The sequence below is a fragment of the Siniperca chuatsi genome, linkage group LG2, assembly GCF_020085105.1.
Source record: "Siniperca chuatsi isolate FFG_IHB_CAS linkage group LG2, ASM2008510v1, whole genome shotgun sequence".
Lineage (NCBI taxonomy): Eukaryota > Metazoa > Chordata > Actinopteri > Centrarchiformes > Sinipercidae > Siniperca > Siniperca chuatsi.
In genome coordinates this window covers 13,714,520-13,858,698 of record NC_058043.1, presented here as the reverse complement: position 1 = coordinate 13,858,698, position 144,179 = coordinate 13,714,520, and the positions used below count along the sequence as shown (strand labels likewise).

The 144,179-nt window shown below is 38.5% G+C and overlaps 3 protein-coding genes across 5 annotated transcripts in view; all 3 read right to left on the bottom strand.

Moving 5' to 3' along the window:
* Positions 1-2,677, bottom strand: part of hrh1 (histamine receptor H1) — a 5,973-nt gene extending 3,296 nt beyond the window's left edge. The window contains exon 1 of the mRNA XM_044175393.1: positions 2,521-2,677. The gene's annotated coding sequence lies outside the window, so the exon portion shown is untranslated. The remainder of the gene's footprint in view (positions 1-2,520) is intronic.
* A 47,024-nt stretch (positions 2,678-49,701) lies between these two features.
* On the bottom strand, positions 49,702-65,533 carry slc6a1b (solute carrier family 6 member 1b). 2 transcript variants are annotated; one of them, XM_044175369.1, is made up of 15 exons: positions 65,181-65,533; positions 63,436-63,871; positions 63,012-63,143; positions 62,655-62,755; positions 62,010-62,119; positions 61,261-61,393; positions 60,301-60,435; positions 59,268-59,371; positions 58,638-58,762; positions 58,071-58,183; positions 57,580-57,711; positions 55,213-55,315; positions 54,895-54,995; positions 54,185-54,352; positions 49,702-52,359 (listed from the first exon to the last, which is right to left on the bottom strand). In XM_044175369.1, the coding sequence occupies exons 2-15, from the start codon at positions 63,680-63,682 to the stop codon at positions 52,246-52,248; spliced, it is 1,818 nt and encodes a 605-aa protein (XP_044031304.1). In that variant the 5' UTR covers positions 63,683-63,871; positions 65,181-65,533; the 3' UTR covers positions 49,702-52,245. The 2 variants fall into 2 exon arrangements, with proteins under 2 accessions (XP_044031304.1, XP_044031312.1); XM_044175377.1 differs by having other exon boundaries at positions 63,632-63,871.
* A 36,738-nt stretch (positions 65,534-102,271) lies between these two features.
* Positions 102,272-131,080, bottom strand: slc6a11b (solute carrier family 6 member 11b). Of its 2 annotated transcripts, none has more exons than XM_044175347.1 (15): positions 130,775-131,080; positions 129,818-130,045; positions 129,039-129,173; positions 128,555-128,695; positions 128,282-128,363; positions 124,382-124,514; positions 120,774-120,908; positions 112,607-112,710; positions 112,200-112,324; positions 111,021-111,133; positions 110,275-110,412; positions 107,831-107,933; positions 107,134-107,234; positions 106,498-106,668; positions 102,272-104,742 (listed from the first exon to the last, which is right to left on the bottom strand). In XM_044175347.1, exons 2-15 carry the CDS (start codon positions 130,026-130,028, stop codon positions 104,599-104,601), a joined length of 1,836 nt encoding a protein of 611 aa, XP_044031282.1. In that variant the 5' UTR covers positions 130,029-130,045; positions 130,775-131,080; the 3' UTR covers positions 102,272-104,598. The 2 variants fall into 2 exon arrangements, with proteins under 2 accessions (XP_044031282.1, XP_044031291.1); XM_044175356.1 differs by lacking the exon at positions 130,775-131,080 and adding an exon at positions 130,610-130,734.
* Between the last annotated feature and the right edge of the window lie 13,099 nt (positions 131,081-144,179).

Sequence of the window (144,179 nt, the reverse complement as noted above, 5' to 3'; positions counted from 1 at the left end):
GTCTCTTTGGTGGAACTGCTGACAAGTCATAGACATCTGAAATGTGATAAGAGACCACAACTAGACACTGCACTTTTTGGAAGGGGCCACAAGCCAGAAAGGTTGGGAACAACTGGTTCAACAATATACTATATTTTATAAACTCATCATATGTTTGTATGTCAAATCTTAATCTGAGAAGAAGTTAATATAGCTGTCAGATAAATGTAGTGGACTAGAAATTATAATATTTCCTTTTGAAATGTAGTGGTGTAGAAGTATAAAGTAACTCAAATATAGTACAAAATTGTTCAGTACTTAAGTAAATGTAGGCTACTTAGTTTCCATCACTGTGTAATTGTAAGAATTCTTTACCACATTTTTAGTAGAAGAGCCATATTAAACACAAGCTTTTATTCAAAGAGTATTTTAGTAAGTCTTAAAACATATCTGGAGGGGATCCTGAAGAAAGCAAATTGAAGAGAGATAAGCTACAAAACAGCAGATTCAGTGCCCATATGAAGAAACTTAAACACACCTCAACACTTCCTGTAATCTTTTTACTTTTTTGGTTTGGATATACAGTATTAATAGGCTAAAGTCTCTCTTGTTCATTCTTTTTCACTGTCCAGCTGGCTTTCTTTAACACTCACACGACACAGCAGTAGACAAACTGTGTGATTGGAGGGAAGGAGGCACTGATATGCTGCCGGTGCTGTATGATGGAATCTATGTCTTAGGATTTATAAAAATCCTATACTACCACCATGTTTGATCAAATGTTTGAGCCTGCAAAGCACAGCAAAACGTCTCATATTGAAACATGTCAATAGGGTGCTGGAAAAGCCCTTATCTTGACTCTTTTAGGGTATTGATTTTTTAGACAGTAGACTGAAATAAACCTGTTGCCATGGAGGCAGGTGGGCATTTCTGTACATAACTTGTGCAGACTTGTCTTTCTGTGATTAATCTGTGAATTGAAATATGTCATTTGGCCTTTTAGGATCCTCAGACTCCAACAAAAGCGCCAATGAGACCATCACGTCCCACTCATATTGAGTAATTACTTAAAACTAGGAGATGCTGGAATTGAAAGTGATAAAATCAATGATGTCAATGTACACGTAAACCTAAATCCTGTTGTCTGGGTATACAGCAAAAGCCAGCCTGCTAAATGACTACATAAATTAATAAAACGCTATAAACTATAAGAATATGGATATGTCATCAAGAAGAAAACAAATATCCATACTTGTATGTAAACATATAAATCTTATTTAATCCAGACAGAGAGATGAAGGAAGGAAATTTAGCAGAATTCTTGTAGAAACATCCATTTTCATTCCTATTAATCAATTTTCTTCTCTTTTTGTCCAACGGATATGACTATATCTTTTTCGTCTGTATATCTGTGTCTGCTTACTCACTCATGACACACACTCAGGAGGAGGAAGAAAAAAACACCAAGTTCACAAGTGTTTAGTGCTTAGTGGAAAAAAAAACACTCACAACAGTAGTGGGGGCTGAAAGGATTTTAGGAGAGCATCCTCATAAAATGACTCATTCTAACTGTCATCACAGATATTAAAAAGGTGCAATGTTGGAAAAATACAGATTTCTTTGCTCTCATCAGCTCCCGTGTTTACATCTCCTTGCCTCCACCAATTCAATAGATAAATGAATGAGTAAGCCAGAGAGACTCAGAGTATTGGAAGCAGTTCATAAACTAAGCCACTATCCTGTGTAAGCTGTGTGATGGATGTTAAGTCTCCATAGACTTTCAGCTTCATCATTTAAATAAGTGGAGACACTGACAGGAGCATAGTCCAACATATATATATATATATATATATATATATATATATATATATATATGCTGTCCTTCATATTTTGAGCCTCACAATGAAACTTTTATTGAAGCCACTCAATTAACAGACACGTTTGTCAACAGCTTCTTCCAAATCTCTTTGGCCTTGAATCATCGCTTTGAATGTTGAGCTGAAATGTGTGATTGTAAACATGTTCTCGCTCTGTTTATAGCCTCAGTGTTTATATGATACCTGCCTCCGCAACACAAATATTTAGGATCCTTTTTACTCGCAAAGAATAACAAGATTAAGACCTAGAAGTACTGCGTGTTTATGTGAGCAGCACACTTTTTATCGCACCAGAAAAGGACAGGATATTTACCAACACTAATTGTTCAATATGATTATCTGCAATGACCAGTGCCTCTCTGATTTCATTACAAAAGAGCGAGAACACAGATTAAGCGAGCTTTCTTTTGTCCTGTTGAGACCTGATGGAGCATTTCTATCAAAATGAATAATGGCTCTCATGCTTAATACTACAAGTCGGTGCGCAGAGAACCACCTGTTGAGCCGCTGCAGGATCTCGCATGAAAACTTTAGGCTTGCATATGCATAAATTGTAACAATAGTCGGACAATAAAATGGCTTTGTCAGTTGCCATAAAAAAGTGTATAAGTTCGGAAATGTAAGTTATTGTAGACTATATGCGTCTGTCCAATGAGAGACTTACCAAGGATGTACATGAATTTCCAGGAAAATCCATTTGGCTCCAGCCTGTGTTCCGGGTGAAAATCAGAAAACGAGTGAAGAACAGAGGTTGGAATTGCAAAGAAAAAGAGAGTCAGTCTCTCTCTCTCTCTCTCTCTCTCTCTCTCTCTCTCTGCAGCTCACGCTCCCCCCCGGACTGAACACAGACTTTGAAGTTCACATGATATTATGATGAACAACTGCAGCCATAAACATGACCTTATTACTGGGTTTTCATCTGTAGGAGTGGCGCATTATGATTCGCAGTGAAATCATTCAGTGTATGATTCACTGTCCAGCACTGAGCAGGGGGATGTAACTTCCTCCATATTATGAACCCAGTGAAATCTGGACATTACTGTAATGAAAACAGCTATTAGAGATCAGTAAATACTAAGGTTTGAATTCTGTAGTATTGTAAAACATTTGTATTAACTATTTAAATCTTTTATTTACAGCTGAACCATTCTATGGAAATCCTGTATCTGACAGAGGTGAGGGGTGGGAGCTGTGTGGATTATTAGTAGGGGAGACCAGGGACAGCAGCAACAAGGGACCATGGTAACATCATGAGTTCCTCCAATCACAGCACACAAGCTAGAGTGGTGAAACTCAGCATGTAGTATGCCAAGCAGTGGCAGTTGTCTTCAGAAGTAGAGTCCAAAAACACACCGCTGTTATGGACTCCAGCAGTGTGGACTGGGTGTCAGCAGGTTCACTCAGCAAGCCTAATATTAAAGCATAAAGAGAATTTGGGTTGCTGACCGGGTTCCAGGAGTCTTTTGCATGTTATTTCACTTGACTCCTCACTTGAAAAGCCAACCTCTCCAGTTATATGGCTCACCAGCTGTCGTAGGGCAGCATGTCTACCCACGCCAACGTGTGTCTCACCGCCGCCAGTGTTTTGGTTTACGTTGAGCTAAAGGATGACTGGTTTCACTTGGGTGTACGCCCCCAGTCTGTTTTGAACATAACTCAGCTTTAAAAAATTGTGTATTTTGTGAGGTGTGAATTAGATGTATTTTCTTTGGGAAGAATCCAAGGAAGTTAAAAAAATATATCAGTTCTGAAAGATAAAAATGCACATTTAATGTGTCAAAACAGCACTGTTAAAAGAGTTCTGAGAAAGTGAAGGTTTGGATAGAGGAAGGGTTGTAAATAGCCTTGCTACAACGTCTTTATTGCCGCTTGTTTTACAGTTTTATTACAACTGTCCCAGAAACTCTGTCATATTTATTTATAGCCTACGTTTTTCTTTATAGCCTAACTAAAAGAAGCTATTACATAATGTCTAATACAATTATAGCCTACTTTAACCTACAAGAAATGTAAAGTCTCAGGTTGAAATACAAACACACTCATCTGGGGAAATTCTGATGTGTGTGACCTAATGACCAACATGGTGACTGTAGGAGAAAGTTCACAAGGTCATAACACTCAAATAGTTTCTTTTTGTTGCAAGTATTAATCAGAGTAGGGTCATTATTAGAATAAGATAAGATAAAGATAAGCCTTTATTGATGCCCAGAAGGGAAATTTGGTTTAAGTATAAGTATAACATTACACTCATAGATGTCTTCATAATCTTTCAACTTTAGGAAAATTTTGATGCCTTAAAATGTCAGGTTTTTGAAACATGTGCAAAAAAATTAAGGAGTATTTGCAAAGCAAATGATACAGAACAGTAAGGAAACTGAGAGCAGCTGTGGTTTGTCATAATTCTGTCTTAGCCTATTAGTTTGAGAGCAGACTTAATTTTTCCATTATCTTGAGATAACAAATGACTGGTTTTGCTGAGCCTAGACTGATAATGACATAATAGTTTTAAACAATGACAATGTTAGAAACCGCGTCCACACTCAATATTTTAAACATCATATAAAGGGAAAATACTTGAGCACACCGAGCATCATGTGTTCTGAAGATAACTGAATTAGAAATACAGTATACATATGGCAGAAAGGTTCACATGAGCTGACTGGTCCAGGTAATTTGTGGCAGAAACTTTATGTTCCAGTGACAACAAAAATTTGCTCTGATGATATTAATATGTTGTCATGTATCTGTAAATACAGCGAAAATGCGCACTTACTAATTTAAAGAGTACCTTAATCATTAAAGTTGTTTTATATTATTTTGTTTTATTTTGTCTGATTAAAAGACAGCTTTAATCAAATTGTGCAAACTGTTATTTGTTATGTAAGCCTAACATGCAACAGGTAGTCATTTGTTTCAAATGAACAATTACTACAACTTGTGATATTTTTTGTTTTACCACTTGTTATCAAGGGGCCGAAGTTTCACACTTCACACGAGATCCAGTTCCATTGGCTGAAGAAGACTGTGAGATGAGGGTGAAAGAACCAAAATGCTAGTAACTGAACATTTGAGCCTCGATTAGTTTGTTATGCATAATATTCCCAAAGTTCAAGAATGAATTTCCATGTTCAGTTTATTAGTTTTACCTACATATGCATTCTGTAATGTAATGTCATTATATTATGTCGTGTTTTAAGTGCTGTTGTTGTTTTAATAGCTAATTTAAGATCTGGCCATGGGACAACAGTTGAAAATTGGCTCATTTACAGTGATGCTGATCAATGCGCATTGTCTCTGGAAAAAAAAAAAATGAAATTATTTCAACAGTGTAATCATTTTTAGACATAACACCCATTTCACACCCACACAGGTGTTTTTCAGTTATTTTGGGCAGAGCAGACCTCTCCTCAGGGACTGTGTGGGCATGTACAGACAGCGCTTACTTGACATCTCCATCCTCACTCCCCTGTTTGTTCTGTTGCACCTGTAAGGGTGAGACAAATGACCTCTTCTGGAGTCTGGAATTTGGTGACCATAGCAAACCTCAAGCATCACTCTGCCCAACTTTAGCCGGAGAAGAGGTCAAAATCATTCATAATAACACCTTTTGTACACACGGGCTGTGCTGCGATGGGAACATGTCACCAGCACAACAGTGGTAGCTGTTGGTCTGCCGTCAGACAGCCGCAGATTTGAACCGTTAAAAGAGGCTCTGGATCACTGTTATGTGCATAAACCGTGTGTGAGGTGTGAACAATCACACAGCCGGTGTAGACAGCTGCAGATTACGTAAAATGGATAAAATGTATCTGATGTATGACTGAAAATCAGAGTTGAAAGATGTCTGGTGAAGACTGGATGCAACTGAAAACACCTTAATTCAACACTTATATTTTGTGTTACAACTGCTCCTGTTCAAGCAGGAGAGTTGTAACAATGAATTATTGATGTTTATATCAGTATCGCTATGCAAAACACTGAATGCACTAACAAAATAATTTTTTGATTACTGAGAAAAATGGATAAAGTGTTACCACCATCCCTGCTCTCCCCTACAGGAAAAGCTGTGGGTGAAGAGGTGATGAAAAGAAAGGACGGAAGGAAGAGAGGGAGGGTGAGAGGGAGAGGGAGAAAAGAAGGATGAGATGAAAAGGGGAAGGAAGGTTTGAAGAAAGGGACCAGGAGCTTGTGTGTGTGGATTGAGGGGAGGATAAGACGAGGAGGAAATGGTAACCTAAACTGAAAAATATGTCAAGAAAGGAACAGTAGGTGGTGACAGAAGTGTCCTCGTGACCCCAAGATTTCCAAATATTTAACTCCTGGACCCCTTGAAGAAAATCCCCTCTTTCAACAAATACTATCCAAGTAGTCGAGTGGAGTTGCTCTGTAGCCAAAAGCTGGACGGCTTGAATGTATTCATGAAAGCAGGAAGCCAGCCATTGTTTACAAACAGCCTGAATGCTTGGTTAGCCTCCTCTGGATAAAGATAAAAATTGGTTAGTTCCTACAAGGACAAGAACAACAGCAGGGTCACTGTGAGATAAATGAGCCCCTGGGGATTTAATATGGGTTGATCAATATTTATATTCTATAATTCATACAAAATATGTTTTAAAATGTCATCACCATGATCCAAACTGTACATAAATGAAGATTTAAGCTGACAGACTGTGATATGAATGTGCAGTAGTGACAAGGTTTTCTATTTCTGCTCCACAGCTGTGTGTAAGTAACCTGATTTGTGTGTGTGCGTGTGTGCACCAGTTTGTTGTGTTTGTGCATGCAAAGTGGATGTGAGAATGTGTGTATTCTAATTTGTGTGTGTGAATGAGTGCGTCAGAGGTCTTCTTAATTTCATTAAGGTCAGTCTGTACTATGGGAGCCCATAATAGCCCATAATTACCAGGCCAGTTACAGTGCAGTGTTGTGTGAATATAAACATGCTTTAAGTAAGTCCTTGCCATAGCAACACTTGAATAGTCATGCAAATGACTGTGTTTTGTAGGCGAACAGTGACATCTGCTGGTCAGGTCTGTACCTGCTGAAACATTCCAAAAAAGAGCCCTGGTAATGTAGCAGTCATCTTTTATGTGGCAATATGTGGGTCATTTACGAGCTCACAAAATAAATCAAAGCTCTCTTTAGTACTTGGAATCTGCCACCATAAAGAAACCCATCAAATGTCAACTCTTTACAGTGAACGGAAAGGTGAACCTTAAAAATAGTAGTGAAATAGACTCTAGGCTGCCAATCATTATATTACAACAGTGGGATGTCCTCTAAATTTTACAATATGCAGGAAGTGGAGTTGATCTTCATTTCTTCCATCCTGCTATCACTGCTCGTTCCCCCTGTTCCCATCCTTTCCCCATCCTTTACTCCTCCTCACATGTTCTTCCCTCCAGCCCTCTCTCCTCTCCCTTCTCTTGCCAATTTAGAAACCTCCATACCTCTTTCACTGCAGCTGCTCCTACCTGTCCAATTACCTGCACATTATTTCCGAGACTCTTTAATTTCATTAAAAGTACAGATTGGGTCACACATGTCAGGCTGTTTCAGCCAGTGTGTCACCAAACCTAATAATATTGACACGTGTCAATATGATGGAGGAAGTATTCAGATCCTGAATACCACACTGTGAAAAATACTCCATTACAAGTCTTGCATTGAAAATGTATCAATGTGTGCAAAAGTATCTAAGTATTATTGAGAAAAAGTACTCAATGCAGAAAAATGGCTGTGACTGTCAAACTATTATATATTATATCATTAGATTATTATTACTCATGCAATTATGTGTAAGCAGCATTTCTGAGATGGAGCTAATTTTCTAAATATTTAATAGGTCTGCAATTATATTCATTATGGATTAAACTGCTGATTATTTTCTCAATTAATTGATCAGTTGTTTGATTTGTAAAACGAAAATAGTGAGAAATGCCCATTCCAATTACCCAGAGCCCAAAGTGACATCTGCAAAATGCTTGTCTTGTCCAACCAATAGCCCTCTAATTTTATACACTTTTGGGTAGTTTAATCTATTATAAAACAAGGTACAAGGTAATTTATTTATCATTATACAACACAAGGTTGCACAACGAAATTAAGTTAGTAGCCCATAATGCTACATACATACAATACATATACATTGTATATCCTACAGTTATTTACATATATACATACACATATACACCCAGGACATAATTCAGTACATTTTTTTAAATTTGTGTCTCCACTTCCCCCACCTCCTCTTGCAATACGAGACAGCTTAATGCATCATATTTTTATTATCTCTTCACATGTTTTGTATGTGAAATTGTAATTAGTAAAGTAACTAGTAACTATGGCCAACAAACAATTATAGTGGAGCAAAAAGTACAATATTTCCCTCTGAACTGTACTGTTTGAGTATAAAGTGGCATGAAATGGAAATGCTCAAGTAAAGTACAAGCACATCAAATTTGTATTTAAGTACAGTACTTGAGTAAATGTACTTAGTTACAATCTGCCACTGGAGTGGATTAGTCACTAGGGAGCTTGCCTTTGAACCAGAAGAATTGAAAAAAGCCTCATGTCCTTCTGAAGTGTCCTTGAGCAAGACACTTATCAGCTTCTTACCAGCTCCAGTTATTTGGATTTGTAACAGTGGCTGTGTCGCAAAACAGGCTGCAACGCAATTCTTGGGGTCAAAAGTATGTCCACTAAAAGTGCTTGTTTTTGCCACTTACAGGCTCAGATTGTTATTGTAAGTGTCAGACAACATTATGGAAAGGATCCCTACAGAGATAGACCTTTTTGTGAAAGATTAAGATCTAGAAACAGAAGTCTCGCTCAAGGAGAAGTCTCACTCTGAAATCTTGTGAGGGAGTTTAACAAAAAGGTCTGTCTCTGTAGTGATCCTTTCCATAATGTGGCAAAAACAAGCACTTTTAGTGGACAATTGCCCCCAAGGATTACACAGCCATTGTAGCCATCGCAGGCCGTTTTGCAGCTGCCAGCTGATGTGATCTACTAGACCAATTCCAAAACTTTTTGTACCTATTAGTCATTTAGACCTCAAAATATGTAAAAATAGGGCCAAGGTTTAAAATTACCAAGATTACCCTTTAACCAACTCTCTTTAAAAAGAGAATGGTTAAGATGTTATTTCAGCACTTAGTCATGTTATTTTGATGACACATTTATCTTCATCATAAAACCACTTCAGAACATAAAAGGAATATGAGTTTTTTTTTAAAGCAGAAACTATATTTCGTCACATCATTTAAATTGGGGTTTTTTAATTAAAATGTGCACGATGGATTCAGTAATTTCCAAAATGAGTAAAAAATTATTACAAAACATATTCTCTGACACATTGCGTCAGCCAGACAATTTGAATAAGGTCATCAATCTGCCTTCCAGTTGACTTGATTTCAACATTTTGACGGCATGTCAGCATTTTTCAAGCCGTGCTGCATCTGATAAGTGCTTTTGTCAGGCTGCATATTAGAGTCCTCTTCAGCGGCAGTCTTTTTGCTGTTGTTGAGGCGAGGCGACTGGCATTAACTAGAATGACAGAGGCCCACTTCATACGCCCTCTACATCATCTTCACTTTCCTTTTTATAAACCTCTCATCACCCTCTCTCTCTCTCTCTCTCTCTCTCTCTCTCTCTCTCTCTCTGTTGTTCATTCTCCCTCTCGCTCACCCAGTCTCTCTCTCAAATCACTCTTCTCTCCCCTCTTCCACTTAATTTTCTCCAATTTACTCCGCTTCCCCCACCTCCTCTCTTCGCTGCCTTCCTCCATCCCTCAGTCTCTTGGGCATTTTGTAGTCACATAGTCAGGCATGTGAGGTGAAGTACTTATGTAATCTTCTCTCTTTATACAGTTTCTCATCTCTCTGTCTGTCTCTCTGTCAGTCTTTCTCTCTATGGTGCTGCTAATTTGCATGTGCAGACTACACCCACAGCTGGATGTACTGATAACTGGTTGTGTTGTTTTCTTGTCTGTCAAAGTAATCAGGTACATATTAACTTTCACAGTTTTTTCTTAATATATGATGTAGGAATGTGATTTTTTTAAAATGACTTAAATGATTTAAAATAAAATTATAGATATGTGCAGTCTCATTTCCTCTTATCCTGGTGGAAGATATTATGCTGAACACTGAATTAATTTTTACAGTTGAAAAAATTTTTCAATGTTGTAAAAAAAAAAAAAAACTAAACAAACCAAAAGTTGTATCCTTCCTGAGTAAGCAGAAATAGTGAGGTGTTATCATAATGGATAATTCCATCCCAGCAAATAGCCAGCAGTGTAGAGGCAGACAATAGTCAGTCACATCCGTGTGAAAGATAGCAGAGAGGCTCATCATGCAAGTATATCCATCCAGAAATTCAATTTATATTCCTCCAGTTATACCTCAGAAAAACTTGGTCTGAATGAGAACTGGCTGACTGGGGACTTAAGGTAATTCAGCACACGAGCCCCCAAATAAGGAATTATTTTTTAGTTTGGATAGTGTGAATGTGATATGAATTTGCAAAAGGGTACAGATTTCATTTAGACCTACCTTTCTTTTTTTTGTTGCCAGAAGCACATTTTATTTGTCATTAAGACTAATTAAACGACAAAATGTGATGAGGATGTTAAAGTTACACCTTAAATATGATCAAAAACCAAAATAATGTTCAAACATCATTTACCTATAGGACTTTTTCATTCAAATCACATTATATTAGGAAACACAACTTATGAGTCAGATGTTTCCATTTTGACAAAGTTGAACATTTAATTTAGTCTGTTATTTATTAAAGTCCTTACTGCGTTCTGTCTGTATTCATATACAGAGATGAATCTGCTATGTTGGCTGAGATACAACTCCTAAATGCAAATCTCTACTGGGCATTGGACTCAGTTCTCATTGTTTAAGACAGACACTGTGCATAATGTGAATGTGTGTATGATTCTGTGTGTGTGCAGTCGTTGTATGTGAGTCTGTGTGTGGGTGCCTCGGTGGTGGATTGACTTGAACCCAGGGGCAGTCCTGGAATAGACAGACCCACTCATCTGTTTCTAATGAAGAATAATGCACTGCACTCGACACAGACAAAAGCCTTGCCCTCTCACACACACACACACGCACGCACGCACACACACACACACACACACACACACACACACACACACACACACACGTTGTCAAACATGCATACATATTGCTACACACTCATGCATTGTACACAGACACACATGCACCTACAACACATGGCCATGTCCATGTAGTATAGGAATGTGCACAGACACATCTACACAGAGCATCATTTCATGTTTCATGTTTTGAAATCCTCTCCACATTTGTAAAAAGATTAAACTTAGTGGTGGGCCCATATTAGCTGGCCCCATAAAAATAAAAATGAAATAATTAGTTAAATAATTCCTTAAATATATGAGTCAAAATTGTACTTTTTATATTGGCTGAATTCTACCTATATTGTTAGGTATATATATATATATATATATACATATATATGGGGAATTATAAAAATATTTTCAATGTCCTCCAGAGACTTTGTATCTTCACTTTGGTGTTCTATTGGACAGGACAGCTGTAAGTGGCCCCAGGACTGTTTGTGACTGTATTCCACAGGTTAAACAAAACAAAACAATTAACATTAACTTTATTCATATTAAATCTTGGCAGTTTACTTTTACTATAACTGAGGGGTGGTTTCTTTTAATCATGGGACAATTTGAGATGGAAACTGACAATCTATACAAGCGTCTTTGTTTGTAAAATTTAGGCAAGTATTTCTCTATATATTCCAGCATGCCCTCACATTAAATCTGAACAAACTGTCATTAAGCTGCATGGTTACACTGCAGAATTATTACAGCGTGCGTCACTGCCGATTTCATTTAGTGATGAAGGTAATGAGGAGGGTCAGGCATGGCAGGACTTGCAGCAGAGGGCTTTTAATCAAACATTAAAAACTCTGACCGGTGTAACAAGCTTATGTCATTCCAGGTAAAGCACAGAAGAAAACTCTTAAAGCAGGTTGTACAGTAATGTCTAATGCAGTTGTGCTAAGAGAACAAGAAGAGAACAAAGGAGGAGGAGCTTTATTTGGGCTTGTTTTACTTTTAGACTTCTAAAGCATCAACATTTCAGCTTTTGTTTTGGTCTGTTTCTCTTTCAGGGGTCATTTCATTCCACCTCAAACTGTCTTTCTTCTCTCTCCTTTTTTCCCCAATTGTTCCTTTCAATCTTTTCTCTCTGTCGTCTTCTGTTTCTTGTCTTTCTTTTCTTCTTTCATTGTTTTTACTCCACATACAGTTTACATAAAAGAGTACTTCACAGATTTAGCATTGCACTTGTTGGACTCACAGTGGACAGGATCACAACTGATGCAGCAGAACCAGAAATATTGTCATTTTTATCAAAACCTGGCACGTACATTACCCACAAATTGACTGCCGACAATCGGCTCATGTAGCCACAAACCGCTAGCCTCAAGCAGAGATGTGGAGGGGGCTATAGAAGTCTAGTAAGGTCACTTCTTTCTAACTCCACACCCCCAGATTTTTTTAAATTTTCAAACCTGTAGACTTCAGACACAGCCGACACTGACTCAAGTGACATCACTCGAGGCAATTTATCAGAGTGATGCCACAAAAGGCTTTATACAACTTTTTTCACATATGCTTTAGTACTCTTCAACACCTGTAAACATACTTTGATGTGTACAATTGTTGTAGTTCCCCTTTAAGTGTACAGCATCTTTGCAAAAACACACATAGCAATACTACATAACAATTTCTCTTATGACATGCATGCTGTCTCTCTTACACAGTTTCTTTCTCAAGCACTATACACAAATAGAGAATAAACTGAATATAACTGCACAGTTTCAAGAACCAATGACCTTCAGTGTCTATACTGCAGGTTTTTCCAGTCACACAAATTTGTAAAGCTTGAACAAGAGAGTCAGATGTTATCTGTGCAATTCCAACCACTGTCCATCATGTGGCAGTGTGCAGCTTCTTAGGAGCTTCTGTCACAATGGAGCAGAGACAGTCAAAGTCAGCCTAATCCCTCTCACACACACACACACACACACACACACACACACACACACACACACACACGCAGATATGTCTGGTCTTTATCTCTGTGTGCAGCTTGAAGCTTGCAGTCAGCCTTCCCCCCTGCGTTCTCCTGCTCTTCTCTCTTTGATGCCTCTCTGGAAACACAGGACCTGCTAATGGAGACAAGGACAAGGCTTCTCACTACACTGCCTTCTTGTCATTCATGACAATTCATTACAGTAATGTTTAGAAAGAAGGGAGGAAAGGAAGGAAAAAACAAAAACAGATTTGCTGTAGCTGTTTTTTGTGGGGGGGTTTGCAATTGCAAAAAATACTGTCTTGGCAGAGCACTGTCCCAAATATTTTAAAATGACAGATGATCGTAACAAATTTTATCGATGTTTGAAGACTTGCTGGGGGACTGAGGAATGCTGCATTTTCTTTGTCTTTGTATATGTGAAGAGGAAGTGATTATTGTTGGTGCCTTTATTGAGGAAGATAGACCCTTTCTTCTTTCTCTTCCTCTCTCTTTCTCTGTTCTATTTTGCCTTTATTTCCTTATGAGACAGTGAGCTATAATGAACGTATAATGTGAATTTACTTGGCAAGTGCATCTGAGTTGTTAACTAAAAATTAAAAGACAAATAGTTTTATGTGTACAGATGAGGTGACATGAGACTTCCATAGTCCAAACAGAATAACGGAAATTAAATAGTAAGTGCTATTTTCCTCTGCCGAACAAACAGCTCTCCTTTTTCATATAAAGTGACACTTGCTCTTTTTATTGTTTCGAGCAGCTTTGCAACTATCCGTATCACAAAAAAACACTATTTTGTTTGTAAATATGTCAGTAGCAGCGTAGGATTGTTGTTGCATTTGCAGATTTTATTATAGATAATTCTTGACCTTTGAAACAGCAGTTGAGTAAACAGTCTCACCACAAGGTCCATTTAGTAGCTGTTGTGGAGCTTTCAATTCAAGGACAACTGGGCAAACTCCATCTGCTGATGAAGGTTTTGTGATATGATCGAAAGTTCCTGAATGGTCCTCTTGGCGAGATTGTATTCTGAAGGTTTCATTATGGTTGTCTATAGTCCAGTTCATATGAGAACTAAAAAAATGTATACATACAAATATTAAGTACATACACAATACAGATTGTTTTTTATTGGTTTGGACTATAAGGCTCTTTATTCAAAATAAGGGAAATCTTAACCCTACATCATACAATAATATTTTGTATATATTAAGTTTGCCTTCAACTTTGTGCCAATAGTTTGGGGAAGGCGCTTTGCTGTTTAAAAAATGACAGCGACCCCATGCACGAAGCGTGAAAGCAAATCCCTGCAGCCAGGTTCCCAAAAGAGTGGAGGCTGCCACAGCAGCGTATTAATGCCCATTGTTTTGGAATCAGATGTTCAACAATAACATATGGGTGTCCACATATATTCACCCATATAGTGTACCTACCAAATACAAATCTGGAGATGCATATGAATCACTATATCAAACACAAACACATAAAGAAACAGCCACACACACATACATTTACAGACCAAAACATATTATGGAAGCGTATACTGGACTATATTCAAATGATAATGTAAACTTGAAAATGAAAATGTAATTTTCCACATATGTGTGTGTTATTTGAGTAAAATTTTAAATTAAAATGCAATAATCCAATTTTCATTTTCATTTTCACGTACTTGTATGGGCATTCTATGACTATGAAAATGAAAATGGAAAAGCTGTTTGACATTTAAGTTGTAACCCACTGTACAGTGGACAATTGTTAATTTGTGATTCAAATGTTAATTCAAATTTGAAAATAAAATATAAACAACATAACCCGAATTTCCATTTATGCAAGCAATATTTAAGTAAAAATGAAAATGAAATTTTCTAACAGTTTGAAAATGAAAATGAAAACTGCATTTGACATTTAATTTTCAAAGACTTAACCTGCTGTACAGCAGACAATATTCAAATGCAATAAGCAAAACAGCGCCCCCAGTCTTTGCATTTAATTTACATGTCCCCATGCCCTTTTGGGGTCAACATGAAGTCAATGAGATCATTCTTTATAGAGAAAATATTTTGTGTCCTCTGGGCTGCTCTGCCACAACTCTCGGTGATTTACAGAGTTTCCTGATGGACAGATAGCTTTACTTGTTGCTAATTAACCGCTAACTGCTTAACTAGTTAGTCCTGTTAGCTGACTCTGCCCGGACTGGGAGCGCAGAGCACTGGTTGAGTGATGTTGTTTCCACCGTTAGCAGCATAGGAGATTTGGACTGCCGAGAGGAGGTTATCAGGGCCGACATGGAACACAGTACCGAGATGACTTACAGCGGCTGCGATCAGGTCCTGGTTCTGACGAATCAGAGTCACACGACCCCCACCCATTCTCACACAAATATACACATATCTATCTTTCCCTCACTAACCCACACAAACACTCATGTGCTCTTCCTGTCACACACTCAGAGTCAGTGATCCTTACTGTGCAATCAAATTCATCTTTGTTCTACAGACTGACAGTTTGATTTATAGTGTTTTGTTGTGCAGCAGTTTGAGCTCAGATCTTGGCTGCGAGAAAAGAAGGAAACACTCAATTATTACTTTTCATGGGTTTATTCCACCTCAAAATGGCACTGTCATCCTGACATGGCACCCCGTGTTATTCAGTACAGTGCTCAGCATATTTTATATTCACTGTCTATCTGCTGCATAATGAGTGTGTTTACTTTAAATACTCTATACACTTACATACTTTACATTTTTAATGAGTACATGTCTTGACTTTTTACTTAAGTAAAATGTAGAGAAATGCTTCATCCACCATTTATATTGCAATCCAAAATTCCTATGAAATCCCTTGGGTACAGTCAGTGTCCAATTGAAAACCTGTATAACAGCTAAAGATTGACACCTATATGAAGTTGAAGTTGCTTCAGGGTGGATTTCCCCCTTAATGTCCAGGTGATGAGCCATTGCCTGGCATGCTTAACTCCCCCTAATGATGGATGAGTGGACAATGCGATATGCTTTCTGCATGCAGACTTAATTAACAAGACCAGAAGTGACAGCTGTCCTACAAGTCAGGGAGCAGAGGGGTAAAATTATGTCCTGACACAATTTATTGGTCAGTGTGGCCTGATGTCAGTGACCATATGAGCACCCACTGCAGGAGGGCAGGGGAGGTGATAATGTCAAAATGGAGAATAAAGGAATACAAATACAGTGAAAATTATATTTCTAATCTTGAATTGATCCTAACAGCTTTTACAACATCATGGACAACCTTGACCCTTTGTATTTTGTGAGACATATATTTAGAAATGCACATACTGAAAGCCCTCAAGCTCTGTGACTCAGTTTGAAACTGTAATCAGTGAAATCAGCTGCTATAGTGTTGGTTGTAACGGAAACCAGCAGACTCTTGAGCCTCAATGGCACATGATTGAAAACCATTGTGTTCAATACTGTATGCCTGCTTTTTTTTAACTTTAATGGCCAGGCTGATGTTTCTGGAAACTATTGCATACATTGGTTAGCTAACCCAATATACGACATAAGACTTGGCACCAAAATCATCATTGTAAGTCTGGTGAGCATCTTAGGCCTCTAAATCTGCAAACCTTAGCATGCAGTATTTTTCTTATTAATTCCACATTGCTCTATCTCCTATATGTGTAAGTGCCTGAAGTTTGCTTTTTTGTTGTTTGAAGATTTCACCCATTTTTCTTCAGGTGCACCAGCATTTGTTTATTGAGTGCATCTTGCACTAAATAAGAAAACCAAAATTTCATCAGGGACCAATAACCAAACGTGAAAAACAGTCTCAAAGGTGGCTGTCCACCTAAAAATGTTGATATTTAAGGTACTATTTTACATTAAAAAGGGGGACAGTGAAGGGTGAGACCCAAGCACTGACTGTCGTGATCCACACATTAACCAGAGGCAACTGCTCTTTAAAAGATATAGTAGTGTTTATTTAACCTTAGCACTGATTTAACCTTAGCCAAAATGGCGGGCATACCCGCAAATCTCAAACCAAGGGACAGAGCCAAAAAGGGAGGACAGGTACTATTTGTCCTCAAGATAACGTGCAGCTTAGCTTGCTAAGCTACCACATTATCTGGGCCGTTTGAGATGTGTGTAAGCATGTTAATGTACGTGCAAAGGTGTGTGGGTTGGTGGAGACAGGGGAAAGCACAAAGAGTAAGACACAAGGAATCTCAAATGCTGTGGCAAAGCATAATAGCTGTCCCTTTATCACACAGCAATCCGGCAGCAGACTTATGTCCAACAGCCATGCGGCGGAATTTCACGCGCCGTGTTGTGCGTACCGTTCAAGTGGAATCCAGTGTTTGCATTCAACTGAGATCTTGTGTTGGCTTCAAGCGAGATTTCGTCTCAATATTACATCTAGGTGTGAATTATTGGCTGTGTCGGCTTGGCGCCTTTCTACTGTCTGTTTCTCAGTCAAGTCAAGGCTTTGGCCTTTCCAGGTAGGCCTGTCTTTTGTCCCTCACACGTGGTGAGGCTAGGCGAGGCCCAACTGAGCTGTCAGAAAATACTGTGAAAAAAAAAATCACTGTAATAGTTGTTGCTTTAAACACTATATAGTTTTTGTGCCATAGTTTTTACAGCAACATTCTGTTATTTTAACTCTGATGTTCACACATGTTCAAAAATACAACCCACAATGTAACATGACCGTTGCTATTGCTGTAGAATGACATTAAAAACAGGCTAAACAACTGAATAATATTTTTGTTTACATCTTAAAATATTCACTAGAAGAAAGACAACTTGTTTTCTAAACATTTGAACAATTTCAGGTCAAATATCACTGTTGATACAAACAAATTTTAAATTATGAATGGATGTACAATCAGTTATGTTATTCCTGATAAGAAAGACCTACCTACCTTAACTAACAACTTAAGTCCATGCCCTCAAATCACATACTCATAAATAACTTTCACTGTGGAGCTTGAATGAGAGGGAATGACAAAAATTTAAATTCCATTTCTGTGATGATTAATATGTTTTTAATACCATGTTAATTTCCAAGCTCAGTATGTCAACATTGAACTGGGAATACTGAAGGTTTAACTAAATGTGATACACCAGAAGAAGTGTGAAATGAATGGCCTACAGGCAAATAGGCTAGCCCCTTTTGTTTTTTTACCTTATTGTAAAATATGGCATCATTTAGCATTACTTATAGAGCCATTGTGAAAACCTGACAATTCCATGATTAGTCTGCTACCCACATGCTCAATATTCCCAGACAGACAACTAATTTTCCTTAAGTCAATAATGGCCGTCTATTCACATAAGATAATAATAACACTGTCATTGGTGACCTACATTCATGGTGGTAAACCATTAATCATACAGCCTGAGAGGAGAGCAGCAACCTGTTATAAACCAAAGGAGGCCATTCAGCCTGGGTACCAGGGGAGCCCCTGTCTCTCTCTGGAACAAAAACACACATTACTAAATGCTGGGCTTGTAGAAGGTAACCACACAGAAGTGCACAGGGATTTGTGTGTGTGGATTGTGGGTGTGTTGTGGTAGCCCGCTGGCCCCTTTGATACACAGAGGACTTGTTTTGAAAGTGACAGATTAAGTGCTGGTTTCTGCTTAACGCTGAATAAACTAGAGTATCTGTACCCATGGTTGGTGGAAGTCAAAGTCAAATTAATCAAACATGAGCTGTGAAAGGAAATGCAGGAAAATAAACATAGACTGTAAGATCTAAATTCAATTAAGACATGTCTGTAATTTATAGGGACAAATGTGCGCTCAGGAGCTGTGTGAACTAATGAAAGAGTAGAGTATGTTGAATAAAATGTCCACTGGACCTGAGATACTTCATAAAAATACTGTAATGTTTCATTTATTTTGCAATGCTAGCAGCATAGCCCATGGGGCCCATGTCACACCTGCCTTCCGTTCAACCAAACTGCAGTGCATGCAGTCCTGAAAAAGGACGTGATGTCGAAATTCTGACGCGAGTGATGGAGGCTTTTATAGGTAATGAATTGTTGACTGTTTTTTTTTTTTGACTGACTTTTCCTCTAGTGCCACCATGAGTGTTAAATTTGTGATTTTGAGTGAGATGTCTCAACAACTATTGGATGGACTGTCATGAAATTTGGCACACACGTTCATGTTACCCTCAGGATGAATTGTAATCACTTTGGTGATGTTTTGACTTTTTCATCGAACCTGGACCCTCTTATCGTATTGACACGCAGAGTTTCAGGCAAAGAATTTGTGATTAGTTGTCGCAGTATTATGTGTCATGTTCTATAGTGTACAGTACAAGTTTCTCTGTGTATTCAGCAGAGTAGATGGTAGTGTATTCGTTGCAGCAGAGCGGTGTCTCTGTATTTGCACAGTTTCCGACAAAGTTAAAATGTTTCCTGTATTGGCCGGGAATCAAACCCAGGCCTCCCACATGGCAGGCAAGAATTCTACCACTGAACAACCAATGCTTTAAAAGAGTGAGAAATATGGGCCCACACACCCACATTTCTTGCTGAATTCTTACCTGTCTTCTGTACAGGCAAGAATTCTGCCTCAATAAATCTTGATTGGATTGTCAGGAAATTTTGTACAGATATTCATGGTCCCCAGATGATCAATCCTACTGGGATAAACCTTAAAGCAGTGGTGTAGTGGTGCTTATTCACAGGTATGCTGCACATACCCACCTCTGTGTAGTGGTGCTTACTCGCAGGGATGCTGCTTATACCCACTCTGAGCAGGGGCATTTACCATATACCCACCTAAAAACTCCCAGAGATACGTAACAGTATACATCTTGCAGAGCAAGTTACACTGTTACAATCTTTGACATAATCAGTGGTGTTTACTATGCAATGGAACCAACGCTGCCCCTTGCATTGTTTTAATACATGCCTGTTTTCAGTCTGAACGCCTGCTAAAGGTAATGTTACACCAGCCTTCTGCTCAACCAAATTGCAGTGCATGCAGTCCTGAAAAAGGACATGATGTTGAAATTCTGATGCGAATAATGGAAGATTTTATAGGCGATGCATTGTTGACTGTTTTTTTTTTTTTGACTGAATTTTCCTCTAGTGCCATCATGAGTGTTACATTTGTAATTTTGACTGAGATGTCACAACATCTATTGGATGGATTGTCATGAAATTTGGCACACACATCCAGTTTCCCCTCAGGATGAACTGTAAACAGTGCTCAGTGCTTCAAGGACTCAACCATAATCCCTGTCCCAAAATCAATCAAGATCTCCTGCCTCAACGACTTCAGACCAATTACCCTAACTTCTGCAGTCATGAAGTCGTTTGATCGCATCATCTTCTCCTATTTGAAATCCATCACCACCCCACTGTTAGATACTTACCAGTTTGCTTACCAAGCCAACAGGTCTGTTGAGGATGCTTTTAACTGCACCACACACTACAGTCACCCAAGACCTACGACTGCATCCTATTCACTGACTTCAGCTCGGCCTTCAATACAATAAACCAGGTCAATCTCGGTCAATCAACACATCAGCAACACACATTAACAAAAAATCCCAGCAAATGTTTTTCCCAAAACAGCTAAAAAATTAAAAGTAAAACCAAAAACTGCAGCGCGTAGTCAGAAAATAACCCAAGATTATTGGCACCCCTCTCCCATCAGTTGAATCACTATATCACAAAGGCTCAATCACAAGATCACCCACCAAATCATCTCGTTTTAAAAACAGTTTTTTCCGCACTGCAATAAGGACTCTGACCACTGCTCACTAACCCAGACAGATGTACCTGCACTTAAAACTGAAAAAAACTGAATGTTGCCTGTTGGGTAGTCATTATGTCTAAAATTGATGTTGATATTTGTTTGATATTTGTTTGTTACTGACACTGCTTAATTGAGCTTACCTACCATGCTGTACTGAAAGCAAATTCCACCGACCTTGGTCGTGTGGTCATCAATAAATGATTGATTGACATGAATGGGAAATCACATAAAAAGACACAGTGGTTCAAAATGAGCCAGAACAAACTCATTCACATGAGAAAATATTACATTTCTTGGTATTAACCACTATACTACTATGTATTGTATCTAATTAAGACAAACTGTGCTTAGGGTAACAAACAGTAAAAGGAATGATCCCATATTGTTATTATAGCTATGGTTAATAATGTTAACAAGAAGCTATCAGTAGTGGTGGAAAAAGTAGTTATTTGTAATTTTGCATGCAAGCATAGTTGATCTGTATCCAAGAAGACCTTCAGACCAATGCCCAAAATGTAACTACAAAACAAAATCACAAAAAAAAAGAAAAAGAATCAACGAGCACACTGTCAACATCAAGAATTAGTTTCATCACAATCTTCCCTAATGGAAGCTTATTTTGAAGTGCCTCTGGAGAGAATATTATCAAGTTAATGTAAAACTAACATCATTACGCCTGTCAACCAGAACAGCTTAACAGCAGGGAGTCGTATTCTCAATAACCAGTCTCTCACTGTTTCTCGTTACAGATTAATGGACTCAGTGTCAAGCAGCACTTCATTTAATTTTGCCCGCAGTAAATGTATATTCATCATTAACAGAAAAACAAACATGGGAACTTGTCTTGCCTCATTGCTTGCACAAGGCGTAGTGTTGCATATGAGAATGTTAATTGGTCTCTTTACTGTAATGCTAACATGACATTTATTTTATCACAGAAATTAAACTTAGCATTAATGTGTTTTGTGAAAGACATATTGGTAAAGTAATATGCGTACAAGAAGATGTAGGCTGGCCAATGTAACTGTAAAGAGATGTACAACCATTTGCATTTCACCTCATACACTTTTCATACTGTGTCCTAAATTCTCAGCTTTCCACTTTTCCTTTGTCCACTATGCACTTGAATATAAATGTGCAACCCAGTCTGGGCTACACAGTTTGTTTGTGTAAACCTTTTGTATGATTTGAAAAAAATGCTCAACTGCTTATTTTGTGGATGTTAGACAAGGCAAGTTTATTTGTATAGCACATTTCATACACAAAGACTATTTAAAGTACTTTTCATACTAATACACTAATTAAACACAAGAAAAAAGAGGAATAGATAAAGATGGGTAAAAATGTACTGTAAGTGCAAAGTAGATAATGATGAATGCCTAAGGTCCAGTCAAAGGCAGAGGAGAACATATGCCGATTTAAAGGTAGTCAAAGAAAAGGGGCAAGTGTTTTATCTTCTGGAAGGGTTTTCTAGTAACTAAATGCAGGTTCTCTGTGTTTAGTCTGGACCCCAACCAGATGATCTGAAAGGCTGGTAGGGTTCATGTGGTAAAAGACAGTCAGAGGTGTATTTTGGTCCTTAACCATTAAGAGATTTATAGACAAGCAGCAGTAATTTAAACTCTATTCTATGACACACTGGAAGCTAATGCAGAGAATGACGTGAGAATTGTAAATTGACTTGACTTGGTGTGATGTGTTCACCGTTCTTTATCTTTGTTAGGACTTTAGCAGCAGCGTTTTGAAAGAGCTGAAGTTACCTGAAGATTTTTGAGTGGAAACCTGAAAAAACCATTACAATCGTCTAACCTTCTGAAAATAAAACTGTGGACATCAATCCTCTGAATAAGCCGTCTTTATGAAAGCCCTGCTGTCAAGCTGTTACCACAATCCTTTAAAGTAGCTGTAATTAAACAGCTTCTTAAAAAGCCCACGCTTGATCCTGGGGTTTTGGCCAACTATAGACCTATATCTAACCTTACCTTTCTTTCTAAGATCCTTGAGAAAGCAGTCACCAATCAGTTTTGTGACTTTCTAAATAACAATAGTTTATTTGAGGATTTTCAGTCAGGGTTTAGAGTGCATCATAGCACAGAGGCAGCACTGGTGAAAATTACAAATGACCTTTTAATTGCATCAGACAATGGACTTGTCTCTGTACTTGTCTTGTTAGATCTTAGTGCTGCGTTCGACACCAATGACCATCATATCCTATTACAGAGACTGGAACATGTAATTGGCATTAAAGGAACCACACTAAGCTGGTTTAAATCCTTTCTATCAGATCGATCTCACTTTGTACATGTTAACGGTGAGTCCTCCGTGCATGCCAAAGTAAGTCACGGAGTTCCACAAGTTTCTGTGCTTGGACTGATTCTATTCACCTTATACATGCTTCCTCTAGGCAGTATTATTAGGAAGCACTCCATAAACTTTCATTGCTATGCAGATAATAACCAATTATATCTATCATTCAAACCAGATGAAACTAACCAGTTAACTAAACTTCAGGCATGCCTTAAGGACAGAAAGACCTGGATGACCTGCAACTTTCTGATGTTAAACTCTGACAAAACTGAAGTTATTGTACTATTGTACACCTCAGAGACAAATTATCTAAAGATATAGTTACTGTAGATGGCATTGCCCTGGCCTCCAGCAGCACCGTAAGGAACCTCGGAGTTATCTTTGATCAGGATTTATCCTTTAACTCCCACATGAAACAAACTTCAAGGACTGCCTTTTTTCACCTATGTAATATTGCAAAAATCAGGCACATCCTGTCTCAAAATGATTAGTGCATGCATTTGTTACTTCTAGGCTGGACTATTGCAATTCCTTATTATCCGGCTGCCCGAATAAGTCCCTTAAGACTCTCCAGTTGATCCAGAATGCTGCAGCACGTGTACTGACAAAAACTAGGAAAAGAGATCATATTTATCCAATATTAGCTTCTCTGCACTGGCTCCCTGTAAAATTTAGAATAGAATTTAAAATCCTTCTCCTCACCTACAAAGCTCTTAATGGTCTGGCACCATCGTATCTTAAAGATTTCATAAGACCATATTAACACCACTAGAACACTGCGCTCCCAGGTTCCAGGGTTACTTGTGGTTCCTAGAGTCTCCAAAAGTAGAATGGGAGCCAGAGCCTTCAGATATCAAGCTCCTCTCCTGTGGAATCAGATCCCAGTTTGGGTTTGGGAGGCAGACACCATCTCCACATTTAAGAGTAGGCTAAAGACTTTACTCTTTGATAAAGCTTATAGTTAGGGCTGGCTTGGGTGAGTCCTGAACCATCGCTTAGTTATGCTGCTATAGGCCTAGACTGCCGGGAGACTTCACATGATGCGCCTCTTTCCTCTCTCCTTCTCTCCCTCTCCATCTGTATGCATTTTTATCCCATTACTGCATGTTACTAACTCAATATCTCTCTCGGGAGGGTGAGATGAGTGGTATTCACTACCATTGCCGTCAATGCAGTCAGCTTCTCCCGGTTAGGATTCCTTCAGTGTTCATCGTTCAGGAGGTTTTTACCAGGAGCCAAATTATCTGCAGAGGTAATAAAAATAAAGAAAATGAATAAAGCAGTTACATTAACAATCAATGTTTCTCCATCGCTGTTTGGTGGACAAAGGACTTTCCAGAGGGGCTGCGAGCCGAGCCACTAACGTTTTCTCAGCTCGTTTCTCTGATAACTTATGATCCAGCTGTCCGATGACTAAAATCCTTTTTCCTGTCAAAATATATAGTTAAAAACGATCAAGATCTAAAAAGTGTATTGTAAAAATGTGGCTTAAAATTGGATTAAAAGCATCTGGCAGACAGCCACAACGCTGACGCATGCGCAAAGGGGATATGATGCCATTTACCTGTGACCAAATAAAATGCACCGTTACCTTGTTTAAAATTATGGATTTCTCTAGGTTTGAAAATTGTTGGAAACATTTGGGATAATGTAAGTACACAACTCAACAAAATATATAACACAGGTCTAGTCGTTTTTAGACATTTTAATATGGAAAAGTTATATATTATACCTTTAATTTTATTCTATTTCAAGTATTTTACTTGCTGAATTTCAAGTCGCAATTGCTACAGAGTAAAAAAAAGTCACATGAAAAACTGTGTGTGAATGGAACAAATTTTACAAGCTAAATCAGCAGCTGCAGCAGAGAAGAAGCTGCCCAGGAAGGCAGAGCTCCATGTCCAGAGAGACGAGGTAACACTTTACAGTAAGGTACACAAGATTTAGAGTAGTTACTAGAGAAAGAATGAGGAACAAATGGGGAACTTACTATTAGTTAATGGTCAGTTCTTGAGTAACTCCTACTCAAATGTCATAAAGTAGCTAATCAGTAGTTAGTGATAAATAAAAAAGTATAAATAAATTAAAAAAATGACTGAATTTATATCACACACCGTTCCAGACATATATGATAATAGCCTGCAAACAAGCCATTATAGCCAAAAGCGTCCAAAGCCAGACTTCCAGCTGAGGGGAGCTCTGATGTTAATGTGTGTTAAACATCCAGGTTAGAGTATCCCATTAAGAATGGATGGATGAATGGTGAGGGATGGATGGAGGGGAGACTCGAGGTCATATTATCCATTCTCTCTCTCTTTCTCTCTGTGAGTCAGAGGCAGTCAGGCTAGTCTGGATCCTCTGGTCCACTGGAGACTGAATCAGTTCCAGCAGACTCCATGTAGAAGTACAGGTCACAGACAGACACATAGTAGATTCACAAATATCTGACTGCATTGTTTGAGGACCCAGTTTAATGAGAACTTTGGAATGACATTCAAGCAAAACCTACCTGAGTACATGCATAAGACTCATTTGTAACTTAAATATATGTACATCTCTTTAATTTACTATATAAATGTTAATTAGACAGTTTTATGTATTTACTGTAGAACTAGTTAGTTCTCCTAATTTTAATTCTATGGCACTTATTTTGAATTAGCCCCATCTTATTACTGCTGGCTTTGCACTTACCAATGCTGGTCTTTCTGCTAGCTCATGAAATTGGAAGCCAACATGTCTTGGTAAGGTGCTAAGGGCCTAAGGGTCTAAGGTGCTGGGGGCCACCAAAAGCCACCAGAAAAGCTTCGTTTCGTCCAAATCAGGTTGGGTCAAAATCTGGTGACTGTGAAGGCCATAGAAAAGGTTTCACATCATTTTCAAATTAATCAAACCATTCCATGACCCACTGGTTGTGAAAGCATCTGTTTCTCCACTCATTTATTTAAATTTTTCCTTTAATTTGCCACCCATCAGTATATGTTCTGTAGTAGCTCTACTATAATATAATCTGATGTTTTTACATGTCTTACATGACTTACTACTCAGGGTTAAGGGGACATCTTGGCATATTGTGTGTGACTTACATTAGGAACGTGTATGACAGGCACAGTGCTAATGAAGTGGACTAAAAATAGACTTCTGAAGATGAACTGGCTAAGACATGATTTCTATTTTAAATGTCATTGCAAAGTCTGTCAGACATGGCTTATATTTTGGTGCCTCACCAACACCTCTCCTCCAATAATTACTAGTGAAAAGAGCATGGTCTGCTGTTGAGTCAGAACTGATTTGCTACATGTTGCCTGACTACACATCAGACCCGTAAGTCACTTTTGATTTATTTTAGATTCAGGCCGAACTGATTTAAAGGTATGCGATTCTGGAGAAATCCAATACCATGACAAATACCATCATATAGAGAGAACAATGACACAGCAAGTTATGTAACTATCCTTAGCTAGGTTGTGGGTTAGCAAACTGTCGCTACAGTTGCTTCTATGAAGCTTACAGCCAGAGAGGACGAGACGTTTCCCAGAGCAGCAAACCAGCTCCAGCCAGCAATACTCACAACTCTCCTGCTACTATAGCAAACATCACAACAACAGCATATCTTGGCAAACTAGAAAGTAAACTGAATGTCCGTGGGCAAGTCATTTAACGTTACCTGTCACACATTGATTAGAATCGCATACCACCACCTTTAAGGAGATGATCTGCTCAGAGACCAATGAGACTCTTTGGTGACTCACAGCATTTCATCATACAGTCTGGGATAACATCTGCCCAGACCAGCAAAGGTCAGGTTTCCAACTGGAAATATGTACTTTACATTATGTGACAAATACACTACATCTCATACTGTATATTAGCTCCCAACTACTGTAGTTCCTGCACAGTGGTCTAAAGCAAAGGTTCCTGTGAGCCTGGAAGATACAGCAGCCTGCAAACAATAATAAGAGTAATGAGTCAACTGCAGCATGAGATCACTGAAATGAACAGTGCTGCTATCTCACTTGTTGTGCCTCAGGCATTGGGAGGTCATATTTTATGATTTCATGTTTATGTCTATACATTGTATATTAGAAAAATGTAATTGTCAATTTTGATATTACTTTGTGATCATGGAAAAATGTAACAATTATCTAGTGCTTTTCACCCCATGGGGCCAAAACTATTGAGTAAAACAGAATGGGGTTTACTGATGTGTGTTGTTTGAACATAACAGGTTTTTAATTGATTTGTCCTCCAGCTAGATCAAATTATTTTTGAAGATAACTATCTTTGCTCCAGCACATTTTGTTATAAAGCAAGTTTTGTATTTAATATATCAAATTATCAACCTTGGTGTCAGCATCAACATCCAAAATATATTTTATCCATATTATGTAAGGTTGTCTACATGATGTCAAAACATTTCCATCCGAGTCATGAACATTATTTGAACAACTGCTATGGCATTTCTCCTCATTCCCACATGTAGGTCATTTGAGGATCTGGGGGCTTTGCTGCCTTTAGAAACCCTTTGAAATGAAGGAAATGGCTTATGTCAGCTAACAATTCCACCAAACTCAAATCATGTTCTGTGGATTAGAAAATAAGTGTATCCTTCTTGGGTGAAGCACTGTTGACTGGTATAGACTTGAGTTACACAGAGCCTAACACACCACAAAGAACTCTTCAATCAAACATCACCTTAATTCTGCACGTGGGCAGTGAAGTATTTTGTATTTGTGTATTTTGTGATGGAGGCTATAACTGCAAGTGTACTGTTTTGTAGGATATTTTGTCTTCCTGCAACTGTAAGCCTTTCAGCTTGGAAAAGGTTGCTGGCCTTGGTGTATTTTCTGAATTCAGCAACAATGGGTAAAAAAAAATAGTGAAATTTAAAAGTGTCTGTTTAGGGCACCACACTGAGCTACCAAATGTACATTCGCAATAAAGTCATAGCGATCCTCTCAGCTGTGTTTTTAATGTAAAAATAGGTTGCAGTAGGGTTCACTGGTGGTCAAGAGCATGAGAGAGAGAGAAAAAAGAGAGAAAGAGTGTGAAATAGAAATAAATAGAAAGAGATGGCTTAAGCAACTAGACATGGCAATCAGAAATACTTTATTGATCCCTGAGGGGAAACTCTTTAAGTCTAAAGGAAATACAGAGAATGCTGCTCAGCATTCACTCTGTATCTGCTAAACCACGCCTGCTTCTGAGCAATCGATAAAGCGATAAAGATGCTAACTGCTGTTTCACAGACTTTAAATGTGTTAGCCTCCATTATATCCACTTATGCTGTGCAGGGTTGTGGGGGGCTGGAGCCTATCCCAGCTCTCACAGTGGAAGAGGCAGGGTACACTCTGGACAGGTGGCCAGTCTATCACAAGGAAGACGCACAGTATACATAGAAAGACAACCATTCACACCTACATGCAATTTTAACCTGCATGTCTTTGGACTGTGGGAGGAAACCTGAGCACTGAGAGGAACCCCACACAGGGAGTACATGCACACTACACAAGGACACTATACTACACCCAGCCAGTCCGGCAGATTTGAACCCATGAGGCAACAGTACAGAGTGCCACCTTGTTAACATAATATTAAAGCGGCTATGATTCATATTTTTGTAATAACAATGTATCAAATGACATTGTGAAGACAATGTGACAAAATGAAAGGAGTCTCTCGTATATCTCCCGTATTTGCAGCTCTCCTCAGCTTTATGGATCTTTATAGTGAGTTTCAGCTCATTGTTTAGCTTGTTTTGGTTCACTCTCATCGCTCACATAGCGTTGTTTTTGGCTGAAGCAGGCAACTGTTTTCAGTGCTCTAAAAACCCACTGTACACTACCTGCTCAGCACCAAACAACAGACACAGTTAGCGACTAGCTGGTGAACATAGTGGAGCATTTAGTAGCTAAAGAGTGAGATATTTCCCTCAGGAGTTGGTAGAGACTAAAAAAGAGTTAAAAAAGAGTGAATATTGGACCTACATTTGCCAGGTGGTCCGAAATGAATGATAATGTTGCTCCGTAACTGCTGGATGTGTAAATAAGCAGCTGCTAACAAATTTAACTTAAAACCATCCAACTGTCTATGTAAATGTTGTGTTCACAACTTGTTTCCGATACCCAAAAAAATTTGCTACACAAAAAAATCTGTTATTTTGCAGGTTTAACTTCTCTCATGAAATATTGTATTGTTTGACAATAGGAAATATGGAACTGATATAGGTTTCCATTTCATTGTAGATGTGTTACATAGTGAGTAGGGGTAATTCTAATACAAGTTGTAAATATAATGTTATGTACTATTCTTCCACCAGCAGTTGGTTTTAGTTGAACATTCTGTTGCTAGTAGCAACCACCACAGTTTCATATCAAAGTGACGTTCGTACATCCACCATTTTGTCAGATCTGTGGCCATCTCATCTTTATCTACTCCCCAAATACCTTTGTTGGAGCATTATCAGTGGGTACTATTTTTGTTATAGGTGTTTTGTGATTGATGATTGGTGATTTGTTAATTTAGTTTTCTTGTGATCAGTTTACTGCTAACCAAGCTAGCCATTATATTAGCTTTCTTATGCTGATGTGTTGCTTATGCAACATTCTAAATAACTGTTAACTGGATTAACTTACGTATTTTACCGTATTTATTCTTTTACTCTTGTGGACTCTTGTCCGAAATCACTCCCTATTTACTATATAGTGCCCTCAAAATTTCCACAATGAAGCGAAAAAAGTAGTGTGCATGGCATGTACTCTACTTTCTGCTAACAATCCCACAAAGTACTGCTCTGCATTTTATAGATGCAAAAATTACCATACTCTACAGCTGTCAGTGATGATGCAAAATGATGATGATTAGTAAGTGTCCAAAATCTCAATTTACTGCTCACTATTGAGTAAACTATTTAGTGTCTAGTAGTGAATGAGTGAACAAGAGGGTGATTTCGGACACCGCCTCTTTATGCTCTGTATGTTTACTAGATGAATAACTGTGTTGTACTTCCTATGACGACTCTATACTTTTGTAAATCCAGTTGCTTTGTCAGCGTACTAATTCATTTTTGCAACACATTTGGTAACTATTGGTTATGGTATCTCATCTTTTTCTGATTTGTAATCACTATCATTGAATTAGTTTGATTGCAGTAAAAACCTCAAAGACAAACTCCTGTCTTCAAACTTTATTGGAAGTGTGTTTAGCTCGTTTATTCACCTACACACATTGTGAGGATAACAGATGATAATTTTTAAATTTTTGCTTAGTTATAGCATATCAAATATTGCTACTGCTCAAGTACTGTAACGTGTAGTAAACAGTTAACGCCACCATGCATTAGTGAGCTGTGAACACTAGACAGAAAGAAAGACAAAAAACTTGAGCTATGAGGGTCTTTGAGAAGTTGCTTTCTGGTAATAACTAAGACAGCTTCTCTGTATTTATGGAATGCAGCCAAGTTTTCTCCCTCAGCAGATACAGCTACAGCAGATGAAGAGGGAGAAGAAGAAGGCATAATGATGCAGACCAGCATAGCATAAAGGCATCATGGATCATCAGTTTCCAACACTGCTGGGCCTTGTGCTTTTCTCCTAGCACCACTCAGGGCATTCACTACCTTTCTGAAAGGGGCCATGGATTAACTCATCCAGCCCCCCAGTGCCCACTGCACTATGAAATGCACTAAATGCTCAAGACTGAATACTTTGAGAGCTTTCTTTTCAAATACCCATCGCCCTCAGCTACTTTTGCGATATGCTACAGCTCACAGAGAGCCCTGAGAGCCTTACAAACTGTGACACAGAGTTTATAAGAGAAGGGTTTCTGTACTGAAGATGATCGTTGTGTAAAAGACTTAACATTGTCCAAATGTCTGTATTTCTGGGAACGGCCACTGTAAGTTTGGTTTATACTGTAGCTGTAGGGTTTTTTATATAGTAGCATCCAAAGAACAGTTGAAATATAGCTGCATTTTCAAAAGTAAAAAAGAACATAGCAAAAAGAAAAAGGAAAAAAGAAGAAATGGCAACGACATAAAACTAATTTACCTCAGGTACAACTGCAGCAAGAGGGAGATACACACCTCGTCCATCAAGGACTCCACAATATCGTACTGCAGGAAAATCTAATTTGAATGAACTATATAGTTAATATTTAATAGCATCACAAGGAAACAGAGATGGAAATTAAACTTATTTGCCTGTGATTATTTATTTTCTTTGCACAGTGAAAATTGAGGCTAAAGGCTGAAGTCTGTATGATGATTGTATTGACAGCGGCTGCAGCCAAATGACAAAACAGAGTGAGAAACACTGATAAAACAGAGAAAAAGAGAAACAGGGCAAATACTGGGAATATTGGTAAGAAAGAAGCCAGGGGACAAAGACACACACAAACACAGTAGACCACCCACACATCACACATTGGCTGCTCCTGCAGAGGGGCTGGGTGAGGTGTTGATGGGGCTGAACCTCACACTCAAAGATCTGACTAACATTGAGCATGCAGTGACCCCCGGTAATTTACTGGGGCCAGACTTACACAATCACAGCTGGGCGTCAGAAATGAAAGGAAGACAAGAGAAAGCACCTCTGATTGCGTGAGAGCGACAAAACACACAAACAGAAGCCATGTCTGTGAAGAGTTTCTGTCTTATTTGGATAACCTTCACAAATGAAAAACCACAGAGACGGCAGTCCTGTCATGGCAACTCTGTGAAATTGGTTGCTCCAGAAAATCAAGTCATGCCTTACAGTGTAACATTTAATTTGATGTCACCAGTTTGGAGACAAAGCAAGATGCATTTTTCTTGGAATCAAATGTCATTATAAATATAATGTTGCACACTAGTGAGCTGTGGCACTATGTATGTATTTCAGGGTGGTGTTTTGGTTGTTCAAGTGTTTGAAGCACACTGATGTTCAATAACCAACCACCTTTTCAGTAATTCATGAGATCCTAGATATTTATTTTATAATTAACATCATTGCAGCTAGGCCATGTGCATCACCATTATACCTTTTTTTGACTGGAAGGGGCTCTGACACGACTTCCTCTGAATTTGTAAACATGCATGAGTGTGTCTATGTCTGCACATTTTTTTCATTTGTGCTTAATAATTTATGTAACACACTTGTTACTATAAATGACCTCAGAATATGGGCAGAGGTCCAAATTTGAGCAAAGAAAGCTATAATTCACCCAGACAGCAAGACAGGCTTCCCAATCCTAAGGAAGCTATTTGAGAAAAAAAATAACCCTGACCCCCAAAATGACCCCTTTTCAAACTAATGGTCACAGTCAACACAAACACCTTGATTCACGAGTCAGTAGGTAGTAAGGAGGCAGTAGCTCCACCCAACAGATCTAAAACATACAGCAACATATAAAAATTGCATTGAGGTAGCTTTTTCCTACAACTGCAGACTGGACCACACCAAACCCTTAAGTAAATGAGACAATCTGTGAATGCGCTGTGACAAAAAGGTGTTGTTCCAGGGCTTCAGTTACGTTATACTTTATTGGTCCCTGTAGGGAAATTAGTCCTCAGCATTTGACTCATTCTCACTATCTTGGAACAGTATAGGCAGCCACAGACCAGCGCCTAGGGTCCAACTCCTGTTCAAAAACCAGCACTTTGGTCAAGGGCAACTCCTGGTCCTCCGTTGGTGCACCAGGAAGAACGCAGGGAGAACACAACAACACAACATCAATTCTTATATGTTTGAATTTTGTATGTAAGAATAATGAAATAGTCAAAATCAGTGGACAGAAATTTCATACAGACAGTGTCAAACTTAAAAGAAATCTTATTTCCTTGGACCCAAGATTCTCCATGAAATGAATGGAAAAATGCCTTTTCATATTTTAATTTCATATTCATTGAGTAAAAATACTCCAGTCTTTTTCTTTTTTTTTTTTTTACATTGTACTGGTGTTAAGGTTAATATGAACTGCATGTTTCTTAGGACCTTGTGACACATGGTTATGCTTACTTCAGGCAACTGAAATATATTGCTTTCTATTGGAAGTAAAATGATGTCTCATTTATTTCTCACTGACTAAACAAACGCTGACACTGGATTTCTAAAAATGTACCGCATATAGAAACAATAGAAAAGAATTATGATGATGACTTTATCAGCATTTGGCAAATCATATAAAAATGCAAATGACAACTTTAACACCAACACTTTCCTTTATTCTGTCTTTTTTGTGCACGTAAGAAAGCTGTTAGTGTGTATCTGTGGCAGAGGGGCTGAGGGTTATAGATCACAAAACTGCCTTTGGGTTTGTTACTTCTATTTTTTTCATCATTTTGCTTGCAGAGCAGTACATGGGTACATACGAATGAAAATGTTTTTAAATGTTTCTGAATTAAGTCAGTTTCAATTGAGTTGAGCTGCACTAAATAGCCTATGCCTTTCATCTCTGCGTGAGAAATAAGCATAAGCTATAGGTCATTACGCAGCTGCACTTTCTCACTGTGCTATTCCCCAATTGGCATGTGATGTTCCTTATAGGAAAATAGGACGAAATGGTTCAGAATCCTCCAGCTTGGTTGTCATGGAACGTCTCGCAATGTCTCCACCACAGCCCACGGCTTACTCCCCCCCGTCTGTCTAGATCACTCTGACTTTGTCTCTCCCTGCCTTCTTTTTCCTTTTTGCTCTTTTCTCTTCCTTGCCTTGGCTGAAATAAATAGGAGGTATTTAACTGTGACGTGAGAACATAATGTCTCCTGCTCAGTAAATCTACATTTGTCAGTGCCACAGTGCTTTTTGCTCTGGGTAATTGTGCGCCATTGTCTTTGAAGGCTGCCTGGAGATATTAATGCTGCAGAAAAGGAAGCAAGGTCGTGGGAGATGGGAATTTCGTGACATGTGAAAATGAAAAGAATGTGTTGTTCTAGTATGTGACAAATGCAGTGGCCTGTATGATTAATTGTGCCATTACAGGAGCAACCAGTTCCATGCTATTTGGGTCCCGCTGGTCCTTAACGTTTTATTTTTGTTTTTGTCATTTGTGGTTTAAACATTCCTTAAAATGGCTTAAGCTTCGGAGAGGGATGATTAAATTTTATCTGTGGTTTATTTGATGTCTACTTTTTTGTTCAGTGTTATATTAAATAACCTCCTGTCTGATAAGTGGGTAGCAGTACTTGTGTTGCCATGATCTGTATTTGAGCTAAGAAACACAATCCCATTAACTGAAGCCATGCATCTCAAAACACTAAGACAACAGACTGTAAATCACTTGATGCTCAAATAAAATAATTTAAAATAAGTAGTATGCATTGAGTGGTACCGTATGTGGAGTCTTGGAAGCTACCACAGCTGTTTTGTTTGCCAATGTGCACAGAAGATTTCTGAATATCTAATATAATCTATATACTGTAGTCTTTTGCCACAGTAATAGTACTGCAATTTTCCTGTTAGAGGTGTAAAATATCTTGAAAGTAATTAGAATTTTTACTTTGTACAAAGCATGCATATACCATGGTAAGTATGGCCTTCATGGTTAATTTGGCGATGGGCCACAGTAACATACCAAACTGCCTTTTTGGATTCCCCCTATAAACTTTGAAAAGTTCCTCTGAAATATGACTTGAACATTTATATTCTATAAATAGCAGCCTCAGTGGGTTTCCTGTAAGTCTGCAGTAAAGTACTCTCTTTGTAATCAGGGCTCAGTTGATGGGCTCGCCTCACTGATGACGAGGCTTGAGAAAGCGCCTAGTGAGGAATGAAGTGCTCACCTGCTTTGAGTTATTCACTCTTCTATCACACAACCATCCTACTCCCTACAACCAACAACCAGGGTCACCTGGTTAAAAAAAGTCCCTAGAAATAAGAATAAGTGGTTACACATTATACCCCTTGTTCTATGAGCACAGACAGATTCTTTAATCTGTCACCAGTCACGACAGACCACTCAGTCCCACCTGGTTATCAGATATATAAATGGCCATCATACCTAAATCTGGTGTCCAGAAAGTCCATCACTTGAGGAGTGCCAGGGTAAAAAGGTCAGAGGCTTCTACCTGTGCACATAGAACTATAGTTCTAAGGTTACAAAGGATAACCTGTTGACCTGATAGTGTACAAAAAACAGACCGGTAACACTGACTGCCAGCTGTAGGCTGATCACTGGGGGACTTATCCTTGTGACATTATACGGCCAAGTCAAATGTGACCCACCACTCTTATGTGCAGGAGTAACGGTGGAAACACTGTGTAAGCAGCTAACAGCAGAGACATGATGGACAGCTGCACCTCCTGAACTAGGTGGACTCTCACCATGCAACCGGGCTCTGATAATTCATTTAATGCATTTATTATAACGTTAGTTAAAGGTTGTGGTTTTTCACCTGGGCCCATAACAGTGGTTACGAATTGGTTGATTGATTTGGCTTCTTAAGAAAAATATATTGCAAATTTGCATAAAATTGCCAAAATAAGTACACACTTAAAAAAGACTGTTTTAATTTGTTTTGTTAAAATTACAAAGAAGATTATTAAGCCACTTGTAAATCCAAATTAGACATGTAACAACAAATGGAAACATTTTTTCTTTTTCTTTTGTTGTACAGTATAATGTCTTAGCACTTATGCACAACATGCTGTGTCCCTGGAAGCAAATATTTAGACATGTAGATGTGAACCAAAGCGCATTCAGGCTGTGAAGCATCTCTTTGTGTCCAGAACTTGCAACCTTCCCAAGCCTCCCAGTTATTCAAATGGTAAACCAGCAGAACCGACTCTTAATTCATTGGGCAGCATTAACAGTCCAGTCCAGCTCTCGGCACTCCAGCCTGACTCACTGTTTCCCACTACTTTCTCCAAACAGAGAAAAGGAAAGCATTTACCATGAGAAAAGAGACAGAAAGGAGAGTTAGAGAGCTGGATGTGGCACGCTTAATCTGTAATCTGTCTCTGCCATTTTTCTTCGAAGCATGTCCTATTCATTTAGTTTTGGGTCAGTCTTGTGTTCTTCTCAGTTGTACTCCTACCATTAACCACAGTGCTCAGCTGAGGCTCGGCAAGCTTATTTTAAAGTAACACAAGTAATAAGGTAATAAAAAATATTTCAACCATTGTCATTGTTGGCCTGACATAAATGAGTGGTAAAGCTGTTGTGATCTGTTGTGTCTCAGGCATGACTTAAATCCAATTTTGCCCATGATCACAATATTTGGTACACTTTATCGTTGTCTTCAACCATGTCTGCAAAGGTAGTAATAACAAACAAACAAACAAAAATCACATCATTTAAAGATTACATTCAATCCTTATAGGAATATATACTTAAGGGCCAATTTGTTTTTGATTGCTGCATGTGGGCATGGTCTCCCCCCCCCAAAAAAATGGGTTTGGCATACCAAAATTACATTTACTGTATATACAACAAATTTTCAAAAACAAATACATTTCAAGAGAAACATAATGTCGCCCAAATTACTTTTTTATCAACATAATGAGGAAACGTTTAAAATGAGCATATCTGTCAAGTTGCAAAATGTTCAGTATGAACGTATCTGCAAAGCTTGTTTTCCCTACAATATCCACTTGTAGAATGTAAAGCATTACATTTTTTTACAGCAAGTCCTCCAAATTAAACAACAAAATATGTTGTTTGTGCCCTCTAGCGACATTTAAGGAAACACAACAATATTTCACAAAACAACATTTCACAACAAAACACGACATTTCACAAAACAAAATGACATTTCACAAAACAAAACAAATTTTTTTTGCATCAACAGTAACACACAACGCATGCTGCATCCAGTAAAAGAAGAGAACAAAGGCTTGGTACTATGAACTACTGTAAATGTAAATGGTACGATACAGTATTACAGTAGTACATTACACAGTACAGTTCTGTGAGTTCAGTAGCATAGTACAGAGGATAGGTGTACTTACCTATTCTTATTTCCCGAATGATGCTCTCTAGAGTGTAGTGTTTTGTGGCACAAAATAAAAAATAAAAAAATAAAATCAATTACAATTTACTATCACAGGTCCATAAATCAATATGTCTTATCTGTTGTATGTATCATATTCTTATCTTCAGTTGCTGCCACATGCATTTTTTCCCTTCAGGTTACAGCTACATAAATATATTTAAAAATCTAATCTAACATACACTAGGGTTACAGCACTTTATCATCCATTAATCAAATTCAAGTCTCATGAATGATGAATGAGTGACTGTGCTGAATAAAATGTAATAATGTTAACTTATTGACCCCTTTCTCCACTCCTGTTTTTTTAAGATAATGTCATGGTCAATGTGGACCATGCCATTTATCTTAATATTTAATTGCATTCAGTGTAGTTCAAACTGTCAAATTTTAGACATCACAGAGGTTCTTTGAAATAAATGATAACATCAGCATGCTGAAATGCTCACAATGGCAATGCTAACATGCTGATGTTCAGAAAGTATAAAGTCTACCATGTTCACCATCTTTCTTTAATGTGTTAGCATGCTTATTTTGCTTATTAGCAAACACTAAAGCACAGCTGAGGCTGAGGTTTGTAGGTGCGTGGTCATAAACCAATTGGAGAAATTTAAGTTTTGACCTGATGATGGCGCTAGATAAAAAGTTAAGTGATCACCAAAGGTATTACAATTCATCCCGAGGGGGACTTAAATGTCTGTACCACATTTTTGTTCGGTACAATGACTTAACTCTTCCTTGACTGGAAAAAACATTGCTAGTGAACATAATCGAGGCAGCAATTTTGTTTCCTTCAAAACATATTTGGAAAAATAAATTTGTAGTATATAAATGTAATTTCTAGGAGACAGGGTTGGACATGCAGCTAATAAACATGTAGTTCTCAGCCATCTTTTATTATCCCAAAGCAAGAAACAAAAGGACAAAAACTTAACACAAACTTATTTTCAAACCACATTATCTCCATCATACATGTATAAAAGAACTACAATTAGTGCTTACGTCCCACAATTTCATGATGGGACGGGGGGGGTGGCTTTAAAGAACATCTGTCTGCAAACATAAAGTGACTGCAGGAGATGTGAGCCTGGCATTCAACACCATGTCAAGTGATGAAACTCATGTTAATATCCAACTGCCTCTCAAACATCCGCCTAATTAAATCTGATTTCTCTCAGCACGCCCCTCGGCAACGTTAAAATTGAAGCATGAAGCAAAGACAAGTGCATGTTCTGCTCCGGTGGCTCAGGTTATGGGGAATGAGAGAGAGAGCAGCAGGATGGGAGAGTCTCAATCACTCAGTCATCCACACTGGATTTGCATAATAACTATAGCCTTTAGAAACCCATATAAATATCCCTGCCCACTATTTCTGAATCTGGCTGAATTTGAATGGTAATGGATATCATAAGGAAAAATGATCCGGTTTTGATGGGTTATTCTGGCTTCCAAGGGTTTGTTTGTGTTATTGAAAGTCTCTTCATGAGTTCAGAATTTTTGTGATCTCATAATAGGTAAATTTACAGATCCAGCCACCTAGAATTGCCAGCTGGGCCATGTCAGGGCCCAGGCAGATCTGTGGCTGGGGTCTCTGCTGGGTACCTGGCTGAAATTAAATCCCCCTCGATGATGTAGTGAATGCAGCGCCGCCTCATAAAGCCCTTAAACACCATGTGTGGAAACCTGTTGCAATGCTTTATCTATCCACCAGAAGGAGCAGTGATCACCAAAACTGAAAGAGGTCATTGCCATCCGACTGCTGTAACTTCATAAATTTGCCACCGGACATTTTCAATGACACAGTGCGCCTGAAATGAGCTGTTCTTATCATATTTAATGTGTATGAGGGAGCATACTTTTAATGAAGCACTTGTCATTATATCATAAGGTCATGAAAATATTATGCTGGGGTGATCAGATTGGATTGTTGTTTTTGTGCATTAATTAACAAAATATAGGTTATTGTTCAAATATATACCTTCTATTCTGTGCCCTGAAAGCTCAAAGAGATATGAGATATAAGAAAAAACCCCAGAAAACTTCAGTCAACATTTCTTTCAGAGATGACTGTGGAAAATAATTTCGAGAAAAAATCAGCTGGATTACAGTGGGTGTGTCGGTGGTCGTGTGTGGATCTGTAATAGAAGTCAGATTTTTTTCCTTCTGTATTATATATAGAGTGTTTCATGCCTCAATAGTTTGATAATACTGAGTGATGGGTTTGCATCTGAACTGTCATAGAAGTAATTGTACTGTAAATAACGTTTGTCTATGTATGTATGTGTGTTTGTGTGTGTCAGAAGGCTTGACAGCCGAGGGCAGGCAGGCATGACATCAGATTTCGTCCTCTCTGCATAAACAACATTAGAGAGAGAGAGAGAGAGAGAGAGAGACTGGGGTTGTTGACATATGATGCATCACTGGTTGGATGTTGTGCTGTTGAGCAATGAATCGCACCATAGAGGGTATTTATTCAAGGATAATTTTTTTTAGCATTTTTATCCTTAATATGGGTTTTGTATACAGGGATGTACAGACATTTAAAAGGTTGTAGGGGGACCATAAATTGAGGTGTCTCAGTTTCAGTGGTAAATATGAATTGGGGACTTGGCTCAAGTACTGTAGTCATGTTGCTTGCTGCCCACACACAGGGATCAACTGTATATGTAGTATATGTAGATTTTAGCTAGCATTGTGAATCCCCTATTAAAATACAATATATACTTTGGTGATCCCCTGACATTTCCGCTTGCACCAGGAGGTTAACATTTGTGGTATTGAGTGAAACTATTGGAAGGATTGCCATAACATTTAGTGCAGACATTAATTTCCCCATCAAAATGAATTCTAATAATTTTGGTGATCCCTTAACTTTTCATGTAGTGCCATCACCAGGTCAGAATTTTTATTTGTCCAATACTTTAGTTTACGACCAAATACCTGCAAAACTAATGACATTCCCATCAGCCTCAGACTTTGTGTTTAATGCTAATTAGCAAATATTAGCATGCTAACACACTAAACTAAAATGGTGAACATAACTGATACCTACTAAACATCAGCATGTTTGCATTGGTACCTTGAGCTTGTTAGCATGCTTATGTTAGCATTTAGCTCAAAGCACCACTGTGTCTATGAGTACAGCCTCAAAGAGGCGATAGCATGGCTGTAGCCTCTTAGGGTCAGGTTATGCTCGAAAAGAACTAGTTTGTAAGACGTGTTGTCCGATCACGTCAGAAATCAGAAGTGTTCATAGTTGTTCCAAACGGCCACACTGGACGTCGGAGTGAAAATCCGGCCTTCATACAGCCCAATATCTTTAAATATGGGGATTAAGGGGCATATTCTGAGAAGGTCTCCCCTGGTAAGCATTCATAGTGTTGCATTAGGTTGTACACACAAACAGTGCCACAAATAGTTGCGTAACAAATTAATGTCAGATTGCCAGTTTTGGATATTATGTTTTGAAGAAATTATATTTTGAAAATATTTCTTTTTAAGACTAATAGTTAATGATTATTCTAAAATACACTTAATGTAATTTTCCTAGATTTGTAAACTTGACATGAAACTTTTGTATCCCGAGTACACATTGCCCAAAAAGAATATAAAAAAACAAGAATTTTAAGTAGTTTTGTGGCCTTTACAGACAGACAAATTAATATAAGCTTAACTTTGCAACTAACTGCAACTTTTTAATATTGTTTTCTTTTATGATTACATTTTTTTTTATTTATATTGAATTTTCACAGTAGCCACCAGAATGCAGCAGCTCTGTGAAACTTCAAAAATACAGCCCTTTTCATCACATCACAGTTCTACACGTGTGTGTGTCACATAAAGTAAATAACCTAACCTTGTATCTTGCTGTGAGGTGGTGCTGTAACCTTTCATGAAAGCAAACACATGTGAATCACTTGTGATGGTAGATTTCACAGTGTTCCCATGGTGACAACTGTGACTGAATCTCAAACAAGCAGCTTTCACATTCATGCTATTGAACTGTTCATTTCTCTCTTTTTGGTTCTCCTTTCCACCATGAACAAACACACTTTTGATGCAATTTTAACCTTTTTGTCAGTTGTGTGGGTAGTACTCTTCAGAAAATGGTGTCAAGTACATGATGTTTCTTGAGAGACACACACCCATTAACAACCTGGCTGAGTTAGAGAGCACTGGGTTGATGAGGTGATGGTTCTTGACAGTAAAGGGAACACTAATTAAACCTTCAATGATAAGATAAGGTTTTCATACTCAGTGAAAGCCTTCTATTTCTGCCCATCATGAGATTTTAGCACAGTGTCCTACAGCATTGGCTCAAAAAAAATTTCAAGACAAGAGGAACACTGAGCACTGTCAAAGTGCAATAAAAAAAACTTATAGAATAAGCAAAATAAGAAGAAATAAACATAAACATTTATGAATTGCTTGTTCAACGTTTCATCTTTTCTCACTCTAAAGTATCTCCTTCACAGGTGGACTATGCGTTTCCTTGATATTATACTTAGTCTTGTACCATTTTTCTTTCTCCGCTTCAGTGTAGAAGAAGATGCCATAAGGCAAGGGGGCTGCCTGTGAGCTTTGATATGCACCGCACTGCCAGCACTCCTGGTACATTTTGTGATAAACGTGGTGTGGCAAAAGGAAGGGAGACTGGAAGGAATAGTATGGGTTCATTGGTTGAGGCTCTGGCATGGCAATCACTCACTCTACCTTAGAGAAGAGAAGAGAAAAATATGTGGGGAAGAGGCAGTTGAGATTAAGTTAAGGAGAGGAAGAGAGCAAAGAGAATGAGCTTTGAGCTCTGTTTGGGGCTCTTTACTCTTTTGTGCTGGGAGAAAGGAGTTGTTTTCCAGCTGGATGTCACGCTCCCTGTTTTGTTACACAGGCCTCCTCTGTTTCCATTCATCACTAAAACACAGAGAGGGTCTGAAGAACACCATTTGGTTCAAACCTCACACTCCTGCTTACCTGCACATGAAGCTGATGCAAAATTATTACTATATAAATGGCTGTTGCAGTTTGAACACCATAATACAACTATCATCCCGGTACTGCTTTTCTCATTCCCAATTTTTTACTTTATGTGGACATTCTTGACAACATTTTGACCACAGATGGTCTTCCTCTGTTTTTTGCTCCCTGTTTCTCCATAAGCTAAGGTCAGTCAGATCCCAGATTGTAAAAAGGCTGCCACAGGGCACTTTTTCCTCTCCTCTGACTATGCTAAAACATTATGTTGATTGAGCAGCGTGGGATACTTTTGGCCTTTTCCTGGGTCAGTGTGCGGCCTGTGCTGTTACAGAGACATGCTGTGTCTTCCTGTGCTGTGCAGACCAGCTGCATAGCTTGCCACCATGTGCTTAATTATTTGCATTATTGGTAGAGTGTGGTGTTCCACATCCTTGGACTGTGTCTCCTGAACAAGTCAAAATAGCTGCCATAAGAAAGGTATAGAACTGTAGGAAATAGCTAGGTTGGTCCTGTTTATCTACAGCACTTGCAAATTTCATCTCCATTTGGCATCATAGAACTCGGGTGGAACTGTATAACCTTTAATTAATCTTTTCACTGTGTGACAAGCATGTTAAACAAGACCTTTACACAATGGCAATTTTTAGTCATGCTTGTGGCATGGCTTTAGACATGGCAATGTTGGCCTTCGATCTGTCGGTCACCACTTTGGTCCAGACTGATACACTGTATCTCAACAACTGTTAGATGGATTGCCATTGAATAGTAATCTTTTTGGTGACCCCCTACAGGCAGCTGAAAGAAAATGGTGAAAAGCCAAGTGCTCTGAGGACCTCCTTGTATCAATCTCTTCTCTCCTCTTTCTCCACCTCCTTATCTGCAGCTCTTTCTTTCAATCCAAAATTCAATCTTCCTTATCCAACCTCATAAAACACTTTTCTATCTTCTCTACCCTCCTCGATCCCCCTACTCCCCCACCTCCCTTCTACTGAGCAACTTTGTTAACTACTTTGTAAAAAACATAGATGACATATGCTCCTCATTTCTCCACCCACCTGCTGATACCACCTGTCCTATATCCACCTTTTCATCTCCTATTCTAACTTCCTTTTTACATCTCTCCCACTGAGGTACCAACCCTGGTTACCTCCCACCACCCACTGCACAAACAACCTGCCCTCTTGACCCTATCCCCTCTCATCTTCTTCAGTCTATTGCTCCTGATGTCCTTCCTTTCCTCACCCACCTCATCAATACCTCTTTGACAACTGGTTGTTTTCCTAATACTCTAAAAGCAGCTAGAGTGAACCCTTTTTAAGGAAACCCACACTCAACCCTTCTGATGTAAAGAATTACAGACCTGTCCCTCTTCTTCCATTTCTTTCACACACTTGAGCGTGCTGTCTTCGCTCAACTTTCTGCATATCTCCACCAGAACAACCTTCTTGGCCCCCACAAGCCTGGTTTTAAGGCTGGTCACTCGACTGAGACTGCCCTCCTTGCCGTCACAGAGGAATGTCACACTACTAGAGCAGCTTCCCTCTCCTCTGTCATCATCCTGCTGGATCTTTCAGCAGCGTTTGACACAGTGAACCACCAGATCCTCCTCTCCACCCTCCTAGAACTAGGAGCCTCACGCTCCACACTCTCCCCATTCACATCCTACCTCAAGGACTGCACTTACAGGGTAACGTGGAGAGAATCTGTGTCTGAACCTTGTAGCCTCACTCCTGGGGTCCCTCAGGGTTCTGTTCTGGTTCCCCTCCTCTTTTCTCTTTACCCCAATCACTTGGCTCTGTTATTCACTCACATGGCTTTTCCTATCACAGCTATGCAGATGACACTTAACTAATTCTGTCTTTTCCCTGGTCTGAAACCTGGGTGGCAGCATGAATCTCTAAGTGTCTGGCTGACATCTCTCTCACCTGAAGCTCAACATCGACGAGACTGAGCTGCTCTTCCTTCCAGGGAAGGCATCTCCTGTCCATCACCTCTCCATTACCATTGAGAACTCTGTGATCTCCAATTCAAGACATTGATACTTGCCTACCATGTTTTGAATGGCTCAAGCCCATCCTACATCCAGGACGTGGTCAAACCACACACCCCAGTACGTCCACTACACTCTGCTACTGCCAATCAGCTTGCTACTCCTTCACTAACAAAATCATGACTGTTTGCTGTCCTTGAAGCAGTTCAGCATATTTGATGAAGGTGATGTACTTACTTTTGGGTTGTATCTACAAGACTGAATGCACTCATTGTCGCTTTGGATGAAAGCATCAGCTAGATAAATGTAATGCGTATTTTGTCTGTCATTGAGTTGACTGCATTGCATATAGCCATTGTAACATTGAGAGATGGCCATAAGTACAATGATAGGCAGACAGATCAAGTTGCCACCTGTGTCTATGAGATGTTTACTGACCCAGTGTTAGCAATAGGCCACCTCATCACAAACTGATAAAGATTCCAGTCACGCATCAGACATGACTGGTATTTATATAGAATTTTTGAACAGTATTTTTGTAGAATTGTAGTTAAATCCAATGGAAGAAATTGTCATCTGCAAAGCTGTAATCAGAAGGGTTTTAAGGTCACAGCAGTGCTGAAGTCCTGTGGCTACAGTGAGGCTGCGCTGTAATATGGCACCACAAGATAATCAAAAACATCTATTGATTTCAATTAAGTCTGTATTGTGTGAGGGAGTGAATGGAGGTTAAGGTTAAATGAACGTCTTCAAACCCATATTCTCTGTCACATTGTACACCAATGTATTGGAATGACATCAATAATGGTCTGTTTGTAGTGATGAATACAAATTCTGTATCACTTGGACGCCATTTCAGATGGGACAAATATGCGTCACAACCTCTGTGTATGTGTGTGTGTGTGTAGTTCAGGCCAGGCTTGGCAGGGTGTGCTTTGCAGGCAATTAAAACTGTTCATTAATGCTTTGTTAGACAACACTCATGCTAATCCCATCATATGGCAGGCAGTGATAAGGGCATTTTCTTCTCTCACTGTCTGTCTGTCTGTCAATCTGCTGGGAGCAGATATGCTATCAGTGGCCTGTTGTAAAGGGGAAAGAGGTAAAGTCATGAAGGCTCACTAATATTCTAATTCAGCTTTGGTCAGCTGGAGAAAAAGGGATCCTAGGTGAAGGAAAGGCTTGGCAGTGTACATTAGATTAAGCCTTGTAAAGTTTAGGTTCTGTGTATCAGCTGCAGACATCTGAAAAATTCCTCCAAATTAAATAACAAAAAATGTTGTTGTTTGTCCATGCCCTCTAGAACGACACATGGTTTTCTGATCTGACGCACTTGTCAGCAGGATGACATAATTTGTGCCTTCCAAAACCATTACAAATCACTGTTGAAAAAGAAATCATTTCATGACATGGTTATGGTTTGGTTAGGTTTAGGCATAAAACGACTTGATTAGGTTTAGGGAAACATTGTAATTTGGGTTACAGTAACTACTTTGTTAAGCTTAGGGGAGATTCCTTGTCATGGTTACAATAACAACCACTTGGTTATGGTTAGGGAATGATCGTGGTCATGCTTAAAAAAAAACACCAGCATTGACTGTCCTTGACCTTGATTTGAAAACAGGAAACAAACAGTGAAATCTTGAAATCAACTCTAACAACTGGTAAAAGACTGGCTGACTTTTTTCCCCCCAAAAGTCCCATTAATATACCCATCCAATTTTATATGCTGTCTCCTATTGCAAATTCAATTGCATAACGCCACTGCATCTTTTACATGAAACAACTGTGGAAAAATACAACCTTGCAGCTATAAGAAAAGTAAATAGAGTATTATTTTCTTTTTCTTTTTGGCCCCATCGTGTTTCGAATGTCAGTGCCCAATGATTATAATGCGACTGGAGAGTGTGCATGCTACTGGGAGCCTTAGCATGAAGGGAAAACAGATTACCATTTTCACAGTGTGTGTTGTTGAGGCCCTGGAGCTTCTTAGCTGCTACTACCTCTGCTAGACTGGAGCTGTCAGAGCTGCTCCGCTCATGTCTTTGTCATCACCACAACTAACACTTCTACTACTGCCACATGCTCAGATGAGCAGACACAGACTTATATATATATATATATATATATATATATATATATATATATATATATATATATATATATATATATATATATATTAACTCTCAAAACAAATGCTTACATAAAAACACCTGAGACACACTAAAGACATGTGGCACCAAACAGGCAGTAATTTCAAATTTACTACTTTTGGTATTTTTGATTTAAGGAGGACATCCGGAAACATGGTAAAAAAAAAAACTGTATTTTTTTAAAGTAGTAGGTAGTATTTCACACGATCAAAATCACCTATGAAAATTATTATATTTATTGTACTCCAACTAAACCTGATCCCTTGTACTTGTACTTTATAGCAAGGTTTAGAGTTTTACATCTCAGTTCACAAGATGTATCTTCCCCTCGTTTTCTGAGGTGCCCAGCAGGAGAACAGCCTTACGCTGGCTGGTGCCTGGCTTAGTTGTGTGCGTCAGCCAGGCACCAGCACCAGTGCTCACTAGATTTGTGGACTGAGGTGTTTTTCAGGGAAATGGCTGCAATGGCTGTGTCGCAAGCACACATATAGAAGATTCCACATATCTGGTGTTGGGCTCTGTGTCTAATGCGGTTTTTAGAGAGATGTTATTATCGTCACTCCCCAATCTCAGCTGTGCTGAGCTTGTATATGCTTGCAAGGAATGATGATGTTAAAGCCAAGACGGAAATTATAAACTCTACACATATTCTGCATTCACATAATAATATGTTTCAAGTGATTAGGCTGAATGAAATGGCGCAAAGCCTGTGAGCTAGTTCAGAAAGACAACTGGAGTCTGCTACTACTCTCACATGACACAGTACTTGCTTTATATATCCAACACACCCTGCATTAGAGTATATATTTAAGCTGTCAGTGTTCTGCTCAGTCTTTTGATTTGCCATGCCTGCTGCTGCACTGGTCACCTCAAAACTCAACGGCTAACTGTAGCAGTCACCTGATGATGATGCTACTTCAACTGCTACTTTAAACAGCATTTCATCAGCCCCACTTAACACCCAGCATCCGCCTGTGTGATTTGAGTATAAAGGCGTCAGTATGCTTCAAATGAAGTAGGTCATACAACATGTTTGGCCACATCTAAAGGCAAAAGTTTTTATACCTGTTCCAAATGGCCACATTCGAAGGTGGGGAAAAAAGCCTGCTGTCATAGAGAGGGGAAGGGGAACAGCAAGGACAGCTAGATGAACAGTTGGAACAGTCAACATATTTTCCCCTCCAGTTACTCCCTTGGTAACTCTTTACAATACAGTAAACAAAACTGTGAGTAGTTACTAAGGAACGAGTGAGGAATGAACTGATAATTAATGAATCGTTAATAAGTAGTTAGTGAATAACTCTGAATGGAGGACTATATAGTAAATAATGATGATTTACTAGAGAACTGACTGGGATATACTTTATTAATGAATCATGAGGTAATAATTACTTCACAAATATCTGTGAATCAATCATACTGACCACTTTTTTCATGAATCTTTCCTGATTAACTTTGAACCTGACGGTGAACAGCACAAAACTAGTAACGACTCATTCATAACTAATAGTAAGGACTCATTCATAACTAATTACTTCAACATTTATTACTGTTTTTGTGTCCTGTCAAGTAAAGTGATGCATCCCCTTCAGCATCCTCTTTTTAGCCTTGGAAAATCAATTGCAAAGCTTGTTCTATTTTTTTATCTCCTCCTGGCTTCTTCTCACTGCCTCCTTATGTGTCTTTTGCATGTCTTTGTAGTCTTACCATGAAAAAATTGTAAAAATGGGCATAACAGTGCAGACTTTTGCAGTGTTTTCCCAAAGGCATTCATGGTTTTACACTCAGCTGTACACACAAAAAGTGATGGAAGTGGTTGCATGAAGAATGAAAGAGCTTGACCGTGAAGGTCTTTCACACCTCCACACACCTGGCCAATCGCTGTGTAAAGTGGGCTTGATTGTCAGATTGACTGTTTCAAAACGTACAAAAATTGTCGGACACAGCCTGCCGCAATTCTGCGGTTGGAAAGGGGGTTTCAGATGCTGTTAGACTATCTGGCAAGCACTTAGTTTGAAGCATACTTAAGCCTTTAGTTTCCCTGTGGGAAATGTTATTATTATCACTCCCCAATCTCTGTTGTGTTGAGCTTGTTGTACCCCTTTGGGGAGTGACAAGTTTAGAGCCTAGGCATCAAATACCAACTCTGTTTATGTGAAGCATTCACATGAACAGCTCAATTAAAGTTGTCTGAAGTCATTTGTAGCTGGAAAAAGAGACAAAAGACTTACAAGATGTCCTACTAGATGTACAAGAGGACCAAGCCATACAAACAGTGAGACAAAGTAAGTCTGTGCAGAAATAAAAATGTTATACAGAACAATGTGTCCTAGTCTCCGGAGAGACTGGAGGAGATGTGACCTTGATGTGTGTGGGTAAAATAAAAAAAATGGAATTAATTTTTTTTCATTAGTGTTTCTTGTGTTTCAAGTATTATTGTAACACGCACTTCATTAGGTTAAAGCATACTGAGGCCTGGGGGGAATTTTTGTATTGTCACTCCCTAATCTCTGCTAAACTGAGTTTGGTGTATCCTTTTGGAGAGTGAATTTCAACTCTGTATACAATATATATTGCATTCACATCACATCATGTTCAAATCTTTTCCATGAGAGTTGTCTGACTGCAACTGTTGGCTAGAAAAAGAGGCAAAAGACTTACAAGACATACTAGACGTACAAAGACCATGCATGCAGTAAGACCTTGGTGTGTATGACTAAAACAAAAACAAGAATTAAAATGTTTCATTAGTGTTTCATGTGTTAACACATGTTAAGTAAAAGAGCCAAAAGAGATTTATGTTGAGAAAAAAAAGCACAGCATATTTTGAGATTATTGTGCTTCCCGCTGACAACTGCACAAGCATGTAATCCAGACATGTTATTTAAAGACATGTTATTTAATTCACACTTTTCCCTATCTTGTGTATCATGCCAGGATTATTCATTATTTATTTTATTGTTCCCTTTTCATGTATTTTTTTTAAATAAAGATTTCTACACATTCTGTACTTCTTTCTCACTGTGCATTTTGTGATGATTTGGTGGCTATTTGGATTATAAAAAATGTAGGCTCCTACTACTGCATAACAGCAGGGAGATGGATGGTGCATTGTGACTGGGAGGGATTGGCTGTCAGCCAGGACAGCTATAGTGTCTGTGCTGGCACAGCTCTCAGAACAGGTGTTAAAGGGGTATTGCTGTGGCAAGAATCGTTTTGTCAGAAACTATCAGCTAAGTTTACAGAGAGCATGTCTTGTGTAATGGAGCTGATTGCATTTTCATTTCCACTTATGTAATAAATAGAGCATTACCATAACACTGAGCAGGTCAGTGTCATGCTAAACCATCTCAGTCAACAATGCAGAAAGCATATTTGAAGAGCATTTCCATACCTTTTAAGTCAGCACTTCTATCTATTCAAATAGTCACATCCAGTTAACAAATAAAAATGGTATTTGTTCTTTCTACAATTAACCTATTATGTATTCTCGCCATTGGCTTGTAAAAAATCCTTTTTGTATGCATTAAAAACTGAATAGACACAAATATTGCCTACTCCCCCAATAGAAAGATTACATGACACAGTCATTATAATCTATAGGTCTTTATTTATTTTTGCAGATAACATATATTGCAATCATGCTTTTTCATATAACACCATCTAAAGACATTTATTATATTTTTTTTTACATAGAATATTTTACATTAGGCCCATGAAACAGCTAGAAATATACAAAACAATATTCTTTGACTAGACATTTCTATTACATCATCATTATTATTATTATTATCATCTTTATTATTATTCTATTCTGTTATTGTAGTTATAATCTTTACAGATGAGAGAGATATGTGCTTTAGTTTCTGAGATAATAATATTATTGCAGAAAACAGCAAATAATATCACATTTTTTGTTCAACATTTAGACAAAAGAAAAGAAAAACTCAGGTTGTACAGACATTCACAGATACATGTATTACACAGTCCAGTTTACAACATCATTCAAGAGAGAAAACTGCAGTATGGTAACTTTATACAAAATTCACAGAACCCTTTGTCATTGCACGTTTTAATTCACATATCTTTGAAAAAAAAACATAAATAAAAGAAAATAAACGGGACTGATTCAACCTGATTCCTGTCGCATGTAGCTGCCACAGAAGCACATTTTCTTGATCCTCCTTCATAGTAATACAGTGATATCAGTGGTCTGTCACAAAGTCAGCTTCTACATATATGTTTTTATATTGCCAAGCAAACTTGATATGTAATAATAGGTTTTTTTTACCCTATGAAAAGGAGTAGTTTTAGTGGTGTTGGCCTATATAGCATCTGGCTATGTCCTGTTGTGTTTACAGTGCTTTTGCCGGCTTTGTCCTCTGACTGAGCCAAAGTTTCTCTGTCCTAGTATTGGAAATCTGCGCTCGCCACAGGATAGAAACATACTATGGCTCCTACTAAAATGACTGAGTGAAGGCCATCACAAATCATTTACACTGAAAGAAATGATGCTAGCTGAATAGCACACAGAAAAGAGGCAACCATTTGGATTAGCTTTCGAGTGTGCCCAAGTACATATATGTATTAAGTCTTTATACTAATTTGTGTGTTCATGTTTTGTTGCTGCTTAAGGTAGCATAATGGATTAATTGGAGAAAATGGCAGAAATTTGATTATAGTTGCGTTTTTTTAAATACAGCATTAATTGTTTCAGTGTATAATGGTAGTATCTGAGAGAATTTGGTCACATCCACCTTTGTTCCTGAGAAGTGGGTTACTAAATAGATATACAAGTAAACGGTTCCAGTCAGAATAGTGGTAGCTATTATAAAAATCCATCACACAGTCTCCAATGCAGCAGCCACTGCAGCTTATTCATTCTCACGGTTTAAAATATAGATCAGAATTAGCATTGGCTTATTGCAACACAACTTTGTCTTTCCACTTAACTGGTTGTCAGGAGAATCTACATTTTCCAAATAATCTCAGGCAGAAATATTGTACGCACAGTGCAAATGTGGGATTTCTGTATTGGCTACACCTATGTTGTTAGAGGTGGTAGTTTACAGATACAAATTGTGCTCGTAGGCGGATGCTGTTTTCACTACTGTACCCAGTTGCTCTTTAGAGAGACAAAAAGGGATGCTTGAGTTAATCCATATATAGTCAGCGTCAAATGTCTGCACCAATCTTTCAAACTTGAGTATGATTTTGGTCCTTCTCACTCTCACATATAGAAAACGACCTAAAAAATGATTCTACAAAAAAGATTCAGACAACATACAAAGTTATTGTTCTTTAGAAAACAAAGAAACAATTATAACAGTCTCTTGCTATATATCCTATGTAAGTTATTTTTGCTGTTGTCTCAAGTTTCAATCGAGCCAAAAAGAAGTTGGACGCTTCAAAATTCCATACTGTGCTTGTGCTTTTCAAAGGTAGCCCCAGACATGGGTGGTAAACATTTCAGGCAAACTGCAGGATCCTGCAAGGGAGTGATAGTCTGTCTAAATTATATTTTTTAAATTATATTTACACTTACAAGCAGATTTGGCCTTACCTGTTGCACATTCCCATATTGTCTTTGCCTTAAATTGGTCAAAATTCAATTTTCACTTTACAAACTTTCAAATTGCATTTTTTTCACCTACTACACTGCATTCATTTTAATGTATTTATTTCATGTACAAGCAAAATGCATTTAACCAATAATTTTCTTTATACAGTAATTGTAGTTTAGTAGATTAATTAATATCTTCAAAGTAGCACAATACTATTGAATCAACGTGGGCCTCCAAATTTAAATTATATATTCAATATATAGTGATTTCCTAAGTCACATTTCATTTTCTAAAAAGACTCACTTTTTTTGCATAATGAAATTCATAATATCACAACAATTTTGCTGGGTAGTTTGTTTTTCCTCATAAGTTTTATAACTCTGTATTATACAAATAAACAAACAGAAAAAACCCTAAAAATAACTGTGTAATCAGGTTGGTCTCACGTGTCCCCAGGAGGTAGGTGAATAAAAGCAGACATGGAAGTCTGGTGGTCGTTCCCAACCTTGATTACGTTTCTTCTGTGAACATCGCCAGTCTCGCTGTCGAGACAGAGACAGGCAGAAGTTTCTAGATGTAGGCTTCCTCATTGGCAGGGTTCTGACTCTGGTTTTCTGTCTGCTGGTCCGGGCCATTTTCCTGAGCCTTCACCAATACCAATGGCTTGATCATCATCCGCAGACGCTGAAAGGGAGAAGCACAGAGAGGAGTAGTAACACCACTGATATCACACAGCTGAAAATTGATACACTATTATATACCATTAGTAGGGACCAAACAGCTGCAAAATTTGTGAGCAAACCCATAAACTGTAACAAAACACACCAGCTACACAGCTGTGAGAATGATGAATGCACAGCCTCAGGCTCTGAGAGTAAACATTCCACAAGATACTCTCAGATATGACATATATACATTTTCCCAGATGTGATATATTGTTATATTAATTAATACAGCCTAAGATATGGTTGAGGAAAGTAAAGGAAAATAAATGCCAATATTCATGGCACTAACAAATGTTTCATGAGCTGATCTTACTGAGCCCACAAAACTTAATCAAACCATCTCAAACTTGGTAAATCTTCCAAATGTGGGTAGTGTTGGACCCAGGCTCTGTGGCACAGTAGGCATTTATATGGAGTGTTGGTGAAACTAAGTGTCCGCCTGGGTGCAGAGCACTAATCAGCTGGCTGATTGCTACAATTAGACAATCAGCCATCATCTGGTACTGCAGGATCTGACACCTGCACATTGCCTGTGACAGCCTCTGTTGCACTGCCTGCAATTATGGCCCATTTATTCTGTCAATGGTGGCTATAAAGCTATATCTGTCACAAGGGAAGGCATAGATGTAAGCGCATTGTGAATGACTGCAAATCAAAAAGCTGTTAATGTATATGGCATGCCAGAAAAGGTATTATCTGCCATTGATTAGGATCATCAGATCAATAAAAATGCAGTGTACCATTCTGCTGAACTCAGTGGCTGGTGTAGCAAAAAGGCATCTAAATTTGTTTAACAGAGCTAATTAGAAACTCTATTTTACTAATCCTTTTATCACTGTTCTACTCTTCATGGCAATTTATAACGTCTTTACCCAGCATGCCTATGTGCTTGCTCATTACAAAAGCATTGAATCACAGTACAGTTATAGTGCACAGAGCAAAATCACATTGAGCTAAGCTGAGCATTTTAACCTCCAGTGTGAGAGTCTTTTTGCTGCTAAATTACATTTCAGGTACTACTTTCATTGCCAGCCATTATGTAAATGTCATAAAAAGTACGTGAAGATTATATAAATGTATATTCTGGGAAACATAATTGAGCCAGAATGTTGGTAAAAATCTACAGGGTGACCATAAAAGTTTATTCAAGCCTCCCCCCATGATTAAAACTGATCTCCTCTATAAAGTCCTCAGGGCTTGTTTGTTGCATTTACATCATCCTCACAAAACATCAGCACCCTCTAAAAACACCACTGTGTTCACTGTGTTGGATGTGTCTATCATACAGTACATACTAATATATTTCCCAAAAAAAATCTTGCATACCAAGTAATCCACTTGAAACTCTTAACACAGAGCCTGCCTCGCTGCTGACTGCAGATTAAAATTCAAAGCAGCTAATAGATGTGTGAAATGCTCAGCGGTGGGTACAGTGATGCATATGTTGGGAAATCTGTGGCTATTGTATTTGTATTACAATATCCACTTTTGGCATTTATATACAGGCATACATACAGTATGTGTATGTGTAACAACGTTTCCTTTAAGTGTACGTATTTAGATCATATTTAGATTTAATTTGCATATGCAGATATGTATACCATTTGTTATAAGCATCTGGTAATTCCACTTGCTTTCTTTATAAGAACAATTAATTCATTCTGTGCAGTGTAGTGCAAGTATTCATTGCTTCAGGGCAAATACAGCACACAAAAAACCTGGGTCAAATAGTTTTATTTAAGTAAACTGCATCAACTATTAGACTGAAACCACATTGATCTTACCTCTTTGTATGTGCCTTTGAGTGTAAGGAACATGTAGCCCATGTAGCCAGGGATGAGGGTCATGGAGGAGAGGGCCATGCACCAGCCAACCCCTTGGCCCCAGGCTGGGAACACATAGTCACCCAAGGTGAGGGGAACCATCTGCACTGCACTAAACAAGAAGACTCCCTGGACAAGAGGGACAAGGAAATAGTTCTCAGCACTTTACATCATCAAGCTTACAGACAGTGTGAATGCAATTAAAACTGCAGAACTGCACAACTTTTAAACCAAGATGACATTTTTTCTATATATATACTGTATATGTATGAAGAAATACTACATTAAAACTTCAGAATAAGCTTATGGTCTTAGATGATTTTTGGCAGGCACACTTTGTAGGGTATTATTTGAAGGTATGGTGAGATAGTAATACTATTTAAGTATGGAGCACTCATAGTTAATAAAGCCAATCATTAAAACAAGTGAAAGTAATTAAGTAAAAGTAATTAGATGGCATTTGGTTTCGTGCACACAACCATCACGCTAAAGTGACAAGAAAAACCATAGCATAGTTTTGCATATAAGGATTACAGCAATCATTCTCAAAACATAGCTTCACCTGAGACCTCATGAGCCTAATTATTGTCCTTGACGGGGTACTACTTTCCCTGTTGGTGTCTGGAACATTGTTGGTTAAATCCTGCATGTTACCCACAGATAACACTTACAGCCACAATGAGCGGAGTGAAAACGACCCAGCAGGCCTTCCACCACAGACAGGGCCTGTAGCCAACCATTTCCTCAATGTTGTCATAGAATTTGTTCACACCTAGAATCAAAGATAAAGCGTGATGAATACAGTTTTAGTTATCATGTTGTGTGAATATAGATGCAGTCCATAATTTATGATCTTAGATATGTTTCTAGTCTGGATCTTAGATGTTAGATTTTGAGATTTTAGCTCCCAATAAGTCAGCAACAAAAGACAGAAATGTGCAGTCCTGTTTTTAAATGGAAAAACATCCTTAAGAGGATTACGGAGATACCATAAAACCAGGAAATAGAGATGCACTCAAAGAAGACCAGGAAGAGCAGGCACATTCCACTGGCTGAGTAGTAGTCGAATAGCTTGAACACGTACAGTCCACCCTGCAAAAGAACAGAAACAGAGAGCAAAAGAAAAGAAGATGATAAGATAAATGATGGGGAAACCATCGAAGAAGCAATTATAGTATTGGATGTGCAGGACAGTACTAAATTGGTCAAGTGGAATAACATCAAGGGTGAGAGCACCAGCATCTCATTGGTGAGGACAGTGCTAAGACTTCCTTGTGGAAACTGTGGATGTGCAGTACAGACAGGAACAGTGCAGATCAAGCATCTCCTTGAAACATTTCATGTCTGTCCACAATTTCATGTGGTTATCAGGCCGTTATGGAGACCAGCTCAAAGGGACCTGCTACAGTTCATCAACTCCTACTCTGTGAAGCTTGATATATTTTATACTGCCTGGAGCAGCGATTAGGGTAAGTGGTTCTAACAGGGCTGTGCATGTGGCATGATGGAAATCCAGTTTGGCAGAAGTGGAGGGACAATGCAGGGTCTTCGAGTGTCATTAGCCAACATAACCTTGGCCTGCAGTTATTCTGTCATTTTTAGCTCGCAAGTAGGCAGGCACAGAAGCAACTTTTTGCTGACTTTTGGTTCCCGTCCTTAATGTTTTTTATTTTTTACTTCTGATTCAAATTGCATAATTTTGTGGATAAAATGATAAAGAAAATACTTTAAAGATCTCTTTTGACGTGCTGCACTGTAGTCTGAAACAGAAAATGTATAAGTATTCATACCAATCATGTTAAAATATGGCTCAATTAGCATGTTATCAAATGTTGGGAGATAACAGTACACCAATACAATTAAAGAAATATTCTTGTATTTTAATACAAAATAAACTAAACAAATTTAGTAGTTAAACAGCATCTTCATGGTCAAATTCTGATGATCAGATACAGTGTCCAGTGTTTCTGTCTGAGACTAAAATCTTTAATTAGAATCATAATAGGTTTAAAACTAACTAAGTGATATTCTATTCCTTTGGGAGCATGAATGTGCTCAGCATCTTTCATAGCAAATCTGTCAGTTAAATTATCTGATCTTTTGTGTGTAAAAGTGCCTTTTTAACCTTAGGGGGGTGTGATAGGAAAGCTCAAAAAGTGCACTAAAGGGTTCGTTCTCTGAGCATGAATGTGTTCAGTAATAATACCTCATAGCAATCTGCCCCTCAGACTATGATTTATTTTTTTAATTAAATGGAAACTGTGGCCTGATGGTGGCGCTAGCAGAAAGGTCAGGGGGTCACCAAAAGTATTAAGATTCATCCTCTGTGGACCATGGATGTACAAAACAAATTTCATGGAAATACAGCCATTAGAGATATCATGCCATGAACCAAAGTGTTGGTCAAGGGTAAATATTGGCCTGATGGTGGCGCTAGACAATAGCTCAAGTGGTCCCAAAAGTCATTAGGAATCATTGTAGAAAAGGTTTCAGTCGTAGTCATCTGGACACTGTTTTCAGAATCAAGACGTTTCGGCTCCCATCCGGAAGTCATTCTCAATTGAGAATGACTTCCGGATGGGAGCCGAAACGTCTTGATTCTGAAAACAGTGTCCAGATGACTACGACTGAAACCTTTTCTACGATAGAACACTCCTGGACGAATGAGGGACTACACCGTCTTATTAGGAATCATTGTAGGGGCACCATTAATAAAAATACTGAATTTCATGGCAATCTGGCCTGTAGGTGTCAGACATCGTGCTCTGGACCAAAGTGTTGAACAGACGAACAAATGGATGGACAATTCAACTGACCATGTCATCCTTTGGTCCAGCAGCTAGCGGGTAAATAAGTGAAATGAAATCATGGCTGTGAACCTGTTTCAAGTTGTTCCATGTTTGCAGACTGAAACATGATGCTAAATGACCTGAAACACTTTGGAACTACAGTCTCAGAGGGAGTATGACACTGTGACCTTTTTACTTAGATGCTCTTTGGGATTACTTATGAGGGCCATTATAAGGGCAAGCTGAGTTAACAACCTAGCTGGAATAACAATGTTGCAGGTTACTGGGTCAGATGCTGAGGTCACACCACTGGTCTCCTGTAGGACGCTTACAAGTCTGTTTTATTATCCTGTGATAATTCCAAAGTCAGAAATGTAAAATATAAAGGAGAGATAATGGTGTGGTTACTTGATAAACTGGAGAAATACATACTCAATATTGATCCAAATATTGTAACAGATATCAACCTTGTCTTTCAGTCGGAGGCTGTTGTGTGTGTTTTTAAACTAACTTCCCAGTAATGTCTCTAAATATTGCTGGATTATCCAATAAAAAAGAAGTATTGACCTGTGTGATGTTGGACAGTCCAATGATGTAAGAAACAAGGCAGACGATTGCGATGAAGATCTCTCTCCGTTTTCGGAGAATATGAGGGAATTCGTCAACCAGTGCAGTGATGAAGCCTTCGACAGTGCAGAACTGAAGAGATTGCAGAGTCATGTCAAAACTATATTATGTAATACACTCTTGCCACAATAAAAACATTAGGTCACTTTCAAAGGTTTAGAACTAACTTTCATGAATGAAAGAGTAACAGCAAGACATATTACATTATGTTAAAATAATGTTTTTACATGGCAGTGACACTTTGTGAAAGTTTCCACCCTGAAACAATAGAATCCTGGCTTCAAAAATGAACATTTTTATTAATTTACTTTATTTTTACTTTTATTTTACTTTCAAAACATTCCTTGATAGAAGCTTGAACATCAGCATTTTTCTATAGGAATATGGTCCAAAAACCACAACTGAGACCATTTTCGTTGGGTTCTCTCTACCTGGCTGTCGATTCCCAGCATCAGCAGCATGGAGAAAAAGAGTATGGCCCAGAGAGGAGAGATGGGGAGCTGGGTGACGGCCTCAGGATAAGCCAAAAATGCCAGGCCAGGTCCTGACAAAAGACAAATATTAAAAACATGTTGACGTGTACTTACAATGGGATACTAACAAAAAATGAGTTGTACAACTATGGCAAAAAACGTTGATTTAAAAATGGGTTCATTTTCAACATACATACTCAACTATAATGAAAGTAACTGTAATACTAGATAAAACAAGAACATTTCAAATACAAAGTGTCCTTGGAGGAAAACAGTGTGAGTGCTGAATGTCAAACTTGAGTATTTAGAAAGGACAGAGAGTTTAGCAAAATCACTGAGTAATTTCCTTTCTAATAAACCCAGAAATCAGAACTGACATATAGTGACAAGCTAAAACTTTCCTTTTCTGACTGAAAGAATAACAATGAATAACTTGCAATTTCAAGGGCTAATTTTTGCACAGTCGCAAGTACATCTTGCCCGTGCCTATTGTCACTATCGAGTTTCAACATTGATTGCAATTACCTGAAGCTGCCACATCAGCAATGGGTCTCTTTGTTACACTGGCCATGAATCCCACAATAGAGAAGATGACAAAGCCAGCGAACATACTAGTGAAGGAGTTGATGCAGCAGACAATGATAGAATCTCTGTAGGGGAGAGACAAAGCGCAAGGCAGCCATTGTCACGCCTATATCAATTCCTTACCAAACTGTCACACATTGTCGAGGGGCATGGGGGGAAGGGACGGTGGAGAGCCATTTTGCATCCTGCAGTAGCACAGCAGCTGATTACATATATATTGACCTATTTCATTTAAAATGGCAGTGAGCTCCAGCAGTTTCAAAATAGTTGGAACCATAGATGTACATAGTTGGGCTGCAGACCAATGTTTATCCATCTGTACCTATGAGTGTAGAGCCAAAATACTAAAACGGCTGATAACAGGTACAGGCTCAAATAGTCCTAAAATAGAAGGTACAGCAGACACTATGTTGCAAGGAAACCAAAAATAATCCCAGCAAGAGACATCTGCACAGACTCCTTCAAAAAAAGAATGTGTGAGTGACCAGTGCTAGACAGTAAAATTTCATCTGAGCAGGTACTTAATTCATGTGGTAATCATGTGAAATGCAACACATTATAATCACTTACCTGTATACGTTGTTATTGAAGGGATTGTAGCTGCCAAGAGCTATCAGAGAGCCTAATCCCAGCCCGTAGGAAAAGAAGATCTGAGTGGCAGCATCCAGCCACACCTGACACACAAACATTAGAAAAAAGAGGATAAAGTAACCTGCTGTAGACACGTAACTTGTGCAAAGTTAATGCTAAATAGATATGTTTGTTTAAAAAAATGGCCAGGATTCATTTTATTTTACTGATGATATGACCTCTTTTGTGGCTGGGCAGAAATGTATCTTGTCTCTTGTAATCCTTTGATGTAATGGCAGGAACTGGGAATAACACTTGCTCTGGGAAATTGTAACACTTAAGTGCTATCTTGTTACACTTGGTCCTATCTGAAGCACTCTGATCCCATTGCATCCCATCTTGATCGACTTAACTCAGCAAGACCTTGCCTCGTCTCTCCACACCTCATCCAGCTTAATTTCATGTTCTTGAGCTTTAATGATGTAGTCAAGTAATTTATTCACACTCATTACAGAATAAAAGATAATATCAAAAACCACTGCCACACGACAGCCAGCTACCTGAGACCTACAGTATACTAAATAATTAGCCTGCATCAGCATAACAAATACAAATGTACGCAGCCATCACAGGAGTTTGCTGAGCTGCTCAAGGGAAATTAATTGGAAAATACACTAGTAGTAATGTTTTTTTATGGCTGTGTGCTAATAGACATCCTTTTTACTATTTTGCTTCAGTGTAACAGTGATTGTTACAGAGAATCTATCTGGATAAGAGTGAGCTCTGTACACACCTTAATGCCTAATGACAGTATTGCCTAAATGCAGGCACAGTACGGTCCCTCTTCAATGGTATTACCGTAACCTGTAAACAGTCTGTACAAGTTTGCCCCAAGAAGCCACATCCCACGGGGGCTCAGCTTATCCTCTGCAGCCACCTTTATTTTTGTGGCCAGTAAAGAGCTACATGTATTCCTGAACAGAAACAGTTTTTAGACACCTAGGCCTGCAGAGTGAGAGAGCAGAGAGCATACCTCAGACTCCTTAAGTTTGTTAAAGTCTGGTGTGATATAGAAGAGGATTCCATCAAATGCACCAGGTAGAGTGATGCCACGGCAAAACAGGATGAACAGCATAAAGTAAGGGTATGTGGCTGAAAAGTACACCACCTGTGGGACACAAAATTATTATTAGAAAAAAAGAATATTGTCAATCTAAGCCAAACCAAACTTTTAAAATCTCACAGCTAGTGAGCATTATTTTACTTGGAATATTTGTCCTGCAAGACAACAAAACTGTGGAAGAAGTGAAAACTGCTAAGTTGTTCAACTTAACATGAACAGTATTACTGTACTGTGGCACCATCCCCACAGTAGCACAGTGCAGCACAGTGACCTAGTCAGCCATTCCCCAGAGGCAAGATGACCCCAGAATGGTTGGGTTCAGCACACTCTCAGTGCACTATTTCCCTCCTTATCTGAACTAATTTTGCACTGTGCTATCAAAGTCAACACAATTCAGATCATTCATGATAAAATCTATTGAATATGAAATGAACCAGTGGAGATACTGTCATTGACACTGCTATGTATAAAAATCAATGATGAATCTACCAATCGTAAACCAAACAAACACTGACATAAAAAGTGAAAAAGTCTAATCACAAATGTTACGGTTTTGTAATTTTGTAGCTCAGTGGGCAGAGCATGGCTCTACAGCAGCCAAGTTTAGGCCTTTGTTTCACTTTGTGGATGGGGTAGGTGCTTGCGATACTTGTGAAACTGCATTGAAGAGAAATTGCATGTACAATGTTGTATTGCCTTTTAAAGAAAGACTGACAGAGAGGGTTTGGCAGGGTACTGCATGTCACTGTATTAATAAATAAAATAATCCAACATATCATTGTGCCAATTCTATGACTTTGACCATTAAGATGCAAATTCAGTTCATGTTTTTCCATTTTGTTTCTGTCTTTGTCCTCTCCTTCTACTTACTTTTCCAGTCCAGCTGACCCCCTTCCAGATACAGAAATAGACGAGCACCCATGCAATGGCGAGTGTAATAGCCAGTGGGATCCTGACCTCCCCAGGCTTCTCCAGACCATCGGTCAGCTGGTGCATGTTACGTCTGCAGGGAAGGAGTAAAGTGGTCATACTACAATGCACAAATGCATCCTTTATCTCATGCAGGCAGCATGCATGGGTGCACACAAAAATATGCATACACGTGTCTGGATATTCACAAAGACCCCTCTCCCTGGCTTTCTTTTTTCACCCCTAAAGCTTTTTTAAGGTGCCACAGTCAAGGGAAGTCATGCTTCAATTTAGTTATTTATTTATATAGCACCAATTCATAACAGAAGTTATCTCATTGCACTTTTCCTATAGAGCAGGTCTAGACCGTACTCTTTATATTATTTGCAGACACCCAACAATTCCCACCATGAGCAAGCACTTGGCGACAGTGGCAAGGAATAACTTGTTTTTTTGCACACATGTTTATAGGCTTGTTTGTGGCCCTTTATTGTTCGTGCACAGTATGTCCTGTCTAGAAGTATCTGGAGATAGATGGATATTAAAGGATTTGGTGAACCATTGGATCCTCAGGTCCAAATGGCCAAATCAGACTCTAACCCTGATCATCATTATGCACAGTAGGGACCATGACCTTTCTGTGAAGCTTAAATCTGTTCACAACAGAGCAGTATCCTTGTGATCTTAACAGACTCTTATGTCCAGCTTACTCCCAGAACTCCACCACTGCGCTGGTGAGGTTTCTGGTGTCTGCGATGCTGTAGTTGGTGTAGCAGCGGTCTGTGTTCCAGGGATTGCCACAACTCTGCCACGGCAGGTCCTGAAAATTAACGAAAAAAAAGAGAAAAATCACATAGGCAGCTCTTTTTACTTGGACCTCTCTCCCACTGCCGGGTTCCATTCTCTCTGGCTGTCGAGCAGCCAAGACCATGATACTCATTGCGATTTCATGCTTTTCTCAGAGGAGTGAATGCCTCATCGCCAAATGCATTTATCAATACCTTGTGTAAGGCGCTAATTATGTGGGAAAGGAAGTAATAAATGTCATACCCTGTTAAGGGCTGTGCACCCTTATATAAAAGGTGCTGGCAAACAGAACCTGCCACATAACTTAAAGGGTTACTATGTAAAAATTCAACCTGGGCAAAAAAGAAAGAAAGAAAGAAAAAAGAAAATCTGTGCTTTGTTCTGATTTAAAGGGACACTTGTGTGAAAAGATTTTCAGGAAGGAATCAAGTACATTACTAACTTACTTATTTTTTCTACTCTAATTTTTTAAGTTATTAAGTTATTCAAGTCCTATTATTAAATTGTTTTATTAGGGAACAGAATTAATAAGAATATCAAATACTCACAGTAGTGAAGGAGTTGTACAGATAGTAAATAGCCCAGGAAATTATTACAATGTAATAGATATTTAGCCAGAAGGACAGAACAGCAGCAGCCAGACCCACACCTGAAACAATGGGACAGTACAGGCATGATGTTAAATTGTGCTGAAAAATTTGTGTTGAAATAAAACGAGAATAATAATATATGTAAGACATGTTTGAAAGAGTTGGTAATGTATGGAGGATAAAGTTAGTAATTACAAAGAGCCCTAATCTCCGACTTTGCTTATGTCTGTTATTTAACCTGGCCTTCATAAAGCAGCCAGTTAACATAAAAAGCATCGTTTAGGGTCTTAAGGATAACGTAAAAGTCTATTTTACCTTTAAACATAGGGGCCAGCTTCCACACTCCAAGCCCTCCAATAGACGTGTACTGACCAAGAGCCGTCTCCAGAAAGAACAGGGGCATTCCAGCAAATATGAGGGTCAAAAAGTAGGGAATCAAGAAGGCCCCTGAATGAGAGGTGAGAGGTAAAGGTGTGTAAGTGAAGGTGAATCATAAACTATTAACATTCATCATAATCCAGATAAGATATTTGGTAAAAGGAGTTTTTGGTTTCACACTGAGCCCCAGATCACTGCAGACTTTCGCTTGTGCGCAATTACGCACGGCTTGGAGCAAATACACTTTAGATTTATTTAAATGAAAAACCTCTGGGAGCGAACTGCCAGGTTTTGATGTCGAGATCTTTGCACTCCTTTTGGTATATGGATAAATGAAAAATTGCCAAGAATTCCTGATTACCTCCTCCGTTTTTTCCACATAAATAAGGAAATCTCCAGACATTTCCGAGTCCGATTGCGTATCCGACACAAGAGAGAAGAAAGTCAAATTTCCCACCCCACGTTTCTCTCTCGGGTATCTCATTTTTCGTCTTCTGCACTTTTACCACCAAGGTTTTGGGTTTGTCGTTTGGCGTGGTGGTGGGCGCGTCATTCACCGTCTCCGTTAAGACGTGTCCGTCCGAGGCTTTGGTCCCGTTGGTAGCCATGGTCACTGTGCGTCTCGGATAGTCCTGACCAGTGGAGAGCAGGGGGTTTCAGCACCGGTCCAGGCAGACAGCAGCTTCTCCGTCCTATACACCTAGCCCCCAGATAACAGCAGAGTACAGACGAATAATCGAGGTAATGAGAGTGATCAAGAGCAGAAGCAGGGGCAGCTTAGCAGCGGTCCAGCGACCCTAAAAGCATAAAAAAATATGTATAGATTTAAAAATTCACTGGGGAAAAAATCAGAAGACATCACTTAAATGAGACAAAGTCGAATGTCAGGTCTTAATAATGAGGGACTAATTTATGTAATTCTGCCTTAATAGTTTAAGATATTACAAAAACAATCTGTGATTCTGAACTTCAGTTCAATGAAAGTGGAGATATTTTCCCCATTAATTGAATAATCACTTGTTTTCTGAAAGGGGAAAAACATTTCAAGATAGGTCTTATATTACTGGTAAAATATAATTGAACACGATTATTATGCAAGCACCCATTTTATGACATTTCTTCAGGGGTGGAGAGAGAGAGAAAAAAATGTGCCCCACGATCCGTGAACCCCACGGGATTAAATAAAGACTTGTCATGCAATAAGACTCACTTTTAATTACCTGGAGTGAATGCATGTTAGCAGAAATTTAGAGCCTGCTCTTGTCCTTGATTCATTATGCTCTAAATTCAATGGCCCACTTCCTATTGCTCCGGTACAAGAGCAATTAAACACATTTAGGAGTCAGACGCGACGTTAATGTCTAATGAATCACCTGGATAGGCTAATAACTCATTGGAGTTTTTTTGAGAAGTCATTTTCATCAACTATCTGCAGGACAGAGTTAAAAAATGTGATGTTTATTTTACTTTCTAATGAATTAGTATTAATACACACAATTAACTACACCAATTTTAAACAACACAATTTTAGCAAGGTTCTGCATTTAAAAATGTACGTTGTTTATTTTTATTTAATTTTTGAAATGCAAAATTAACATCTGCTTAGGACGAATGAAACATGGAACGCGCTCTCTGGCTTTCATCACATCGCGTGCGTAATATTGAAGAGAATGAGGCAACATGGTCACAAATCTTTTGATATTTTATATGATAAGCATTTAATATCAAATCTGTTAATAATATTCTAGGTTCATGTACCATTTGACTTCATAGAGACACGCAATCTCAAGACAAATTGGAATTTAGTGAACAAATCAAAGAATTATGTAAAAAAGAAATAAATCCACACAGATCACACATTTACATATGACATATTTAAAACGTGGCTGCAGGACTGAAGCATCAAATATGCTAATGATCCTCATGAGATAAGTCTCTTGCGTCGCCATCAAGTGAAGTGCAGTCGCACATCCGTGCACACTGCCAAATTCAGCACATCTGCATATGCCAAATTCCTCAATTGTCGTCGCGTGTAATAAGTATGTCAGCAAACGCAAATCTATCCCTAATTCACGTAAAATGCATACTGTATAACAGAATACTTACAGTAAAATCCTTTTATTTGCCAGATTGTTTCCCCGATGGGAAAATCCGAATTTTTAAAAAAGTTACTTCCTTGCACTTTTAGAATAAAACCAAGGTGAAAACTTCCGACGACAGCGAACAAATATACGATCCTGAGGGGGGAGGATGGTGGACAAATGCGTCTTTGAGAGCGAGGTGCTGTCCTGAAAGGAGTGGTGCTGAAAGAGAGGAGGGGAGAGAAGACGGGGAAAGGAGCTGCCGCCGTCTGAGTTGAAGCGAAAAGGGACGTAACATGCAGCGCAGGATCTTCACTCTCATCTACATAGCGTCAATGTCACCTCAAAGTCGACCCTCCCCAACTCCAACATTTCCACCACTGAGATGGCAGCGGGTTTGAGAGAGGAGCATCCTCTTGTCTCAAGGTTTTATGTCCTTACTCCTGTAGCTTTTTTTTACATCAGCAAATTCTCTCTCTCTCTCTCTCTCTCTCTCTCTCTCTTGGTGTCTCTTCCTTTCTGACTCACTCAAGGGCCAGTTGATGCATAATATAGACTTCTATGGGTTACTCAACATTTTGATAGCATCCTCTATTTGCCTTTGCTATTTGTTATCTCTAAAAATGACTAGATTTCACCAAGTTGCCATAAATAACACTTAAGTGACACTTGTTCACTATTTTCATTTTCTAAACTTCCATCCATCCCATTTTTGGGTGCTTAACTTGAATCAGCTTGTGTAAAAAGACCATGCTATGAGTAAAAATAAGTAGTAGTAATGTTGCATCAAATGCAGCCACTCCAAAGCAAACACAGAGGAAGATGCCAATGGCTGCTCTAGCTCCTGGCAAAACATGATAAGAGGGTCCCAGCCAATAAAGAGAGTCAGGATGTGTGAGACAGATAAATTGAAAACTGTGCTCATAATCTTCTTAGCCCGCTGTCTTCCAAAATGAAATACCCTTGTGGAACATCCCAAATGAGCAGTCTTAATGCAGAATTTAACTCCCACATCGAGATAAATTATTCGTCTCTCACTGGGAGATTACTCTCAGGAATTCTCAGGAATTAACAGTTAAAGTTTGAGTCGTGGAAATGAGTAAGGATTAGACCAATGTTTATATTTTAAAAAAATCTACATCTGCCTTTGGGAATGACAAATTTGTGACTGATGGTGATATTTAATTTTTCCGGTATTTCAAGTTTATAGTAAATCCGTCAGGTGACACCTTATCATGACTTGTGATATTTTGATGCCAAAGCAGCTTCATTTTAATGTCAAGTAGCATCATATGCAATGCCATGGCTTATGTCACTGTAATGAATGCACAAAATGCTGTGTGTCAAAAACATCTAACAAATACCTACTTTTTACCATTTCCACATTCTCCTATTAATTTTCTTCCTTTCCTCTCCTCTTCTTTTTTCGACACCATCCCTATTTCTCTCACAGCTCGCTTCCTTTGCTACCCCCTGTGCTCATCTGCCCAAATCTTTTCCTTCCATCTTTGGTTCTTTTGTCTCCATCCGCCATGCTGTAGGCTGTGCAGTGCTGATACAGTGATACTGAAAAGCCACACCACTGAGAGGAGAAGAACGAATGCCCAGATGGTGAACCAATGAGGGGTGAGCTAACCTTCTAATGATACGAAACGAAACTTTGCATTTATAATCCCAACTGGCTGATTGGCCTGCAGGCTGTGGCACCTCAGATGTGCAAAAAGCCTCCCGTTGGCCTGCAGCTCTCACACGGGGGGAATTTAAAATGCCACAGTGATGAGAGCTGGTGGTGCTGTGCTTGTGGCCCTGGCCTCACCTGATGGCGAGCCTGTGTGCAGTGGAGCTTGTAATTACAGAAGGAGGTGGTAGTAATAGAGAGTAAAGTACAGGAAAACACACAGGCAGACAGCTGGCCCCCTGTCAGTTTCACTGCTCAAACATAGGGGATAAAAGTGATACTCTGAAATTGTAGTGCAGATTATCACTCATGTGAGAAAGAAAAAATGGTGATATAAATAATGATGACAGTGATAATGATGACAGATGCATTTTATAATGCAAGCGTATTTGCAGAGCCTTTTAGAAATATGTTGCCTCTCACTTTCAGTGTTACTATGAGGCTTTGCACACATGGTGATGGTCTTTATGCACAACATAAATAATATGACTATGAATATGAATATGAATAACAGCATCTCACATGTATCTCTTCAAAAACTGCAACTCAAGCAGGATTTTAATCTATGTAAAATAAATTTTGTGTATTGATAAACTGGAACGACTACATGTGGATTAAAATACATAGCTATGAGGAGAGTCTAAAGCCATTCCAGCAGCTCTGTGAGGCTGTACTTGGCTTACACAGCAGTGCTTTGAGCTAAATGCTAGCGTCAGCATGCTAACATGCTCACAATGACGATGCTAACATGCTGATGTTTAGCAGGTATAATGTTTACCATGTTCACCATATTAGTATACCATCTTAGCATGCTATCATTTGCTAATTAGCAATAAACACAAGTAAATGTACAAGTTCAGCTGAGGTTGATGGGAATGTCATTAGTTTTGCAGGTATTTAGTCATGAACCAAAGTACTGGGCAAATTATGATTTTGACCTGATGATGGCGCTAGACGAAAAGTTAAGGGATCACCAAAAGTTATTACAATTCATCCTGAAGGGGACATGAATGTCTGTACCAAATTTCATGACAATCCACCTAATAGTTGTTGAGACATTTCATTCAAAACCACAAATGTGAACCTAATGGTGGCGCTAGAGGAAAAGTCAGGGGTCTGTTCAAAATCTCATGGAAATCCAGTCTAGACCAAAGTAGTCGACCGACTGACTGGCAGACTGACAGACCAACATTGACATTCCTATAGCCACGCTGCTATCATAGCTAAAAATGAATACATATATAAAAACAGACATGTAAAATTATGCAAACACACAAGGGCCAAATCAAATCTTACTAAAAATACCATCAGTAATAGTATACTCTAATATAAAATGACGCTAATAACACTGCTTCAACATTGACCTTTTGCAAACCCATAAGACACTCCAAACATGGTCAAAACCTGACAAAAATGCTTCTGCCTCTTCATCAACATAATTTGCATAACATTACAGTCTCAGGGTATTATCACACTGGGAGCCCATGTTAGCTCTGAACCTGTGTGAAGTGCTTGAATCGTCTGCAGTCACTTTCCAAGTTAGTTTCAATGCTTGCCAATCAATGCAAAGCATACATTAGTGTCTCAAATATCTAGTTTGAACTAACATTTTTTTAACATTGTTGTATGTTGGCTTAGCAGTTCAGAGCTTATGGAAATCAATATACGTGTTTGGGCTTGTGAAAGAGAGATGTAGACAAAACACACTGACAAACAAACAGACAGACAGACATACGGAGCCCTGTACTGTAGCTTTTCCATGTCTCTTAATCCTAAAAGCCTCTGTTCGTTCTGGGTGGTGGGGAGAGGGAGGGATTGTTGTCAGGACCAGTTATGTGTAACACTGCAGGCCCATAGAATGTGTCTGGCTCTTCATTGGTAAGTCAGTCAGGTAGGACGCTGCTAGGCCTCTCCAGAAGAGCCTTGGTGCGACGTTTCCGCTCGCAGTGAAAAGATGGAGACAAAGTGATGTGTCTGTTGCCGGGTGATTCACAAAAAGAACCAAGGGTGCATTTCTAAAAAAGGGAGGGTGGAAACACAGCGGCAAAGTAAAACAAATACTGGCCTCCCTCCCTGCCTCCCTCACTCTTCTCACAGCCAGGCAGGAATGTGGAAGCTGATCAGGGCCAAAATATTCCTGCCAAGCCAGCTTATGCTGAAATGTGGCAACATCTTTAAGAACTGCATCATAATAAAAAGGTGAAGATTAAAGTACTCACTGAATCGGAAATTTGATTTATTCCCTAAAACCTGAACAAAATGTTTGGAAAAATGCCAGAATAAAGGATAACTCCAAATCAAAAGGCAGTTGTAAGTTGATATATCCCGTACCTTTGCTGGCTGTAAATGCATGCAAGTTCTTCCCTAAATCAATTACCATTAAAGAACTGTCATGATCCAAGTATCAGACAAGTATCAAGCCAGTAAAAATGTGTACAGACATGTGATGAGCGATGTATTGTCTGTCAATGTGCAGTGAAATTATTTTGACCCCTGTCATGATTTTTTACAACATCAGTGTTACACGTTGCGAAAGGTTACTGAGGTGCAGCGGATGAATATGCAACATGTCATTCTGAGTGTACAAGGTAAAAGTCAATTAAGAAAGAAACACTTGTTCTCCATGACTGATGACATAGCTGCCATATTTCAAATTAAATACATTATGTGCAATTGTGGGAATAATTGTTAAGTGAAACACTTGTGTCAGGGAATGTTCTCTTTAAAGCTGCAGTGCCAAACCTGCCACAGGTTAAGAAGGCATATTGCTGGTAATTAAGTCTGGACCAACTTGATGGGCCAACCATCATTGCTACCCGTAGAGTCACACCACTAGCATTATACAAATATTGTACTGACAAAATACTGTACCAAATTTCATGGCAATCCATCCATTAGTTGTTGAACATTTCACTAAAAAACAAAACTGTCCAGCTAATGGTTGCACTATAGGAAAAGTCAGGGGCTCACAAAAATCGGTAGACTTTATCCTGAGGGGACCCTGAATGTCTGTACAAAATTATGACCATCCATGCAATAGTTGTTGCCAGCATGGCTAAAAATATTTGAAAACCTATTTGAAAAAATATTTGAAAACAGTCTGTGTCAGTAATATGCTTTAATTTACACACTAATGAAAGAGCTTATTAAAGCGTATTATATTTAAATTATATGATGGGCCGTACAAGCCATAATACATTCTGGGCCTCTCACATACATACATTCACCTTTCACATACATATATTTTCACTCACACATTAATTTATTTTCATTCTTACACCCACACATTTTTACTCTCATATTAATACATTTGCCCTCATATTCATATATTTTAACACACACATTCATTAATTTGCTTTCAGACACATGCAGTCAATGTATACATTTAATGTTATATATAATATATGTATATATATGTCAGACTTTCTCATTCTGATTCATGAGCTCCAACAACAGTCTGTAAACCAGAATGTTATTACTTTATGTACAAAATGCTCTTTGTGACACTTGTGACACTTATTCCAAATTACTTTTTATCATTTATTCATTCATTCACTTTCTTCTTCATAAAAAAATTCTATTTTGCTCCCCAAGCTGAATTTTACCAAGTGTAGCCTGTGACATTTAATAATTCGTACACCTTCAAAAGGTTTTTCCCAGAAACTGCTGTATCAACATTTTTCCTGCTGTATTTAAGTAACCAATGTTTTTTAGAACAGTGACAACGAGTATTGTAGGTGCAACACTGCATGGCAGTTCAGAGGAATATACTGTATGTTGTTTGTGTTCTGCTATTATGTACAGCTTTTGACAGACATTTTAACACACACACACACACACACACATCAACACAGTGCATGGGACTGTTACAGTTGTGCCCTTTGCCCCACATTAACAATCCACATCTTTACATCATGTTTGTACTACTACTGTATAATGAGTACCTCTAATTTACATATTTACTATGCTGCTGCAGGGTAGCTGCAGAAGCTACAGAAATATGAATCATAGGACGGACAAGCTCGCTGGACTCAGGAAGGACTGCTTGGCACTATAACTATTTATATATATATTTATATTTGTAATAAAGAGACTATGCTTGAGAAATGAAAGCTAAAACTATCATTCCACTGGTTTTCCATTTGGGCTAAGACCAATTGTCATCTATCACATATTTAAACAATGGTTTTCCATGGGTTTCAACTCTGTTCCCAAAACTGCTGTTTATGGGCTGTTACCCCTAGTCAAAGTAATTGAGGCAGACAGATTGTGATCCACGAGTCAGGACTGAAATTTAGACTTAATGGCTTTCGGAGAATCTGCATCCACCGCCACCTGCACCCTCAACACAACACATGATTGTCTGATGTTGCCACCACAGAGGAGAGGCAAGGATGGCGAGAGAAAAAGTGGAGGTTGTAATTGCTTTTATATCCTTTGGCATTTTTTGCTCCTCTGCAGTTTGGAGGATTACAGTAACTTTAATGTGAGATACTGAGAGATATTCACTGAATTACATCATTAAATTGGGTCAAAGGTGAAAAATTTTTTGGTCTGAGAGCACAGCAAAACACAAGACTCTACAAAAAAAGCAGAGGAGGAAACTAAATCAGTTCAATTCATGTGGCCGTTTAAATGCAAATCCCTGCTGTGATAAATGAAATATTCACTCGTGTTGCTAAGCAACAGAGCTGTGGGCTGTTGGTTGGTCTTAGTTTAGTTTGACCACGTCTGTTTGGACCGCTTTGAGGGCAAGGGTCAGCAAGGTGGAACTTAGACTGTGGAGCTGGGATTGAGAGATCAAATCATTAACCACCATTTAACAAAGAACGTTTTGCATTTAGGTTAGAGTAGGGTCTTGGACTGAAGAGCACTGACTGCCACTTGGGGAAGATGGGCAGCATACCGAAGGGCTGAGGCTCTCTTACGTAAAGTATCAATCAAGGCTGTGGCCAGGAGCACGTTGAGTGAAAAGGCTGACATCAGCGTAAAAGATAGGCTACTAGATTGAAGGAGCCAGTTAAAGTCAATGTTTGGATTGAGGGGCAAGAACTGCAACAAAGTCTTAGTTCTGGGGCAGAGGAGTAAGGCAGACAGGCAGAGGGACAGTGCAGGAGGCTGTGTCTGATAGGATATGAAGGAGAAGACTGAAAAGAGGACCAGAGGCTGAAACTACTGTAGGTCTCTGGTGTGCTCCTTCAGCTCCTGTGGGCTGCTGCTGTGACTACAGCAGCTGCTGAAACAGGCTTCAATAAGTTTTATAGAATCCCTATTATGGGTCCTCAAATGAGGTTTCTGGGGGTTAATTTGAATTTGGTTTGCTCCATCAAATGCTTTATGTTGTTTTGCAGCTTCAAGCCTGTAGGCTTTCATGGTTTCATGATTGCTAAAATCAGTAGCACTGTATACAGTCAAAATAAAGAAAAATCAAGTCATTCAAGCAAATTTTACTTGTATGCTAATTAGTACAGCAGAATATTTTTCTTTTCAACTACATGGTTTCATTTTATGACAATATTATTTTAGAGAATTAATGTCCACAAATCAGAATTTCAAAAAAGCGAATGATATACATTTCTAATGTATTGTGTGCAGTGTGTACAGTGTGTCTACAAGCAGGATAACGAGGTGATTGATTGAAAACAGTGCAATGCAATGTTAACAACCAATATGAAATGTGATGAATAGAAATCAACAATATTCACTCATCTGACCTACAGAATAAAGAGATATTGATGGTGTGTGATAGCTGAGCGGTTTTAGTAGTTAGGAAGTCATTATTCATTGAATGTGCACTGACTGAAGCTGCCTATATTAATATTTATGTTGTGCAGCTAATTTAGTTTGGTTCAGTTAATTTTGATATCAAAGGTTGCAGAGTTCAGACATCAGCAGTTACACATTACATGTGCTTGAATTTATAATTATATGTAGTTTAAAATTTTAACTGTGTACATTTTAGTTCCCTGTTTTGATAATTGAGTAGAGAACAAAATCCTGCTGAAAAAGATGCATTACTGCTGCAGAAAATTTACAGTATCGTAAAACACAACTTTAATTTGTATCTGTATTTTGGAACCATTTCCTCTTCCAAATCTTCCCCTGGTGCCATTTATATTTGACATTTCAAGGACAAGCTTTTAAAATGTTCCCTAGAGGAGGAAGGGGCAACACTTGAAGGAGACACTAGAATGTCTTTTTCACGCAGAGTTGGAACATGTTTTAAATACTACTCCTCTTCTAAACTAATCCTGATTAGCTCAGATGTTTTACTGCCTGATAAAAATGCATGTACACATGGTGATAGAAGGCACTTAAATGAAAACATGCGCCTAATTGCATCTGAACTTTTTCAGCATTTAGCTGTAACACATTATGCTGCAAAACAATAAAGTACCTTTTGCATGTGAATGGGTATGAGATAATCCAAATGAAGAAGCATTACAGCATTATACTGTTTACTAAAGACAAACTACATTCTTATAAATCACTGGATGCATGTAATCACACACTCTCTCTTGGGATATTGTATATTTTGCACCCATTACTTTTGTTCTTTTTAAAATGGAGTCTCTGGGAATCCCATTTATACAAAAATGTGAGCTCACAAAATTAGGCAAATCTAACCTTCTAGCTTCTAAAGCATTTTCAGCTTTTTTAAATGCATTCCTGCCCCACACCTGTTATCTTTCGTCTTGTTAGGGGTTGTCCAGTCCAGCGTGTAGGTTAGTTCAGCATAATTGGTCGTGTAATGATCCAATCACACACCTCCTACATCCCACTAACTCTTCCAGGGAGGACTCAGAGCTTCCTCTCCTGCAGGATTATTCCATTAGACAATTGAAAAGGTGATGTGTATGCTAAGGTCACATTGAGTTTAAACATTTTTCTGTTATATGTTATTATGCAAATGCTGCTGCTTGCTGAATGCAATCAGGTGCATACAGTTCCTGTCTCCTCTTGTGGATCACATCACAACCTGAGCCAGCTGGTGTTCAAGTGTGTGTTTGCTTGTGCTTCCACTTTCACCTTGCTATCACCCTGCTACACCTGCTTGAGAATAAGCTTATATCCATGGAGGTTCACTTACCACGGTGTCCTGAATTATGGATTATTTAACAGACAGGCAACAGTGTGTCCACCACCTGAGCAGTGTGTTGGACATGCAGCTGAAGAGTACCATGACGGTGTCCCAGGAGACTGCAACGTCAACAATCAACATTCAGCATCTTCTTCTGTACTTACACTACACCCTGTGTTGTAAAAAAAAAAAAAAAAAGCAGCACAACATCATCATGCTAAAGGAGCTTTTAGTAGGCCACTGCAAAGAGTTGCTGACATCTGTCGATAGAGAATCTCATTCAAAATCCCACTGACATTTATAATAACCCAATTAACTAAAAATCCAGCCTTGGAACAGAGCCTTTCTTAGTATGTTGTGTGGTTTACTATTTATGTCTAGATAAGGACAGAATTAAAAAAAAACAATCTCACACAATTTCCTATAAGCCCTTGACCACTGCATGTTAAATGTTGTGGCTCGACAAAAGAGGCAAGTCCATTGGTGAGTTCAGACAGCAGGACAGACAGCAGCGATTATAGCTAAAAAGTTGGGAGAACAACTTTAGAAGACTGGTGAGCTTTATGGATATGGACGAAACCAAGTTATGCACAGGTACATTTTAATGGGAGCTGTAGTTTTTTGTATGCTCACAAAGTAATCGTGTGTTTAACTTTGTTAAAATTACAAAGGTTTCAACTTGTAATAGCAAGTGAACACGATGATTTTTTTCAGAAAGACCGATGAAAGAAATGTTGAATGAGAGATTGTAAAGAGATAAGGAAGCTAAACAGAGGCTAGCCTGGACGTGACACCATGACTTCAGCTCTCCTTATCAGCCCGATCTCCCTAGGAAGTATTCATATTGCCTTTGTATTGTATTGTATTGTTTGTATTTTGGTTTTGACTCCTTTTACTTTTGCTCCAATTATGTTTGCTGCTGTAATGACCAAATATTAATTGTAATTCACAATATCATACAGAAAACTATTTTGTGTGATACATAACACAACTTAGCAGACTTGTGGATCAGACCATTAATTAACTGTGACTTCTTATCCCTACATTTTGATGAGATGGGTCTTTGTTTGACAGAATGAATGCAAAACCAAATCACTGTGCTTTGCTCTGAGAATGTGGTAGATTTTTCACAGTTTTGGGTTAATGGAGTATAAAGAATATAAGTGAACAAAATTCCTCCTTAAGACTTGCTGAATCCAATAAAATCTGCTGATGTTTCACATTGCTTACCAGGAATACAGTCCCATTGACAAGGCTTTGAATATACTTTCTGATTGTGCGCGTGTGTTTACACAGTTACATAATCCATATATGTTTGTGAGGAATTTTACAGTAAATGTGTGTGTGTGGTGATAGGAAATGAAGGAGAGCAGGTGTCAGCAATCTCTCGATGTTCCCCTACTTATCCTCTATTCACCCAGGCTGTTTCTATGGTAACGAATGAATGGATTGCCACATGGATGATTGGTGCCAATCCACCAGTCATTGGCCTCATAATGGACACCCACTCAGGGAAATAATAGTAAATTAAGAGTGAGCAAAGCCTTGTATGTATGAAATACATCACTGAGGGATTAGAAACTTCTTGGTCTCCAGTTTTCACCACTTTTTAAACTTAAATTCATTTTCAGAACAATATTAGAAAAACTAGAAATGGTTACCTTGAGTCAGTAGCATTTTACGTATTCATTCTGATAATCATCAATGTAGGGAAGTTAAAACAAGTGCATACAAGCTGTAAATATTTAATATTTATAATTATATATATAGTTTCTGAGTTACCTTGCAAAAACCTTATGCTACATTTCCTAAATTGCACAAGCATTGCCACATGCATACATGTTTAACATGCTTAAATGATAATAGAGTGCTATCATCTTCCATTCAACTGGTAACAGTTTTAGAAGACATAATCCACATAATTCACTCACTTCGTTGAGATAAGAGTGTTTTTTAAATGTGCTGAGAAGAGTGTCTGGAGACTGAGCACACCTACATAGGTGTCATTTACACTGGGGACCACTTTTTGAAATGGCCAATTTTGTCCCCATCACTTTTTAAATCCATTGAAATGTCATAGCTTGCTCCAGGAAATGTTAACTAACAAATAAGAATGCTTATTTGCACAATAAGAAAACATACAATGCGATCTAAATATAGAAAAAACAAATGCGCATTGTCCAAAAAACATAATGTAAGCTTAAAAAAAGTCTATAACCTTTATGCCCACGAGCAGCATCGAAACAACAAGGCAGTTCAACTTAACATCTAAAGGTAAGGTTGATTTATTATCTTTAGCTAACATTAGTTATTCCTTCAGTTTTTATTTTGTCATATTTTAGGGCAGTGATATTGGATATTGTTATCACTGGGCTGACTGACATTCACTGGTGCTTTCGACAGTAGATGTGATATTGGCATTGTTCGAATGACATGGTGTTGCAGCTGTGGATGTGATGGATGACTGTTGCTACTTGTGCAGTCGACAATGTGCGTTTTATCCTGAATATTTTCAGATTGTCGACTCTGTTGTAGCCTAGGCTATGCTCTTTTTTTTTCCTTACCTGTTTTCTTTTCAACTGCTTTTAATGTTTCACTCCGGTGTGAATAGATTCACCTTGTATTCTTTTCTCTCTGCTTGGATTCAATACCAGGTTTCCAGATTCTTGTTTGGTGTACTTGTGCAGTGTCCTTCACCGCTAGACTTTCTTCTGCGCTGATGAAGTTAACTGTAATTCAGGTCTGATAGAGGTGGCAGGCTCATGGATATGGACAGAAAAGGCTTCCCTTTGTTAGAATTCACAGGTCTACACAGTCTGTTTTGACATTCCCTGGCCTGCTGCTACTTTAACTTTAAATTCAACACATTTAGATATATTTAGTTGATGCATACATTTATGAGTGAACATCTTTTTATATATATTGCTATTTACATATATAAATTGGAGGCATCTAATATTACAGGTTTTTGCTCTAGACGTCAGGCATGCAGTATGTCTAGTGCCATATTTTCTGGGAAACTGCAGGACTTTCAATAATGCTTTCATTTGGGATTTTTCATCTGTGCTGCTTATTCCTGGTCTGATACTTTAAGGATCTAGTAATATTGTGAGAACTAACTCACTGATGATGTCCAGGGTAGCAGGTACTTCATTTTCTCATCGGAATTCCATGTGTCATGTTAGCTACAGCCAAGTGTGTGTGTGGAGTGTGAGATAATATATAATATCATTGTACTAATGTGTTTTCTTCTCCCTGGGTTAATTGTGTATCCTTAATTGTTTGTAAACCTTTATTGTAAAGGAATGTCAGAGCTGTTGCAAAGGAATGTGGACATTTTAAAAAAGTATTAAAAGTGTTTAACAAGTACATTTTAATCCCATTTGGCTTTTTAAGGGGTCTGCGGGTTCATGTGATTTTGACTTTGTAATGTACTATGGAAATAAAGTAATGTAATGTATTTCATGTAACTTTTAATCTACCATATAACTTATCACTAAATCCATTCTTTTGAGTTTGTAAATTACACCTCCACGGAATACCTTAAAAGGCCCATTGATTATGGTAACAACAGATTTTGACATCTTGTCGCTGGAATGTCCAGGGAAGAGGGCCAGGTAACATCTAGGACGCTGATTCAACTTTGTTTTGGAACTGCTTTTGAACCATTATGTCTTACAAGGACGTTCAAACAACAGTCATACAATGTTGCAGTGTTTGCTGAGGTGTGTCTAAGTTTGAATGCATTTTTTCAATTTGTGAAATGGGGTGATGTTAAGTTTCTCTTAAAAGAAAGATTCCTTTGTCTTTCAGAAAAGAGCCAGGAATGTCACAGTGCACAGATTTCTACTTTTGTATTTAGGAATGTGGATTGTAGTGGTCTACACAGCTTTGCAGGAGAAAATTACTGTCCTTAGTGTGACAGCTTGTCTCTGTCAGCATATGTGACAATTAGAGTGTGTAGACTCTAGACAAAGGCATGAATGATGACCATGTTAGGATGTCTATTAAGACAGAAACATACAATCTCCACCATCCATCAACAGATCAATCCACCCCAAACTCTTAGCAAATGGTCAAGAAAGAAAGACACCAAAGAGGTAAAAAAAAAAAAAAAAGGTTTTATGGTGGTGAACAAGATGCCTTTAATATTGTGACTCTTCTGTCATAAAGTGGCTGGTTCACACTTTGTAATGAAGAATGCACAATGCAACCTGGCCCCTTTCCTCTGACTTCATTAAATATTTCCTCTAAATCCACAGTATAATGCTGATGCAGATGAAGCATTTGCAAAAACATGTCCATGAAACCAGTCCCACTCGCAATGGCAATCAATATTGCCAATTAGAGAGCTATATGGGGGTGTTAAACACTTCATTGATCTTTTCCAACAAGCTAAGTGTTCATTGTATGGATGCAGAGGTCAACAGCTATGCAGAGTTATAGTTATGGAGTAAGTCAGCCTTTTGTCAATTCCTAGTAACATATGAGTAGTCACAAGGAGATGAATGGATTACTGGTCCTTTTTTGTTTTTCTATACGAAGGAACGTATTTACCTTAAATATTTGTTTATAAGGAAGATGCTAACTGTTGAACATCTGCTTATAAGATAACATAACACACACTAACCACTGATACCCTAACCTACCCAGGTAAATATATGCATATCACTTTTATAGACAAATTTCCCACTGGATAATAATAAAGTTGAAGTTCAAAGTTGAAGTGAAGATATAATATTCAGAAGGATCCAGTCAGCTGTTAATTCATGTAGCAAAACACAGACAGGGTCAAAATACAAAGACACACCCACAAGGGGTGGGACACTCACAACAGCATTATTGTTTACAACCTTAACCTTAGGATATGGCTAGCTTCCTTTAGGTAACCTTTTTTTCCTCATCATTTAATAATTCCAGGGGCCCTATATTGCAACACTTACCGTAAAATGACATTTCAATCATCCTTACACTATAAGACATTAGGCAAATATTTACATTTTAATCCAGTCAAAGAGTACAGTACAGGGCAGGTACAGTAAAAGTTGATGTTAGCCAGCCTTACATCACACAGATAAACATAACATTCATTTTGGACCTGTCAAAAATTATAAAATGATTAATTCACTATCATAATTTTTTTTTTAGTAAAAGTGATACTTTTATTCTGCACCTTTCTAAAAGCTCTGTTGATGTTTTTTTTTTTTTAAATATTCGTCTACATAAAAATGTTATCAATATAACCGTTAAACAGGTTTTGCGGCAGTAGCAATGGACTTGCTCACTGAGTTATGCCATTTAGTCAGATTTAATTGAGCTGCTTTCCGGACACCACAGAGGGCACTAAAAAAAGCAACATTTTGACCCACTGGAACATGTAGGACTGCGCTGACAGTTAAATAAATTACAAATATAAAACAAATCATCTCTGCAATGTTTTGTAATGGGTGATCCTTTTCTATTTATATTTTGTATTTGTGAGGGAAATGGTAAATTAACTGAATCTTGTATTGTCTATATAAAGAAACAGTGAGAGGAAATAACAGAATGAAAAAGAGAATGATGAAGCTGAAGCTAGCACTTGGATTTTATGTAGGTTTTAATCTTATCCGTGATTTAACAACTGAGTCTGTGATCAAAGATGATCATGTATAATAGCCTGATGGCAGAGCTCACATACAGATAAAGAATAATTGGCGTAACACTTGTTTCTTTGAACATCATCTTTCTGCCCTCTTTCAGTCTTTAGGATATGGATGTATTAAAATCCAGTTATATTTTCAGAGCCCAGGGTAGTCACAAGACATATTCTTACAGAACATACTCTTGGATTTATTCATTTTACAGAGGAAATTGAAATTGAACAATGAATGAAAAAAATCAACTGTTCTTAAGAAACAAATACATTTTTATCATCTGTCTGGTTAATAATACAGTGGTCACTTTTTTATTTAAAGTTGGGTTTATTTTCATTATATATCACACTGATTCTTGTGCAATTTTCATAATGTCAAACATAGATTTTTATTTAGGACCACCCATTTGGCATCCTACATTTTTAACAAATGCTAATGCTAACAATTACCAGTCACAACATCTTAAAAACAGATGAAGGAGCAATGAACTTCCCTGAATGATGACAAGTTGCATTAAGGCACATTGCAGCACTCTGGCAAACAGTTGTTGCATTATGCCACTTTTTTACCATCAGTTCCAAAAGACAATCACAAGATCTTTGTCAACACCGCTGAAATCTTTTCCCTTCTGCTGCAGTATCTTTTGGCTCTCTTGTCAGGCATTTCTCCATATCGGTGCTTCTAAATAGACATTTAGTATGAGGAGCAGATGTGTTGTGACATGGCTCTCAGGATGGTTGTCTGTTTGGCTAACTTGTGATGTATACTGACAATGACAAGTGAAAAGGTTCCAGCGGGTGTTTTGTGGCTGAGCCACCTGCTGAAGCTGAACACAGGCTAACCTTGCCTGAAGAACCTACAAGGCTTATGAAGGGGTGCAGCCAGATTAAGTATAATATATTGTGACATATTACGACATGGAGCCCCTTAAATTATTCTGAAACCAAGCAAGTTAACTTAAATAGTGACTCCTGCATAAACATCTTGTATTGTGATTCTCTATTTCCATCAAGATATCTGACATGAATTAGTTAGAGAACAACACGAATTGCGATTCTGAAAGGAGTAAACTGGGACAATAAAAGTCGTGCTAACCTTTGCTTTTGGTCTGGGGATGGTAGAGACTATCTAGACCTCTGCAGATACACATGAGCTATGTCCACAGCTGCTTCCTATTGGTTTTTTCGTGCATTGTATTCACTATCTGCCATATTATGGGTGTCTGAATTCTTAGTGTAAAATTTGGACAGGTCGTCAGTCTATCACACAGCTGACACATATAGACAACCATTTAAATTCACATTCAGAAAGACCACAGCCAGTTGGTGGTTTTGAACGTACAATCTACTTGTGCCACTGCACCACTGTGTCGCCTCATGTATTATATAATTATTAGTGTAGTACTAGTGGTAGTAGTAGTTGTTGTTGATTTTGTGTGTGGTATTCTTTTTCTCAAAGTTTCAAATAACTAAAGTAAACTCTAATATAATAAGACATCTTTTATTGTCTCATTTAATTTTATGTATAATTTTTAGTAATTAATGTGTACATTTTTAACTGCAGATTAGGTAGAAACTGTACCAGTGTTTTTGCAAAGGCTCATTGGTTGTGGTCATGCCAGTTGCTTGAAAATTAGTCTTTATTACACATTTCTACAAGACATGTCTTCTTCTGGTCCAACTCTAAGAGGTAAGGGTGATTGAGGAGAGCAATTATCATGGGTCATGTTCCTGTTTACTGGTTCATTACCAGCCCCACATGCATGACACTGCACAGTTTCAGCTCTGACCCTTTACAATATAGGGGGTTTAATTACTTTAGTGCTCAGCAGCACATTTTCAAAAAGATGTCTGATTTATTTCTCCATTTCTCCAATTTATTCTGCTGTATTTATGGAAGTTTGAATCTTTAGGAGGATCAGTAGTTACTGAAAGAGATGTCTCTCCTATGCTGCCTATCTACACCATTTCACTCTCTGTGGTCCTCAGAGATGCAATGGATGGTTAAGGAGAGGGAGAAAAGTAGGATAAAATGGAGAGATGAAAAGAGAGAGTATTGCAAAAGAGCATGGGACATGAAAGACAAAATAGAATAAAAATGGCTTAAGAAGAGATACAGGAACAAAGATAAACAGAGGGAAACAGAGAATAAGAGGAAGGGTTGGAGGGGGAGCAGCCAGTCGAGAATTAAGAACAGCCAGGCGCTGCTGCTGGCTTAACTATTGCATGTCTTCATCACTGAAAGGTTACCATGAACAGTACTGACAGTTCTGCCTACTAGGCTCTGACTGGCATACTTTACTCATAGCATAGGGAGGAGAGAGGAAGAGGAAATAAAGGACAAGTACGAGAAATTAAAACAAGGGAAACAAACAGAAGAGGCAAGAAAAGAGAAAAAAGCATAAGTGAGGAGGTGGAAAGATAGAGGGAGAGTAAAGGGGATAAGGAATGGGGAGGAAAATGGAGAAGAGAGAGAAAAAAAGTCAAAAGGGAGTGAGGGAAGGGTAACATGGAGACCTTTATGATTGCGTGATGCTGAATCATTAGTCCTGGAGTAACAGCTCTCGTCACAGTGCCATTTATAAAGGGTTAGAAGAGGACAGTTGGCCCAGCTGATAACTGCACTAGACTATTACTGTACATAGGGACAGAAAAAAGTTTTGTTTTCGTACACAGAGTTTGACATTAAAAAGTGTGTTGAATGTACCCTTCAGGAACTGAGGCTGAATACAAACTATTAGCATTTCCTAATCAGCTCAGCATTGGCTAAATTATCAATAGCATGGTTTAATTTCTCAATAACATCCTCAAGTGTTATGATATTGTAAGGAGATACTTTCTTATGCAGAACAGGATCTGTTCTCTCTACAAGTATAAATGAGGCATGTGGCAGGTGTGTGTGTATCTGTGCAAAAGGATGTGTACAAGACTGCACAGGCAATTGGTTAGTAGTTGATGAAACCTGCAGGCAATTGGCTTCTTCCTCTCTTCCACACTTACCCCCGCTTGGGTTTCAGTTAGTGAGCTTGTAGATAATTTCAGTTCCAAAATCACAAATGTTACTGATGCCATTGCCCCCACTAAGGTAAAGGAGGTCTCCAGTAAGAAAAAAACACGGAGAAATGCCACGCTGGTAAAAAATTTTAAAAAGAGTGTCGAAAAGCTGAATGCACGTGGTGAAAAACAAACCTCCAGGATCATTATGACATCTATAAAGACAACTGGTTGGTTTATAACACACTAGATGGTTTAGGGACAAAAGAAATTTCTGATCTGCTGTTACGTTACGAACCGTCCAGACCTCTCAAATGGTCTGGGACAGGTCTGCCAGAGTCCAAACTAAACATGGAGAAGCAGCATTTAGCTTTTATGCTCCACATATCTGGAATAAATTCCCAGAAAACTTGAGGTTTGCTCCAACTCTCAGTTCTTTTAAGTCAGAGCACTGCAATTTTAATTCTACTGTTTAATCTGTCTTATATTTTACTTTGTTTTAATCCTTTTAAATCCTCTTTATTTTCTTTTTATATATCTTTTTATATTGCCTTGTGTTTCTTGTCGTTGAAAGGTGCTATACAAAAAAGTTGCCTTGCCTTCCTGATGACAGTCAACTAAATAAAGAACCAAGATGGCACAGATCAAGTGCATCACAAGGCCACATTGGCATTTTTCATTCTGTGATTTGTAAGATGTTCAATCATCTATGCTGATGGCATTATCTGTAAGGGTTTGTGGGTGTGTTCTGCCAGTTCTGTTACTGGAAGTTTTTGTAATTTGGTTTCTTTGATTTCAGTAATTGTTACCTTCCTAATTAGATTAGATTTGTTTGTTTTATCGGCCCTAGCTCTATCTTTTGTTACGCTGTTAACCATAAATCATTATGCTCAGTGATCTATGGCTGCTATAGATTTGGGGAAGATGGGTTCAAGTACAAATATAAATTTTGTACTGCATGCAAAAAGACAAGAAGAGATAACAGAAAGAGGCCCTCTGGCTTTTAAAGAAACATTTCAGTCGATAGTGGCAAAAAAGTTTTTCTAAAAAATTTTCTGTACAGATAATTAATCTTAAAAATGTCTTAAACTTAATGAATTTGTGAGACAGAATCCATATGCAAGAAAACATTTTTCCTTTTCTTCCTTCTATGACTAAAAAGCTAACCTGGAGCCTGGCCACCATATTGCTGCTTGGAGCTACAGTGTAATGTAATTTATTCTAGTTTGTTGGCCTATAGCCTCCAGTGTAGCATACATGATGCTATGAAAGGACACAATCAATTCATATGTTCCCCAGTCTGACAGTGGATCAATTTCTTAATGCTAATTTCTACTAAGTGATTGACAGTGAATTGCTGCAGCTGGAATTTAAGATTGGGAATAATTTCTTCTCTCTTTCACCGTAAATTAATTTAAAAGTAATCATAGAATGATCAAAAATCAATTTCCATGCCTCACTTTGTTATGTGATGTATTCTGTGATTGAAAATTAATATTGACGCATTGACATCTACACTCTCAGATAGATTTTTCCTAAGGAACAAAGGTTACAGTACCGCATGACTGCTTGATGAACACAATGGGTTCAAATGCAGACACCTTTATAATCTGAAATTAATAAAATAAAATAAAAAATGACTGGACTTCACTTCCATTGGGTTGCATTTTGTAAGTGTTAAGAAGGTTGAAGATATCTTAATCACTTTGCCAATGTGGTTTATGAATCATGTCTTGGATTTTAATTACAGTTCAGTTCCCTGTGGGGATTCTGTGTAGAATGAAACAATAGATGACAAAGACACATTTGGATTTGTTAAATGTAGATATGTAACAGAGAAGCAACTGTGCTATAACAAGAGTTATAGCAAGTAGATATTTCACTGGATAAGTAAAAACGTTAACCCACAAGTGGCACTAAATGAAAAGTCAGGGGTTCAAAGTCAGTAGGCTTTATCCTCTGGGGACCAGTTTCATGGCAATCCATCAAGTCAGAAATCTTAGCAATCCATCAAATGATTGCTGAGAGATTTCAGTGTGGGCCAAAGTGGTTGACTGACCCACCAACATTGCCATCCAAAGCATCACAGTGCTAGAAAAGCTAAATAAGACATACATGGTATACAAAATATATCTAATAGCGTGTTGATGCCAACCAGGCATCTACCATGTGATTTGCTTTGCCTTGTATTCCAAAGACTTTCTAAAAGTGCAGAATAGTGCAGAAAGTGAAAAGGTCCTTTCAGTGAAGAGGTGTTCCTGCTGTTTAACATTTGTCAGAAAAACTCAACATAGTATGTTATCGTATGTTTAGATCTCTGTAATACCTTATTGATGAAACAATACCTTGATAAAGCCGCCCCTCTTTACACAACCTCACCTCAGTTTGTTTAAAGGGTAAGCCTTCCCAAAGGCACAACCAAACTAGCACCACACAGTAGAGTACCCATCTGTCCATGCAGAGAGGAAAGTTCGAGCTGCCTGGACATACAGTAGAAAAGGGTTATGGTCAACAGCATTTTCATCTTGTCATTCTTGTGCACCATTGCATCTCTGCAGATGCAACAAATATGGAATAGCCTCAAGAAGAGTGATTATTATAGCTGTCTCTAACTCAGACGCAGTGTGTAAAGTCATTGTAGCATATTACTATAAATATGAATGAAACCTTTTCAGAGATCAGAGATACACATCCTCCTGCCACCTTCTGGCATGCCAGGTTATCAGAATATTGTGGCCTGTAATTCTTTTATGTTCTAAAAACACAAGTGAATGATTTGGCACACAGTGCACTGAAATAAGAGCATGAAAATAGTGCCCCTTTTCTATTTTTTGAATGAGAATCAAATCTAAATCAAATCGTGACACCAAGACTAAAAATCAAGTTGAATCCTTAGGATTCCCAAAATTTCCCACCCCTAGTGTAGCCTTCAAGCCTCGCAGGCTGATTGAGAAATGTGAATCACATTTAATAGAAGTTACATTATAGATCATAAGTGCGCAGTTTCTAACCTAGAGCCGACAAATGGAACAAAATTTAATGAACACCCCTTAAAGTCATAAATCCAAGTCAGAAACGTTTCCTAAACTGAATGAATCTATACTGTAGTTTTTTACTTCGATCTCATGGGATACACACGAATGAACATGTAATGTATAACATCACATAACAGCACAAATGAATAGAAGAAGTGACTTGCTGATAGTGTGCAGCAAAATTAAGCAGAAAGAATATCCTGACCACTGTCTGATGTGTGCTGAGGAAATTTAAAAGGATGTGATGCTTGCTCTGCATCCATGGGGTCTAAAATAGCTTTTCACCATATTGCACTCACAGGAGAGGAGAGGCACTTCATACATACAAGAACAAAACAGATAAGATCACCTCAGGCCTCGAATTAGGACCGAATTAGCCTCCTCTTCTCTCCCTGTGTTATTTCCGTGCAGCCGCTCATGGCATAGTAAACCAAATAATCCACTCGTTATCACAAAGCACATCATTATACGTTAATAGCCTATCCATGTTGACACACCATTAGGCATGGGGAATTTGGGTAATGTGCTATACCACCATGTAGATTCCTCTTCTTCTCAGGGGACATGAGAAAATGAGGAACAAGGAAGTGAACTATACATGTAATGCCATTTTTTAATGAAAGCATGTTGTTGAGGCATTGTTGAAAATGACTAATAACCTTCATTATTCTGATTTGATGTTGATAGGTGAGTTGTGATATGACAGGACTCTACTAATGGAGCATAACTGCACCATGTGATTCACCATCTGACAAGAGGAAAAGTGGAAGAAACGGAGATATACAAAGAAAAAAACAGGGAGTTGGAGACAGAAAGAAAGAGAAAAGGGGAAGGACCCAATGCAGGGAGAGGAAATAGAGAGACCGAGTGGGGGAGAGGCAGAGCAAGAAAGAGAAATGAATTAAGTGTAAAATGAACCTCTAGCGGAGATGTTCCTCTAGCTTTGATGCTGCCATTCAGGTCTGCTTCCTCTGACCTGGCAGACAGACATTTCCACACACTCCAGTTAACTGCACTGAGACCGGAGGCACCTTTGGCCCGCTTCCATTGGAATTGCATAAGTGAAGTTAAACTGATTTTCGGGTAGGTGGAAAATAATTCTGATTTAAAATTTGAATTCAGTAAAAAGTTTAGTCCCTTTGATGAGGAGAGTAAGGTGGTTTCAAATGATATTTCACTTGGGCATGACTTTCTTTCGACACATACCCTATCTTTTTGAAGCAGTCAGTCACAAAATTAGCTTTTTTCTTCTAATGTGGAATTACTAATTCCCACTACTCTACAATCTCTGTTGCTTGTAAAAATAAAATCAGGAATGTTTCACAGATTTGTCCTTGAAAAACTCAGCTCTCACCAGTCTAAAATACACTAAACAATGTGAGTGATCTTCAAAGAGTTTTACATATAAATGCGATGATGCAGTCGCTCTACTGTAGTTGTACTGTATGCATAATGATTTTATGGCTGCTGAGCACAACTGTGGGAGGCACTCCATCTTCAGGCTATCAATATCTCTCTCTTTCTCTCTCATGCAAACACACTCGCGCCATCTTGCCATAATAGTTGGATTATGCACAGACACTGGGGGTGGACAGAAAGCTTCTATCTCCAACTGGCTGGATTCTTTTTAGTGTTTCATCCCTCAAAAAACAGGATTAATATCCCTTAAAATAGTTTCTCATACAAGGAGGAGTTTGACATAATTAGCATGTAAGGTCATTTACCAGACATGCGTTGGCATGCAAATCCAAAAATGGCAGGCACTGAAGCTCATCTTTTTAACAAGTGCTATAAGTATTTTCGATCATGTATAAGAAAGGTTTGGCAAATATCTATTTTGTTTCTCTCAGTTAAGTCTGTAGAAGAGCACTTCTCAACATATTACAACATGTCAGACATTATTATTTTTCCTAAAATTAGAGCAGTTTCTTATCAGATTGCCAAATGCTTCAGGGACCTACTCTCCTTGATATTAATTTGATTTCACACTTCATTCAGAGAGAGGGACAGAGAGATATAAATAGAGGGAAACAGAGAGGGAGAAAAGAGATAAAAATAGGATGACAGAGAGCAAGGGAGAGGGACAGAAAGATAAACAGAGGGGAAGAAAGGGGAGAGGAAAATGGGAGAGAATGACAGTAAAAAGAGAGACTATGGGTGTAAACGGTGGAAGTGCAGGCCACCAAGAAAAAGTTCACTCACACCGAGATAGATCTCATAAATGAGATGCTGAGTCCTCAGTAAAGCAGCATCTCAGCAGCTTGAACAATGTTTCATAAAAAATGATTATGACATTTTGTAATATCAAACATAGCAAGGAAAATTGATTCCACAATTTCTTTAATATGGTTCATTGTCATGTACTTTACATCTGCTTATTTTGACACAGATTTTGATTTGTATATAGTACTCCCCACTAAAATAATGTTTACTATATGGTAAAATTACTAATTAGCATGAAAAGCAAAGTACATCTGAGGCTGATGGGAACATCTTTTGGTCTTAAACCAAACTACTGGAAAAAATCAAATAAAAAGACAGGGGATCACCAAAATTGTTGCAATTCATGTCTGAGTGTCTGTACCAAATGTTATGTCAATCCATTTCACTCAACATCAGACAGGGTTGAGGTCAACCTCATGGTGGTACTAAATGAAAAGCCAGAGGCTCACCAAAGTCAATATGAGTCATCATCTGTGCACCAAGAATGCCTGTACAATATTTTGTGTCAATTTATCTAGTAGATTTTGAGATATTTTATTGGATCAGTGAAATCTTGATAGCCCTAAATGAAAAGTCAGATTAATCCTCTGCTGATCATGAATGAAAATAAAATTTCATGGTAATCCATCGAATATTTGCTGAGATATTTTGATCAACCGATTGACTAACTGACCAACATTGCCTTCGCTAAAGCGACACTACATAAAAGTATTGTAAAGGGTAAAAAAAGGATGTAGTGTTAATTAAGGAGGTGGCTATATCATGCTGGAAATGAATGTACTTTTCAGTCAGCTAAGCTATAATGGAGTGTCTGAGCTACATCAGCTCTCACACAAAAAATAATAGATATGGAGTTCAGATGAGACAATTAGCTGGATTATAATTTTCATCAAGTCTGACTCTCTGCATAATCACACTTCAATATCTACAGATATAAGTAAAATAAGTCAAAGTTCACCTTGACACGTGCATGTAGTTTAATTCTGAGGCATGTTTACAGTGAGCAGAATTTGAAATATTGTGATACCACCATCTGATATCAACTGATACCGACTGTGTACATGACACATGCCTTTATACACAGTTTCAATTTGTGCCTAAAAAAACCTGAATGGAATTGTCGAAAATTCTGAAAAAAATAAAAATACAACACAAAAACGTTTTTACACTTGGTGAGGTGGAAAAGTTGGTGTATCGATAAAAGTAAAATGCAACAAAGTGCAATGGAAACAGACTTAATGAATAAATCATGACGCTTCTTTCTTATGAAGAGACTAAAATGTCTGCAGATGAAGACATCAAATCTGTGTGAAGTGATGAGGAGACTTTAAAACTTCCTTGAATTAATAAATGAAACAAACACAAATGTCAAATTTCCATAATTTTTCTACATTGTTTTCCACCATTTGAGGTTTGACTGGTAATTGACTCGTGCTCTTTTAATTACATCATCTTGTTGCGCCCTCTTCTTCTACAAGGGTATAATGGCACCTGACTGGAGAATTAGCGCCACCTACTTTTCATCTAGATGAAACAACTCCTAATATTTGCATAACACACTGGATGGAAACATGCGTTTACCTGGCTAATGTTATGTAATTCATTATCTTTTAGTGTAGTGTATGTTGACATCAGACTCAGCTACACATCCTGTCAACATCACGACAAACTCAAAATAGGTTTCATGATGGCTGGTTTACTAGCCACATTAAAATGTATGTTTTGTTTTTTTTTTTTTAAATCTGTTTTTCCATAGATTTAAAAGGTTTATGTTCTTATTAGACCAGCCCTCTGCATACTGTACAAGCTACATGACTGCTTCAGTAATTCTGTAATTCCCTCCTGACATATGTTATCCTCCTGCAATGCAGATTACACTATAAAACATCTTCGTTATTACAACATAATCAATTTAACTGTTAGTTATCACAATCAAATTACCAATAACAGCTATACACATACACACACCCACACCCCAAACCACAGCACATACATTACCTAAACCTCAAGACAGATGTCATCCCAAGGAACAACTTCATTTATTTTTTTCACTGCTGGCTTTACATGGTGACCTTTTAAGCAGTAGGTGTGGAGCAGTGGGACTGAGTGGCAGGAGCAGTGACTCACAGGGAGGTGTCTCTGCCTGCAGCCAAACTCATCGACATGCAGGATGCATATTTTCAAGCCCCTGGACTGCAAAAGGTGCCTGTGTGTGTGTGTGTGTATCTGAAATGAATCTGAAAGGTGCATGTGCACAGAGTAGTTTATTATGTCCTCTTGTGGGGTAGAAAAAGAAAGGGGGGTGGGGAGGGAGGCAAATGGGGGCAGGCTCACAAAATGTGAAGCATTGGATGATATGGATATTTACAATGAGAAACTAATTTTAACACTAAACACTGAGTGTCGTTTTATGTGAGGGCAAGAAAGAGAGAATGCATAATCATAATACTTTCCATTAATAACTCTCCGTTTAGAGTCCATTTTATTTTTCCAAAACATTTTATCTACCCTCCTTGTGATGTTTGCTCTCTGTGGCATGGATTTAGGACGCTGCTTCACATTACAATCCTTCTGGAGCTATAGATAAGAATATTAATAGGTGGCTGTTTCTTATATCTCCACAGTTTAGCAGAAAATGTTCCAACAGAAGCCACACAGAAGCTTCAAAGGTCAAATTACACTGTTAACCTCAATTACCCTGTGTGTCACAGGGGCTAGAGGTCAGAGCCATGATGAGTTTCATTTTAGAATAGCCAGAGGTGTTTTTGGACAGACAGTCTCTCTCTCTCTCTCTCTGCCCTGGCTTTCTCTCTTTACCCGTCATCACCACCTGACCCAATGAAGCTGACTGATTGAACAACAATGCAATCAATCCTTCAGCTGATGTTTACAAAGGGCCCAGAGCTCAGGTGTTTCTCAGAAACAACAAATGACAAACCCCAACTTGTCTCAACTTGTCTTCTTGTTGCCATTGGTCTGGCTAGGTCATACTTGTGAACAGAATGGTCGCAGAGGTTTCAAATCAGCTGAAAGTTTGCTTCAGCTAGACATCCTATGTACATATACATCTATTTCTTTTCCCAATGTAACAATGTTTGCCTGATTTGTTCCTGTTAAATAAACAAACATAAATAATAAAATTTGGTTTGTGCACAATATGGCCAACTCAGTACCTGATCTTCACTTCTAGCTTTCAAGATGTTCAAAGCAAATTTGATAGGCAACACGATTGCATATAAAGTCAATGCAAAAACATTAATGGATGCAAAAAGGTGCGAGCGAGGTGAACATTTGCTTCACGTTGAGTGTAAACACAACTTAAAGTTTCACACAGATGAGTTTACTGTGAGTTTTGTTACTCAAGACACTGTCTGGCGTTCCTCAGGGATATGGTCTTCATCCAGTTTTGTTTTCTATTTATGTTTCTCTTGGGGCACAATCTTGCCACAGCTACTGCAGGTGATACACAGCTTGATTTAACATCTGATCCAAGCCAGTTCTTTGAAACTGATATGCTCCATAGTTGTCCCCAAGGCTCTTAAAACTTGACATCACAAATGTTTAAGCAGTTAAATGCATGCAAGGGAGAAATACACATTATTGATCTTGATAATATTAGTGTCCCAAATAATTAACTGCTTGGTTTGTGTATTATTCCAGACTGTGATTTCTGTTGTGGTCGAGCATCATCACAATGCAACTTAACCCCTCTGACAACACAAACACAGCATATAGAAACACAATGCGAATACAGAAAATTCAAGAGAATACAGACATGCTGCAAGTGTTACAAGGCACCTCCAGATTGATTGATTGACCCACAGATTGATTTCTTCATTTGAAACATTATGGATACCAAAACTGAAGACATGCTATGGCATGGTTCAGATTTGCCACCTAAGGCATACTGGTGTGAAAGGTTAATAAAAATTGAATTGAAATCTGACAAAGATATGTCCAGTGTTGGTGGAAAGCATTATTATCACTTGGCCATAAAGACTTAAAATCCAATGGACAGTTACAGCTCCTTTATGCTCCCAATGGGGTTTGATGATGGAACATGAGCAGCACCATAAAAAGAACAGAGCGGTAAAGGTTGGGGGGGGGATCTGCCACATTTACAAAGTTATTGATAAATGTTAGGGTTGTAAAAAGCATGTGAAAAAGCACAAACATACATGTGCAACTTGTACAATTATGTGTATGCATGTATGCACTAATTAACACACTAACACACTAATTAACAATTCAAACCAGTTTGGTATAGTAAGGCCATCACCAAATATTGGTTAAAGCCTAAAACATTTTCGTGGAAATGTCTACCAATGTTTAACCAAACAGCAATGACAGTGAGTTTTTCACAGCAATGACAGTGTTCGTTCTCAGTGGGTAAATCTGTTTGTCAATCAGTGGTTTCTGAGCTATGTCAGCTCTCACGCAGCAGATAAATAAATATAAAGCTTTGATGAGACCATCAGCTGGATCACACTGTTCATCAGAATCATGATAACATGAGATCTGTCTTTCTACATTCATTTACATTTTCTGCATTGTTTTAATCTGAACACTTGCATTTTAAAGTTTACTTCATTTTGTCATGTAAATGCTTTTCAAACAATTTCTGTATAGAATGTGAAAGATTCATTAAGTTGCATTTTCTGCCAATTACTCCTACACAGAGTTGATCTTTATTGCTTTTTTTGTGTGTGCTCATCACTGAAGATAGCTAGGCAACAAAAAGATGGTGCTTATGCAAATCATTTAATGAAAAGGGCTGTGGTCCACACAACCAACATGAAAAAAAGATCACTGCATCTTTAATGAACTGCAATTTGTGGCACTCACACACCCTTAAAATCCTATTTCTACCTAATCAATTATTAATTAAATGTATGTATTGTGTTATTAGTTTAGTATCAATTGTGTGTGCAAAGATGTGCTGACTCCTCTCCTGCCTTCAGCTGTTGCCAATGATCAGGACACACATTTAGATGCCGTTCAAGCAGTGAGAGGTGGAATAATGGTGGTACCATAAGTAAATAGGTATTGACTGTTTTGGTGATCAATGACAAAAATGCAATGAGTGGAAAGAATGATAGTAAGATTCAACATTAAGAGAGTGGGATAAAAGATAGGGGAGCAGTACCTTCAGCTCTTATGAACATTTAATACCAAATACCAATACCATATCAATTCTTACAACAATCAAAGCAATTGTCCAAGGTTTGTGACATTGGTTTTTCAGGTGGTAAAATGTCTTAGCAAAATTAATTTCAAAGCTATAGAGTCAAACATCTGATGTACATTGTACTTTTTATTACTGAAAACTATAAAATAAGGTTGCAGAAGTAAAAACATACATTGATACTACGTACTACCACTGGAGGTCACCGCTTAAACGTAAACATGGGTCATAATATGCTGCTTGCACTTCGACCTATACGGAAGTTTTTCCTGGCTTGGACAGGCTGTCTCTTCCCTACGATACCAAGTTCCATGTTTTTGTGTAAATTAGACCCCTTAACTACAGTTTAAGAGGCCAGGCCTAGAGTAATAAACGGTGTTCTCCCAAGCCTTTACTGAAATACCACCTAACCAGTGACCAATTCAACCAGACAACGTTACTTGACAGTGAAATTAGAAACGTCATTGGCTGGTCTTTGAATGGTGACCTATTAACACCATGTGTGAATGTGTGTGGATGGAGGCCGGTGGTGTCGTATGATGTGTAAAAGTATGCAGACCCAAATGCAAAATATCAGGAAGTGGCATGAGGATGATGAGTGAGTCCAATGTGGCTAAACAGTTCAATAGGGAGCAGCCAAGGTCCAAGGGAGACAAAGAATCCAGCAGAACTCACGGTAGAATGCCAGGGAACTGGGCACAGGAACCAGGTACAAGAAAAAGTGCACCAAATGGTGACACACACAAATGTCAGGAACATCCACAAAATAGGACCAAAACTCAAGACAGTGCGCAACACCAGACAGTTACAACAATGATCCAACACTGAACAAAGTCAGAGACCCAGACTAAATACCCTAGGGGAGGTGAAACAACGAGACACAGGTGCAAACAATCAAGGAAGGGCCAACAATCAAAACTGGAGGGAAAGCAAACAAAGACAGGAAGTAAAACCACAAGACACACAAGAGAAGGAACACACTACAAAATAAAACAGGAAGTGACAAAACCTTAAACTACCACAGGTGGGGGTTGATGTAATGTGAGCTGGTGGGAATGCATGTGTAGATTGGTGGGTGTATGTCTGAATATGTGTGGTGTGTGAGCAAAATTGAGTAGCTTTGTACATTAAATTTCTGTTTGCTTGTTTGGCTCTTGTGTATATAGTATATACGTGTGTCTTTGTGTGTGTGTGTGTGTGTGTGTGTGTGTGTGTGTGTGTGTGTGTGTGTTTTACAAATTATACCTCCACTGGAGTTTTCCAAGGTCAGGGATAAATCAACAGAAATTACACAGCTGCCAAAACCTATTACTGCAGAACCGTGCAAGACAGGGCCTAACCAATGGGCATAGACCACTCTTTGAGTGTACTAAGCAAACACACAAATCTGGGCACATATATGTGTGTGTATGTGTGTGTGTGTACACTCAATGAATACACAAATGGACAAAAGAACACACAGTATAAAGCGAACAAATTCATAATCACACACTAGAACACACAGGCATGGTCACTCACACAACACATTTCATGCCTGTGCTCATTATTTGTAATATATTTTATTCATGCCACACACTATTTATTGTGTTAATTTCATTTTCTCAGTCAGACAGTCTTGCCAATAAAGCCCCTTTGAACTGAATATGAATAGTGCTCTCTTCACTCTTCTGCATGATTCAAACTAAAAACAGAAACATAAAATAGAAAAGATTCCTCTCACTAACCTCTAACATGAAGGACCAACCAAGACAAATGATGGACTATGAAAACCTTTAAGTAGCAAATAATATTAATTTTACTGTAAGCAGATCTCAACCAGGCATGAAAAAACAAAGCTTTCTAAAAGATGCTTAGCCCCCGAGTCATGCTTCTTTTGACCCACCTCAATTCTCTCCTTCCTACATTCACACAGAGCTGAGTCTGACCTTTCACAGCAGTCACTTAGCCATTTCACAGTCATTCATCCATGCTAGATGCACACAGGTTGAAAATCAAGGCCTGGCTTTTGTAACAGTAATTCATATCAAATTATGAAATTGTGAGGACGGCGACAAAGCAGCTAACACTTAGGTGAAGAGATAAGGATAATGAAAACACAAGCGTTCAACCCATTTTTTGTGCATAACTGTATACAGACAGGTGCATAGGCCATAAAGCAGTGGTTCAAAACAAATAATCAGTAATAGCTATGTTTCGGTCAAGCAACCTGAATGAGGCATTTCATACAACAAATGAGAATAAGCCTACAGACATATACATACACACAGAGAACAATCAGCCAATCCCAGTGACCAACTAATCAACAAACCCATAAGCAAACACACCTGGATGGGGCAGGGAAAAGAAAATACATTTGAATTCCCCTCAACTTACAAAAGGACAAACAATTAGTTCACAGATTAATATTGACAACATAACTGTAGAATAAATAGGAAACATCATAAATATCAGTTCAAACCAGTGAAATATTACCATATTAAAATCTGTATAGAAAACATAAATTCGCAAGATGACAATAAATAGGCTGAAAATATCCAGTACACACTTTACAATACAATCCTAGAACATCTTGCAAGAACAGAAAAAGAAAATGCTCTCATAATCAGACTTAGAGGATCCTAAAAATATATTTAAGTAAATTATACAAAAAGGCTACTAGTAACCACTGTAATCTAATGGACTAAAGTGGTACCGATACTCAAGGCTTGAAATTTATTTCTTTGGTTAGTTAATAAATACTTTCCAATTGCATTAAATAATGCTGGTAATGATGATGATAGATGGTGGTAATGCTGAGTTTTTCAGGCTACACTTAATTTGCTGCCAAGTGAAGAGGAGAGGGAGAGCAATGGAGAGAAAGAAAGACGCCTGGAGTGTCCTCAGGCGCCTTCTCCTTTGACCCATGAACTGAGAACTCAGAGAAGGTGCTGAGTCGAGTCCCATTTAACATCCCTACCCCTGCAATACAGTCTCTCTCTCTCTCTCTCTCTCTCTCTCTCTCTCTCTCTCTGTGTGTTTCTATCTCTCCCCCACACAAACTCACACACATAACTCTAATGTGTGCTGCACATTCTGTCATTGCTGTCATTATACAGTGATTGTTTATAATGTCAGTGGAAATGAATCTGTCATTTAGAGAACAAATATAGGCAGCACAGGACAAGTAAATAGATGAGAGAAAAGTGTAATTGTTGGAATGAATCCAGTACATTATGTCAGAGTATGTTAAACGGTTTTACAGTCATGGTATGTCTGCATTTGCATTCAGTGTTGCTGCAAGATATTGTCTTTGAATATACAGTATAAATATACCGCCCTTTTAAATACATATGCTAGATGTGGAGCAACATTTGACTTTTCTTTTTAAGTATGTTAAATATGACTTTCTCTTTACAGTCACAAAGACAACTTTGAGTCGCTGAAAGAAGCAGAGCACAAACTAAAACTACAATAAAAGTTAGTCTTGGGGGTGCCCCGGTAGCTCACTTAGGAGAGTGCGTACCATGGCTGAGTCCTTACCGCAGCGGCAGGGGTTCGATTCCAGCCCAGGCCCTTTGATGCATGTCATCCTCTCTCTCCCCTGCCTTTCCTGTCTCTCTCCAGCTATCACTATCATAACAAAGCAGAAATGCCAAAAAAGTGTTCTTCTAAAAAAAAAAGTCTCTAAACTAAAATTCCTTTAAGAGATTTTGCTTTAAAAAAAAACAACAAAAAAAAACCTGAGCACCTTGACTTATTATCACCTTGGCTGATAATTTAATGTAGTACCACTGCAGTACAACATCATATACATGCAATGGAAGTTTGAAGTGCTCCAGAACTGGTTACTGCCTTTAAGTACCTTCGGAAACTTAGTGAACCACTACAGGACATATGACAGTGGATAATGAGGCAAGGTGCAGAAAAGCACATCTCTACAACGACAAAGCAGAAAATCTTGTGTCACTCAGAGGCTGACAAAGAACAAAGATCTACTTGTTTAATCTACTGGTATATATTAATTCTATGCAGACTGTTTTATGTTGCAGACATACAGAAAGACTCTGGTAACGTAATACAATTGCTCTCTTTTAAAGTCGGGTTTTCCAGAAGTACTTGGGGTCTGATTTTTTTTCCCACTATGTCATCTTCTGGTGCAAGTATAGATAGGAACTGCCATGTTCCACTGTGTACCTCTTCATTTTCTGGTGAGTTCTTTTCCAAAATGAGGTATCCATCAAACATAACACAATCAATGGTACGTTTTAAAGGTTTGTAAATTACAAATAATACATTATTTACAGCCCTTCTATAGACATTAAATGATTTTTTTCCAAAATGGATTTCATATATAACAAGCAGATTTGATATATTTTGTCTGAAAATAACAATAGTGGAAAGCAGGTATTCTCTTCAGCTGGTATTTTGAGCAGTGTCTGGTGATGTCATTCAAGGGACAATGAACATGGTTACCCTTTTTGACCGCTGAGTTTCCTGTCCAGCCTCTCTGCTCTCTCCCTCCCACCAGGTACAGAAACCATTTTATCTGTGTTGCCTCCTTTCATTACACACCAGATTACTCTCACTCATGCCCCTTTTCCCATCCTTCTCTTTCCTCTCGTTTTTGTCATTTTAGTTCACCCGTATATTTTCCACTATTGGTCATCCACTTTCCATCTATCCCACTCTATCTCCCTCTTTTTTTGACAAGGCTGTGTGCCTGTGAAAGCCTGTGATAAGCATGATTCCAACTCTCAAAGATACATTCAGGAAATGCCTCATGTGCATACACACACTCAAGACATGCATGTGCAAATCATGCTCACAGTGACAATGAGAGAAGGTCGTCATCATCAAGCGTGCAAGTATGAAATATACCTGATATTACATGATGCCATGTCAGGCACTGTGAGCATGCAAACCATTAATTTAGCGATAATGACACTGGTCTGCTGTACTGATACACAGGAACACTGCTGTGCACGCACATTCACACACGCCCACTCACAAAAACATATGCAGAAGCCACATGCAGAAGCATTAGCACATGCACATGCACAAGTAACAGAAATATACCCATGCACTGGTGGTATTTTCACCTGGTGGCGAAGCTTGTTCAGTCATGGTAGTTTAGAATTTGCTGCCCCCTGCTGAAATGAAAAGAATAACTCCAGCTTCATGTCACTCCAGCAGGGAATCAAAAAGGAACAAAAACTGATTAAATTTAGTGTGGAAGGAGACCTTTTTTAAAGCACAGAACCAATAACATGACCTTTGACTGATTTTAGGCTCTGAGGCAGAGCTAAAAGCTGTATGCAGTATACGGATGTTCTATGAACTCCTGCTTTATTACTGTACGTTTTAGGCTATTCTGAATCAAATTGTCTCACTTTTTTGATTCAGTTTAACACAAAAAGGTCTTACAATAGTCTTATAGTGGTCATTCATTGACCCCTTATTGGAATTTACTGCTGAATTGGCAAGCCTTGACAGGGTTTTTCAATCTCTTCCTTTTTGGGTGGTAAAAAGCAGAACAGAAGAGTCATTCATTATTCATCTTTAATTTTGGATTTGGAAGTTTCTGTGATTATTACAATATTCTCAGTATATGCACAAGGTATGAATAGAAATTTTCAAACTTATTTCTACTCTTTTGCAAGGTTCTCTGTCCTTTCCAATCCCTGTTTCTGGTTTCCCTTCTGTCTTTTCAGTTGGACCCATGACCCATCCATCTTCTCAGTTTGCCCTCTGCCTTTCAATTTGCCAAGAACAACAGGCACATACTCACAAAGATCATCATGCCAGCAGAAACTTGTAGTAGTACCTGTATCAAGGCAGCAAGTTAGTTTTTTTGGTCAGACTTGGCACAAACGTCATGAAATAATACATTAAGGTCTATTTGCCAATAAACTTAAACTGAACTGACTTTAATCACAGCATTAATTGTTGCAGGATTATGAATAAACTGTATTAGTTTGAGTAAATCTGTCTCACAATTGCTGAGTGGTTAATTTTTCCCAAAAGATGAATATCATATTACATTAAAAATACAAGAAGTCAGTGGCAGTAAGAAATCCATCACAGTGTAATGAATGAAAGGGTAACATGGTTTGGTGTAATATTAACAGCGTCTTCTATGAATTTACACTAAAGTGATTTTCTTGCACATTTATTTTCCTTTCTCGCTCCCTATCAAAAGATCAGGAGAGAAATCTAGGTTGCTATGATCTTTAGGCAAGGCTGACTTTTGGCCATGGTGCATTGTGTTACTATCTTGGCTCTGTCCCCAAGCACTGCCCTTAGAACATTGTGCGTGAGTCAACTAATCTGTTATGCCTTCTCCAAAACCGCAGGGAAGAATGCCGCATCTCTCTTTTCTCTATATCTGCTGTCTCGTATTTCCTCATCTGCCTTTCAGTATCTGTATTGGTCTGTCTCTCCATGTGTCTATGTTAGGCTGCCTGGTTGTGCTGTATGTACTGTATAATTGTCACTGTATTGATACAATGGGATGTGTTTGTTTGCTTGTCTTTCATCTTGATTGCCTCCCTGTCACCTGTTTTGCTCTCACTGCCAAACAGCAGACAAAGTTAGCAACTAGCTAATAAGCAACGTCAAATACCTAGCAAGCGTAAGACCCCCCTAACAGAGCTCACGGCAAATGAATGCTAATGTTGCTTTGTGTCTGCTGTTTGTGTAAGTAGCCAACTGTTAACACATTAGCCACATCTTTATTAGCCATTGACTTGAACATAAGATGCATAAGACATAATACAACACATGCAACAAATAATGAAAAATACATAAAACATAATAAATAAAATACTAGTGGTGGCTGTGTAACTGGCAGCTAGTTTTTATGTTTTTTCTGCCAACAGTGGCCAAAAAATGATTAATGCCAATTTAAAGAATAAAATTTAATGGAAAGGCGTTTCCCTTATCTGCCTATATTTCTGTCTGGTCTACTGTACTGTTTGATCTGGTCTACTGTACTGATCTGGTCTACTGTACTGGTCGATCTGGTCTACTATACTAGTCAATCTGTAGCTTCCAGGAACATCCATTTAATGTTGACCACCTGTCTTCTTTCCTAACAATCATCCGAAGAACTGGAATAAAACATCACTACCTAGGGAAATTGTATTCAAAATGTATACAGTATGTGCCTGCCAGCCAACAGCACTGTTTTAGATAAAGGTTTTAAATAAAAGCTTATCTCCAAAAAGACAAAAAGAAGAAAGCAAGAAGTCATTTTACAGCATTTGAGAGAGATTGGTTTTCCCGTTGACAGCCATTTATCCTTCACATTGCTCTCTGAATGGGTTTGCTTGGCTGAAGAGTTCAGAAACTTTTTCAGCTCATAAATTGTTCTCAGAAGTTTTCTGTGCAGCAGCAACGTGACACAACAACAAAAGAAGATTTACTTCACACCATCTACCAGATCAAGTCGAGATGTCACCTCCAAATCAAAGAAAGTAACGCTGATTTCTAAGTGTGACAGCTGGATGTATGCGCATGACTGCACACACGCACACAGACACACAAAGCATGCTCAGCACACACACACACACACACACACACTGAAACACACACCCAGAGGTCCACAAAAACACTTGTAAGGGATACCATCGAATCTGGACAACAGTGATGTGGAGGTTCCTCAAACAAATCATCTAATAAGCCCATAGAAAGACAGATTGATGACAGTGAAAATGATAGAGAACAACAAACATTGTGATTTTTTATCATCTTCCTTTTTTGGTATTTTGCCTTTATTTGATAGTGACAGTAGAGATACAGAAATGCAGGAGAAAGAAAGAGAGAGAAAGGGGGGTAAGACATGCAACAAAGGTCCCCAGCTGAAACCGAACCGAGACACTATCAAAATGATTATAATATCAGCACATACATAGTACTGCATTATTTGAGGTAGCAGAAATGACATATTCCTATCTTAAAATTCTCTACATGTTATCTACATCTGTGCATTTAACTGTTTTCAATAGACCTTTTTCAAAGCAGACATTTTGACTCGTCATAGTAGGAAGACACACGTGTTACTAATAACATTAACGATAACGCTCAGTTTTTTTTAAAGTGTCCCAGTAAGCCATGACAATGTGACAGTGAGCCAGCATGTACAACACCAGGGCCCTGAAACCGAAACAGCTAAGTGGAATTCAGCCATCATTAATTTTATTATTTACTTACTTATTAATTTTATTTATTTATTATTTTATTATTTTCACATGTGGTTTTTTTACTGTGACATGTCAAAAAAAGGCCTATTATAGTGGCAATTAGCTCTTTGGATGTCATCATTTAGTTTTTTGCTAATTTTGAAGTGATTTTTTATGGTATCATCTGCTATCTACTGATGTCACTAAATAAGATGTACTATACTGTGAAATTCAAGAAATAAGGTAATAATTGTAGAATAAACACAAAACTCGCCTATAGAAATTCATAATTTGTTTATCAAAAACAAACAAAGGTAACATAAAGACAATGACCTGACCTCTAGTCAGGTGGGAGTAGGGTGGAGCTATGCTGGGAATTATGTAATATCTCAAAACTGCATGTACTAATAACAAGGAAAGTTTTCCTGCCCTGACAGGTGCAACAAAACATGAGGGTGAGGAAGATGCCACTGAAGCCTAGTTTGTACACACAGTCCTGAGAAGAGCTCTAACCAGGCAGATTAAGTGAAAACACCTGTGTGGGTGGAATACAGGTGTGTGGGGGATTTAACACATTTGATTTTTCCTGTGAAGTATGTATCTACATCTAGCCTATAGCTACATCTACAATATGGCCTGTAGACCAGTCAGTGTAAACACAAGCATTTTTTCCCATCACCTATTTCTTATTAAAAATTTATGATAAATTTAAGATGTAAATTGATGTTTAAAGACACACTTTTTGTATTAATTATCTTTCAAATATTTCATTCAGTCATTTGTCCTTTACATCCTTGGCAAATTTTGTTTTGCAATATGTATACACATGAAAGATTATTTGTATTGTTGTTTTTTTAAATATTTTTTTCTGCTCCATATCCTATTACTGTTTGTGTCTGCCAATGATCCAGTCGCTGTATTGAACTTGGTAAAATCCCATTTAATCGTATCTGATCCTATCATTTTATCTGTAAAGTATCATCACAAAGAGAGGCATTGAAATACTTTCAAAAGACTTTAAGAAGGAAATATCAGTATCTAAGAGTAGACTTTTTCCTTTTCAGGATAACTGCAATGCTGAATTATTAGATTAAGGTAAATAAAGAAACCCAAGTCTACACTCTGCTTTCCTTTATAATATTTATTCTTAAAAATGAGTAAGCAGACAGTTCATGTGTCCTGTGAATACCAAAATGTGTGTGGAACAGTACAGAACAGTAAAACACCTTTCATTATATTTCTATAATAAGAGCTTTTGAGCGGCATATCAAAAGTCAAAACAAAGGACGTATTCTTTTTAATACAGCAATTCTTTTAAAACATCTTTCATCTCAAGAAATAGACCACAGATTTCTAAAAGGAGATGTAAAAATATACATCAACATGATCAGTGTTAAACAGCAGGCTATAATTTCCAATGCACACGAATATTAACTAGCACAAACATCAGTGAGGAGGTGATAATGTCATAATGCAACCACGCCAGAGGGACCAATCACATGTTTAAGGGGATGTCACAGCTTAGACAGGAGGGGCTTCAGTCACTAATCACTTCCTCGATTTCCCTCATTACTTACTCGATCACGCACTTCCTCAGCTCATCAATTCCTTATTTCTTCCCCTGCTCTCTTTGCCTCCTCCTGAAAAACTGTAAAGAGAGAAATTTGAGTTTCATCCCCTCAGATGCATTCCTCTGATTGCATTTTCATCAGGAAACAAGGACAGAGGGAAGAAAGGACGAAAAGTGAGAAAGTGGGACAAAGCAAAGAAGGGAGGAAGGACAACTCAGAGTCATTCGAGTGCTGATTGGATGAGGCTGTAATGGACTGAGATTGATCAGAACAATGAGACCAGCTCATTGACTCTTACTACAATTAAATGGATGACAGGAACAGCTTTCACCCCTGCAGTGGCTCAGACAGCAAAATTAAAAGATCTATTTTTTTCAATGAGGTTTAATGCTTTACAATGCCAGACGAAAGGTCACAGAAACACTAATCAATAGCAAGACCTTCGCTGATGCATAGGTCTGTGACTCAGTACAAAGCATTTAGCAGCATCAGGGTTTCATACAAGGTCCATGTCATTGCTCAAGGCCTCCACGTGATGAAGCGAAGCCAAAGACATAAGTGGGGGAAAAAATTGAAAGAGGCGGACAAGCAGAGGTTGATGATGAGAAGGAAGGACAGCGAAAGAGAGAAGGGGACAAGGGGAAAGAAATAAAAAGAGGGGGGATAAGAAGACAGAGGGGTTTTGAAATGCTCATCTGATGGGCGTCTATCTTCTCCTCTACAGGCAGAGAGGGAAGAAAATGCAGGGGTGGAAGCACGTCTGTCTGTCACTCTATGTTAAGCTCAGCATAATTGCTGTGAAATGACAGATACCCACGACTTATAGGAGGGCAGCTAGAGGAGAGAGAGGTGTGTTTTTAGACTCAGCCTGCAAGTCACTCACTGCTATTTGTAGCCATGTGAAGATTTGTATCTCAAAACTAGAGATGTAAAATTAAAGATTTCTAAAACTGAGAGGAATGGTTTTACAGAGTATTTACACTCTGGACCTCTTTTCATTTGCCTTTCAATACTACTGTAAACCAGAGACATCTATTTAGAAAGAAATGGAAATCAGAATAGCCCTCAGAGACCCAATATATCCTAACACGATAATCATTAACCTAATAATATCATTCAATTACATCCAGTAAGCTGAGTTTTTGCTTTTGTTGCTAAGTGACAACATTGAATTCAAGTAAATAAGAACTACTGAAGGCCTAAAAACGTTCCACAGCCCTCACAGTCACAGCTGGTTCAGATAAAGTCCAAGATGTCAATGGTAAAACTCTTTATATACAACTCAAAGTTTTACTTGCAGGAGTATTCAGGGTATGCCCTCTTATAGCTTCAGTACTAACACATACTGCAGTGTCCTCTCTTAACACACAAAACTATGTAGACTGGTCCCCGAGCTGCTACATCTTAGATAGTCACATTTGGGTACCTAGTACCTAATAGAGAGGCACAGCACTTTGCCAATAAATGAACAGTGTAAGCCTTTTACAACACAGCACATTGGTATTGTTCTAAAGGCCCAGACACCAGTGTTACCAGTACTGACAAGGAACCAGGACAAGTTTTAACCATATATTGTACGTCAGCAAACAGATTTTAAATATTAATGGTTAGAAAAGAAAGAAACAGCTGCTTTACTCACAATGTTAACTGAAAACAACAAATGTGTTATCAAAGTTTGTGGAAAACAGGCTACATAATCATGTGATAGCTTTTCCTTTTTTTCCCTTTTTTTTACATAACAAAAATAACACTCCGAGTCATTTGTTTCATTTCCTGTTTTGTGTAGTGGTGGATAATGATGGTGTTGTCATTTGCTGTAGTTTTCATTGTTGGACTTATTGTGAAGACGGCAGGCAGCGTGGTCGGTCAGTCAGGCGGTCAGTTAGAAATGCGTCTCCTTCTCTGAGATGGTGGATATTTTCCCATCAACCTTAAGTTTTGCATCGTTGGCAGCGTAAGGACTGACGCCGCAGAGTTTCCCTCTCATTTTCAGGTCCGGGCTGGGAGTCGTCAACTTCTTAATTCTCTGCAGAGAGCATCAAGAGAGAAAAGAGGTTATCTCTCAGTTTCTCACCACATTGCTACTTCCAATAGCAGCATTAAGCAGATACAGCTTATGCATATAATCATACTCTCTGAGGGAACTAAAAAAAGCCTCAACAAAAAATGATTGTGAAAATTGTTCATTTGTTGACATACAGTAAGCAGATACAGTCAATCTGCTTTTTGTGGCAGTGTAACATCAACTAACTATTACCTCATTTGTACAGACTGATGGTTATTTATTTTAGTTTCATTCTTTATTATTCAGTCTAGAGGTACTTTGGGGACGACCAAGTGAATAGAAGAGCATGGAAACATTCTGTCCCATAACATACTGTATAAAAGGTATATATCATATTAAATAAAGTATGCCTTCTAGGTATCTGTAGAATTTCATACTAACTAGCCAGCTTACTTGCTAACCAACTGAATAGCCACTGTGATATCAATATACTGTTGTAATATAGTGGTATTAAAAACATACAAATTAAAGTAATCCCCTGTAATTTTTTGTCAGTTATCCAGGCACCAAGATTTCTACACTACTCTAGTCTACCATTTGTATGCCATGTGGATTTCATTCAAGACATTCCTCTAGTTTTCATCATGCCTCAGGTCTATTTATCATCTCACATCTGAAACCTGCAATTTGTTTATTTGATCCTCCCTCAAGCAATGATGGAAGATCATCCAATTGTGTCACAATCCCTCTGAGAAAGTTAGATGGGAGAGATACAACAGCTGGATTCTTCTGACTCATTTCCTTCATTACAAGAGGCGCAGCTGATACAGGTATAACCTTTTCCAAGTGCAAAAACAGCTCTCCCTTGAACAGTCAATAATGTTGCTCTGCTTTTACAACCTTTACTACTATAAATAAAAAGTCTAAATAAAGAATTAATTCTATTACAACATCTGGTCACACTGTCCATTGTTGTTTTGAACAAGGACAGATCTGCTATTAGATATACTAGCTTTGTATTATCTTACCTAATATTTTGCTTGGAAGTCACACCCATTGATGATGTCAGTCATGGGTGCTTGTTGACCTGAATGGTACCTAATTCACAGTCGCTAATGCAGAAAGTTTTATTTTCTGGCTAGGCTGCAAACCTGTATCATCACCAGTGCATTTTGATGTTTGCCACAGTGTTAGATTTGGGGAAATTAGCTGCTAGATTAGTTGAAAACACAAAGGAAGGTTCTCTGTGCCATTAAACTGTTACACTCGGAGGTTGCTGCTCATCCTGTGCAAACATAACTAAAGGTTCTTCATGAAAAAAGGGCGATATGAGAGAGTGAAAAGGCTGATGGAAATAAAACTTTCTATGGTCTTTCTATCTGTCTGTTGTCTGTGAGATAAAACTTTTGCCTTTTGAAGAAGAAAAAAAGAAATGCTTGGTTTCGACACAGGAAACAAATAGACTGACAGTTACAGGGTTTAGTTGGAGGCTACTGATCAACAAGAACATTGCTTCAGTAATTTAAAGTAATAACTGGTATGTAAAGGTATTGCAGTTTATTTGACAATGGCAATATAGATAAAGCCACATGCAATATGGCATGATCATGACTATTTTTCTTTACTGTATTTCATTCAACTGCAAACATGAGATGGAAGAACTGCAATGTCATGCAAACAATGAGGGAAATACTTTGACATTCTCCCCTCATTAAGTGATAACCTGTGAAATACTGCAGTTTAAGTGTAAGTTTTGTCCATGTGTGTATTTTTTACCTCAGAGAAGGTGCCAGGAGTCTTCCAGATCATCCAGATCATCCCCAGAGGGATGCAGACCATCGAGGACATGGCCATGAACCAGCCGATGCCATAGCCCCAGTCAGGGTAGGTGTACACGTTGTTGTACTTCAGTGGTTTGTATTTAATCAGGAAGAACAAGAAAATTCCCTGCAGAGAGAGATGAAAATGACATTCGATTTGGAAATGTTGTTATTTATATTGTGAGAAAGAAATGCCTCCGCTCCTTTGATGAATAAATGTGACATACTTTTAATTCAGAGTCAGTATGGTGCCGTAGTAAATACTGGTCTGGTAAATGTATTGTTTATGTGAAAACAATCCAAACCAATTGCTGAACAAATGTGTAACATATTAATATTTTAACTTATTTAACTTAACTTTTCATACAAAGCGAGAACATTTTCTTGCAAGTTGAACCAAAAATAAATCCAACAATTTTATTCCATAGTACTTCATTTGAAACCCAGAATCCATATGATAGAGCCAAAAAAGAGAGAGTACATTCTGAATGTTACTGTCCTTTATCCCTATTGTGCTCATCTACATGATACAGTTGTTTGTGGTTGTTGATGCTAGAACTGCTCTTGATTTTGTGTCTGCAGTGAGACTCACAGCGCAGATGCCCGGGGTCAGGATCATCCAGCACCACTTGATGAAGAAGACAGGTTTGTAGCCAATCATGTCCTCAATATTTAGGTAGAATCTGTCACTACCTGAAATGCAAATAAGTATCACTTTGAGTTTTCCCATGCAACATCAAAATAATGACGTGACTGATGTATTTTGACAGTATATGGCCGTCTGATCAAAGCTGCTGACTTGATGTTGTCTGAAACTTTCTTTGTAGAGAGACAGAATCATTTTGCATTGCTGCATGTAAATATTCTTTACTTAATTAATATAATTGGGTTTGTTGTCATATTGTCTGCTTAAACTAGGCAGACAACATTGTAAATGTGATGATATATAAACCTAATGAAAGCTACTAATTATTTCCCTTTAGTTAAAATGTCCATTGCAGGACAGCATATTTGATAGAAAAAAGGCACTATGTGTGAATAGCAACCTTTCACACTGCTAAAGTACCATAATACCACTTTTAATATTATTTAAAAAAAAGATTGTATAACCTTGTATAACACTAATTGAATGATGCATGTGTTTGAGCCGATTCTCCAGCAGAGGGCAGAGAAGAAATATGACTGCAGCAAGATGGGTAAATGCATGATACAATGCAGTGCAAATGTGTGACAGTTGTTCAGTTGACATAAAACTACTGTTACATTTCAAGTTGAGACTGTTATCTTACCGTACACCCAGCCGATACATATGGATTCAAATATGGCCACAAACAGCAAACACATCCCGCTGGCAGCGTACGCGTCAAACAGCTGGAAGACGTACATCCCTCCCTGATAGGACGAGACAGGTGTCAGTTTTCCGTCACAGCCACTACATGAGCCTTAGACTCAGTTACACCACTTCAAATATGAAATGAATCAGGTGTGCTTTATTTGGTTGTCAGGGACTAATGTCAATGTGACACATAGTAAAACAATGTAAACAGCAACTCAGCACTCATGTTTCTTACTGATTTGTCCCAAAATGACCACAGTTCATTGCCTCAAGAGTTTCCCAGTACTAAGTTGTTGCTGTGTGTTATCGCTTTAGAGGGCTATTTAAACCCAACTACACACTCTGTTCTTTAGTAGTCCATTATGGCTAAAGTACTGTAGAAGAGCAACTTCACCCAACAGCATTATCTTTTTCATTATCTTTTCTTGTTTTTGTTAATTGTAGGCCACTGCGTTATATGTGATGTTCATGCCCATCACTGTGACCCATTCCTGGACGTTAAAGGAGTAGACATTTTGGGAAATGCGCTTATTCACTATACCACTTTTATATGTCAGTTTAATATGAAACTGGAGCCAGCAGCTGGTTAGTTTAGCTTAGCATAAAGACTGGGAACAGGGGGAATCAGCTAGCCTGTTTCTGCCAAAAGATGAAAAAAATCACTTACCAGCATCTCTAAGGCTCATAAATTAACATGCCATATCTTGTGTCATTCGTGCACTATGACGACAAGACTCGTCATCGTTTCCCACTGTTGCCATTCTTTATGCTAAGCTAAGCTAACCAGCTGCTACCTGTAGCTTTGAACAGACAGATATGAGAGTGGTATCAATCTCAGAGAAAGCAAATAAGTGTATTTCCATTGTTACAGTATCAATGGCAGTGCTCACATTTTGCCACCCACTCTACCTACCCCACCTCCACTCAAGACAACTCATCTGTTCTCCCTGCTTCCACTAAAAGGGTCGTCATAAATAAAATCTCACATGAATCTGAGAGTAGGGTTACATCACAGCTCTAAACTACTCATAAACAGCTAAGAATATCGTCAAAATACTTTATGCCCATATTTCAGCCAGGTATTGAACTACACTCCCAGAGGACCTTTTGAACTGTGATTTAATCCCGCTTTAGGTTTCTTGTGACATTTTATTCATGATGGCTCTTTGGCGGCAGAAAGGAGTAAAGTGTCTAGATTGCAAGTAGTGCTGAAAGACAACTAAAAGCAGAGGGAGAACTTTAGTTAGTAGAAGGTAGACATTTTTATATAGTGGTGACAGGGATGAGAATGGGCAATCACCAACAGAGGTCATGTAATCGGGCAATGCAGCAGTCTATAACAGACAAAACACTGAGAAAGAACTGTACTTTAATATTGCATTAAATTCTTTTCCCGTTTCATGGTCATTACGGGCCACTAGAGAAGAGTACAGCACGTTTTACAGTGGGGGTGGATAGAGCAGTGCACATGGACACATGAAAAGCTTTTAGTGGATGAAAGACTTAGTCAATTATTACCACATAAAGATGAAAGGTCTTAAAAGCGCAGCAGAGCTGGTGACATGAATGCGGCTCTAGATGGGTCTTGGACCACAGACCTTTAGGACTGAAGAAAAAGTGTCCAGTAGAACAGATCTCTGGGTCATTTCTTAAACGCTGAACTACAGAAGGTGGTGGATCACATGATATACTCTGGATGAAATAATTCACTTATTTTAATCTAATAGGTCCGCATTTTTTCTATCATGGGATTAATTCTAGAATGTACCTGGCTGGGTTTCATCTCAGACTTTAAATTGGTGATAGTGATGATGATGATGGTGATGATGATGATGATGACAGTGATGATGAAATGTCTACATAGAAATAAAAACATAAACATGATGTGAAGGTAAAAACGGTGTAATCTCAAAAACTGAAAGGAGTAGCAGAAAACCAGTCCCCCCCAGAAATAACTATGAGTAAACTTTGACAGTATATTTTACGTAATATTAGGTAGATTAACCTACAGTACTGTACTGTTCCTTTCTACATCTTTTGACTTGTTTGTTTCTCTGCTCAAAATACTTCATGTACAATTGTAGCAGTCCAGTGTTATAGCAATACAATGCATTTGCTATAGCAGTATTCCCAAAAAACAGTGTCATTTTGTCATTTGGTGTAGTTTGGTTAACTTTCTCCCTTTCTACTTTCTTCTGCCTCCTTTCTCTCGTTTCTCATGAATATGAAAACATTTCTTCCCACAAATAACCGTTCTTTATTTTAAAAAATGGTTATAAACAAGTCACTCTTGCAGCACTGTTTTTAGTACACAATTCATTTCAAAATAAACAATTGAATCTTATCTTGACATGTGTGCTACCTAATTTTAATTATGTAACTATAGCTGAGTCTTACCTCTGTACACATGATGAGTCCTATGAAGAAGGAGACTATAGACATGCCCAGAATCAGCAGCTCTCTGCGGTAGCCTCTCCTGAAGGTCTCTGGGTACATGTCCACAACAGCTGTCACCAAACTCTCCACACACACAAACTGTAAAATAAAAAAAGATGTTACTTCTATGGACTTATTACACAGCCTTATTTATTAGATGACAAGACAATACTATGGTACATTAAAGAAAACACTTTTGTTTTGTAGTGGCTAAGCATTTAAATTGTGATTATGAGCTCATATCATACATAAAAATACACACAAAATGTCAGTCATTAGTACCGATAACATATGACCTGCCTATCATTTGTTTCATCAAACACTACATGACTCAAAGCTCCATTTAAGGTTCACAAAATTAAAACAACTGAAATAAATAAATTTAACTAAAAAGTTAAAGAACATGCCAATACATAATCATACTTGTTTTTTTGCTGAAGACTAAAATCAAGATGTTACATGTTTTTAATCAGTTTTTACAAATCATCAAACATGGACAATGCTGATACATAATTCTACATACTCAACTCACACATAATGTCGAACAGTCTAAACAGAGTAATTTGAGCCAAAACATCAAGTCAGTCTTCCCCTGATTTATTTTTATTTTTTTACTTGCACATCTTTACCAAAAGGTCCAACCTTTAAATGTCTTTATAAAGTGAAACATTCTCTATACTCAGTATTCTCACACCAGTGGTCCTCACCTGACTGTCCAGACCAAGGAAGATGAGCATCATGAAGAAGAGACAGGCCCAAAGTGGAGACAGAGGCATCATGGTAACAGCCTTGGGGTATGCAATGAATGCAAGACCAGGCCCTATATCACAAAAAATCACAAACAGGACTCTTATTACTGTAGAGCAGGTGAGAGTTTTTCAGACAAAATTAACAAAGGCATATTAGCACTAATCATAATATAGTCCACAAAGCTCTTACTTTTCAGTTACACCCTTTTTAAGTCTCTCTTACATTTTTTTATGTTTTGGGAAATCAGTTGATCGTACTGTTTACTGTCACTTTGTCTACTTTGTACTTGTCTGTATGGCAATACACTCTCTTGGTGGGTGGGTGGGTGGGTTGTTATAGTTACTATTACATATTATTCTGTTTTTAATTTATATCTCTGATCTGATTTTGTTTGTTCCTTCCCAATGTTTCTTCTATTTTCTCTGCTGTTAAATATTGTTGCCTGATGTGACCTGATTGTTGCTTTGCATTATTATTTATTATACTCTTTTTATCACTGGCAAATGAGTAGTATAAGCAGGACTATTTATCTTTATTTATTTTAGCGGTGGTTTACTAGCTTATGGTATTTATTATATGCATCAGTTTTACAGTGACCAAATGTCTCTCTCAAAAAACACTTATACTTACTATATATGAACTAAAGGCAAATAGACGTGTAAATATACTGTAAGTGCAGAGAAGCAAACGTGACACAATGTCTGGTCTAAGGGGACATGAATGAGAGATGAGATACTGTTTTGAAATAAGACTGAGAGGTTCAAAATAAGGGGTGGCATGCCGTTGCATTACGTAACTCCGACATTTGGTTACAGATCCTTAGAAACACATTATTTAAAACATTAAGCTCTATCCTCACCATGCACCAAGACAAACATTTCAAATCTCTCGCTCTGTCACATTCACTAAATCATTCATACTGACTTGAATAAATCATAATGCGGTGGTCTAAGAGCCTAGGTGAATAGTGTGGAGTTATATAACTGGTTATCCATTTTAGCACAATATGATGGATGGGGGCACAAAGAGGCTTTCTTTAGTCTACAGTTTCCACTTTAGTGTATGGCCACGTTACAGTTCTGGAGGTTGGTACTTGTTCAGATTTTGATTAAGAAACATGATTGTTATTCTCTCACCAGATTCTGCCACAGCCTCAATGGGAACATTTTGTTCTAAGGCCATGAAGCCCAGCACAGAGAAGATGGCAAAACCTGCTACAAAGCTGGTGCCGCTGTTCAGACAACACAGCATGATGCAGTCCCTGAGGAGCAAGACAGAGAGAAAGAGGAGATCACACTTACTGAACGAGCTAGACCTTACACTAGAGGCAACACAGACTCATGCACAGACATGTTACCAGACATGTTAGAAATGATACAGAATGTGCCAATCCATCCATTCTTATCAATCACCTTTTACCAGTGGGGTTTTACCTGTATTCTTATATTCTTGATGTTGACAGGTATACAGCGTATACAGTGACACAAAAGGCTTTTATTATCATCTATTCATCCATTGACTAATATCCACATTCTTGTCTTACCTGTAGCAGTTATTGTTGTAGGCATTGTAACTTCCCAGAGCAGTGAGACAGCCCAAGCAAATGGCATAGGAGAAGAAGATTTGGGTTCCCGCATCCACCCATACCTGAAGGAAACGTGTACATAAACATACAGTACATATACAGATGGGTGACAAATTAAAGTAAAAACAACCAACATAAAGTTTCTTAGTAAATTGTTTTTCCAGCAGCCAGAACAGCTTTAATCTTCCTTGGCATAAAGTCTCTAACTGTACTGGAAGGGTGAACACCATTCTTCGAAATAATATTCCCTCATTTGTTGTTTTGATGATGGAGAGCGCTGTCTAACAAGTCGGTCCAAAATCTCCATCTATAAGCATTCAATTAAGTTAAGATCTGGTGAATGTGAAGGGTGTAGCATATGATTCATATAAATGTCATACCATTCAGTGACCCCTTGCCTGCTCACTTGTTTTTTGGTTATTTTCTTGGCATTTTCACCTTTATTGGAGAGACTGACATTGACGGTACAGACGGGAAAGATGGGGAGATGGGGGGCAAGCATCTTAACCTGTAGCCCACCGCTTGTCCCCTCATTTATTTAGGTTTTGTCTTTAATTTGTCTGTACATGCACAGTACACATACACATATTTTATACACAAATCAAAGTTTCAGGAACTTTTAAGTAATCTGATGATTTGTCATGCTCTTGATCCAGCTTACAGTTTAATTTCCACTTCATCAATGCTTCTGAGCCTATTGTCACTGACAATATAAATTCTTTGTGAGATTTTTTAAAATTAATTAAATCACAGAATTAAAATGAGTAGAATAGGTTTTCCCATTTACAAGAGATTACCATGATATGTCAAGAGGTGACTTTTTATCTTCTCTAATGAAACCCCACATTTCTTTTGTTACCCCTCATTTACCTGATTTTCATCATCTCAGTGACTTTGTAATGAAATTATGTCTCAGCTCAACCGTTTTCTTTCCCCTCTGAGAGTCACACAGTGGAGCAGCATGAATCATGGATTAACATCCTAAAAGTAGATACAAAGTCTTCCAGTGCCCAAATATTCATATTACGCTTCACTAACTCCATTCCTTTCTACTGTTTGTTGGGGATTAACAGAAGACAGCTAAAGTATAATATAGGGTTTACTTAAACATTCAATATTTTTTACCTTTCTAAGTCATTCTACTGCTATTATTGGCAGTAGAGTGGCATAGTGAATGGGGATGAATGGAATTTGTTTGTTGAGGCCAAAACATTTAAAAATTGTCAAATTACATTTAAAAACGTAAAACTTTCCCCTAGATACTCCACTGAACACACTATGAACAATTTTCATAGGGACTATTGCTTCAACAGAAAAAGTTCCAAAGAATTGAGATCCATTGTATTGAGGTAACGGCATAAATCTGAGATATCTCAAAACTTGAGCAAATAAAATCCAAACTGCATAGCTAGATATCACTAGGGTAAGCTTTTTAGCCACAGTAGCAGCGTGGCTCTGTCGACAGTCTGGCAGTCGGTCGGTCCACCACTTTGGTGTGATCCCCTTACTTTCTCTCTAGCGTCACCATGAGGTTGACATTCGGTTGAAATGTCTCAACAACTATTGGATGGACTGTCATAAATTTCGGACAGAAATTCATGTCGCCCTTATGTTGAATTGTAATGACTTTGGTGATCCCCTGACTTTTCATTTAGCGCCATCATCAGGTCAATACTTTGGTTTATTACCTAATACCTGCAAAACTCGGTCATTGACAGTCCCATCAGCCTGAGCTGTACTTTGTGTTTAGTGCTACTAAGCAAATGTTAGCATGCTAACATGATAAACGTTACACCAATGTAACATTAGCATTAGCATGTTGCTGATGTTAGTGTAGCCAGCAGTGATAATGTCCCTCCTAAATCACCATAGTTCTAGACAAGTCGTTGGCACCTCCTAGTTCTGTATTTTCAATTTGGTTGTCAAAATATATAAGCAGTTGAGATTAACACATGTGCTGCTTTCCTGTCCTGTCCCTCTGATTTATGGTTGTGCAGCATGGTTTTTCTGTGAAGCCTCACATCAGCTTACAGCTAACACTAAGCTACCAAAGACTATTGTGTTATGTGTGCTCAGTCCGTAATCAGCTGCTACGCTGAAATGTCTGAGTAAATTCCAATGCAGGGGTGCTGTTATACAGCTGACCTTGCAATCAATGAGGACAAAGTTTAATCGTCTTTAGAGTTGCAGGTTATCCCAGTATACATTGGGCTGATAGGTCCCTGTTTCAATGTGCAACAATTAAGTGTCACATTGTTAATAAACGTTTGGTAATAAGTACAGGTGAAGTATAATGCAAGACCTTTATCACCCTCTTAATCCCAATCATTTATATATTTAGGTTAATGTGTTAATGAATCACAGTATTTTGATTCATCGGCTCTAAGAATTTACACACGTAAGATTCTTCACTGAGACAGCAGTAAAATGTGCATCATGAAACTAGTTTGCAGTGCAGCACAGGACCCACAGGACAGCATGCAGTGCTAGCTAATTCAAACTTAATGCAGCATGGCTCTTTGAAAACTCTCTCACATCACCATTCAGCCACTAATCTCATTTCCCCACCGAGAAACAATTAACAAACGCACGGTCTTCGCTCCCTCCAGGGAGTAACCACGGTAACTTCTGTGACCTCACAAACACAGGACTGTTCCTGTGGAAGAACAGGCCTTTCTCTCCTAATGTTCATTAATGTTCCCTTTAGTTCACCCTCGGCTGATGGCCGCACAGCGCAGGAAAACCTTAAAGGCCCAGCCTCAGAGAGAATCACTTGTTGATGTTGTGCCTAATTTGGCCAGCTTGTGTTTGGTTATGTTGAGACTGTGGCTCCAGGAAACATTTCTACTGTGTGAAAGATGACATTGGCTGTAAGATCCTCACATCCCACTCTTTTTATAAATGACATCCATAGGTGTTAGATATTTATATGTGAAGTGCAGCATTAAGACATTTGGCTGAAAGGAATCAATTAGATTTCACTCACCACTTTACCTTGGAGCCCTACAATGAATGTAATTTTATCTTCACTGAATAATCATCATGTTATATCACATTGTACAGATAGTGCAGGCCTTCTGCAAAACAGTAAAATGTTTTGTCCAACTTAAAGATCCCCTCCAGGCATGTTTTAAGACATTAAAAATACTCTCCTTTGAATAATAATTTGATTACCCAAGAAAATTACATCTACTCATTCTCCCTCATTGAAAAATCCAGAATCTATGAACATGCAAATATGTTTTTCATTTCAAAAGATGTCTCCTACTTAATTGAAAAGTCCATCATGCTCGTACGTACATGTCTTTCTGCACAGTGAAGGTCAAACATCCAAGTGAAGTAACAAAAAGCAAATTTTTGAGTGGAGAGGGATTTGATACAAGATAAGGTACAACATCCAGGCAGAGATTCAATGAAACAGATTACCTAAGTTACTCATTTTACAAACATGCATTTTTCTGCCGTCATGTAACAACTTCAGTTTTTATGACTTTTATATTTAACTCCAACTGAAGGATTGGTCGTCTATATGCACACTCTCTCTCTCTCTCTCTCTCTCTCTCTCTCTCTCTCTCTCTCTCTCTCTCTCTCTCTCTCTCTCTCTCTCTTTTACTACTTACTATGCAAGTATTCTGGGATGCAGTTGCCAAGTACAGGGTGTCAGTGAGAGTTGCTCTATAGAGATAGTTGGATGGGATGGTTTTAAAGGGTACTGAAAGGAAAAGAACAAAACGGAGGAAGGTTGAACAGAGAGGAGTGGAAAGGCCTTGCAAGAAGTGAACATGGAGAGAAAAGACTGCATGACAGGTAGAGGAGAGGAGGCACTACAAAGCATTATTTTGGATTATTTTATAATTTACAATTATACAATTTTCTTCATGTATTTTGAATATTTTATAAGAAATAGATTATTAGCCAGTATGCACAATATTGATTTCACTGTACAAAAATTAGTTAATTTCTACTATAAGTGATCATTACACTGGTCGTTTATGGAAAACCCTTTACCTCAACTGACCCTAATACAACCTTCCTATTCAATTCTAGTATGAATTAATATGTTCTTATTCTTTTCAGCATCATCCTGGTATTGAATGAAGATTTTTTTGAAGTATTATATTTAGACGATGCAACATCACACATGGCCCAGATTTTTTTCTGCAAATAATAAGGTCAAATTCAAAGACATTAACTTATCTGCACAAGATATCGGCTATCAGTCTTTTTACACCAAACCTATAGTATATTGAAAGGGGAAACACATAGGCAGATGAAACATTTATCAAAGCGGTTATAATCACTATAATATTGTATGTGAAAAGAGTTGCTCGTAGTGACAAACCCACAGAGAATTATCACTTTGTTGTTCCCCTAAACTATACAGAGCTTTATAGCGTGGCTTTTCAGCCCACAACTTTACTGTTTTGATTCACTCTCACTGCTCTCAAAGCGTTGTTTTCGGCCGCAGCAAGCAGCTGTTTTCAAAGCTCTAAAATCCCACTGTACACTACCTGCACCAAACGGCAAACAGACACAGTTAGCAACTAGCTGGTGAACATAGTGAAGCATTTAGCAGCTAAAGAGCCAGATATTTTTCTAAGGAGTTGTTAGAGACCGAAAACAGAGATAAAAGAAGAGAGAATATTGGACTTGCATTCACCAGGTCACGACTCCAAATGAATACTAATGTTGCTATGGTCTTGATCAATGAGATTACCTGATTAAATAAAGGTTATATAGATCTGCTGGATGTGTTTTTTTTGGTAACACGTTCATCATCTCAACTTTTTGAGGTTATAATCTCATAAAGCTTCTCCCAAGTGGCAAAACATCAGTTTGAGATGCAGGTTTAAGTTTTGAACTCAACAACAAACCCTGGAGGGACTACATGTTTCTGAACATATAGGCCTAAGCTTTTATTGAGTGGACTAATCACATATTATAGTCTTCTGTCTTTTTTGACAAAAAACAATACCACACAACAACATCCTGGGCATTGCTGTTTTGGTTATTAGGGTAAGAATGTATTCTGATGCTGGAAATAAGGAGGGAAATGAAAGTTAGAATGTAGATTTGACTAGTGAGATGCTGGGGAAAGACACAAATAGCAACACATTTTCAGTTACAGTGCATGGAAAGATAACAAGGAAGGATAGGGAGTGAGAGTGTGAGAAGTGTAGAGAGGAGGGGTGATGCACAGTGCAGGGTGAAGGGTGAGAAGGAGGTAGACAGCCAGGGAGAGAAAGGTATAGGAAAGAAGAGAACAGAGGAGGCATGATGAAGTTCAGGGGTGTAAAAAGAGTGGGTGACACACAGTCACACACACACACACACACACACACACACACACACACACACACCTGGTGAACAGAACAGAGCCTTCATTGTCCCTGAGAAAGCTGATTTAACAGTAGTGTCAGGAGTAATGTCTTCCTCTGCCAAACAGCAGTGCTTCTTTATCAACCTCCTTCACTCTCTCTGTGCCTCTGTTTGTGTCTTTGTTTGTCCATCCATTTTTTATCACTCATTCACCATCTATCTGTATCACTGTTTCTCTTTCTCTAACTTAACTAAATTTATTGATGCAACAATCATCTCACTGGACAACAGCTGGAGAGCATATTTAATAAAAAAACCCATTACATTTTAATTGAAATGCATAGATATAAAAGTGAAAAAAAAAACGGGGTAACAGCCAGTTTATCAAGAGTTAATGTTTTAGGCTTTATAAAGCCTTTATATACTGCAGTATATCATCCAAGCTAGGATTATGGCAAGATACTGTATGTTCTTAACACCTTTTCTCACCACAAGGAGCTGCTTTGCCCAACAAGTTGTGTGAAACAGACTAGGCTTGTCTGCCTGTACAGTTACGGACTGACTGAATTTCTAGTTATTTCTGAAGGGTTTCTGAACGTTTCCTCGTTATGACATCCATGGCATCTCACCCGGCTGATGTGAGTCTGAACAGGAGGAAGTAATCAATTTACAGCCTATAGTTTCCTGAAATGCTCTGATATGTTGTCGAATGTGTGAGTTGAAAGAGAGCAGCCCATTTTGCAAGCATGAAAAGATTACACAAAGGAGAAATGGTTAGAAAACAGGCACTAGCACTACTTTACCACTCAAAATTCGTAGTAATTTTTGAAACGACTTGATTTCAGACAAAAGCAGGTTTCTCATTTCTAGCCTGCGACCATCGCTTTTGCCTGCTGAAATGATAACTGTCGACAGTAGATTCAGCTCTAGCTAGCTAGCTGGATAATTATGTTAGTCAGTCCTAAATGTGCACTTGATATTTTCCTCAGAGCCTAGCAACTACCAACAACACAGAACAGTATTTGTTTCCAAATTTCCATGAAGAATCTAGCGGTTCACTCTTGCTACCGATAGCTACAAATGGTGTCATTATTCTATAGCCATTACACTGTGCAATCAACATTTACTTCATAACAATAAGTTATAGCAAAAACAATGTCTATTTCCACTTTAATAATATGCTCCTTGGCCTTGGACATAACTATAGGATACTAATGAAAGCAAGTTAGCCAGGCATGCAAACGATTGCATCTTTCATTAGAGCAGATAAACACATGCCAAAAGTGTGTGCCAAATATCGCTCTTACTGCAGTCCCGTGCACACCACTTCAACATGCAAGGAAACAGTTGCTGAGCTGTGATTGGACAATCGCTGTTCGGGGAAGGGGTTTAATGAAAGTTTTCCAATTCCAAAAGAACTTCAAATCTTCAGGCCTATATATGCTACCCAACATTAACCTGCACTCTTATGTTTCAACACTGTAAACCTAACCCATACAAGCCTTGTCTGCTGATATCTATTTATCTGTCTATCTATGACACTCCATCCGCGGACATTTTCTAGTGCACTGTTGCCTAGAGACCCGAGCTGTCTGCCTTTTCCAGATGAGGTCAAGGATTCTGCTCTATGTGAGTGTGTGTGTCTGTCTGTATGAGTTATATGTTGCATCACATTACATTGAATACACCCCCTCTATTAGCCTTTAATCCTGATCTTTCAACCCCTCAGGATACTGAAAGCTCACTATTTACCTGACCCTTGATTATCTTATTACCAGTTGGAAGTGTCAGCTCTGCTATGACAATTGTGGCGCCATATTAAGCCACAGTAGTATCACTGTCACATGAAATAGTTTCTTTTTAGTCTTTTGCCGCAAGATAGGTACCATTTACCATTTACAAAACAGTTTCTTTCTGCATAAAATGGCCAAACAAGCCGTTATTTTGTGTATACTAAATGAAAGTGTTTTGGTACAATATAGTGAATAAATAGTGATAGGTGTAAAAAAAAAAAATAATAATAATGGACTGATCTCCCATCACATTACAGCAAAAACAACACCACCTGTCCCCCTGGCAGCTACTCAGCTCCAGACAGGTGGGTGTGAGGCAGGGGTATAAATTCATTCCCATGAGGCTAGTCTCTTTAACCCCTCCTGCTTTAGTTTGGTACCTTCTGCCTTTCATAGATAAGCTGACAAAAACAGTCACAGTTTTAGCACAGTGCAATCAGACTGATTCTACTGATCAAATTAACATTATTAACATTATGCTGCCTTAAGCTGCCATTAGAAAATACCAGAATCATAAGTTGAGGACAGGAGAACAATATAAACAAGGAAGTAAATACAGGGAGAGTCTGGATTTTCTAGTACAAAGATGCATGTATTATGTACAGTATTTAACATGTCTTATAAGGTTAGAGTACAACAGCGTCCTTGATGCGAAGCATTCCAAACAAACCCTGCCAGTATCACTGGACCTGGGTTTCTGGACTTGCAGTTCCAGTCCAACATGTGCCACCAGCAGCAAGACAGGTAATAGCAGCCACAGTGTAGAGCTGCATTTGTGGACATTATGTACGCCATTATGAGGTAGGATGCCTACACACAAATAACAGCAACTGAACCATAAAACTGCAGCTGTATCTTTAACTGCCTGCAGGTGGCAAGTTTTAAAATAGCAACACCTATTACTCTTCTTGCCTGTAGGTGGCAATATCTCAGTGTCACTTTATATTTGTGAAGGAGGTAGATTGTTTTTACCTGTTAACCAGTATTGTGGGATATAGTGGGTCCAAGCCTACCTGAGGGTCAGAGAGACGTGAAATGTCCGGGTAGAGGTAGAACTTGATGCCATCGTATGCTCCTGGCAGCGTCACTCCTCTGATCAGCAGGACCAACAACATGACGTAAGGAAATGTAGCTGTCACATACACAACCTGTTGGTATAAACATAGACAGATTTGGAATATTCATTTATGCACAGATTACAGAAACACACAGTTGACGGTGAGTCACTGTCAGAACAGATGATATGATGCCTACAAAATAAATTCAAAGTGAAGCTGTGCAAAGCAAAATCGATGCCAACAATAGTCACTGCTGATTAATGTTTGGCCCTAACCAACATGGCCACCTCCTCATCTGCCCCCTTTTTTTAAAAAAAAAAAAGCTTCACAACTACATGACAGACATTGGATAAACTGGACTGAAAGAATCCTAAGGAGGAAAAAGGTTCAAAAATGACAAACCACTTCTCAGACCTAAAGGTGAGAGGGCATGACAGTAATCTAACCACATATGTCCAGATAGGAGGAGAAAGAAGAGTGGGAAGATAAGTGAGGAAGATGAGGACTAGGGATAGAACTACAACTGACATTCTTGCTGTTGCCCACACACATATGTGCCACAATAGAGTAATTACAGTAAAGCAATATTCTATTTTGGTTTGAACTGAGCAGAGTGGTCGAGGGGTTCCAAGATAGATGAGTTTGTCACAAAATGAATAAAGGTATGAAAAATATATTTTTGTTACACAAAGTTATATTTATTTTTTGTGACTTAAACAATCTAAAAAGGAAAAATTACTCTTTGGTATAACTTATCTGCACAGTAATACTATAACTTGTAACAAGTGGCCACACGTAAATACATGCATTGCTTTGATTTAGGGGGTCATAAGCCAAAAAGGTTGGGAATGGCTGGTCAAATCAAAGGCTTTTTAACTAATCATTGGTATATTTTATTGGGTATATCTAATCAACAAAGCTAGATATCTGACTCTTGACATTCATCTCAGCAGAAGACAGATTTTGTCTACAGATTCTGTGGATTGTTTTATCAGGAGTTATACATATTGTACTACAGTATAACCCTTTTTAGCCAATTTGAACAGTAATTTGAGCAGAGGTAGCTCTTGACAATTAGCTGATGACACAGTTTAATATCTACCGATATACTGTTTGGAGACAACAGTGGATTTTCAAAATAAAGTGATACTAAGATCCGCTAGCAGTACAGTTAACGTATAAAAACAAGGACTTCCGTGATGACAATAAGTATATCTGTATGACCATATTCATGGTGTCAGAAAATACATTTTCAAGGACATCATAGGCCATGGGAACCACAGCTTTCATAAGCGCATCCTTCAAAACTGTTTCTTTTATGTTTTCAGTCCAGTGTATCTCACAGTGTCTATCAATAGCATTTAACATCAGTCATATAGCATATAGCACCATAGCCCAAGCTTAAAGCACTACATTTACAACATTTGGCATAATATAAGTTAAATAAGTATCAACCTGGAATCCAGTGTATATTAGTACTCAGGAAAGATATAAGGATAAGGATATATACATCTGGTAGGGTATCATGCACAGTACTAGAGCTAACTCCACAATAGTAAACATTACACATACCTTAAGTACAGTAGCTAGCACTTGCTAACCATCAAACCAACTATTCAGGTTTTGCAGAATTGTGCTCGACATCTCAAGGCTCTTTGAAACCCCTTGAACAAAGACCCTGGCCTCTTGGAAGGCAGAGGCGGGCAACATACATCCCTTTGCTTGCTGGCATCCAGTCAAAGTCCAATTGAGGACAGAACAGGACAGAATAGAGCCAGGCCAGGAGACTGAAAAGAAAAGAAGGCTCCTCTGGCCCCATCTCTTAAACAGGAGAAGCCCAGAGGAGTGATGCTGGCAGTGTGGGAAAATGTGCTTCTCTTTGAAGCACAAACAGGAGTGCATGAGTACACACACACACACACAACTTCATTCACAACATTGAAATGGGTGTGCACATACTACAGGCACAGATAAAGTGGACCATTCACACATACCAGCCTAAGCAGACACTCATAAACGGATGCACACTCCAATTACCCGTACACCCCTGGTCACATTACTGTACAACTGCAAGCAGCAGTTTCATGAATGGAAACTCCTTTTTCAGGGGGCAGAAGTTCAAAGTTGGGACAAGTGGGACTGATTTGAAAAACTGGTTTGTTAAAACTTGATTTTATCCTCAACCATTCAGAAATAGAAGACATCCTGAACATCCTTCACCTTAAAAACCTGAATCAAAAGTTTAAAAAATCAAATGAAATTCTAAACACGGTAGTGTTTGAACAGTAAGGATCCATGAGACGTAATGAGACTGTCCACTCTAAGCTCTGTTAATCCTTGCGTGGCCTACAGGGAAAGTGTGGGAAAAGTTGTCTCCTGCCCAGCAGATCCCTCCTTTAATTTGTCAAATAAAACGATCACACAACCTAAACCTTCTCTCTCTCTTTCTCTCCATCTCTCCGGAGATGAAAAGGACAATATTCAATCTCTCCATGAACATTTGATGCTCCACATGCTCCCTCCAGCTCACCATGGGTAAACATTTAAGCCACCACAAATTTACTGGTCAAACTTGCCCCTGCCTCGCCGTAAATCTAACAGGAGGGCTTAAATGTGAGAATGGCAGGCAAACACGGCCAACAAAAGCAAACAGCTTAGCAGAGTCGGAACTGAATGGGCTGTAGGGTCTGTGGAGAAGAAAGCACCTCTCTCTTGCAACAAGCGAGCTGTGGTTAATTTCGCATAGCAGGAGAGAGAGAGGCAGCAGAGGCGAAGGTTGAGGATATACTCTGCATGCTCCTCATGAACGCTCTCCTTTCCTCCAGTGAATACAGGAATCAATCTTGGACCGGCTGCTAAAGCCCAGCCATGAAGAAGCCTTCTCCCCTCTTACTTCACAGCCAGACAAAAGACACTTCAGGGAGATATAGGCATTGCCGCCTAGTTGTTTTTTCCCTTCGTCATGTAGAATGTGAACCCATTAATTTTTCCTCACACACCTCTCCCTCTTTTCTCTTTACTCTCTTTCTTCCCTCTCTTTTTTCACTTTATCTCTATCTCTCTACTCATTCTGGCTCATTGAATTTGAGAGGAGTTTCTTAAGGGCTGCTGAGCGCCCAAAGCAAGGTGCAGAGCCCTCACTGTCCTCCTCCATGCTGCTAGAAGAACCTCGAGGAGGACATGAAAATGGAAAGGGTGATTGGAGGAAAGGTAGAAGTGGGTGGTGTAGACACCCCTTTTGTCCTCTATTTGCAGGGGGAATGCATGTGGTTTCCTGTGAGGGAGTTTTTTTGAGGACATGAAGGGAAAGTTCTTTCTCGTGGCTGTTTCAGTGTGTAAAACGGAAATTAAAAATTAGCAGTAACAGCAAAGTAGCATGCACACATATTCCTGCATACACATATTCATATACAAATTCCTCCATCATGAGTGGGATGGTGTGATATCAGCATTACACATGCAATTTTCATTTTAACATCACGCAATACTTACATGTTGTACTTGCAGTTCAACCACACAGACTCACATATACACACACAATAGTAAACATGCATTACTCTCACCTTGCCAGTTGACTTGGGTCCCTTCCAGATGCAGAAGTAGCAGATGAACCAGGCCAGGGCCAGACACATGGCCAGCTCCCAGCGCATTCCCCCCATGTGCTCAATACCATCTGATATCTTCAGTACTCTGCGTCTGAATTGGCACAGAGAACAAAGATTATTGATTAAGATCTATTGATTATAGATGACTGATTTACAATTTGATTTAGTTCATACTCTTACATGACATAAGAAGAAGACTTTGAAAACACTTTCTGAAAAAGGTCAAGCAGCGTTGAACATAAAAAGTAGAGCCTCTGCAGTCAGACTTGTTACAACACAGAGGGCTTTATAAATATTTGCTTGAGGTTGCTCAATATAAATAGTAATGTAATTTCTGGCTGGTTAACCATAGTCCCTAGGAATATCAGTTAATGCACTCTCCAACCCCACATGGCACTTCTGCTCAACTTCAAAACACTGTACTATAGCAATGGTCCATTTTGACGACTTACTAATATAATGTGCAATGAAATGTAATTTTTTGGGGCCTCAAAACTCATCTACATTTTAGTTAAACAAGTATGTTTTTAATGGAATGGGGAAACAAATCTATACCATTTACTATATACTATTATATAGTAAAGATCATAGGTACTATTTCTATACTAGTTCTCATTGGCTTTGATCATTAAAGGTCTTTATTGTCTTTTATTGTTTTTCCACTGACGAGCAGCACACTGAAATTCACACGTACCTGCTTTGTCACTGTGAGTGTCATAAATATGGCCATTCTGACCATACATCAACTTTCTGTCACTCACTCAAAGAATAACATGACATCGATCGGACTAACCAGCAGTACAGGATGACCTTATCCATCCTCTGTGATTCAGACTACAACTTCTTCCTTCCATCCATGATAGCTGATCTTCATCTTGCTGCTAACCTGGACACTGACAGTTGAGGATGTAACTACACGGCAATAAGAAAAATTTGCAAGCAGAAATTGCAGTCTAGCACATCGTGAGAATGGCATGGCAACAATCTTCCCATTTGTGGCTCCACTGCCTCTACCTACGATTTACAACTCACTTTCCACCTTGGATCTGAGAACTTGAAGTGAGGAGTGAAGTGTTCTTCCAGCTATGAGACCTCCTCTTTTCTGCTGAGTCTCCTGTGCTTGATTATGCTTCATTTCTGTCTTTATCATCAAGTAGTCAATGTGCTGAGGGATCATGTCAGATTGGCTTAAGGAAGACACAAAACGGGAGGACACCTTCAATGATGCATCCCAGATGGGACAAACCTCCATAATAAAGGTAGTCGGCAACATTATGGCTCTGACGGAAATATTATCTTACTGACGATGACATGTTGCTTCGTATCCTCCGACACTTTAGCTGCAATTGAGCATCAAGGATGTGCTGGTGGGACAACTGCACTGTGGTGGCCAACATCAACAGGCAGAAAGAAGTCTGGTTTGCTCCACTGTTACAGCCATGAACCAATTATAATAGGTCATGCAGAATCATTCAGCTCCTGAAAGCCCTCCATGTAGCAGGTGGACAAAATGTTTTTGCCAAAATAGAGTCCAGGGGTGGACCTCTAAATGACAAGTCAACCACCAAATCTGGTCTTAGTTCCGCAGAACACCCACTGACCACTTTGGTTCTCCTGGAATTAAAACAACAATTCGCCCTTTGGGGCCAATGTGTGAACACAAGCACCATGGTCAAGATAACTCTTTTATGCATTTCTTACTCCACCTCACATCCTTGTTTGGTGATAACCTGTGTTGAGCAGCTGTAAGCACTGTGGTCCACAGATGTGAACTAGCTGGCCGCACTTCCTTTTTAACCAACTAAATTCCCACATTAGAGAAGCCACCCTGCTGTCCTTAAATTGCTGAGTTTGTGGAGCTCAGTAGGCGGATGGCAGCCATATATACAGCTGGGTCACAAAGGTTTGTGTCAGATGTTCTGTGTGGGCTTATTGCCTGTGTTGTTGCTTTGTGCTGTTTATTCGTTTACTTATTGTAGAACTGCACTGTGGAGTCCAAAACATGCTGCTGAGCGGTAGAGAGTTATCAAGCCAAAATAATCCAATAGAGGGCTCAGTTTGTTATAAGCCTACTACAGGTCTACAACTAAAACATCTTTCCTGTGATACGCCTACAGATGTAACAGTGTAGGTGCAAGATACAGGGCATGTTATCAGCAATTATGACATCATAGCTTGTTGGCGGTGGTGAATCAACAGTGTGTTTCCTGTTTGTTGAACCATAGCCAGGCAACTGCATTGATGGAGGATGAGAAGCGAGATTCGGAGCCACAGAGCTACATAGCGCTGCCAAATCTTTGCCACCGAGTTCACCCCCGGAGCTCCTGACCAGCCATTGATCATCATGACATGTTCTTGGTGGCTGGCCACAGGCTAGGTCCAACACAGCCCCCCTGTCCCTCCCTGGTCAGCCGAAAGGGCAAGATGTGAACGCTAATGTGTGTAAATATACTTGTGTGTTTTCTCAAATGTATGCAAATTGTTTTTTTTATGGGTGCATTGTGCTGTATATTTCTAAAGTCTGACTTGTGTGCATACTGTTTATGTGAGTATGATAGAGTAGGTGTGCAAGTTTCTAAGGTAAACGATAATATCTAGTAGTTTTTAAGGGTTCGGTATGGTTCAAACTAGAGCTGAGCAAACAGAAGCCAAGTATCTTCTGCCTGGTCACATAAATACTGTGTAACCAACTTAAAGAGTATTTGCATTAGTTAGTTTTACAAAAGAAACATGTCTAATTTTCCTTTACTCATTTGTGAATTTTGAAATGTAAAAAATAACACATTATTGCATCTCTGGGTAAAGAGACTCCTAGAGGAAGAGGACCTTCCTTCCCTTCCTAAAATTTCTGCAAGCAGTATTATATTCTTAGAGTCTTATTTTCTGGTTCATTAAAAAGAATTTGCCCAGATATATCACTCTTTAGTTATGTACCGGTAATATTATTGAAATGTATGTATCATAGATATACAAAAGATTTTTTTGTTTGTGAGTGAGTTTTCATCAAACTCTCTTTCGGTGATATAAGCTTTGTAGCACCAACACAAATATCTATACAGATGGCAAAATACAGCTTGTTTAACTTACTGCTCTGATGTTTGTTTATGCTGTATTTACAGTACAAAACATGACAGTGTGTCTTGGCATAGATTAAACAAAGCCTGGTCAGTAGCTATTTTTGCCAACAGCATGGTGGTTGGCTCTTTGGCCATTTCCTTTGGGCATGTCTGTCTCTGGAGTTACAGTTATGTTGTTGGCTCAAATCTGATGTTTTCAACACTGTTACACAAATCATGTCATCTCATTTTGAATTGTCGCAATTTTAATTTTACTATTTGAATGCAATGTCTAGGTTGTTGTTTTTTTAAAGAGGGATTTGACCCAGCAGTGTAAACATAGCCACTGGCAGTGAGACAGGAAGTGTGGTCAGCATTACACACTTACAAGGCCTGATCCACTGCCACACACACGGCTCTAGCTGGGAGACAGCTGGCCTACCAGGGCCTGTTGACACACAAATATGAAAAGGGCTGACTAATTATTGGGGGAAAGTTTAGGGGGGGTCAGTGAAACAGTCTGGAGCTGTCAGAAGCTCAGATTTTCAACATTATGGTAGATAATGACATTAAAGGAGGACTTGAGACGTTGTAGACTGCCTGAACTGACAAAGCATTTCCTCATGGTGTTACTCTGCATACATACTGTGATACCATTAATACTATGTACCCACAGAAATGAAAGCCATCTTCATAGTCTGCTCTCCAATGGGACTTTGCACACACAAACAGAGCGCGAAGTCTCATATAAAACCAAATGAACGACCCGTGAAAATAAAGTAGAAACAAAAAATGTACTTACTCCCAGAACTCAATGACTGGAGAAGTTGCGTTGGGGTTTGTAATGTTGGTGGCATTTTCTCCATGGAAGTCAACACAGTTCTCTGTGGATACACCATGACATGATATTATTTTTGAGAGCATACTGCAGGTATATGTGTAGATATGGCATTGTACATTAAACTAAAATTAAGTTATTTTCTATTTTCTTTTCTCTAGAAACAGAAAAGTTTCACATGATTATTTCTGCTTGCAAGAAGAATTTCCTCTGTTATCCACTGTTCCCTCCTCCCACCTGTATTCCAGTAGTGCCCACAGGCAGCCCACGGCAGCTCAGTGGTGAAGCAGTTGAAGAGGTAGAAGATGGCCCAAGCAAGGATCACTACATAGTACACGTTTAGATGAGCTTCAATCACCTGCGTTGCATAGCCAATACCTGAAAAGGCAAAGAGTTACTGATAAAGACAACGAAAATTAAACAATTGCAGGTGAATGGCTAGATTTTCAAATGATTGCAACCCACAAGTATTCACAGCTGTAGTGACCAATGTCTTTAAGACACCTGTAGAAGTCAGTAGCTTGTTCAGATGTTACAACAGATTAAATTTGTAAAAATTAACAAATGACTCAAGATAATCATGGGAAAATACATTTACATAAAAGTATTTATTGTGAGTGTGGCCCGACTTCTCTGTCTCTGTATCGTTTCCCATTTTCTATTTAATTATTTAAATCCTGAGCACACCCTGATAACCGATATGAAGTTAATGTTTTCTCACCCTCAAACAGCGGGCAGACTTTCCTCCAGCAGGTGATGCCTCCCTCACTGGTGAACTGACCCAGGGCAGTCTCCAGGAAAAACACGGGGATACCGCAGCACACGAAGAAGATGACATATGGAACGAAGAACGCACCTTTATGCACACAAAAGAAAACACATACAGGACATGAATACCACTTGATCAATACTAAAATAAGAAGTCTGACAGCATAATATTTCAAAATTTACCTTAAACCAAAAAACAAAATTTACTTTTTAATTCCTACTTTAAAGGAGTGGGAGCAATTCACGAAATTGAGATGAAAGCACTCACTATGATGCCACACTAATACTGCAAGTTGACCTTTTCATACTGTGCTGTCTAAGGTGCCTAATGAGGCAATCCACCTCTTTTATTGACATGATTGTGCATAATGGATCAAACAATAAATTACATCATATTTTGATACTTCAAATCTACAAAATGTACATCCTCCTTTGGTGCGGTAAAAGATAAGAGAACTTGTCTTACTTCTTTTAACCAGGAATGGGTCTTTTACATTTTAATAATCATATCCTATCCTACTTATGTATCTAATCAGAGATAATATTTGATAATATTTACTTACTTTTGTTTTTTCTCTTACCTTTCCTTATCCATCATTGCATGTCTTACCTCCTCCTTCTTGCAAGGGAGCTTGTCTCATGTCAATTTTCTAACACAAAAACCATCACCTACCACCTTCATTCTTTGCTTTATGTCCATGCTCCTTGCACAGATAAGGGAAACTTCCTTACCTCCTCCATTCTTGTAGCAGAGGTAAGGAAACCTCCAGACGTTGCCCAGCCCGATGATCTCTCCAGCCACAGACAGGACAAACTCGATCTTGTTGTTCCAGTGGCCCCTCTCATTGTACTCCCTGTTGTCTAGGCTGGAGCTGGACCCTTCCGGGTCTCTGCCATCCTCTGGTTTACCGTTTATAACGGGCCCGCTCTTCTCAGCTGTCATGACGCTCCAGCAGCCCGCTGAGAAAAAAACATACGGACACAAGATTTTTAAAAGGTGACCTCATAACCAAAACTTTAAATGGATTCAGTGACTTTTTTTGGAATTTGTATCTTTCCTGGGACATCTGAATCTGAATGGGACTGTCCCATTAATACAAAACCACGCCCATCTAATAGTCCACACTTATGTATGTGAAGGTTCATATCAAGTCACATTCATTTACACTTAATATGTAACTGCATGGTCCTTTAATCAGCCATGAATCTAAATAAAGAAGAAGCAGTCGGGAATTAAGTGTGATACCTATTAACTATTAATTCAATTGAAGGATAACAACATCACAAATAGAATACAGTAGAAAAGACATTGTACATTAATGTTGTGGGACAATGCTTGCCAGCTTTCAGTAACCTGCAACTAAACCACTAACTTCTGTGAAGCTGGAAAACTCTTCCACTTGGTATCACTGTAACATCATTGTAACACAGCATTTACCATAAAAAATAACTTCATAACTAGTTGAAATAGTTACAGCATAAGTGAAAATCAACCAACCAACCCAATCATCATTATCTCCTTACTGTAAGTACGTTAGCAGCAATAAGAAGTCAGAATCACTCAATTAAAGTAAAACAGCAAAAAAGCAGTCAATCAAAAGGGTGGTTGGATATTGGGCGTAAGTATGAAACAGAAGTGACCATGCAAATAAAAATCAAAGGTATGTAACATTGAGCCTCTCTACTCACCAGTCTCCTATGGAACAGTGGCAAATCTCCTTTTGGCTCCCGCGATGATGCGCACTAACAATTGCCTTTACAAAACACAGGATGGTTTAGCCTGATCAGGGGGCTGGAAAAAAAAAAGAGAGACGGGACAAAAAAGGAAAAAGAGAACACGCTGGATCCGCGTTGAGTGAAGTGGTTTTGTTAAGTTTCTCGTCTATATAAAGGAAGATCCCAGACGTGGCAGAGTGACGGTAGATCTTGTACCAGGCGATGGATAACCTGCGACTGCGCTCCCACTCTCCAAGCGGTCTACTCTCAAGCGCCTCTACTTGGATAAAAGCCATGTGGTAACCAGTGTAGGTCTCACATCAGCGTTACCACGGCGCAGACAGAGCAGGGTGACACGGGGAGACGGGCAAAACACGACAAAAAAGTTAGGTTGATGTAAGTTTAAGTTTAATGACCGACAATAAGGATATTAAGTAGCTTATTACATGCTTATTACAGTTGCTCCATTAAGCTTAACTATCTCTAGATTCATGGGTGGGGTGTGGCATACCCCAACTAAATGTACCATTGCACTGGTGTATTTTTATAAAATGTTTGGCTCACATAAAGCCCATTTACATATTTTGCCATCCATTTGAGTACCTATAATTTCTGGTTTGTTTTCCACATCTTTCTTTTGTTTTTTAATATCACTATTTAGATTCAGATTCAGATTTTAATTGCAGTAAGGCATATACCTATAGTGTGTCTCAGTGGTCAATACTGATTCAACTTAAGAAGTAAGACTGAATTACTACATTTCTGGAAATATTTTCAAACCTGTTTTCCAATATCTATCTTTGAATCTGTAGTGACACACTTGACCAGATTATATCATGCCTACATTATTTATTTAAAGGTGTAAATCCAGCATGGACTAACACTAATGATACAATTTTGCAAATTTTAAATGTTGGTATTTCTCAATCTGGGTCTTATTCTTATACTTGTGTTCATTCTGACTATGGGTCATAATAATACACACTGACTCAAAGACCTGCAGCCTCATATGTAAACAAACCTGGTGTGTGCAGATTAATTGGCAGCTATGGTTAGCTGGCAAGTAGAGCACTATGCACCTAGCTAAAACAGCTAATTCAGAATTTCTACAACAGAGAAGTTAGCAAAGTTAGCATTACCCACTGTCAGAATTTTCACAATTATGAGAATAAGGAATTTTCCTTTACAGGTTCAAATTCACTTCAACTCAGCTTCATGCACGGCCAGTGGGTTTACATTTAAATCTTGGTTTTAAAAAATGAACATTGGGTTTTCAGAGGGAAAGTCTCCAATGTATACTTAATCACAATATGAAGAAGAATGATATGAAAAAAATGATATGAAGTCTGCATTAGAGCCCAGCCGATATAGCACGGTTGATATTATCGGCCAATATTAGCTTATCACAGTTGTATCGGTATCAGTATATACATCAGCTCTCAAATATCGGTACAAGCATCAGCCTAAAACATGTATCAGTCTGGCTCTCTAGCCTGCATAATCATGTACATGACGACACAGAAATTACATTAAAAATCCTCTACACACAATTAAAGGCTAAATACTGTAAAGACTGCACAATGTTTGTTGGTTGAAGACTTGTGGGAAGTCAAGTCTCAGTTTTTCAAAGAGGCAGTGACCCCGTTTGATTTATGAATTGAAGTCAACAGTCTGGTTCCTTTTCCCAAAGCAGTTGCTCCTGGGGCTTTGCTCGCAGCATACCAACTCACACGTCTTTGTCCCCTCCAAAAGTCATTCTGCACCCGAGCATACAATATGATGGATTTCCTAATTTAAAGATATTGGGTTGTTGTTGTCGTCACTAGCTAATGATGAATGATCAGTCATAAAATCTTAATAACCCTTATGGGCTTAAAAAACGAGTTTGTAGGGTTTGTAGAGTTTGTTCATACACAAGTTGATTGCCTGGTTTCCAGGCGTGATAGACTTGGTGCACTAGGAACTCCCCCGACTCTGACTCTAAAAGCCTGACCTAGTCACTAAGAAACCCTTCACGCAAGGGTCACTCATCATTAGAAGCTTAAAGGAAGTGCCCTGCATAAAAAGTATGGCCACCCAAAGCGGCTGGCAAACCCTTACTGTGCTTTTCAGGCAGAGTCAAGTCCTTTATTTATGTTGCCCTGTACAACATTATCAGAGGGGGAATGCTTGATGAGGATAAAACTTTGATAATTTCTTGCAGGTATAGGGCTGCTTCATGTCAGAGGCTAATGTTCCTGTTTTCCTGCCCCTTTGCTCTTTGTATGCTTGGTAAGAAATATCAAATTTATTCCTCTTAAAAGTGCTGCATGTAGCTGCAGTGCAAAGAGTGTGGTGATATAAGTACACAAAAATAACTTTTGACTGTGTCTAATGCAATAACAGATTGCATTCTCAAATTGTAGGAAGGTCAAGAGCGAGTTGTAGACTACGATGTGAGAGAGACTGTCTCCAGAAGACGTGTTAGAAATAGAAAACATTTCACTCTAGCACTAGATAGTCTGTTGACAAGATGGTTACAGGTCATTTTCCTCAACCATTATCCTTCTGGCCTACTGACTCCAGAACAAGCAAGATGCCTCAAAATGACTGGCCACCTCACTCTTAAGGGACAACAAACTTGTTGTTCCATTGGTTGTTGGAGTCAGGAGTCACTTTGCTGTCCAGTTAGGACACTGGAAAAAAGACTTGTTGCTAGGATACCTATCATCAGTCTTTTACAAGGTGCTGTGAGTAGAAGAGAAAATAAGCGAGATAAGATTAGATAGGTGGACTGAAAGAACTGTAGTATGTTAGAGGCAGAGGTGTGTTGGGATTCCACAGATGAATTCATTAATTTGTGTGATTTTTAACTGAACTTTCATTAGGAGACTGCATGCTCTTCTGTATTGCAAAATCCTGAGAGCATTCAACGCAGCATTCCAGCCACTAGTGGCCAGTCTGACCTGTGACCTAGATATCAGGGATGGCCATGGCTGTCTCCCTCACAGTGTGGCCTGCTCACCAGCAGACACCCAACTGAACTCTTTCCTCCTGGCCTCACCTCCAGCATGCAGCAGACGGTTGTCTGTTACCACAGTCATGTAATCTGCTCTGAACACGCAGCAGACCCAAACTCTCCTGATCTACAGCAGCGCTGTGAAGGCCTGTTAGATCTCAGCAATAAAGTTTAGAGCCAACGGCTATTGCACAAAGCCTGCCAGCTAACTTTAAGAAGCACGAAGCAATGCCAAGCTGTTAACTCTGTGAGGACAACAAAGACAAGCGACCGGCTTCCTCCAATCTCTACAAACAGATACTGCACAGCAAAAGACTCTTCTTCAACGGAACCACCATTCTCCCCCACCTGGCCCTAGAGGTTGCTTAACGGCATTTTACATCCAAGCAGCCATCTTGGACACACACACGTACACACACGTACACACACACACACACACACACACAAACATCCCTTTGTTCTGTAGTTTAGTGTATTTAGAGTTAGTCTTCATATGGTGTGCTTTTGCTTTATTATCTTTAATAAATGCCTGTGTATAATTATGCTGGCGTCTTTAATGTTTCACAAGAGTGAGTAATTTGCCAACCTCTTCTATGTTGAACTCTAAATCCTTCAACCTACTAGGTATTCTGGTTATAGTTATTAATTAAATTATTAATCTGTGTTCCAAATTGATAGTTTAGTGTATTTTATCAGACTCAATCAATTAATTGGCTATCATTACTCTTCTTTACGAAGAGTGGTGCCCCAGAGGATTTTATTCATAGTCAAGTTATTTATGATTATCTTTGATAATTCTGATAGCCATAATTAATTGATCACACCTACACAAGTGGGTGCCCCCCCTTTAACCATTGTGAATCCCAACAGGTGGAAGGAATACAAAAGTCTAAGTGGTAAAAAAAACCCCAGAAAGATAGAAAGATAGAAAGGAGAGAAGCAGAATGAAAATTGAAGGACAGTGAGAGGAGGAGAGTGGATAAAGCTGTCGGCATCTCTCGCAACCTCTTCTCACATGATGTTATATAACAGTGGCTGTTTTTGTTTTTTTATAATTTTGTGAATGCTGCTCAAATTGTCTCTAAATCTCTATATAGCAAAGCTCAGGAGTGAAAAGTGCATGAAATAGGTTCATGCATTTGCTCTTTTCACAAAAAAGGTTCTGTTTGTCACTCATGTATGCATTGTTTTTGAATGCTAATTATTCCACATTAGCAAGGACTGCAAAAGCAGAGAATAACAGAACACACTGACTTCTCCTGCAAAATGTATATATTGGACTTAAACCAGAAAATGCACAAACCCACCTGGGGCTTATGGGGTATAGTTTAAAATGTACTTGGACACATTATTTGTCAGCTGTTTCTTTCAGAAGGCAAAATTTAGACATAACCTCACACAGAACCAGGTCTTGTAATATGTGTGTATCATTAGTGTAAAATGTCCTGCTTTGACAGGACATAAATCAGCTACTCTGCATGCTATATTCTACAGAGTACAGTCTTTATCAGGAACTTAACACATATTAGATGATAACTAGAAAAGATAGCATTTTCTGGGAAAATGTACATGTGTTCACTGCTGTGATTTGCAGTTGAAACATTTGAAATAGTTGAAATACTGAAACAGTTGATGTTGCAGTCAAAATACAAATACAAAAAAAGCTAAAACAAAGATGTTAAAATGAAAGTGCTAAAAGATGAAGTTTCAGAGTAAGCACTGAATGAAGTTGAAGTGTCAATTTAAGTGTAAGTGCTAGATGAAGTTGAAGTATCAATTTAAATGAAAGCATTGAAAGGAGTTCAAATGTACATGATAAATTGAGCTGGAAGTGTCAGTTGAAGCCATAGAGATGAAGAAAATCAAAATGTCAATTGATGTGTTAGAGGTGAAAGCAGCTGAAGAGACAACAATTGAAATGTCAGTTGATGTGTAACCACTGAAGGCATGTTAATTATTATTTGAAGAGTAAAAGATGAAAACAGTTGTTACAGTACAGTAGAAATGTAAGTGGTAAAAGTAGTTGAAATTACAGTGGAAGTACTGAAAACATTTCAAGTGGTTGCAATGCAAGCACTTGAAATGTTGATTAAATATTTATCTGACACATTGAAATAACAGCTGACACACCTTATTTTTCATGAGCTACTTGATCCAATTACTGAAGGTCCTGGTTAAAAACTATTATGTTGATAAACTTAAATTATTGATATATGAATTAAAGTTTAACTGGGAGAATGCAATTCCTGAAACTGACGTGATACAATCTGCTAAATAGAAGTCGTATCCCTCTGTTGGATTTGTTGGACTGACAAGGTTACGGAGTGGAGGTTCTTCACTCACAAAGGATCTCACCGGCTTGCAGAGACCACTTAAATCAGACAATAGCCAAGTTTATTTTTGGCCTGCCATCAGGTTACTCACAGAATTAATGTTAATTAGCAACGACTGATATGACCTGCCGCCGTGGACATTTGTCATTTTGACCAACGAAAGAGACGGTTAGTGCCGGCTTAAAATGAGAAGCTGCTATCTGAATGTTGTCTACGATGATCTGTGCTAATTAGAAAGAGAGCGTTAGCGTCGTAGCTTAGCCAATCTCGATATCACTCTCACAAGTGCACACAAACACATCCACAGTCACAAACATTAATTTTGGATATACTATGAAATGCTGCACTATAGAGCCTGGCTAGATAAAGATTTTCAGTGAATTTTTGACCAAGCCTTTCCCCTTATACAACATGGTGCATAGTACACCAAAAACACTATGCTGACACATTGTAGGTGTTGTATATGTAAAGAAGTTCAAAGGAGTGATCATTCACTGCCAGTAATGATGTTTTTTGCAGGGAAACCCAGTGGGTATCCTGTCATGATTTGTTCATAACAGTTTCATATATATGAATTGTGTTATGGTAATCATATATTATTTACATGACAAAGCTTTTACCAGTTTAGAGTAAAAAATAAAATTTGTATTAGTGAAAAGGGTAACTTCATTCTAAGAAAACCATCATATTCCTTGAATGTTACTACAGTCACAACACTAATGTTTCCATTTTTGTTGGGAGTGTTCAACTGTGGGAAGACAGGAACTATTCAGTCTTTAATTTCAGCAAGGCAGTGTTGGAAGCAGGGCTGTCACGATATCAGATTTTCACTACATGATTATCTTAGCCGAAAGAATTCACAATAACAGTAGTATTGTGATATCTATAGAAATTTTTTAAAACAATAGCTAGCCAAAAACTAGCTAAAAGCTAGCTAGTTAGTGTATCTTCTTCTTCTTGAACCCACAGATGCAGAACACAATTGGAGAAGTTTTAAAGACAAAGTCACTCTTTGACTTAGTAATTTCAGTGGGAAGGGGTGTAGTTTTCCTGAGTGGAGCCATCGGCGCCGTTCTCGGCAGCTCAGGGGAAGCAGCGATGGTTCAGGAGTGGAGACTGAAGCAGCAGTTATTAGCCAGGCTCGGGTTGAGTGCAGTGTGGATCTGGACAGGCAGACAGGTTAGTAGCGCAGAGGATTGTTGGCCTGGGCTGGCAGCGGATCCTCGGTGTGGAGTTGGCGGTGATGTGTGGATCTGGACAGGCAGCGGCCCCAAGGCGAGGAGCAGGTGGTGTGTTCAATGCTTATCTTTAAGATGTGTCGTTATGCTTGTTTCAAGATGTGCTTTTCTGGTTGGAGAATATTTAACGTATTTGTTCTGTGTAGTTGTTGTTATGTAGTAGAAAAATATGAGTAGGTGACATTTCATGACTTATACTATGTTATCCATTTTCTGGCTGGCAGAGCTGTAACTAAAACAGCACGGCAATAGTACTGCAAATAAAACATATATGTGTATGTATATACAGTATATGTGATTTTACTTAAATAAAGGAGGGAGGGTTAACCATAGGTGCCAAGACCATTTCAATCAGGAAAGACTATAACAACTATACAACTAAAGAATCAGGGGCTTAAAGAGGTATCAAGAAATATAAATATATATTTTGTATAGTGTGCACAATAGCTTCATTCTGTAAGAGGATTTTTGAATGGAATGGTAATTCGTCTGACAATTTGGTTTTGATATGTGTCACATGTTTGGAACAGAGCCCACTCAAAGGAAGAACCCAAATTGACTGACAAAAGACAAAGTCATAACTTCGGCCAGATCTGCCATTCAATGCCTTGCGATGCTAATGCTTCGCCAAGTGTATAAACCTCCAGCATATCAACAGCAATTTGTTTGAGCAATTCAACAAGACGCCCCCAGAACATTTCAACATGGGTCACTTCACTGAGAAAGCTTTAGACCGCATTGATGCACAATTTTCACCAACAACAAAAAGAAACTGCGAGGGAAAGTGAAAAGAAAAGAAGCTAGGGGAAATGCAAGACAAAGAGCCCAGCGCAACAGATCCCAAACTCAGGTTCAACAAACTAGCTGCAGCCAATCCACTGCATCTATTCAGTCCACTTGAATTCAGCGTTTCTTTTATCCCCATGCGACAATTGGTCTGGTGTCCAACAAAAGGTAGTATTTACATTCACAACAATAGTGTGACAGTATCAGATAATAGTATGAGGGTGTGATAATTAAGCTTGAGTCACAAACATACGCGTGGGCATGCATATACGCAGACACACACACACACGTACACACACACTTTGACCCCACCTTACTGCTTTCCTTGTCCAATAGCTTTCTCTTCTTGGCAAGAGGGAAGCATTGAGTAGCTACCAACCAGGCCACCCAGTAGTGAGTGAGACCTGCCAGCAACACCGTGCACATGCCAGCAGAGCTGAGAAGGCTGATATTGGTATGCTGAATATTAATACTATTAGAGACTAGTGCTAGTGTAACAGCATGCACTTTAATAAAGCAGCAACACAAACAAACACAGCACTTTAAGAGATGAATCTCTCCTCTACACAACATTAAACTATGTCTGCACTACAGGTAGTTATGTGATTTAAAAAGTGTAAATTATTGGGTTTAATTCAATAAATATCAACTTTCTGATGTGAAATGTATTTCCTGCAAAGGTTTTTGGCATAGACTAGCATATTTCCATATAATCAGAATGTAGTTTTGTAATAGTGTATTGAAAACAATATTAAGTCTTACCTCATATAACTGAGTACTTTACACTCAGTAAAGCCTAATGTAGTTAATAAATGCAAGAGCATGAGCCACTAAGTGTAATAAGTGCTGCAGAGGGATCTCTCCAGTTGCTCATTTGATTTGGCTGAGTCAACTTCACCAGTTTGTTTTGTTGTTCTGTCGAGTTATTGACAAAGTATCTGTCTGACTCTCTAATAACTGAATGGTCACACTGACGAGACCTTCCTTCTGTATTTGGCAGAGGGGGTAAACAAGGCAAAATAAAAGGCTAATCATACTATGTGACATAACTGTGCTGTATAGAAGCTACACATTTAAAAAGTTAAAAGAACGGCACACCCTACAGATGTTTTCATTTCTGGCAGATTAGACCTGTGCTCAGGGTTGACGGTGGGCAGAGCTATGCCGGGAATTAATTAGTCACCAAACTGGTTGGCATACCTATGCCAACCTGTGCACATTTATTTGTGTACTTAAAGCTACATCATACAAAGATATTTTAGACCAGTGGTTCCAAAACCTTTTTAAACCCCGGCCCCCACACACAAAGACAACACATGCATAATACATGTGTAGCCTTTTCAGCTTGATGTAAAACCTCCAACATATATGAACCGACATCAGTGACTGAAATAATATACTGTAGGTCTATTCCCAATCACTCTGAAAAATAGAAGTCAGTAGTTTTAGGGTATGTTGCCTTGAAGATTTGCAGATAAATATTGAACTTAAACTAAATAATGAGTAAAAGTTACGATGGTAGTTGGTTAAATGTGTTTCTTTTGTTCTGTTCAAAAGTAAAATTGGCTTACATTCGGTTTCCAGGGACACAAAAAGACACAGACACCAGGATGAATTAATTTTGTTTTTCATTCAATTCATCCAATATCTTTGCTGGCTAAAGAGTGGTGTTTTGTCTCGGTGTGGTGTTTCCTTTCTGGCACCATTGCCACATATGACAGTTTTTCCTGCAGATAAGCCATAACAGGCATGGGACATTCCCTATCCACCAAAAGCTGTAAGCCAAGTAGTCTAATTTTACTTCATTTGACTGTCTCAGACTTCATTGAGGGCTGAAATGTATCAGTATTTGAGCTGTATTTGCAGTGACAAATCTTTCCATTACTGCTCTGACAGTTGTTATTTCTGACTGCTGTGCACCAGGTAAACTTATGTGCCGGAAAGTACATGTGCAAAGCGCACGTTAGCAGTTAGGGATGGCAATGTTGGTCAGTCGGTCGGTGTGTCCATGACTTTGGTCCGGACTGAAATATCTCAAGAACTATTTGATGGATTGTCGTGAAGTTGTGTACAGACGTTCATCGTCACCAGAGGATGAATCCTAATTAAGTTGATGATCCCTTGACATTTCCTCTAGCGCCACCATGAGGTTGTCATTTCTGGTTTTGAGTTAAATGTCTCAAAAACTGTTGGATGGATTGCCATGAAATTTGGTAGAGGCATACATGTCCCCCTCAGGATGAATTGTAGAAAACATAAAGTCAAAACACATGGATTGGTGAAGTGGGTTGAGGGAGCAGAATAGATGGAGTTAGTATAAATAAAAGGTTTTCATCTCTCAGGTGTCCCCTGCAAATTGATATTCAGTCACAAAAAGTAAATATTTTACTGCTTTTCTGGACGGATTTTGTCGTTCAACAAAGTCCTGAGTCCATTTTTCTCACAGAAATGCCAAATGTAGACTCAAGTGTCAGTATTGATTGACTGTCATTCTCACTCACACAGTCACTGGCTTGATGAGCACCAAGGTAATAATTTCATTCAAGCCCTTTAACCTGCAGATTTCTCATGCGAGACTGATAATATTAAACCTGATGTGCAATTATACATTCAGCTATTCTTAGTTCTATCTGTCTCCATGCTCACCTGCCCACCTCCCCCTCTTGAGCTCATCCTTACCTCAAGATGAAATGTTGATCAGTCTGGGAAATATGACACCCCATCTTCCTCTGAGTTTGTCATTTCACTTATCGCTGGCTGACATCTCAGTATCGATACAATGAGCAGGGGAATGGTCCTATAATACCTGCAAGGTTTAGAAATATGACTCCTACACTACTATTTTGCTAATCAATTCCTCTCAGTCTGGTCAGAAGTGTGAATTAACTGGGGAAATCAGATGCTGGAGTGCTTGGTTGAAATAATGGACATTTATGAGCGGACATGCATGTTCTTGTAACAACAGAATAGTAGTCAAATCCTCAAAAAGTCCTCCAAATTACGTTGTTCGTCATTGCCAGATGTTATACTACAACTAAACCGTCTCCTTGACAACTGAGAAACTCCACCTGCTTAAAGCTAAAAGCTGAAAGCTTTGGAAAAAAACGATTTATGATAAGAACTTTTTAGTAAAACTGATATTTCCAAGGTCAAGAATAAACCTCCAAGTTAACTGCATCACCACTGAACATTATTTTTGGGGAGCATGACATGGATTATAGCTAAAAATTGGTGAAAAACAACAGGATGCAAGGTTATAAATATATATCAAATATATAGCCTTGCACATGTAAGTACTGTTGTTCTCATCTGAAATGAGAAAAAGATTAGTGCAGATTTTTTTTGCAGGAAACCTTAAAGACAGCACCTGCAATGTAAGTCTGACATGTCCCAAGATAAATCTGGAGGGGGGGGGGTCACAATATAATTAAAGATATAAGAAAGCAAAAAATGTATATTTCTATTACACAAAGATAGGTTTCATTTTGCTCACTTTCATCTGATTCGTTTGTGTAACAGTTTCCTCTCTTCCAGTCTCTAAAAGTCCTTCAAATGAATTAATTTGAAATGGAAAAATCACTCTCTAGTAGAACTGCTCACTGCTCATTTATGTGCACAGTAAGGCTACAACTTGTGACTTATTGCAAGTAGATATTGATTTGTTTTATTGGTCACAAGCCAAAATGGTTGGGAAAAACTGAGCAACTGTAGCAGGCTTGTTAGCATGAAGGCCTTTATGAATATTATGCCACAGATGACCCCTACTGGTCAGAACTCTCCATTGCAACACCCCCATCATCCATATGTCACTTCTTTCATTCTCCTTAAATGACCCATGGTTTTGCACTGTGTGATATAATCAACCTCAACAAAAAGATCTAAAAGTTCAAAACTATGAATGCACTGAGCACATGAGTCATTGCCTTTTTTGATTACGGTTGTATTTTGTTTTGCAAAAAAGTATTAGTCCTGCCGAACGGTGTGTCATATCTTTTTTGGCTAGTGTGAGCCCTGAGGTGTATTTGGGAGATAACAAGTACCCACATATCACCTTTGCTTTGAATCATCCGACAACATAGCTGTTAGTGCCATGAATGCAACGTGTGTGTGTTTTCCCATGTCATTCCCACAGTCCAATCCCCCCAACAGGAACCATAGTCTCCCCTTATCCCATTAAGACAATTGCCAAGACTGGCATTCAATCATGTGCACGTGTGTGTGTGTGTGTGTGTGTGTGTCTGTGTGTGTGTGTATATGCGTGCAAACACACACACAAACCCTCGTATACGGACGAATGCACACAAATATAGGCTACCAACCCATACGCACACTGGGCAGAGAAAGAGTAATTTCAAAATCAATCCATTCCTTTTGGAGAAAAAGAGTGGAGAAAAAAAAAGAATGAGAGCCCCAAAACCTTCACCAGTGTTGGCTGATTGTAAAGGACTGTCAGTTACTGCAGCCTTCTATTGGGCCAAAGGGAAGCAGCAGGATTCAACTTGAGGCCCAGTAAAGGGCCATTCTTCCTGGAAATCGGCCCTTGCACATGGACTAGAATGCACTCGGGCGCTAATCTTCCGAGCTGTGGGAGCCCACTCTATATTCACATGCTGTGCCACCCCAGCAGGCACAGCCGCGCATGCTGATGCTATTACACACTACCAGGCTAATGCTAAAGCTAACACATGGTTAATGCCAATGTACTGAAATCTCTGGATTTGTGTGTCTGATTGTTTTCTCTCGTTCTCCCTCTCACACTGCATATTTGAGACAGTATTCATCGTACATGTATTGTACCTCCGGTAAGACCTGCAACAGAAGCATTTCATTTAATAATGTTTGTTTAGGCCTATATGTAATGTAGCTTCTACATATCTTACATAACTAAAGGGTAGAGTCACCCAAATTACCAAAAAAACACATGGCAATGCTTGCTATAAGTTTATTGGAAAGAGCTATAGAATTTGGAACTATGTACAATTAACATTATTAAATTATTACAACCAAATTAAATAGCTCTTTCCAAGAAACTTCCTTGGAAATTAAGAAATTACAGACCTGTTAAATAAAGCATAAGCAAAATATATTTCCTCACTTATGTCTTGTGGTGAGATGTCTGCCTCCTCACAGTATTAAAAATACAACAGAAAACCGCCCAAAATTTCCCGTTACTGTGGAGAAATTCACTGAACATGGTGTAAACAATTTTTTTAAAGACAGTTAAAGTAGAAAGTAGTCGTGAAAACGGTTCAGGTCTGTAAGACAATGACTCTGGAAAGACAGGAATTTTTCAAATGTCATTTAAAGATGTGAGCACCACAAATAAACTTCTATTAACCTCCATTGTATTGGGGTGGAAATGTCAGATATCTCAAACCTGGACAAATAAAACCATCTGCATGGTTAGATAGGATTAAGTGAAAAAATATGCATGTTTTTTGTCATTTGGAAGAAGCGGCCCTTTAAAAAGTCTCAGGTAAAGTTTGCAACAGCAAGTATCATGATTTTAAACACCTGTGTTTAAAATCAGCTGATGCCCACAGCATTTACAGAGTGTAAATAAGGCTCAACAAAAGGTAATTTTTCCTTCATAAATTAAAGATGACTAGCAACACACAGATTATATGCTTTATTGTTCATATTTTCAAACATTACATTTCACTTTTAAAGTTACAAGAGAAAAGGCTTTAAGGATGAGAACTAACCAATCTTGGACAACGTGTTTGGCTGGAGTTATTGGAGTTTAAACTTCCCCAAATCCATTAAAGAGCAGGACAGAGCCGCTAACGTTAGCTTAAACTCTGATATAGTAGCACCCAGGAGGACCGGCACAGTGGGGAAATACTACACAGTAGATGTGCTATCATGAGCTGAGCTTCTTTTTTAACACAACCTTTAGTATGGTAATGATATGCTCCTTGGCCTTTGAGTTAATGCTGAGTTAAGGTTACAACTGTAACCAGCTAGTTAGCTGGACATGGTAACATTTGCTGCTTACGTTCGAGCAGACAAACACACATTCT

Excerpts from the sequence above, each read along its gene's own strand:
- slc6a11b (XM_044175347.1), bottom strand. The coding sequence starts at position 130,028 with ATGACAGCTGAGAAGAGCGGGCCCGTTATAAACGGTAAACCAGAGGAT. Across the intron at positions 120,909-124,381 it reads GACCCAAGTCAACTGGCAAG|GTTGTGTATGTGACAGCTAC; the intron begins GTGAGAGTAATG and ends TTATACCAACAG. Across the intron at positions 110,413-111,020 it reads TCCTTGGTCTGGACAGTCAG|TTTGTGTGTGTGGAGAGTTT; the intron begins GTGAGGACCACT and ends TTTATTTTACAG.
- slc6a1b (XM_044175369.1), bottom strand. The coding sequence starts at position 63,682 with ATGGCTACCAACGGGACCAAAGCCTCGGACGGACACGTCTTAACGGAG. Across the intron at positions 62,120-62,654 it reads TGTACAACTCCTTCACTACT|GACCTGCCGTGGCAGAGTTG; the intron begins GTGAGTATTTGA and ends GTTAATTTTCAG. Across the intron at positions 58,763-59,267 it reads TTCAATAACAACGTATACAG|AGATTCTATCATTGTCTGCT; the intron begins GTAAGTGATTAT and ends TCTCCCCTACAG.